The sequence below is a fragment of the Gorilla gorilla genome, chromosome 23 (assembly GCF_029281585.2).
Source record: "Gorilla gorilla gorilla isolate KB3781 chromosome 23, NHGRI_mGorGor1-v2.1_pri, whole genome shotgun sequence".
Taxonomy (NCBI): Eukaryota; Metazoa; Chordata; class Mammalia; order Primates; family Hominidae; genus Gorilla; species Gorilla gorilla.
The window spans coordinates 3,799,675-3,943,853 of record NC_086018.1 but is presented as its reverse complement, the minus strand read 5'-3'; the positions used below and the strand labels follow the sequence as shown (position 1 = coordinate 3,943,853).

The 144,179-nt window shown below is 46.4% G+C and overlaps 5 protein-coding genes across 5 annotated transcripts; 2 read left to right on the top strand and 3 right to left on the bottom strand.

The window, feature by feature from the left end:
* Positions 1-44,413: 44,413 nt before the first annotated feature.
* On the bottom strand, positions 44,414-45,182 carry LOC129529649 (eukaryotic translation initiation factor 3 subunit F-like). The gene has a single exon (XM_063704714.1). It carries the CDS (start codon positions 45,044-45,046, stop codon positions 44,414-44,416), a length of 633 nt encoding a protein of 210 aa, XP_063560784.1. The 5' UTR covers positions 45,047-45,182.
* A 4,699-nt stretch (positions 45,183-49,881) lies between these two features.
* LOC129529648 (uncharacterized) lies at positions 49,882-70,340 on the top strand. The gene is made up of 15 exons (XM_055375385.1): positions 49,882-49,909; positions 53,868-53,926; positions 54,395-54,419; positions 57,359-57,445; positions 62,351-62,416; positions 64,420-64,486; positions 64,928-64,980; positions 67,188-67,252; positions 67,820-67,927; positions 68,518-68,706; positions 68,922-69,070; positions 69,315-69,372; positions 69,474-69,668; positions 69,933-70,082; positions 70,149-70,340. Exons 1-15 carry the CDS (start codon positions 49,882-49,884, stop codon positions 70,338-70,340), a joined length of 1,491 nt encoding a protein of 496 aa, XP_055231360.1.
* Positions 70,341-86,531: 16,191 nt separating this feature from the next.
* On the bottom strand, positions 86,532-95,549 carry LOC129529427 (glutathione hydrolase light chain 1-like). The gene is given in 9 exon segments (XM_055374337.2): positions 86,532-86,830; positions 87,135-87,248; positions 87,330-87,442; positions 87,544-87,621; positions 87,624-87,670; positions 87,903-88,090; positions 91,651-91,787; positions 92,312-92,461; positions 94,508-95,549. Coding segments are annotated over 9 exon segments (1,245 nt in total). The 5' UTR covers positions 94,686-95,549; the 3' UTR covers positions 86,532-86,590.
* Positions 95,550-103,879: 8,330 nt separating this feature from the next.
* LOC129529647 (immunoglobulin superfamily member 3-like) lies at positions 103,880-143,300 on the bottom strand. Its single transcript, XM_055375384.1, is given in 9 exon segments — positions 103,880-103,959; positions 107,103-107,172; positions 112,546-112,956; positions 123,760-124,164; positions 127,444-127,841; positions 130,310-130,373; positions 134,774-135,163; positions 140,606-141,016; positions 142,895-143,300. Coding segments are annotated over 9 exon segments (2,571 nt in total). The 3' UTR covers positions 103,880-103,943.
* On the top strand, positions 130,975-132,669 carry LOC129529426 (N-lysine methyltransferase KMT5A-like). Its single transcript, XM_055374336.2, has one exon. The coding sequence runs from the start codon at positions 131,013-131,015 to the stop codon at positions 132,051-132,053; it is 1,041 nt and encodes a 346-aa protein (XP_055230311.1). The 5' UTR covers positions 130,975-131,012; the 3' UTR covers positions 132,054-132,669.
* Positions 143,301-144,179: the final 879 nt, after the last annotated feature.

Sequence of the window (144,179 nt, the reverse complement as noted above, 5' to 3'; positions counted from 1 at the left end):
TAAAGTAATGGAGTGTAATTGAATGGAATTGAATCAACCTGAGTGGAATGGAACGGAACTGAACGGAAAGGAACGGAATGGAAAGGAACGGAAAGGAATGGAACAGAACGGAACGGAACGGAATGGAATCCACCTGAGTGGAACGGAACGGGACGGGACCGTACGGGATGGTACCGAACGGTACGGGATGGATCGGGACGGGATGGAATGGAACGGAACGGAACGGAATGGAATCAACCAGAGTAGAACGGAATGGAATGTAACGGAATGGAATGGAAACGAATGGAATGGAATGGAATGGAATGGAATGGAATGGAATGGAATGGAATCCAATGGAATTGAATAGAATGGAATTGAATCAGCTCAGGTAGATCGACGCGGAACATAGCAGAACAGAATGGAATGGAATGGAACGGAGTAGAATGGAATTGAATCAACCCGAGTAGAATGGAATGGAATTGAATGGAATAGAATGGAATTGAATCAACCCGAGTAGAATTTAACAGAATGGAACAGAAAGGAACGGAACGGAACGGAACGGAAAGGAACGGAATGGAAAGGAATGGAATGGAATCAACCCGAATAGAATGGAACGGATGGGAGTGGAATGGAATGGAACGGAATAGAATGGAATGGAATGCAATGGAACGGAGTGGAATGGAGTAGAATGGAATGGAATCAACCCGAGTACAATGGAATGGAATGGAATGGAATGGAATGGAATGGAATGGAATGGAATGGAAAGGAGTGGAATGGAATTGATTTGAATCAGCCCGAGCAGAACGGAACGGAATGGAACAGAATGGAACGGAATGGAATGGAATGGAAGAGAATGGAATTGAATCATCCCGAGGTGAATGGAATGGACTGGAATGGAATGGAATGGAATGGAATCAACCTAAGTAGAACGGAATGGAATGGAATGGAATGGCTTGGAATGGAATTCAATGGAATAGAATGGAATTGAATCAACTGGAGTAGAACGTCTTGGAACGTAGTGGAATTCAACGGAATGTAAAGGAATGTAATAGAATGGAATTGAATCAACCCGAGTGGAACGGAACGGAATGGAACGGAAAGGAACGGAACGGAACGGAACGGAATGGAATGGAATCAAACCGAGTAGAATGGAACAGGATGGGACGGGACGGGACGGGATGGATCGGGACGGGACGGGTCGGGACGGGACTGAACGGAACGGAATGGAATCAACACGAGTAGAACGGAACGGAATGGAATGGAATGGAATGGAATGGAATGGAATGGAATGGAATGGAATGGAATGGAATGGAATGGAATCAATCCGAGTAGAATGGAATGGAATGGAATGGAATGGAATGGAATGGAATGGAATGGAATGGAATGGAATGGAATGGAATGGAATGGAATGGAATGGAATGGAATGGAATGGAATCAACCCGAGTAGAAAGGAATGGACTGGAATGGAATGGAATGGAATGGAATGGAATGGAATGGAATCAACCCGAGTACAGTGGAATGGAATGGAATGGAATGGAATGGAATGGAATGGAATGGAATGGAATGGAATGGAAAGGAATTGAATTGAATCAACCTGAGTAGAACGGAACGGAACTGAACGGAACGGAATGGTACGGAAAGGAACGGAATGGAATGCAATAGAATGGAATTGAATCAACCCGAGTGGAATGGAATGGAATGGAATGGAATGGAATGAAATCAACCCGAGTAGAAAGGAATGGAATGTAACGGAATGGAATGGAATGGAATGGAATGGAATTCAATGGAATTCAATGGAATTCAATGGAATACAATGGAGTTGAGTCATCCCGAGCAGAACGACGCAGAACGTAGCGGAACGGACCGTAAAGTAATGGAGTGTAATTGAATGGAATTGAATCAACCTGAGTGGAATGGAACGGAACTGAACGGAAAGGAACGGAATGGAAAGGAACGGAAAGGAACGGAACAGAACGGAACGGAACGGAATGGAATCCACCTGAGTGGAACGGAACGGGACGGGACCGTACGGGATGGTACCGAACGGTACGGGATGGATCGGGACGGGATGGAATGGAACGGAACGGAACGGAATGGAATCAACCAGAGTAGAACGGAATGGAATGTAACGGAATGGAATGGAAACGAATGGAATGGAATGGAATGGAATGGAATGGAATGGAATGGAATGGAATGGAATGGAAAGGAATTGAATTGAATCAACCTGAGTAGAACGGAACGGAACCGAACGGAACGGAATGGTACGGAAAGGAACGGAATGGAATGCAATAGAATGGAATTGAATCAACCCGAGTGGAATGGAATGGAATGGAATGGAATGGAACGGAATGGAATGGAACAGAAGGGAACGGAATGGAAAGGATCGGAACGGAACGGAACGGATCAGAACGGAATGGAATCAATCCGAGTAGAACGGAAGGGGACAGGACGGGATGGTACGGGACGTAATGGGTCGGGATGGGACGGAACAGAACGGAACGGAACGGAATGGAATCAACCCGAGTAGAACGGAATGGAATGGAATGGAATGGAATGGAATGGGATGGGATGGAATGGAATGCAAAGGAATGGAATGGAATGGAATGGAATGGAATGGAATGGAATGGAATGGAATGGAATGGAATGGAATGGAATGGAATAGAATGGAATTGAATCAACCCGAGTAGATCGACGAGGAACATAGCGGAACGGAACGGAATGGAATGGAATGCAATGGAATAGAATGGAATTGAATCAACCCGAGTAGAACGGAACGGAATGGAACAGAACGGAACGGAACGGAACGGAACGGAATGGAATCATCCCGTGCAGAACGGAACGGGATGGGACGGAACGGAACAGAATGGAATCAACCCGAGTGCAATGGAATGGAATGGAATGGAATGGAATGGAATGGAATCAACCCGAGTAGAATGGAATGGATTGGAACGGAATGGAATGGAATGGAATTGAATGGAATGGAGTGGCATTGAATGGAATGGAATGGATGGAATGGAATGGAATGGAATGGAATGGAATGGAATCAACCCAAGTACAATGGAATGGAATGGCATGGAATGGAATGGAATGGAATGGAATGGAATAGAATTGAATTGAATCAACCCGAGTAGAATGGAAAAGAACGGAATGGAATGGAATGGAAAGGAACGGAATGGAATGGAATAGAATGGAATTGAATCAACCCGAGTGGAAAGGAATGGAATGGAATGGAATGGAATGGAATGGAATGGAATGGAATGGAATGGAATGGAATGGAATGGAATGGAATGGAATCAACCCATGTAGAACGGAATGTAATGGAATGGAATGGAATGGAAGGGAAAGGAATTGAATGGAATAGAACGGAATGGAATGGAATGGAATGGAATGGAATGGAATGGAATCAACCCGAGTGGAACGGAACGGAACGGAACGGAAAGGAACGGAACGGAACGGAACGGAACGGAATGGAATCAACCCGAGTAGAACGGAACGGGACGGGACGGGACGGGACAGGATGGATCGGGATGGGACGGGTCGGGACGGGACGGGTCGGGACGGGACTGAACGGAACGGAATGGAATCAACACGAGTACAACGGAATGGAATGGAATGGAATGGAATGGAATAGAACGGAATGGAATGGAATGGAATGGAATGGAATGGAATGGAATCAACCCGAGTAGAATGGAATGGATTGGAATGGAATGGAATGAAATGGAATGGAATGGAATGGAATGGAATGCAATGGAATGGAGTGGAATGGAGTAGAATGGAATGGAATCAACCCGAGTACAATGGAATGGAATGGAATGGAATGGAATGGAATGGAATGGAAAGGAGTGGAATGGAATTGATTTGAATCAGCCCGAGCAGAACGGAACGGAATGGAACAGAATGGAACGGAATGGAATGGAATGGAAGAGAATGGAATTGAATCATCCTGAGGTGAATGGAATGGACTGGAATGGAATGGAATGGAATGGAATCAACCTAAGTAGAACGGAATGGAATGGAATGGAATGGCTTGGAATGGAATTCAATGGAATGGAATGGAATTGAATCAACTGGAGTAGAACGTCTAGGAACGTAGTGGAATTCAACGGAATGTAAAGGAATGTAATAGAATGGAATTGAATCAACCCGAGTGGAACGGAACGGAATGGAACGGAAAGGAACGGAACGGAACGGAACGGAATGGAATGGAATCAAACCGAGTAGAATGGAACGGGATGGGACGGGACGGGACGGGATGGATCGGGACGGGACGGGTCGGGACGGGACTGAACGGAACGGAATGGAATCAACACGAGTAGAACGGAATGGAATGGAATGGAATGGAATGGAATGGAATGGAATGGAATGGAATGGAATCAATCCGAGTAGAATGGAATGGATTGGAATGGATTGGAATGGAATGGAATGGAATGGAATGGAATGGAATGGAATGGAATGGAATGGAATGGAATCAACCTGAGTAGAAAGGAATGGACTGGAATGGAATGGAATGGAATGGAATGGAATGGAATGGAATGGAATGGAATGGAATCAACCCGAGTACAGTGGAATGGAATGGAATGGAATGGAATGGAATGGAATGGAATGGAATGGAATGGAAAGGAATTGAATTGAATCAACCTGTGTAGAACGGAACGGAACCGAACGGAACGGAATGGTACGGAAAGGAACGGAATGGAATGCAATAGAATGGAATTGAATCAACCCGAGTGGAATGGAATGGAATGGAATGGAATGGAATGGAATGGAATGGAATGGAATGGAATGGAATGGAATGGAATCAACCAGAGTAGAAATTAATGGAATGGAATGGAATGGATTCCAATTCAATGGAATAGAATGGAATTGAATCAACCCGAGTAGAACGACACAGAAAGTAGTGGAACTGAATGGAATGTAAAGGAAAGTAGTAGAATGGAATTGAATCAACCCGAGTGGAACGGAATGGAATGGGACAGAAGGGAACGGAATGGAAAGGAACGGAACGGAACAGAACGGATCAGAACGGAATGGAATCAATCCGAGTAGAACGGAAGGGGACAGGACGGGATGGTACGGGACGTAATGGGTCGGGATAGGACGGAACAGAACGGAACAGAACGGAATGGAATCAACCCGAGTAGAACGGAATGGAATGGAATGGAATCAACCCGAGTAGAACGGAATGGAATGGAATGGAATGGAATGGAATGGAATGGGATGGGATGGAATGGAATGCAAAGGAATGGAATGGAATGGAATGGAATGGAATGGAATGGAATGGAATGGAACGGAATGGAATAGAATGGAATTGAATCAACCCGAGTAGATCGACGCGGAACATAGTGGAACGGAATGGAATGGAATGGAATGCAATGGAATAGAATGGAATTGAATCAACCCGAGTAGAACGGAACGGAATGGAACAGAACAGAATGGAACGGAACGGAACGGAATGGAATCAACCCGTGCAGAACGGAACGGGATGGGACGGAACGGAACAGAATGGAATCAACCCGAGTGGAATGGAATGGAATGGAATGGAATGGAATGGAATGGAATGGAATGGAATGGAATGGAATGGAATCAAGCCGAGTAGAATGGAATGGATTGGAACGGAATGGAATGGAATGGAATTGAATGGAATGGAGTGGCATTGAATGGAATGGAATGGAATGGAATGGAATGGAATGGAATGGAATCAACCCAAGTACAATGGAATGGAATGGCATGGAATGGAATGGAATGGCATGGAATGGAATGGAATGGAATGGAATGGAATGGAATGGAATGGAACGGAACGGAATGGAATGGATGGAATGGAATGGAATGGAATGGAATGGAATGGAATGGAATGGAATGGAATGGAATCAACCCAAGTACAATGGAATGGAATGGCATGGAATGGAATGGAATGGCATGGAATGGAATGGAATGCAATGGAATGGAATGGAATGGAATGGAATGGAATGGAATGGAATAGAATTGAATTGAATCAACCCGAGTAGAATGGAAAAGAACGGAATGGAATGGAATGGAAAGGAACGGAATGGAATGGAATAGAATGGAATTGAATCAACCCGAGTGGAAAGGAATGGAATGGAATGGAATGGAATGGAATGGAATGGAATGGAATGGAATGGAATGGAATGGAATGGAATGGAATGGAATCAACCCATGTAGAACGGAATGTAATGGAATGGAATGGAATGGAAGGGAAAGGAATGGAATGGAATAGAACGGAATGGAATGGAATGGAATGGAATGGAATCAACCCGAGTGGAACGGAACGGAATGGAACGGAAAGGAATGGAGCGGAACGGAACGGAATGGAATGGAATCAACCCGAGTAGAATGGAACGGGACGGGACGGGACGGGACGGGATGGATCGGGATGGGACGGGTCGGGACGGGACGGGTCGGGACGGGACTGAACGGAACGGAATGGAATCAACACGAGTAGAACGGAATGGAATGGAATGGAATGGAATGGAATGGAATGGAATGGAATCAATCCGAGTAGAATGGAATGGATTGGAATGGAATGGAATGGAATGGAAAGGAATGGAATGGAATGGAATGGAATCAACCCGAGTACAACGGAATGGAATGGAATGGAATGGAATGGAATGGAATGGAATGGAATGGAATGGAATGGAATGGAATGGAATGGAATGGAATGGAATGGAATGGAATGGAATTGAATCAACCTGAGTAGATCGACGCGGAACATAGCGGAACGGAACGGAATGGAATGGAATGGAATGCAATAGAATGGAATTGAATCAACCCGAGTAGAACAGAACGGAATGGAACAGAACAGAACGGAACGGAACGGAACGGAACGGAACGGAATGGAATCAACCCGTGCAGAACGGAACGGGATGGGACGGAACGGAACAGAATCGAATCAACCCGAGTGGAATGGAATGAAATGGAATGGAATGGAATGGAATGGAATGGAATGGAATGGAATGGAATGGAATGGAATGGAATGGAATCAACCCGAGTAGAATGGAATTGATTGGAATCGAATGGAATGGAATCTAATGGAATGGAATGGAATGGAGTGGAATGGAATGGAATGGAATGCAATGGAATCAAAACGAGCAGAATGGAATGGAACGGAATGGAATGGAATGGAATGGGATCAACCCAAGTACAATGGAATGGAACGGAATGGAGTGGAATGGAATGGAATGGAATGGAATGGAATGGAATGGAATTGAATCAACCCGAGTAGAACGGAAAAGAACGGAACGGAACAGAATGGAACGGAATGGAATGGAATGGAATAGAATGGAACTGAATCAACCCGAGAGGAAAGGAATGGAATGGAATGGAATGGAATGCAATCAACCCATGTAGAAAGGAGTGGAATGGAATGGAATGGAATGGAATGGAAGGGAAAGGAATGGAATGGAATGGAATGGAATGGAATGGAATGGAATGGAATGGAATGGAATGGAATAGAATTGAATTGAATCAACCCGAGTAAAACGGAATGGAACGGAATGGAACGGAATAGAACGGAACGGAATGGAATGGAATAGAATGGAATTGAATCAACCCGAGTAGAATGGAGTGGAATGTAATGGAATGGAATGGAATGGAATGGAATGGAATGGAATGGAATGGAATGGAATGGAATGGAATGGAAAGGAATGGAATGGAATGGAATGGAATGGAATGGAATGGAATGGAATGGAATGGAATGGAATGGAATCAACCCGAGTAGAATGGAATGGAGTGGAATGGAAAGGAATGGAATGGAATGGAATTCAATGGAATAGAATGGAATTGAATCAACGCGAGTAGAACGACGTGAAACGTAGCGGAACGGAACGGAATATAATGGAATGTAATACAATGGAATTGAATCAACCCAAGTGGAATGGAACGGAACAGAACGGAAAGGAACGGAACGGAACGGAACGGAACGGAATGGAATCAACCCGAGTAGAACTGAACGGGACGGGATGGGACGGGACAGGACAGGTCGGGACGGGACGGGATGGGACGGGACGGAACGGAACGGAATGGAATCAACACGAGTAGAACGGAATGGAATGGAATGGAATGGAATGGAATGGAATGGAATGGAATGGAATCAACCCGAGTAGAATGGAATGGATTGGATTGGAATGGAATGGAATGGAATGGAATGGAATGGAATGGAATGGAATCAGTGCAAGTAGAGTGGAATGTAATGGAATGGAATGGAATGGAATGGAATGGCATGAGATGGAACGGAATGGAATGGAATGGAATGGAATGGAATGGAATGGAATCAATGCAAGTAGAATGGAATGGAATGGACTGGAATGGAATGGAATGGAATGGAATGGAATGGAATGGAATGGAATGGAATGGAGTGTAATGGAATCAGCCGGAGTACAATTTAATGGAATGGAATGGAATGGAAAGGAATGGAATACAATTGAATTGAATCAACCCGAGTAGAACGGAACAGAACGGAACGGAAAGGAATGGAACGGAACGGAATGGAATGGAATAGAATGGAATTGAATCAAACTGAGTGGCAAGGAATGGAATGGAAAAGAATGGAATGGAATGGAATGGAATGGAATGGAATGGAATAGAATGGAATGGAATTGAATGGAATGGAATCAAACCATGTAGAACGGAATGGAATGGAATGGAATGGAATGGAATGGAATGGAATGGAATGGAATGGAATGGAAAGGAATGGAATGGAATGGAATGGAATTCAATGGAATAGAATGGAATTGAATCAACCCGAGTAGAACAACGCAGAACGTACTGGGATGGAACGGAATGTAACGGAATGGAATTCAATGGAATAGAATGGAATTGAATCAACCCGAGTAGAACAACGCAGAACGTACTGGGATGGAACGGAATGTAATGGAATGTAATAGAATGGAATTGAATTAACCCAGGTGGAACGGAACAGCACGGAAGGGAACGGAAAGGAACGGAACGGAACGGAATGGAACAGAACAGAACGGAATGGAATCAAACCGAGTAGAACGGAACGGGACAGGACGGGACGGGACGGGAAGGGACGGGTCGGGACGGGACGGAACGGAAAGAAACGGAACGGAATGGAATCAACAGGAGTAGAACGGAATGCAATGGAATGGAATGGAATGGAATGGAATTCATTGGAACAGAACGGAATTGAATCAACCCGAGTAGTACAACGCAGAACGTAGCAGAACGGAACGGAATGTAATGGAATGTAATAGAATGGAATTGAATCCACCCGAGGGGATCGGAACGGAACAGAACGGAAAGGCACGGAACGGAAAGGAACGGAACAGAACGGAACGGAACGGAATTGAACCAACCAGAGTAGAACAGAATGGAACGGGACGGGACTGGTTGGGGTGGGACGGGACGGGACGGGTCAGGACGGGACTGGAAGGAACTGAACGGAACTGAACGGAACGGCATGGAATTAACCCGAGTAGAACGGAATGGAATGGAATGGAATGGAATGGAATGGAATGGAATGGAATGGAATGGAACGGAATGGAATGAAATGGAATGGAATGGAATAGAAACAACCCGAATAGATCGACGCGGAACATAGCGAAAAAGAACGGAATGGAATGCAATGGAACAGAAGGGAATTAAGTCAACCCGAGTAGAATGGAACGGAATGGAACAGAACGGAATGGAATGGAATGGAATGCAATGGAAAGGAACGGAGAGGAATGGAATCAACCTGAGTAGAACGGAACTGGACGGGAAAGGGTAGGACGGGACGGGATGGGACGGGACGGGGCGGAATGGAACACAAAAGAATCAACCCGAGTAGAATGGAATGGAATGGAATGCAATAATGGAATGGAATGGAATGGAATGGAATGGAATGGAATGGAATGGAATATAATGGAATCAACCCGAGTAGAATGGAATGGAATGGAATGGAATGGAATGGAATGGAATGGAATGGAATGGAATGGAATGGAAAGGAATCAACCCAAGTAGAATGGAATGGATTGGAATGGAATGGAATGGAATGGAATGGAACGAAACGGAACGGAATGGAATGGAACGGAATGGAATGGAATCAACCCGTGTAGAACGGAACGGGACGGGACGGAACGGAACAGAATGGAATCAACCCGAGTGTAATGGAATGGAATGGAATTGAATGGAATGGAATGGAATGGAATGGAATCAACCCGAGTAGAACGGAACGGGACGGGATGGGACGGGACCGGACGGGACACGACGGGACGAAACGGAACAGAATGGAATCCACCCGAGTAGAATGGAATGGATTGGAATGGAATGGAATGGAATGGAATGGAATGGAATGGAATGGAATGGAATGGAATGGAATCAACCCGATTAGAATGGAATGGATTGGAATGCAATGGAATGTAATGGAATGGAATGGAATTGAGTCGAATGGAATGGAATGGAAAGGAATAAACCCGAGTAGAATGGAGTGGAATGGACTGGAATGGAATAATGGAATGGAATGGAATGGAATGGAATGGAATGGAATGGAATAGAATTGAGTTGAATCAACCCGAGTAGAATGGAATGGAATTTAACGGAACGGAATGGAACGGAACGGAATGGAATGCAATTGAATGGAATTGAATCAACACGAGTGGAATGGAATGGACTGGAATGGAATGGAATGGAATGGAATGGAACGGAATGGAATGAACCCGAGGAGAACGGACTGGAATGGACTGGAATGGAATGGAATGGAATGGAATGGAACGGAATGGAACGGAATGGAATCAACCCGAGTAAATTGGAATGGAATGGAATGGAATGGAATGGAATGGAATGGAATGGAATGGAATGGAACGGAACGGAATAGAATTTAATGGAATCAACCCGTGTAGAACGGAATGGAACGGAACGGAGCGGAATGGAATGGAATGGAATGGAATGGAATGGAATGGAATGGAATCAACCCGCGTAGAACGGAATGAGACGGGATGGGACGGGACAGGACGGAATGGAACGGAACAGAATGGAATCAAACCGAGTGGAATGGAATGGAATGGAAAGGAATCAACCCGAGTAGAATGGAAGGGATTGGAATGGAATGGAATGGAATGGAATGGAATGGAATGGAATGGAATGGAGTGGAAGGGAGTGGAATTGAATGGAATGGAATGGAATGGAATGGAATGGAATGGAATGGAATGGAATGGAATTGAATGGAATCAACACGAGCAGAATGGAATGGAATGGAATGGAATGGAATTTAATGGAATGGAGTGGAATGGAATGGAATGGAATGGAATGGAATGGAATAGAGTGGAATCAACCCAAGTACAATGGAATGGAATGGAATGGAATGGAATGCAATGGAATAGAATTGAATTGAATCAACCCGAGTAAAACGGAACGGAACGGAATGGAACGGAATAGAACGGAACGGAATGGAATGGAATAGAATAGAATGGAATTGAATCAACCCGAGTAGAATGGAATGGAATGGAATGGAATGGAATGGAATGGAATGAACCCGAGTAGAATGGAATGGAGTGGAATGGAAAGGAATGGAATGGAATGGAATTCAATGGAATAGAATGGAATTGAATCAACCCGAGTAGAACGACGCGAAACGTAGCGGAACGGAACGGAATGTAATGGTAAGTAATAGAATGGAATTGAATCAACCCGAGTGGAACGGAACGGAACAGAACGGAAAGGAACAGAACGGAACGGAATGGAATGGAATTGAATGGAATTGAATCAAACCGAGTGGAAAGGAATGGAATGGAAAGGAATGGAATGGAATGAAATGGAATGGAATGGAATGGAATCAACCCGAGTAGAATGGAATGGAATGGAATTCAATGGAATAGAATGGAATGGAATCAACCCGAGCAGAACGAGGCGGAACGTAGTGGAACGGAAAGGAATGTAATGGAATGTAATAGAATGGAATTTAATCAACCCGAGAGGAACAGAACGGAACGGAAGAGAATGGAACGGAATGGAACGGAATGGAACGGAACGGAACGGAATGCAATCAACCCGAGTAGAACGGAATGGAATGGAATGGAATGGAATGGAATGGAATGTAAAGGAATGGAATGGAATGGAATGGAATGGAATGGAATGGAATGGAATGGAATGGAATAGAATCAACCCGAGTGGATCGACGCGGAACAGAGCGGAACGGAACGGAATGGAATGGAATGGAATCGAATGGAATTGAATCAAAATGCGTAGAACAGAAAGGAATATAACAGAACGGAATGGAACGGAATGGAATGGAATGGAACGGAATGGAATGGAATCAACCTGAGTAGAGCGGAAAGGGATGGGATGGGACGGGACGGGACGGGATGGAATGGAACTGAATGGAATCAACCCGAGTAGAATGGAATGGAATGGAATGGAATGGAATGGACTGGAATGCAATGGAATCAACCCGAGTAGAATGGAATGGAATGGACTGCAATGGAATGGAATGGAATGGAATGGAATGGAATGGAATGGAATGGAATGGAATGGAATGGAATGGAATGGAATGGAATGGAATCAACCCGCGTACAATGGAATGGAAAGGAATAGAATGGAAGGGAATGGGATGGAATAGAAGTGAATTGAATCAACCCGAGTAGAACAGAACGGAAAGGAATGGAACGGAACGGAATGGAACGGAACCAAATGGAATGGAATAGAATGGAATTGAATCAACCCGAGTAGAATGGAATGGAATGGAATGGAATGGAATGGAATGGAATGGAATGGAATCAAAACGAGTACAACGGAATGGGACGGGACGGGACGGGTCGGGAAGGTACAGGACGGGACGGGTCCGGACGGGATGGGATGGAACAGAACGGAATGGAATGGAATCAACCCGTGTAGAACCGAATGGAATGGAATGGAATGGAATGGAATGAATTGGAATGGAAGAGAATGGAATTGAATCAACCCGAGTAGATCAACGCGGAACATAGCGAAACGGAACGGAATGGAATAGAACGGAACAGAATGGAATTGAATCAACTCGAGTAGAACGGAACGGAATGGAACAGAAGGGAATGGAACAGAACGGAATGGAAAGGAAAGGAACAGAATGGAATGGAATCAACTACAGTAGAACGGAACGGGACAGGACTGGATGGGATGGGATGGGACGGGACGGGACGGGACGGAACGGAACAGAATGGAATCAACCCGAGTAGAATGGAATGGAATGGAATGGAATGGAATAATGGAATGGAATGGAAAGGAATGGAATGGAATGGAATCAACCCGAGTAGAATGGAATGACATGGAATGGAATGGAATGGCATGGAATGGAATGGAATGGAATGGAATGGCATGGAATGGAATGGAATGGAATGGAATGGAATATAATGAAATCTACCCGAGGAGAATGGAGTGGAATGGAATGGAATGGAATGGAATGGAATAGAATGGAATGGAATGGAATGGAATCTACACAAGTAGAACGGAATGGAATGGAATGGAATGGAATGGAATCTACCCAAGTAGAACGGAATGGAATGGAATGGAATGGAATGGAATGGAATGGAATGGAATGGAATGGAATGGAATGGAATCTACACAAGTAGAATGGAATAGAATGGAATGGAATGGAATCAACAAGAGTAGAAAGGAATGGAATGGAATGGAATGGAATGGAATGGAATGGAATGGAATGGAATGGAATCTACACAAGTAGAATGGAATAGAATGGAATGGAATGGAATCAACAAGAGTAGAAAGGAATGGAATGGAATGGAATGGAATGGAATCTACACAAGTAGAATGGAATAGAATGGAATGGAATGGAATCAACAAGAGTAGAAAGGAATGGAATGGAATGGAATGGAATGGAATGGAATGGAATGGAATGGAATTGAATTGAATCAACCACAGTAGAACGGAAAGGAATGGAAAAGAACGGAATGGAATGGAACGGAACGGAACGGAAAGGAAGGGAATGGAATAGAATCAACCCGAGTAGAACGGAACGGGACGGGACACGACGGAACGAAACAGAATGGAATCAACCCGAGTAGAATGGAATGGAATGGAATGGATTAATGGAATGGAATGGAATGGAATCAACCCGAGTAGAATGGAATGGAATGGAATGGAAAGGAATGGAATGGAATCAACCCGCGTAGAACGGAATGAGACGGGATGGGACGGGACAGGACGGAACGGAACGGAACAGAATGGAATCAACCCGAGTGGAATGGAATGGAATGGAATGGAATAAAGAATGGAATGGAATGGAATGGAATGGAATGGAATGCAATGGAATGGAATGGAATGGAATGGAATGGAATGGAATGGAATGGAATGGAATGGAATCAACTGGAGTAGAATGGAATGGAATGGAATGGATTGGAATGGAATGGAATGGAATGGAATGGAATGGAATGGAATGGAATGGAACGGAACGGAACGGAACGGAATGGAATCAACCCAAGTAGAATGGAATGGATTGGAATGGAATGGAATGGAATGGAACGGAATGGAATGGAATGGAATGGAATAAAATGGAATGGAATGGAATGGAATCAACCCGAGTAGAAAGGAATGGAATGGAACGGACTGGAATTGCATGGAATGGAATAGAACGGAATGGAATGGAATGGAATAGAATGGAATGGGATGGAATGGAATGGAATCAACCCGAGTAGAATGGAATGGATTGGAATGGATTGGAATGGAATGGAGTGGAATGGAATGAACCCGAGGAGAATGGACTGGAATGGACTGGAATGGAATGGAATGGAATGGAATGGAATGGAATGGAATGGAATGGAATCAACCCGAGTAAAATGGAATGGAATGGAATGGAATGGAATGGAAGGGAATGGAACGGAATGGAATGGAATGGAATGGAATGGAAAGGAATAGAATTTAATAGAATCAACCCGAGTAGAACGGAACGGAACGGAACGGATCGTAGCAAAATGGAACGTGACGGAATGGAATGGAATTGAATAGAATGGAATTGAATCAACCCGAGTAGATTGGAACGGAATGGAATGGAATGGAATGGAATGGAATGGAATGGAATGGAATGGAATGGCACGGAATGGAGTGGAATGGAATGGAATCGAATGGAATGGAAACGAGTCATCCCGAGTAGAATGCAGTGGAATGGACTGGAATGGAATAATGGAATGGAATGGAATGGAATGGTATCAACCTGAGTACAATGGAATGGAATGGAATGGAATGGGATGGAATGGAATGGAATGGAATGGAATGGAATGGAATGGAATGGAATGGAATGGAATGGGATGGAATGGAATGGAATGGAATGGAATGGAATGGAATGGAATGGAAGGGAATGGAATAGAATTGAGTTGAATCAACCCGAGTAGAATGGAATGGAATTTAACGGAACGGAATGGAACGGAACAGAATGGAATGGATTCGAATGGATTGGAATGGAATCAACCCGAGTAGAATGGAATGGATTGGAATGGAATGGAATGGAATGGAATGGAATGGAATGGAATCAACCCAAGTACAATGGAATGGAATGGAATGGAATGGAATGGAATAGAATTGAATTGAATCAACCCGAGTAAAACAGAACGGAACGGAATGGAACGGAATAGAATGGAACTGCATGGAATGGAATAGAATGGAATTGAATCAACCCGAGTAGAATGGAATGGAATGGAATGGAATGGAATGGAATGGAATGGAATGGAATGGAATGGAATGGAATGGAATGGAATGGAATGGAAAGGAATGGAATGGAATGGAATGGAATGGAATGGAATGGAATGGAATAGAATGGAATGGAATGGAATGGAATGGAATCAACCCGAGTAGAACGGAATGGAATGGAATGGAATGGAATGGAATGGAATGGAATGGAATGGAATGGAATGGAATGGAATAGAATGGAATTGAATCAACCCGAGTAGATCGACACGGAACATAGCGGAACGGAACGGAATGGAATGGAATGGAATGCAATAGAATGGAATTGAATCAACCCGAGTGGAACGGAACGGAATGGAACAGAACAGAACGGAACGGAACGGAACGGAATGGAACGGAATGGAATCAACCCGTGCAGAACGGAACGGGATGGGACGGAACGGAGCAGAATCGAATCAACCTGAGTGGAATGGAATGGAACGGAATGTAATGTAATGGAATGGAATGGAATGGAATGGAATGGAATGGAATGGAATGGATTGGAGTCAACCCGAGTAGAACGGAATGGAATGGAATGGAATGGAATGGAATGGAATGGAATGGAATGGAATGGAATGGTATGGAATGGAATGGAATAGAACAGAATTGAATCAACCTGAGTAGAACAACGCGGAACGTAGTAGAACGGAACGGAATGGAATGGAATGGAATGGAATGGAATTGAATCAACCCGAGTAGAATGGAATGGAACGGAACGGAAAGGAACGGAACGGAACGGAATTCAATGGAACGGAATGGAATGGAATCAACCCGAGTAGAAGGGAACGGGACGGGACGGGACGGGACGGGACAGAATGGAATGGAACAGAATGGAATCAACACGAGTAGAACGGAATGGTACGGAACGGAACGGAACGGAACCGAACAGAATGGAATGGAATCAACCTGAGTAGAACGGAATGGGACGGGATGGGATGGGACGGGACGTGACGGGCGGGACGGGACGGAACGGAATGGAACGGAACAGAATGGAATCAACCCGAGTAGAACGGAATGGAATGGAATGGAATGGAATGGAATGGAATGGAATGGAATGGAATGCAATGGAATGGAATGGTATGGAATGGAATGGGATGGAATGGAATAGAATGGGATTGAATCAACCCGAGTAGAGTGGTAAGGAATGGAACAGAATGGAAAGGAACGAAATGGAATGGAATAGATTGGAATTGGGTCAACCCGAGTAGAACGGAATGGAATGCAATGGAATGAAGGAATGGAATGGTATGAACTCGAGTAGAATGGAATGGAATGGAATGGAATGGAATGGAATGGAATGGAATAGAGTAGCATTGAATCAACCCGAGTTGAACAGAACGGAAAGGAAGGGAACGGAAAGTAATGGAACGGAACGGAATGGAATAGGATGGAATGGAATGCAATAGTATGGAATTGAATCAACCGGAATGGAATGGAATGGAATGGAATGGAATGGAATGGAACGGAATGATCAACCAGAGTTGAATGGAATGGAATTTAATGGAACGGAATGGGATGGAATGGAATAGAATGGAATTGAATCAACCCGAGTAGAGCGGAAAGGAACGGAACAGAATGGAAAGGAACGAAATGGAATGGAATAGAATGGAATTGAGTCAACCCGAGTAGAATGGAAGGGAATGGAATGGAATGGAATGGAATGGAATGGAATGGAATGGAATGGAATGGAATGGAATAGAATGGAATTGAATAAACCCTAGTAGAACGGAAGTGAACGGAACACAATGGAAAGGAATGAAATGGAATGGAATAGAATGGAATTGAGTCAACCCAAGTAGAATGGAATGGAATGGAATGGAATGAAAGAAAGGAATGGTATGAGCTCGAGTGGAATGGAATGGAATGGAATTTAATGGACTGGAATGGAATAGAAAGGAATGGAATGGAATGGAATAGAATTGAATCAACCCGAGTAGAACAGAACGGAACGGAAGGGAACGGAAAGTAACGGAACGGAACGGAATGGAATAGGATGGAATGGAATGCAAAGGAATTGAATCAACTGGAATGGAATGGAATGGAATGGAATGGAATGGAATGGAATGGAATGGAATGGAATGGAATGGAATCTACCCGAGTAGAACGGAATGGAACGGAACAGAATGGAATGGAACGGAATGGAATGGAATGGAATTGAATCAACCCGAGTAGAATGGAATGGAACGGAATGGAATGGAATGGAATGGAATGGAATGGAATGGAATGGAATGGAATGGAATGGAATCAACCCGAGTAGAACGGAATGGAATGGAATGGAATGGATTGGAATGGAATGGAAGGGAATGGAATGGAATTCAATGGATTAGAATGGAATTGAATCAACCCGAGTAGATCGGAAGGGAATGGAATGGAACGGAACGGAATGGAATGGAATGGAATGGAATGGAATGGAATGGAATGGAATGGAATGATCAACATGAGTTGAACGGAATGGAATGGAATGGAATGGAATGGGATGGAATGGAATAAAATGGAATTGAATAAACAAGAGTAGAATGGAACAGAATGGAAAGGAACGAAATGGAGTGGAATAGAATGGAATTGAATCAACACGAGTAGAACGGAATGGAGTGGATTGGAATGGAAGAATGGAATGGTATGAACCCGAGTAGAACGGAATGGAATGGCATGGAATGGAATGGAATGGAATGGAATGGAATGGAATGGAATGGAATAGAATGGAATAGAATAGAATTGAAACAACCCGAGTAGAACAGAACGGAACGGAATGGAACAGAAAGTAACGGAACGGAACGGAATGGAATAGAATAGAATGGAATGGAATGGAATAGAATGGAATTGAATCAACCCGAGTGGAACGGAACGGAATGGAGCGGAAAGGAACGGAATGGAATGGAATGGAATGGAACGGAATGGAAAGGAATGGAATGGAATGGAATCAACCCGAGTAGAGTGGAACGGTACAGGACGGGACGGGACGGGACGGACAGGACGGGACGGAAGGGAACGGAATGGAATCAACCCGAGTAGAACGGAATGGAACGGAATGGAATGGAACAGAATGGAACAGAACGGAACGGAACGGAATGGAATAGAATGGAATTGAATCAACCCGAGTAGAACGACACGGAACGTAGCAGAACGGAACGGAATGTAATGGAATGCAATAGAATGTAATTGAATCAACCCGAGTGGAATGGAACGGAACGGAACGGAAAGGAACGGAATGGAATCAACTCGAGTAGAACGGAATGGGACGGGACGGGACGGGTCGGGATGGGACGGAACGGAACGGAACGGAACGGAATGGAATCAACCCGAGTAGAACGGAAAGGAATGGAATGGAGTGGAATGGAATGGAATGGAATAGAATGGAATTGAATCCACCCGAGTAGAACGGAACTGATTGGAATGGAACGGAACGGAACTGAACGGAACGGAATAGAATGGAATCAACCCGAGTAGAACGGAATGGGACGGGACGGGACAGGACGGGACGCGACAGGACGGAAAAGAATGGAACGGAACGGAACAGAATGGATTCAACCCGAGTAGAACGGAATGGAACGTAATAGAATGGAATGGAATGGAATGGAATAGAATGGAATTGAATCAACCCGAGTAGATCGACGCGGAACATAACGGAACAGAACTGAATGGAATGGAATGGAATAGAATGGAATTGAATCAACCCGAGTAGAACGGAATGGAATGGAATGGAATGGAATGGAATGGAATGGAATGGAATGGAATGGAATGGAATGGAATGGAATGGAATGGATTGGAATGATCAACCAGAGTTGAACGGAATGGAATGGAATGGAATAGAATGGAATGCAATGGGATGGAATGGAATAGAATGGAATTGAATCAACCCGAGTGGAACGGAATGGAACAGAAAGGAAAGGAAAGGAACGTAAAGGAACAGAACGGAACGGAACGGAAAGGAATGGAACGGAACGGAATGGAACCAACCCGAGTAGAACATAACGGGACGGGACGGTACGGGACGGGACGGCACGGGACGGGTCTCTACGGGACGGAACGGAATGTAACGGAAGGGAATGGAATCAACCCGAGTAGAAAGGAATGGAATGGAATGGAATGAAATGGAATGGAATGGAATGGAATGGAATGCAAGGGAATGGAATGCAAGGGAATGGAATGATCAAACTAAGTTGAACGGAATGGAATGGAATGGAATGGAATGGAATGGAATGGAATGGGACGGAATGGAATAGAATGGAATTGAATAAACAAGAGTAGAACGGGACGGAATGGAAAGGAACGAAATGGAATGGAATGGAATAGAATGGAATCAACCCAAGTAGAACGGAATGGAATGGAATGGAATGGAAGAATGGAATGGTATGAACTCGAGTAGAACGGAATGGAATGGCATGGAATGGAATGGAATGGAATGGAATGGAATAGATTAGCATTGAAACAACCCGAGTACAACAGAACGGAACGGAACAGAATGGAATAGAATAGAATTGAATGGAGTGGAACGGAATAGAATGTAATTGAATCAACCCGAGTGGAACGGAACGGAACGGAACGGAAAGGAACGGAATGGAACGGAATGGAACGGAACGGAACGGAATGGAATGGAATGGAATCAACCCGAGTAGAACGGAATGGAATCGAATGGAATGGAATGGAGTGGAATGGAGTGGAATGGAATAGATTGGAATTGAATCCACCCGAGCAGAACGGAACTGATTGGAATGGAACGGAATGGAACGGAATGGAACGGAACAGAACGGAATGGAATGGAATCAACCCGAGTAGAATGGAATGGGACGGGACGGGACGGGACGCGACGGGAAGGAATAGAACGGAACGGAACAGAATGGATTCAACCCGAGTAGAATGGAATGGAATGTAATAGAATGGAATGGAATGGAATGGAATAGAATGGAACTCAATCAACCCGAGTAGATCGATGCCGAACAGAGCAGAACGGAACTGAACGGAATTGGATGGAATAGAATGGAATTGAATCAACCCGAGTAGAACGGAATGGAATGGAATGGAATGGAATGGAATGGAATGGAATGGAATGGAATGGAATGGAATGGATTGGAATGATCAACCAGAGTTGAACGGAATGGAATGGAATGGAATGGAATGGAATGGAAAGGAACGGAATGGAATGGATTGGAATGATCAACCAGAGTTGAACGGAATGGAATGGAATGCAATGGGATAGAATGGAATAGAATGGAATTGAATAAACAAGAGTAGAATGGAACGGAATGGAAAGGAACGAAATGGAATGGAATAGAATGGAATTGAATCAACCTGAGTAGAACTTAATAGAATGGAACGGAATGGAAGAATGGAATGGTATGAACTCTAGTAGAACGGAATGGAATGGAATGGAATGGAATGGAATGGAATGGAATGGAATGGAATGGAATCATGGAATGGTATGAAATCTAGTAGAAAGGAATGGAATGGAATGGAATGGAAGGGAATGGAATGGAATGGAATGGAATAGAATTGAATCAACCCGAGTAGAACAGAACGGAACGGAAGGGAATGGAAAGTAACGGAACGGAACGGAATGGAATAGGATGGAATGGAATGCAATAGTATGGAATTGAATCAACCGGAATGGAATGGAATGGAATGGAATGGAATGGAATGGAATGGAATGGAATGGAATGGAACGGAATCAACCCGAGTAGAATGGAATGGAATGGAAAGGAATGGATTGGAATGGAATGGAAGGGAATAGAATGGAATTCAATGGATTAGAATGGAATTGAATCAACCCGAGTAGATCAACGCGGAACATAGCGGAACGGAACGGAATGGAATGGAATGGAATAGAATTGAATTGAATAAACCCGAGTAGAACGGAACAGAATGGAACAGAACGGAACGGAACGGAACGGAATCAAACAGAGTAGAAAGGAATGGAATGGAATGGAATCGAATGGAATGGAATGGAAGGGAAAGGAATGGAATGGAATGAAATGGAATGGAGTGGAATGGAATGGAATGGAACGGAATAGAATGGAATGGAATAGAATGGAATTGAATCAACCCGAGTAGATCGATGAGGAACATAGCGGAACGGAACAGAATGGAACGGAATGGAATAGAATGGAATTGAATCAACTCGAGTAGATCGGAAGGGAATGGAATGGAACGGAATGGAATGGAATGGAATGGAATGGAATGGAATGGAATGGAATGGAATGGAATGGATTGGAATGATCAACCAGAGTTGAACGGAATGGAATGGAATGGAATGGAATGGAATGGAAAGGAACGGAATGGAATGGATTGGAATGATCAACCAGAGTTGAACGGAATGGAATGGAATGCAATGGGATAGAATGGAATAGAATGGAATTGAATAAACAAGAGTAGAATGGAACGGAATGGAAAGGAACGAAATGGAATGGAATAGAATGGAATTGAATCAACCTGAGTAGAACTTAATAGAATGGAACGGAATGGAAGAATGGAATGGTATGAACTCTAGTAGAACGGAATGGAATGGAATGGAATGGAATGGAATGGAATGGAATGGAATGGAATGGAATGGAATGGAATGGAATGGAATCATGGAATGGTATGAAATCTAGTAGAAAGGAATGGAATGGAATGGAATGGAAGGGAATGGAATGGAATGGAATGGAATAGAATTGAATCAACCCGAGTAGAACAGAACGGAACGGAAGGGAATGGAAAGTAACGGAACGGAACGGAATGGAATAGGATGGAATGGAATGCAATAGTATGGAATTGAATCAACCGGAATGGAATGGAATGGAATGGAATGGAATGGAATGGAATGGAATGGAACGGAATCAACCCGAGTAGAATGGAATGGAATGGAAAGGAATGGATTGGAATGGAATGGAAGGGAATAGAATGGAATTCAATGGATTAGAATGGAATTGAATCAACCCGAGTAGATCAACGCGGAACATAGCGGAACGGAACGGAATGGAATGGAATGGAATAGAATTGAATTGAATAAACCCGAGTAGAACGGAACAGAATGGAACAGAACGGAACGGAACGGAACGGAATCAAACAGAGTAGAAAGGAATGGAATGGAATGGAATCGAATGGAATGGAATGGAAGGGAAAGGAATGGAATGGAATGAAATGGAATGGAGTGGAATGGAATGGAATGGAACGGAATAGAATGGAATGGAATAGAATGGAATTGAATCAACCCGAGTAGATCGATGAGGAACATAGCGGAACGGAACAGAATGGAACGGAATGGAATAGAATGGAATTGAATCAACTCGAGTAGATCGGAAGGGAATGGAATGGAACGGAATGGAATGGAATGGAATGGAATGGAATGGAATGGAATGGAATGGAATGGAATGGAATGGAATGGAATGATCAACATGAGTTGAACGGAATGGAATGGAATGGAATGGGATGGGATGGAATGGAATAAAATGGAATTGAATAAACAAGAGTAGAACGGAACAGAATGGAAAGGAACGAAATGGAATGGAATAGAATGGAATTGAATCAACACGAGTAGAACGGAATGGAGTGGATTGGAATGGAAGAATGGAATGGTATGAACCCGAGTAGAACGGAATGGAATGGCATGGAATGGAATGGAATGGAATGGAATGGAATGGAATGGAATGGAATGGAATAGAATGGAATAGAATAGAATTGAAACAACCCGAGTAGAACAGAACGGAACGGAATGGAACGGAAAGTAACGGAACGGAACGGAATGGAATAGAATAGAATGGAATGGAATGGAATAGAATGGAATTGAATCAACCCGAGTGGAACGGAACGGAACGGAGCGGAAAGGAACGGAATGGAATGGAATGGAACGGAACGGAACGGAAAGGAATGGAATGGAATGGAATCAACCCGAGTAGAGTGGAACGGTACAGGACGGGACGGGACGGGACGGACAGGACGGGACGGAAGGGAACGGAATGGAATCAACCCGAGTAGAACGGAATGGAACGGAATGGAATGGAACAGAATGGAACAGAACGGAACGGAACGGAATGGAATAGAATGGAATTGAATCAACCCGAGTAGAACGACACGGAACGTAGCAGAACGGAACGGAATGTAATGGAATGCAATAGAATGTAATTGAATCAACCCGAGTGGAATGGAACGGAACGGAACGGAAAGGAACGGAATGGAATCAACTCGAGTAGAACGGAATGGGACGGGACGGGACGGGTCGGGATGGGACGGAACGGAACGGAACGGAACGGAATGGAATCAACCCGAGTAGAACGGAAAGGAATGGAATGGAGTGGAATGGAATGGAATGGAATAGAATGGAATTGAATCCACCCGAGTAGAACGGAACTGATTGGAATGGAACGGAACGGAACTGAACGGAACGGAATAGAATGGAATCAACCCGAGTAGAACGGAATGGGACGGGACGGGACAGGACGGGACGCGACAGGACGGAAAAGAATGGAACGGAACGGAACAGAATGGATTCAACCCGAGTAGAACGGAATGGAACGTAATAGAATGGAATGGAATGGAATGGAATAGAATGGAATTGAATCAACCCGAGTAGATCGACGCGGAACATAACGGAACAGAACTGAATGGAATGGAATGGAATAGAATGGAATTGAATCAACCCGAGTAGAACGGAATGGAATGGAATGGAATGGAATGGAATGGAATGGAATGGAATGGAATGGAATGGATTGGAATGATCAACCAGAGTTGAACGGAATGGAATGGAATGGAATAGAATGGAATGCAATGGGATGGAATGGAATAGAATGGAATTGAATCAACCCGAGTGGAACGGAATGGAACAGAAAGGAAAGGAAAGGAACGTAAAGGAACAGAACGGAACGGAACGGAAAGGAATGGAACGGAACGGAATGGAACCAACCCGAGTAGAACATAACGGGACGGGACGGTACGGGACGGGACGGCACGGGACGGGTCTCTACGGGACGGAACGGAATGTAACGGAAGGGAATGGAATCAACCCGAGTAGAAAGGAATGGAATGGAATGGAATGAAATGGAATGGAATGGAATGGAATGGAATGCAAGGGAATGGAATGCAAGGGAATGGAATGATCAAACTAAGTTGAACGGAATGGAATGGAATGGAATGGAATGGAATGGAATGGAATGGGACGGAATGGAATAGAATGGAATTGAATAAACAAGAGTAGAACGGGACGGAATGGAAAGGAACGAAATGGAATGGAATGGAATAGAATGGAATCAACCCAAGTAGAACGGAATGGAATGGAATGGAATGGAAGAATGGAATGGTATGAACTCGAGTAGAACGGAATGGAATGGCATGGAATGGAATGGAATGGAATGGAATGGAATAGATTAGCATTGAAACAACCCGAGTACAACAGAACGGAACGGAACAGAATGGAATAGAATAGAATTGAATGGAGTGGAACGGAATAGAATGTAATTGAATCAACCCGAGTGGAACGGAACGGAACGGAACGGAAAGGAACGGAATGGAACGGAATGGAACGGAACGGAACGGAATGGAATGGAATGGAATCAACCCGAGTAGAACGGAATGGAATCGAATGGAATGGAATGGAGTGGAATGGAGTGGAATGGAATAGATTGGAATTGAATCCACCCGAGCAGAACGGAACTGATTGGAATGGAACGGAATGGAACGGAACGGAACGGAACAGAACGGAATGGAATGGAATCAACCCGAGTAGAATGGAATGGGACGGGACGGGACGGGACGCGACGGGAAGGAATAGAACGGAACGGAACAGAATGGATTCAACCCGAGTAGAATGGAATGGAATGTAATAGAATGGAATGGAATGGAATGGAATAGAATGGAACTCAATCAACCCGAGTAGATCGATGCCGAACAGAGCAGAACGGAACTGAACGGAATTGGATGGAATAGAATGGAATTGAATCAACCCGAGTAGAACGGAATGGAATGGAATGGAATGGAATGGAATGGAATGGAATGGAATGGATTGGAATGATCAACCAGAGTTGAACGGAATGGAATGGAATGGAATGGAATGGAATGGAAAGGAACGGAATGGAATGGATTGGAATGATCAACCAGAGTTGAACGGAATGGAATGGAATGCAATGGGATAGAATGGAATAGAATGGAATTGAATAAACAAGAGTAGAATGGAACGGAATGGAAAGGAACGAAATGGAATGGAATAGAATGGAATTGAATCAACCTGAGTAGAACTTAATAGAATGGAACGGAATGGAAGAATGGAATGGTATGAACTCTAGTAGAACGGAATGGAATGGAATGGAATGGAATGGAATGGAATGGAATGGAATGGAATCATGGAATGGTATGAAATCTAGTAGAAAGGAATGGAATGGAATGGAATGGAAGGGAATGGAATGGAATGGAATGGAATAGAATTGAATCAACCCGAGTAGAACAGAACGGAACGGAAGGGAATGGAAAGTAACGGAACGGAACGGAATGGAATAGGATGGAATGGAATGCAATAGTATGGAATTGAATCAACCGGAATGGAATGGAATGGAATGGAATGGAATGGAATGGAATGGAATGGAACGGAATCAACCCGAGTAGAATGGAATGGAATGGAAAGGAATGGATTGGAATGGAATGGAAGGGAATAGAATGGAATTCAATGGATTAGAATGGAATTGAATCAACCCGAGTAGATCAACGCGGAACATAGCGGAACGGAACGGAATGGAATGGAATGGAATAGAATTGAATTGAATAAACCCGAGTAGAACGGAACAGAATGGAACAGAACGGAACGGAACGGAACGGAATCAAACAGAGTAGAAAGGAATGGAATGGAATGGAATCGAATGGAATGGAATGGAAGGGAAAGGAATGGAATGGAATGAAATGGAATGGAGTGGAATGGAATGGAATGGAACGGAATAGAATGGAATGGAATAGAATGGAATTGAATCAACCCGAGTAGATCGATGAGGAACATAGCGGAACGGAACAGAATGGAACGGAATGGAATAGAATGGAATTGAATCAACTCGAGTAGATCGGAAGGGAATGGAATGGAACGGAATGGAATGGAATGGAATGGAATGGAATGGAATGGAATGGAATGGAATGGAATGGATTGGAATGATCAACCAGAGTTGAACGGAATGGAATGGAATGGAATGGAATGGAATGGAAAGGAACGGAATGGAATGGATTGGAATGATCAACCAGAGTTGAACGGAATGGAATGGAATGCAATGGGATAGAATGGAATAGAATGGAATTGAATAAACAAGAGTAGAATGGAACGGAATGGAAAGGAACGAAATGGAATGGAATAGAATGGAATTGAATCAACCTGAGTAGAAGTTAATAGAATGGAACGGAATGGAAGAATGGAATGGTATGAACTCTAGTAGAACGGAATGGAATGGAATGGAATGGAATGGAATGGAATGGAATGGAATGGAATCATGGAATGGTATGAAATCTAGTAGAAAGGAATGGAATGGAATGGAATGGAAGGGAATGGAATGGAATGGAATGGAATAGAATTGAATCAACCCGAGTAGAACAGAACGGAACGGAAGGGAATGGAAAGTAACGGAACGGAACGGAATGGAATAGGATGGAATGGAATGCAATAGTATGGAATTGAATCAACCGGAATGGAATGGAATGGAATGGAATGGAATGGAATGGAATGGAATGGAACGGAATCAACCCGAGTAGAATGGAATGGAATGGAAAGGAATGGATTGGAATGGAATGGAAGGGAATAGAATGGAATTCAATGGATTAGAATGGAATTGAATCAACCCGAGTAGATCAACGCGGAACATAGCGGAACGGAACGGAATGGAATGGAATGGAATAGAATTGAATTGAATAAACCCGAGTAGAACGGAACAGAATGGAACAGAACGGAACGGAACGGAACGGAATCAAACAGAGTAGAAAGGAATGGAATGGAATGGAATCGAATGGAATGGAATGGAAGGGAAAGGAATGGAATGGAATGAAATGGAATGGAGTGGAATGGAATGGAATGGAACGGAATAGAATGGAATGGAATAGAATGGAATTGAATCAACCCGAGTAGATCGATGAGGAACATAGCGGAACGGAACAGAATGGAACGGAATGGAATAGAATGGAATTGAATCAACTCGAGTAGATCGGAAGGGAATGGAATGGAACGGAATGGAATGGAATGGAATGGAATGGAATGGAATGGAATGGAATGGAATGGAATGGAATGGAATGGAATGGAATGATCAACATGAGTTGAACGGAATGGAATGGAATGGAATGGGATGGGATGGAATGGAATAAAATGGAATTGAATAAACAAGAGTAGAACGGAACAGAATGGAAAGGAACGAAATGGAATGGAATAGAATGGAATTGAATCAACACGAGTAGAACGGAATGGAGTGGATTGGAATGGAAGAATGGAATGGTATGAACCCGAGTAGAACGGAATGGAATGGCATGGAATGGAATGGAATGGAATGGAATGGAATGGAATGGAATGGAATAGAATGGAATAGAATAGAATTGAAACAACCCGAGTAGAACAGAACGGAACGGAATGGAACGGAAAGTAACGGAACGGAACGGAATGGAATAGAATAGAATGGAATGGAATGGAATAGAATGGAATTGAATCAACCCGAGTGGAACGGAACGGAACGGAGCGGAAAGGAACGGAATGGAATGGAATGGAACGGAACGGAACGGAAAGGAATGGAATGGAATGGAATCAACCCGAGTAGAGTGGAACGGTACAGGACGGGACGGGACGGGACGGACAGGACGGGACGGAAGGGAACGGAATGGAATCAACCCGAGTAGAACGGAATGGAACGGAATGGAATGGAACAGAATGGAACAGAACGGAACGGAACGGAATGGAAGAGAATGGAATTGAATCAACCCGAGTAGAACGACACGGAACGTAGCAGAACGGAACGGAATGTAATGGAATGCAATAGAATGTAATTGAATCAACCCGAGTGGAATGGAACGGAACGGAACGGAAAGGAACGGAATGGAATCAACTCGAGTAGAACGGAATGGGACGGGACGGGACGGGTCGGGATGGGACGGAACGGAACGGAACGGAACGGAATGGAATCAACCCGAGTAGAACGGAAAGGAATGGAATGGAGTGGAATGGAATGGAATGGAATAGAATGGAATTGAATCCACCCGAGTAGAACGGAACTGATTGGAATGGAACGGAACGGAACTGAACGGAACGGAATAGAATGGAATCAACCCGAGTAGAACGGAATGGGACGGGACGGGACAGGACGGGACGCGACAGGACGGAAAAGAATGGAACGGAACGGAACAGAATGGATTCAACCCGAGTAGAACGGAATGGAACGTAATAGAATGGAATGGAATGGAATGGAATAGAATGGAATTGAATCAACCCGAGTAGATCGACGCGGAACATAACGGAACAGAACTGAATGGAATGGAATGGAATAGAATGGAATTGAATCAACCCGAGTAGAACGGAATGGAATGGAATGGAATGGAATGGAATGGAATGGAATGGAATGGAATGGAATGGATTGGAATGATCAACCAGAGTTGAACGGAATGGAATGGAATGGAATAGAATGGAATGCAATGGGATGGAATGGAATAGAATGGAATTGAATCAACCCGAGTGGAACGGAATGGAACAGAAAGGAAAGGAAAGGAACGTAAAGGAACAGAACGGAACGGAACGGAAAGGAATGGAACGGAACGGAATGGAACCAACCCGAGTAGAACATAACGGGACGGGACGGTACGGGACGGGACGGCACGGGACGGGTCTCTACGGGACGGAACGGAATGTAACGGAAGGGAATGGAATCAACCCGAGTAGAAAGGAATGGAATGGAATGGAATGAAATGGAATGGAATGAAATGGAATGGAATGGAACGGAATGGAATGCAAGGGAATGGAATGCAAGGGAATGGAATGATCAAACTAAGTTGAACGGAATGGAATGGAATGGAATGGAATGGAATGGGACGGAATGGAATAGAATGGAATTGAATAAACAAGAGTAGAACGGGACGGAATGGAAAGGAACGAAATGGAATGGAATGGAATAGAATGGAATCAACCCAAGTAGAACGGAATGGAATGGAATGGAATGGAAGAATGGAATGGTATGAACTCGAGTAGAACGGAATGGAATGGCATGGAATGGAATGGAATGGAATGGAATGGAATGGAATAGATTAGCATTGAAACAACCCGAGTACAACAGAACGGAACGGAACAGAATGGAATAGAATAGAATTGAATGGAGTGGAACGGAATAGAATGTAATTGAATCAACCCGAGTGGAACGGAACGGAACGGAAAGGAACGGAATGGAACGGAATGGAACGGAACGGAACGGAATGGAATGGAATGGAATCAACCCGAGTAGAACGGAATGGAATCGAATGGAATGGAATGGAGTGGAATGGAGTGGAATGGAATAGATTGGAATTGAATCCACCCGAGCAGAACGGAACTGATTGGAATGGAACGGAATGGAACGGAACGGAACGGAACAGAACGGAATGGAATGGAATCAACCCGAGTAGAATGGAATGGGACGGGACGGGACGGGACGCGACGGGAAGGAATAGAACGGAACGGAACAGAATGGATTCAACCCGAGTAGAATGGAATGGAATGTAATAGAATGGAATGGAATGGAATAGAATGGAACTCAATCAACCCGAGTAGATCGATGCCGAACAGAGCAGAACGGAACTGAACGGAATTGGATGGAATAGAATGGAATTGAATCAACCCGAGTAGAACGGAATGGAATGGAATGGAATGGAATGGAATGGAATGGAATGGAATGGAATTGATTGGAATGATCAACCAGAGTTGAACGGAATGGAATGGAATGGAATGGAATGGAATGGAAAGGAACGGAATGGAATGGATTGGAATGATCAACCAGAGTTGAACGGAATGGAATGGAATGCAATGGGATAGAATGGAATAGAATGGAATTGAATAAACAAGAGTAGAATGGAACGGAATGGAAAGGAACGAAATGGAATGGAATAGAATGGAATTGAATCAACCTGAGTAGAACTTAATAGAATGGAACGGAATGGAAGAATGGAATGGTATGAACTCTAGTAGAACGGAATGGAATGGAATGGAATGGAATGGAATGGAATGGAATGGAATCATGGAATGGTATGAAATCTAGTAGAAAGGAATGGAATGGAATGGAATGGAAGGGAATGGAATGGAATGGAATGGAATAGAATAGAATTAAATCAACCCGAGTAGAACAGAACGGAACGGAATGGAACGGAAAGTAACGGAACGGAACGGAATGGAATAGAATGGAATGGAATGGAATAGTATGGAATTGAATAAACCGGAATGGAATGGAATGGAATGGAATGGAATGGAATGGAATGGAATGGAATGGAATGGAATGGAATGGAATAGAATTAAATCAACCCGAGTAGAACAGAACGGAACGGAATGGAACGGAAAGTAACGGAACGGAACGGAATGGAATAGAATGGAATGGAATGGAATAGTATGGAATTGAATAAACCGGAATGGAATGGAATGGAATGGAATGGAATGGAATGGAATGGAATGGAATGGAATGGAATGGAATGGAATGGAAAGGAATGGAATGGAATGGAATGGAATGGAATGGAATGGAATGGAATGGAATGGAATGGAATGGAGTGGAGTGGAATGGAATGGAAAGGAATGGAATGGAATGGAATGGAATGGAATGGAATGGAATGGAATGGAATGGAATAGAGTGGAATTAAATAAACCCGAGTAGAATGGAACAGAAAGGAATGTAACGGAATGGAACTGAATGGAATGGAATAGAATGGAATTGAATCAACCCGAGTAGAGTGGAGTGCAGTGGACTGAAGTGGACTGGAGTGGAGTGTAGTGGAGTGGAGTGGAGTGGAATGGACTGGAATGGAATGGAATGGAATGCAATGCAATGGAATGGAGTGGAATGGAATCAACCTGAGGAGAATGGAACGGAAAGGACTGGAATGGAATGGAATGGAATGGAATGGAATGGAATCAACTCGAGTAGAATGGAACGGAATGGAATGGAATGGAATGGAATGGAATGGAATGGAATGGAATGGAATGGAATGGAATGGAATCGACTTGAATTGAATCAACCCGAGTAGAACGGAACGGAACGGAATGGAACGGAACAGAATGGATTGGAATAGAATGGAATTCAATTAACCCGAGTAGAATGGAATGGAAAGGAATGGAATGGAATGGAATGGAATGGAATGGAATGGAATCAACCCGTGTAGAACGGAACGGAACGGAATGGAATGGAATGGATTGGAACGGAATGGAATGGAATAGAATGGAATTGAATCAACCAGAATATAATGGAATGGAATGGAATGGAATGGAATGGAATGGAATGGAATGGAATGGAATGGAATGGAATGGAACGGAATGGAATGGATTGGAATGGATTGGAATCAACCCGAGTAGAACGGAATGGAATGGAATGAAATGGAATGGAATGAAATATAATGGAATTGAATCAATCCGACTAGAACGACGCAGAACGTAGCGGAACGGAACGGAATGTAATGGAGTGGAAAAGAATGGAACTGAATCAACATGAGTGGAACGGAACGGAACGGAAAGGAACTGAACGGAACGGAATGGAATGGAACGGAATGGAATGGAATGAACCCGAGTAGAATGGGACGGGACGGGACGGGACGGGACGGGACAGGACACAACGGAAAGAACGGAATGGAATCAACACGAGTAGAACGGAATGGAACGGAACGGAACGGGACGGAATGGAATAGAATGGAATTGAATCAACCAGAGGAGAACGATGCGGAACGTAGCAGAACGGAACGGAATGTAATGGAATGGAATATAATGTAATTGAATCAATCCGAGTGGAAAGGAACGGAAAGGAACGGAACGGAAAGGAACGGAACAGAACGGAACGGAATCAACCCGAGTAGAACGGAATGGGACGGGATGGGACAGGAAGGGATGGGACGGGACGGTTCGGGACGGGAGGGAATGGAATGGAATGGAACAGAATGGAATCAACCCGAGTAGAACAGAATAGAATGGAATGGAATGCAATTGAATGGAATGGAATGGAATAGATTGGAATTGAATCAACCCAATAGATCGACGTGGAACATAGCGGAACAGAACGGAATGGAATGGAATGGAATAGAATGGAATTGAATCAACCCAAGTAGAACGGAACGGAATGGAACAGAACGGAACGGAACGGAACGGAATGGAATGGAATGGAACGGAACGGAATGGAATGGAATAGAATGGAATTGAATCAACCCGAGTAGAATGGAATGGAATGAAATGAAATGGAATGGAAAGGATTGGAATCAACCCGAGTAGAACGGAATGGAATGGAATGCAATGGAATGGAATGGAATTGAATGGAATGGAATGGAATGGAATGGAATGGAATGGAATGGAATGGAATGGAATGGAATCAACCCGAGTAGATCGATGCGGAACATAGCGGAATGGAATGGAATGGAATGGAATGGAATAGAGTGGAATTTAATCAACCCGAGTAGAACGGAAGGGAATGGAATGGAATGGAATGGAATGGAATGGAATGGAATGGAATGGAATGGAATGGAATGGAATGAATGGAATGGAATGGAATGGAATGGAATGGAATGGAATGATCAACCAGTGTTGAACGGAATGGAATGAAATGGAATGGAATGGGATGGAATGGAATAGAATGGAATTGAATAAACAAGAGTAGAACGGAACGGAATGGAAAGGAACGAAATGGAATGGAATAGAAGGGAATTGAATCAACCCGAGTAGAACAGAATGCAATGGAATGGAATGGAAGAATGGAATTGTATAATAACTAAATTCTAATACATTATATAATACGTAATATCTAATATATAATACTTTATATAATACATAATGCATTATGTAATGTATAATATATATAAGATATATTATATAATATGTAATATATTATATATTACATATTAAATAATAAGTAATATATTATGTCATATATAATATATTACATATATGACATAAATGTAATGATACATAACATTATAGTATGTTTACTTATAATACAATATAACATATATTATGATATATTATATATAATGTTTCACATAATCATTTACAATACACTATTATATATTATACATATTATATAACATATATAATATGTATCATATATGATACATAACTTTTATCATAGATGAAATATACTATATATCACATATGATATATTATATATCATATATGATATATAATATATCATATGTGATATATTATATATTAAATATATATCATATATACTATATTATGTGTAATGTATATCATATGTTATATATACTATATTACATATAATATATATCATGTTATATATAATATATGTCATGTGTTATGTATAATATATATCATATATATTGAATATCATAAATTATATGTTTCATATCATATATTATATATAATATATATGATATCTTATATATGTATCATATATTATGTAATATATATCATATATTATATTGTATATCATATATTATATTATATATCTTATATTATGTAATATATATCATATATTATTTTATTTATCATGTATTATATTATATATCATATATTGCAGAATACATATCATATATTATATGTATCACATATTAAATATATATCATATATTATATAACATGTATCATGTTATATATTGTATATGGTATATATTACATATAATATATAATTTACATATCATGTAATATTTGTATATCATATAATAAATTATATCTTTTATTTAACATATATGATATGTAATATACCTATCATATATTTAGTATACAGAATGAATATTTATTATATATTATATATATTACAAATATTATATTATATATAATATATATCATATATTCAATATTTGTAATATATATTTAATATGTTATATGTGTAATGTATTATATACAATATACACTACGTGTCATAAAATATAATATATATTATATGTCATTGCATAATATATTTTATGTAATATATTTCTTCATATTATATATACTATATATTATGTGAAATATAATATATTATATATTATATGTAATAAATATTATATATTGTATATATTATGTATAATGTGGCGAAATATATACTAAATATTATTTATATTACGATATATTATATATTATATATGTGTTATATGCAACATCCATAATATATTATATAATATATAATGTGTATATGATATATATTATATATATGTAATTTATTTTTAGACAGGGTCTTGTTCTGTTGCACAGGCTGGAGTGCAATGGCGCCATCTTGGCTCACTGCAACCTCTCCCTCACGGGTTCAAGTGATTGTCCTGCCTCAGCCTCTCAGGTAACTGCTACTACACCGCACTGGGACTACAGCAGCTGCCAACATGCCTGGCTAATTTTTTGTATTTTTAATAGAGACAGGGCTTCACTGTATTGGCCACGATGGTCTTGATCTCCTTTCCTTGTGATCCTCTTGCCTTGTCCTCCCAAAGTGCTGGGATAACAGGCATGAGCCAAGACACATATTTTTTAAATGAAGAAAAATTTCACAGGTACTCTGCTTGGTACAATAATCAAATATATAAATTCAGGAATGAAACCTAACCATGAAACATATTTATAACTGCAGATGGAAAATACAGAGGACAATTGTTTAAATAACTTATTTCGAAAGCATTAACTAATAATTTGAAGAGTTCGCATTGGACAGGCTAGTATGAACATACCTTGAATGCAGCAACACAGGTTCCCCACAAGAAAAGTCAAAATCAGGGAAAATGAAACCACAGAGGTTCAATCTGCTCTGACCTTCCAAAAACTCAGCACTGACAGTGGCACTTAGGACCAAGGGCAGGAGATCCCTAACCCCATCACCATGGCGATAGGGCATAAACATTCCAGGGTGAAGGTACAATCCACATTGTGAGGTCCAACTACTGCCAGGAAGACAGCAGTGCTTTTACATGTACAGAAAGGTCATGGAAGGCTCAGTGTTTTGTTTCAAAAACTGAATCCCAAGCCCACATATTACTATGCTGTGCTTCCTGAAATAAGTTATGAGATGGGAAATAGGGCAATCCCAAATATATATATATACATATATATATATATGTGTGTCTGTGTATATATATATAATTATATATAATGTAATATATATAACATATATATTATGTATAATATATATAATTTCCTTTTACATCCTGCATCCTTATATTACATATAATATATTATGAATAATATAATATATAATTAATACATAATTATTATTTTTAATATAATACATACAATAATATATAATTATGATATATTATACTATATATAATTACTTATATAATTATATAATGATATATATAATTATGTATATAATATAATAATATATTATATATAAGGTATAATATACAATATATAACATATTGTATAGTGTATAATAACTAAAATCTAATACATTATATAATACATAATATCTAATATATAATACTTTATATAATATATAATACATTATGTAATATATAATATATATAAAATATTTTTTATAATATGTAATGTATTATATATTACATATTAAATAATACGTAATATATTATGTCATAGTATAATATATATTATATATGACATCTATGTAATATGATAAATAATATTATAGTACGTGTACTAATAATATAATATGACATATATTATGATATATTATATATAATCTAGTATGATATATTATATATAATATTTCACATAATCATTTACAATACAGTATTATATAATTATACCTATTATATAACATATATAATATGTATCATATATGATACATAACTTATATCATACATGAAATATAATATATATCATATATGATATATTAAATATATATCATATATACTATATTATGTGCAATGTATATCATATGTTATATATATACTGTATTACATATAACATATATCAAGTTATATATAATATATGTCATGTTATGTATAATATATATCATATATATCTTATATCATAAATTATATGTTTTATATCATATATAATATATGGTATCTTATATAATAGGTATCATATATTTTGTAATATATATCATATATTATATTGTATATCATATATTATATTATATATCATATATTATGTAATATATATCATATATTATTTTATATATCGTATATTATATATCATTTATTACAGAATTCATATTATATATTATATGTATCACATATTAAATATATATCATATATTATATAACATGTATCATGTTATATATTGTATATGGTATATATTACATATAATATATAATTTACATATCATGTAATATTTATATATCATGTAATAAATTATATCTTTTATTTAACATATATGATATATAATATATCTATCATATATTTAGTATATAGAATGAATATTTAATATATATTATATATATTATAAATATTATATTATATATAATATATATCATATATTCAATATACATAATATATATTTAATATGTAATATATGTAATATATCATATACAATATACACTACATGTCATAAAATATAATATATATTATATGTCATTACATAATATATTTTATGTAATATATTTCTTCATATTATATATACTATATATTATGTGAAATATAATATATTATATATTATATGTAATAAATATTATATATTGTATATATTATATATAATGTGGCATGGGACTTTCTCTACCAGGCTCATTTGTTGGACCTGATGTTCTCCAGGTTTCTTCATGTGGCTGCAGATGGCAGGATTTCCCAAAGGTTTATGGCTGAAACATATTCTGTGGTGTGTCTGTATGGCAGTTTCTTCATCCCTGCAGCTGTGTACGGACAGGTAGGTTGGTTTTGTACCTTGGCCACAGTTAGGAGTGCTTTAGTACCCATGGGAAGGGGGGTAACTCTCTTCAACCTAGGGATTTCAAGTGCTTTAATTGTGGAACCTGTAATGGGGCTTCTAGCTGACATGGTAGTTGTACTGTGAATTTTTTCAGGAACCTCTAGCTGTTTTTCATAGTGTGTATACTAATTTACATCCCCACCAATAGCATTTAAGAGGTTTCTCTTCTGTAAGTCTACACTGGCTTTCACCTTTAAAAATTTGTGTTTTGTTTGTTTTTGGTAGTATTCATTCTGAGTGGAATGAGATGGACTCTTAGTGTGGTTTTTGTGGACATTTTTGTGAGGATTGGTGATGTCGAGAAAGTTATTTGAGAAATCCCCACATCGTTTTCCATGGTGTCTGAACTAGTTTGCATTTCTACCAACAGCAGACCAGCATCCTCTCCTCCTCTGCCTCGCTGGCATTCATTCTTGTGGACTGTGTCATAACTGTCATTCTGACCAGTGTGAAATACTATCTCATGGGTCTTTTGCTTTGCATTTCTCTGATGATTACTGAGGTAGAGAAATGTCCTGTCCGTTGGTTGCTATAAACCTTCCTTTGAGATGTGTGTTTTCATGCCCTTTGCCCTTTCTTCACTGAGTTTTCGTTTTGCTGATTTATTTGCTTAACATTTTTGAGGTAGATCCTGGATATCAGACTTTATGAGATGCATACGTAGGGACATTTTCTCCCATTGTGTAGGCTTTCTGTTTACTCTGTTGGTAATTTCTTCTGCTGTTCAGCAGCTCTTTTGTATATTAGGTCCCACTTGTCAATAATTGTTTTAGTTGCACTTGCTTTTGGGGACTTAGGCATATCCATGCTGTGCCAAATCCTCTGTCAGGAAGTGTATTTCCTAGGTTCCCTTGCAGGCTTTTAATAGTTTGAGATCTTGCATTTACAGCTTTCATTCATCTTGAGTTAATTTCTGTACATGGTGAGACACAGGGGCCCACTGTTTTTCTTCTGCAACTGGCTAGCCATTTTATCCCAGCACCATCTATTGAGAGGAGGGAGTTCTTTCTCCAAAGCTTGTTTGTGTGGTTTTTGTTGAAGATCAAGAAACAGTGTCAACCTGGTGTTTGATGTCCAATGTTCACCAGGCTCCAGGTGGACACCTCTAGAAATAGATCTTTACAGATGAGAATCTGGAACTGGTTTGCTGACCTGTTTTAGTCAGAATGAATTCCTGACCTTCTTGTCAGGAGGAGACAGAAACCTGATCATCTGTAGTGTACGGTGGTATTGTGATTACTTAAATCATCAAATGTGGTTATTGGGAATGATGTGTTTTTTCAAGTGGTATATGAGAGGTAAAATTGCTATTGTAGTTGACTGTTGCAGTTATAATTTTGTCAACATGGTCTGTAGGAGTGCAATGGAGTCGGCCTGGCGCAGTGGCTCACGCCTGTAATCCCAGTACTTTGGGAGGCCAAGGCGGGCCGATCATGAGGTCAGGAGATGGAGACCATCCTGGCTAACACAGTGAGACCCCGTCTCTACTAAAAATACAAAAAATTAGCCACGCGTGGTGACACACGCCTGTAGTCCCAGCTACTCGGGAGGCTGAGGCAGGAGAATGGCGTGAACCTAGGAGGCAGAGCTTGCAGTGAGCCGAGATTGCGCCACTGCACTCCAGCCTGGGTGACAGAGCAAGACTCCATCTCAAAAAAAAAAAAAGAGTGCAATGGAATGCTGGTAGAAAATGGACATTGTTGAAAGACCAAAACAACCACACGACTTTGCTAATCCCTATCAGCTAAAGCCTAGAGAATATATGAGGCATAGGTTTACATGGTGTTTGACTAAGGCATGCAGAATATAATCTTGACATAGGCTAAGTTTATCAACATGTACACAAAGAGATTCTGAAGTTAAAGTCTTAGCCCAAGAAGTTAGAAGGGGTGCTCAAGTTTGTCTGACAGAAACTGTGAATCCACACTGGCCTGCTTATTTTGAGGTTGTGTTGCCAGAGCTTTCCTAGCATAATAAAGAGAGGTGCATACAAAGGAATAGGAATAGTAAGAGGTGGGGGTAAAAATATCAGGTGTGATCCACATGCCAAGCCTACCCCCACTGTGTCCCACAGGAAGCCCCAGAAGATATTTCTCTAAGAAATCAAGGATTCGTTTTTTGGGGAGGGCTGCTGGCATGCTTGAAAAGTACTGTGACGGCTGAATTTTGTGGGCTTGGGGAGATTGCGGGTTCTCTGATTTCAAGGGGAATGATGTGATCCTAGAGTTGCAAAGAACAAGTGACAGTGGAGGCACTTATGCTTTGTGACTGCCCTCGAGACAAGGAAGACACAACTAGAATAATGGGGAGCAGGAATGTAGCGGCCAACAGAATATCTGACTGTTAGGGATCTTTGATGAAGGCTGATTCTCAGGGAGTGAACTAGATCAGTGACCAACTATTTGTCTTTATATAACTGGATAATGTGGATGGATTCTAATAAAGGGACTACTTACAGCACAGCAGGAAAGACACAAAGGAACCAGACAGAAGAATGTAAGTAGTAAGGGGCCAAGCAGTCACCTGACTAGAGACAGTGCCAGCTTGCCAAGAAGGCCCCAGACAGAAGCTGTGATCTTCAGCAAAGGGACACAGTCTGCCTGTGCTGACCCTGCAGGGGCAGAGGTGGGGGATAAACACACTCTTCTCTCACCTATCTTCTGCCACCCCCTCCATTAGCTGAACCCCAGTAAAAGCATGAGGGTAAGGGAGATCTCTGCAGTATCCAATTCAGGTGAGTCTCCTAAGGAAAAAAGCAGAACGTAGAAAAATTAAGAGTGGGTCTAGGGAATAAAATAGAGATATGCACCAGAGTATGATGATGTGTCTGGGAAAGAATATACAAATACTTTTAAAATTACTAGACAATAAACCTGAGATGACACTAATACAGGTAAATCTCATTTAATGGTAATATATTCCAAGAAATGCATCATTACATGATTTTGTGGCTGTGTGGACACCATAGAGTGAAGTTTATACAAACCTAGACAGTGTAGCCTACTACATACCTAGGCTATATCATACAGCCTATTGCTCCTGGGCTACACACCTGTGCAGCATGTCACTGTGCTGAATACAGTAGGCCAGTAGTCCCCAACACCCAAGCCATGGACCAGCACCGGTTCGTGTCCTGTTAGGAACTGGGCACAAAGCAGGAGATGAGTGGCTGGCCAGCCGAGCATTACTGCCTGAGCTCCGCCTCCTATCAGATCAGCAGCAGCATTAGACCTTCACAGGAGCGCAAACCCTATTGTGAACTGCACATACAAGGGATCTAGGTTGTGTGCTCCTTATAAGAATCTAACTAGGCTGGGTGCTGTGGCTCACGCCTGTAATCCCAACACTCTGGGAGGCCAAGGCAGGTGGATCACAAGGTCAAGACAATCCTGGCCAACATGGAAACCCCGTCTCTACTAAGAATACAAAAATTAGCTGGGTGTGGTGGTGCATGCCTGTAGTCCCAGCTACTTGGGGGGCCGAGGCAGGAGAATCACTTGAACCCGGGAAGCAGAGGTTGCAGTGAGCCGAGATTGTGCCACTGCACTCCAGCCTGGCGACAGTGGGAGACTCAATCTAAAAGAAAAAATAGAATCTAATGCCTGATGATCTGATGATGTGAGGTGGAACAGTTTCAGCCCAAAGCCATCCCCACTCCGTGGAAAAATTATCTTTCACAAAACCAGTCCCTGGTGTCAAAACTTTGGGGACCACTGCTGTAGGCAGTTATATCACAATAGTAATATCTAAACATGGAAAAGATACAGTAAAAACATAGTACATTGGGAGACCAAGGCGGGCGGATCACCTGAGGTCAGAAGTTCGAGACCAGCCTGACCAACATGGAGAAACTCCATCTGTACTAAAAATACAAAATTAGCTGGGTGTGCTGGCGTGGGCCGGTAATCCCAGCTACTCGTTAGGCTGAGGCAGGAGAGTCACTTGAACCCCAGAGGCAGAGGTTGCAGTGAGCCAAGATCGTGCCATTGCACTCCAGCCTGGGCAACAAAATAAAACTCCTTCTCAAAAAAAGAAAGAAAGAAAAAAATATATATATATTACAAAAGTTAGAGAGAGTGGTACACCAGTATAGGACACTTAGCATGAACAGAGGTTGCAGGACTGGCAGTTGCTCTGATGAGTCAGTGAGTACTTGGTGAGTGAATGCGAAGGCCTAGGATATCACTGTACATAACTATAGGCTTTATATGCACTGTACACTTAGGCTACACTAAATGTATTTAAAATTTTTCCTTCTTTAATAAGTTCATCTTAGCTTATCGTAACTTTATAAACTTTTAATTTTTTTAACTTTTTGATTCTTATAACACATCTTAAAACAAAAACACATTGAACAGCTGTACAGAAATACTTTATATCCTTATTCGATAAGTTTTATTTATTTTTATTTTTTATGTTTTAAACTTTTTTGTTAAAAACATACAAACACACACACTACCTTAGCCCTGTAAGGGTCAGGATAATCAATATCACTGTCTTCCATCTCCAAATCTTGTCCCAGTGAAAGTTCTTCAGGGTCTTCAAGGGCAATAACATACATGCAGCTGTCATCTTCTATGATAACAAGACTTTCTTCTGGAAGAACTCCTGAAAGACCTTCCCGAAGCTGTTTTATAGTTAATTATTTTTAATGAGTAGAAGTACTACACTCTAAAATATGAATAAAATGTATAGTATTGTAAATACTGTTGATCCTTGAACAGTGCAAGGGTTAGGGGACCAGCTCCTGTGCAGTTGAAAATCCATATATAACTCTGGGCTATCCCCAAACTTAACTACTAATAGCCTATTAACTGCAAGCTTTGCTGATCAAATAAACAATTAATGCATACTTTGTTAATTGTATACTGTATTCTTATAATAAAGAGAAAAGAAAATTCTATTAAGAAAATCATAAGGAGGAGAAAATATGTTTACTGTTCATTAAGTGAAAGCGGATCATCATAAAGGTCTTCGTCTGCATATTCATGTTGAGCAGCCTGAGGAAGAGAAGAGGAGAAGTTGATCCTGTTGTCTCAGGGGTGGGAGAAGCAGAAGGAAATTTGCATATAAGTGAACTTGTGCATTTCAAATCCATGCTGTTCAAGGAGCAACTGTACATAAACTAGTCACATGGTCATTTATTATCATTACCAAATATGACATATGGTACATAATTAGATGTGCTAACCTTTAATGCCACTGACAAATGTAGTGGGTTTGCTTATACCAGCCTCACTGCAAACACATGAGTAATGCGTTGTGCTATGATGTCATCATGGCCACAGTGTTACTAGATGGTAAGAATTTTTCAGCTCTGTTATGTTATCTTAAGCGACCACCATTGTATGCAGTATAGCATTTACCAAAAAACCATTATGCCACATAGGACCATATTTGGGGCTTTTAGTGTCCCCTGTCCCCAAGATCCTTCTATTCAAAATGTGAGCTCATGCATGGTTTAAAATTTGTGATGGTGTGCAGTGGACACATGGGGGATTGACATATTTTGTTCTTTACTTTTGAATAGTTGGATTTTTTTTTTTCAAGACAGAGTCTCACTCTGTCGCCCAGGCTGGAGTGCAGTGGCACGATCTCAGCTCACTGCAAGCTCGCAAGCTCTACCTTCTGGGTTCATGCCATTCTCCTGCCTCAGCCTCCTGAGTAGCTGGGACTACAGGTGCCCACCACCAGGCCCAGCTAATTTTTTATATTTTTAGTCGAGACTGGATTTCACCGTATTAGCCACGATGTTCTTCATCGCCTGACCTCGTGATCCGCCCACCTTGGCCTTCCAAAGTGCTGGGATTACAGGTGTAAGCCACCACGCCCAGCCGAAGATGACTTCTTAAAATAGACACTAAGTATGAAAATACTTGTAGCCCAAGTAAATTCTTATTAGAGGGAATCCACTGAAGAGGAGTAATCATATGCATACAATGACATGTTATATAATAGATGTTAGTCAGCTGATACTTGTTCAATGGGCTCATGGACAAATGCACATAATATTAAGGTTAGAAGGTATTCACGACTTTACATAATCAAATTGTATCTGGACCAATGTAGAACAACTAAGGCTAATATGACAGCCTTCCCTCAGGGGCTACCCGGTCAACTTGCAGATTGACGACATTGAAACCCATCCCTCAGGGATTTTGTTCTCACCGAAATAGACACTTATTCTGGGTACGAACTCACCCTTTACATTTGCAATTGTTCTGCTGGTACTACCATGAGTGAACTTAAATAATTTGTTATTCACAATCATGATATCCCATACAACATTGTTTTTGACTAAGGAATTCATTTCACTGCAAAAAAAAATATGGTATTAGGCTCATGTTGTGCAACTCATTGGATTTACAACATAATCCCCATCACCTAGAAGAATCTGACATGATGGAATGGAATCATGTAACTCAGTTAGTGCTCCCAGCTGGTAAACAACACATAGTGACGTTGGGATGTTGTCCTACTGTGTGTGGTATAAACTTAGAGTCAGTGACCACCGTGTAGTGTTATTTATCTTACAACAAAAACACATGAATCTGAAAGTCAAGGGGAGGGGGCTCCCTGCACTATTATGCCTAATTTGCATTTGCAGACTTTTTCTTCCCTTTTGTGAAACTTTGGGTTCTCCTCATTTAGAGATACTGATTCCCCAGGGAGGAAACTAACTTCTTTTTTTTTTAATTTACAAAAGGTAGGCTACGTTTATCAGAGTCACACACAGTTGACTGTCTCAGTGTGACTCAAGACCACAAAAAAAACATTTTTCCTTCACTTCTGAGTCCTGGGGTTAAGACCTAGACCAGCAAGCATACTGCTTGGGGTCCCTTCACAGGTTTACAAGATTTTCATTGAGGGCAATCTGTGACTGTGTGAGGTTGGCCAGGTAGGTCACCATCAACAGATCATTGATGTTGCTGTGGAGCATGGTCTCCAAGTCATCGGGAACTATTTTTGGTACTTGGTTAACCAGGCTCATCAGGAAGTGGCCCACCTTCCTGATGGTATTGTCAGCTGACACCTTTCCAGATAGTATATCCTCTGCATATTGCAACACTATGCTCAGGGCATCCTGGATGCGAGCTGATGCCCTTCCTACTTGCTGCAAGTCACTTGAGAGTCCAACCACTCTGTTGGGGCTAAAGCAGGTCTTCATGATCAGGTCAACTCTGATGCATTCCGTGTCATAGTATGCGTATTTCACTGTCAGAGGTGTGAACACTCCCACGGTCCTCCCAGGGACACCCATTAAAGTGCTGACATAGGCTTCGATGCTCATATGGCCGTTCTGGAGACTTGTGTCCACAGTGAGGTGGATGGGGTTGGGGGCCTCTCGGCTGTAGTAGTCATGGATCAGCACAGAGTGCTCTGTGATGTGATGGCCTGCAGCATACCACCCCAAGATGAGCTCATTTGGAGAAACTTTTTTATGCAGTTCATACATGTTCTTAGCAAATTCCATGTCAACAGCCACTTCATCTGACTCATTGTGTGACACTGAAAAGCAATTGGTGACCTCCACTGAGTGTTTGTTGACAGTTCCCAACAGGGTCCCGATAACTCGGGCAGCACCCTTGTTGCGTCTCTAGTAGCTGTCCACAGTGGAGGCCAAAATGACTGGATGCAGCCTGACCACACGGCCACCAGGGAAGGGCCCTGGAAGAGCAGGACCAGGCAGAGTGGGCGCTGGGGTCTGCACTGGAGCTTGCACTGAGGCCAGGGTCTGGCTTTAGATGACAGGTTTCATTAAGTGGAAGCTGAAATACCATTTGGGGATATTTAGTTCTTCTTGAAACTAACGGTAAAGAAAACAGCAGACCTATTAACAGATAATTGATCTAGAGATAGCCAAGGTGAAATTGGGTTTCTCTATTCAGTAGGGGCAGGGAGGACTATGTGTGGAACACAGGATTATCTCAGTCATTCCATGTGTGATAGTACATGAAAGAGATGAACAGTTGTAGTGCTGTTCACTGTGCAAAAGTATCCCTTCTTCCTAACGTGGGAGGGCTGCTTTTGGAAATATGTCTGTGCTATTTCTCACTGGTCCTACCTCTTCTGTTCTTGGAATCAAACTCAGTCCATGACAGATCCCACTACTAGCTGAATTTCTTTATTAGTCCTATCACAAATGAAATTTTGTATTAACACCTCAGGGGATTTCTTTAATTTTGCAAAAGTATGTCATCTTAATTTATTATTTTTTTCCTAAGATCTGGCAATGAGGATCGGTTCTCTGCTTCCTATCTTACCCTGCTCACTCACAGCTGCTTCAGGTGACCTCCTTTTTAGGTTCAGAGTTATGGCTGACCTCTGCTTTAATCAAAACGAATGTATTTTGGTTTCTCATTTTGTTTATTGCTTCTATCTTCAAATTAGAAATCCTAGAGCTAATTAGATTTACTTTTATGTTTATTTTTGAAAGAGCATCCTGCTCTGTCACCCAGGCTGGAATGCAGTGGTACAATGACTGCTCATTGCGGCCTTGACCTCCTGGGCTCAAGTGATTCTCCTGCCTCAGCCTCCTGAGTAGCTGGGATTACAGGCACCTGCCACCACACCTGGCTAATGTTTGTATTTTTAGTAGAGACAGGGTTTCACCATGTTGGCCAGCTGGTCTCAAACTCCTGATCTCAGGTGATCTGCCCACCTTGACCTCCCAAAGTGCTGGGATTACAGGTGTGAGCCATCTTGCCCAGCCGATTTTTATGACCACGAATGGGGACAGATTTCTTAAACAGATCACAAAGAGCCATAGTTTTAAGGGAATAAATTGATAAATTAGACTATATTCAAATTAAGAATTTCTGTTTATTAAGAGACACCACTAAGTGACAAGACAAGTTGCAGAGTGGAAACAGATCTATGAACCCATAGAACTGACAGAGGGCTCACATCAACAATATGTAAAGAGCTCTTAAAAATCACTAAGAGAAAGAACAATGGGTAAAACACTTAAATGTGTAATTTATAAAAGCAAAACTTGAATGTGTTCAGCTTTCTTAATATTCATGTAAATGCAAATTAACATCACAACAGGATAACATATCCTCCAAAACGGCTAAAATGTAAAAGATAGAACACCAAGTGTTGGACAGAATCTGGAGCAACAAGAACTCTCATCACTGCTGGAGGGGATACTGTGTTTGGTATTGAATAAAGGTTCTAGAAAGGAGCACATTTAGGGCTCAGGTATTTCACTCTTAGGATAACAGAAATGCATGCACATCTGCATCAAAAGACATCTATGGAAATGTGTGTGGCGTCATTCTCTGTCATTGGAAAAATATCTTGAAACAAAACCCAAATATGACTTCTGTTTTCCAGCTTGGAAGCTGTCACTCCTGTCCTCACAACAACAACAAAAAACACCTTGAACAAACTGAAAATTACAACTTTTCTTAGATCCATCAGAGACTTGAGGTTATCAGGGCAAACCGTTATCCCCCAAATTGGAGAGGCAGTGAGTCCCAGCCTAACAGGATCAGAGGCTGGCCACTGGAGCCAGAACCATGGTGGGAAGACTTACATGTAAACAACAAATCGCTGGAGGCTCCATGCACATAAACTTGAGAATTAAGAATTAAGCGAGCCCAGTCTTAGGGGGCCCTACACTTTCATGAACCTCCAAGAGCTCTGCCAGACGCTCTTATGCACATCACAGAAAAATTCCCTCCTGCTTCCCACAGGGAAGGGGAAAAGTAACTACTTTGAAATACGCCCTGGGTGTTCCGTTCTCCTTAGCAAAAGCCTGCCCCAGGGAAACTATTTCACAAGAGTCTAACCACCTTGGGCTTTAGCAGGGCCTAACACATGTTAGAATAAGAATAAAAATTGCATCAAACTTTTCTTCAGAACCCATGCAAGCAAGCAAGAAAATTCCACCAGCCTAAAATTCTGTATCCTGCAAAATTATCTTTCCAAAGTGAAGAAAAATAAAGACTTTCTCAGACAAACACAAATTTGCTGTCAGTAGATCTGTCAAAATATTAAAAGAAGTTATCCAGAGAGAAGAAAATGATATAGGCTAAAAACTTGGATCTACATAAAGAAAAAAGGTTTTAGAGAAGGAAGAAAGGGGCTTCCTGCCTCCCTCCTCCATGGGGCACTGGTGCTATGCCCAGCACCCAGATGCCCCTACCCAATGCTGAATAAGAACACAGAGCACCGTGAATGGCTGGCTGTAAAAGGAAAAGTGGAAGACTTGTGTTCCCAACCCACAGCTGCTACTGCTACATTTAAAGACACTGCAGTGAACGTTGTAAGTTCTCTGGCTCATGGAGGGAGGAATCTATTCCAAAGACTCTGAGAAAAACTGTAAATTAAACACAAATATGGTGAAAGCTGGTTCCTGAGCTTTATTGATGTTAATAATGCACCTTATTGGCCAGGCACAGTGGCACATGACTGTGATCCCAGCACTTTGGGAGGCCAAGGTGGGAGGATCACAAGGTCAGAAGATCGAGTCCAGCCCGGCCAACATGGTGAAACCCTGTCTCTACTAAAAATACAAAAATTAGCTGGGTGTGGTGGCACGTGCCTGTAATCCCAGCGACTCAGGAAGCTGAGGCAGGAAAATCGCTTGAACCCGCTGGTGGAGGTTGCTTTGAGCTGAGATGGCACCACTCCACTGCAGCCTGGTGACAGAGGAAGACTATCTCTCAAAAAACAAACAAACTAAAATCAAAAACAAAAAACAAAAACAAAAAAACAAAAAACTGGTCACCTTTTCACCATATACAAAAATTAACTCAGGTTGGATTAAAGATTTAAATTTAAGACCTCAAACTACAATAATCCGAGAAGAAAAACTTCAAAAGTTCCATTCTGGATATGGGCTATGGGAAATAATTCATGACTAAGTCTTCAAAAGAAATTGCAACAAAAGCAAAAGTTGACAAATGGGACCTAATTAAACTAAAGAGCTGCCACACAGCAAAGGAAAACATCAGCAGAGTAAACAACCTACAGAATGGGGGAAATTATTCACAAACTATTCATCCAACAAAGGTATAATATTTAGAATCTATAAGGAACATAATTCAACAAGCAAAACACAACCCCATTAAAAAGGGGCAAAAGACATAGACACTTCTCAGGAGACATACATGGAGCCAACAAACATGAAAAAAATGCTCATCATCACTAATCATGAGAGAAATGCAAATCAAAACCACAATGAGATATTATCTCACACCAGTCAGAATGACTATTTTTAAAAAGTCAAAAAAAAAAATAGCAGATACTGGCAAGGATAAGGAGAAAAGGGAATGCTTATACACCTTTGGTGGGAATGTAAGTTAGTTCAGCCACTGTGGAAAGCAATTTGGAGATTTCTCAAAGAACATAAAACAGAACTAACATTCAACCCAGCAGTCTCATTACCGAATATGTAACCAAAAGAAAACAAATCATTCCACCAAAAAGACATATGCACTTGTATGTTTATTGCAACACTATTCACATTAGCAAAGACATGGGATCAACCTAGGTGCCCATCAACAGTGGACTGGATAAAAATGTGGTACATATAGACCATTGAATACTATGCAGCCACAAAAAAGAATAAAATTATGTTCTTTGAGGGAAAATGGATAGAGCTGGAATCCAGGAAGTGAACTAATGTAGTCACAGAAAACAAACGCCTCAGGTTCTTATACATAGGAGGTAAATTCTGAGTACCCATGGACATGAAGATGGTGACAATAGACACTAGGGACTGCTAGGAGGTGGGGGAGGAAGGAAAAGGTTGAAAAACTGCTGAGTACCATGTTCAGTACCTGGATGTTGGGATCATTCATACCCCAAACCTCAGAACCACACAATATACCCAGGTAATAAACGTCCACATGTACACCCTGAATCTAACATAAAAGTTGAAAAAGAAAAAACAGAATGGAATCTCTATTTATTCTCAACGTATCAGTTGTGCCACTCTTCAATTTGAAACTCCCACTATTGGCTATATTTGGGGGTGCCCTATTTCCCATCTCATAACTTATTTTAAGAAGCACAGCAAAATAATGTGTGCGCTTGGGATTCAGTTTTTGAAACAAAACACTGAGCCTTCAATGACCTTCCTGTACGTGTAAAAGCACACCTGTCTGCATGGCAGCAGTTGGACTTCACAATGTGGATTGTGCCTTCACCCTGGAATCTTTATGCCCTATCGCCATCGTGATGGGATTAGGGATCTCCTGCCCTTGGTGCTACGTGCCACTGTCTGTGCTGAGTTTTTCAAAGGTCAGAGCAGATTGAACCTTTGTGGTTTCATTTTCCCTGATTTTGATTTTTCTTATGGGGAACCTGTGTTGCTGCATTCAAGGTATGTTCATACTGGCCTGTCAAATGCAAACGCTTCAAATTACTAGTTAATGCTTTCAAAATATGTTATTTAAAAAAATTATCCTCTGTATTTTCCATACGCAGTTATAAATATGTTTCATGGTTATGTTTTATTCCTCAAATTATATATTTGATTATTGTACCAAGCAGAGTACCTTTGAAATTTTTCTTCATTTAAAAAACATGTATCTTGGCTAAGGCCTGTAATCCCAGCACTTTGGGAGGCCAAGGCAAGAGGATCACAAGGTGAGAAGATCAAGACCATCCTGGCCAATACAGTGAAACCCTGTCTCTACTAAAAATACAAAAATTAGCCAGGCATGGTGGCAGCTTGTGTAGTCCCAGTGTGAATTGGGATTCAGTTTATTCCCAAATTAAATATATATATATTACGTATATTTTATATAGAATATATATTATATATAATATATAATATATAAATATATAATTGTGTATATAATTATATAATATATAATACATATATATCATATATAATATAGATTATATAATATATATATTATATATTATTTATACATTATGTATAATTATATATAATACATATATAATATATAATATATATATAACATATATATAATTTCCTTTAAAATCCTGCATCCTTCAACGTTCCATCCCCCACCCGACAGATTAATTATTCCCTAGGGGAGAATATGGCAAAGTTTTTAACCTAATTAAGAACCCATGAAATCATCACTTTCCAAAACTTTGGAACAAAGCCACAGTAGTATGGATGGGTTGGAGGCTTTTCACACCATAAAATGTACCTATCTTTGTTTTTAACATGTTTTTCCCTTCCTCTCTTCTTTTTTTGTGAAATGTGTATTTAGTTTAATAAATTTGTAGTAAGTCATTTCCATTCACATATTAATTTTTTAAAGTAATAAGAACGTGTATTGTCTACGTGTGAAATAAAACTCACATTTATTTTTATGCTTTTAGAGTTATCCAAAATCATGGAATTGTCAATCACAGTCAATCACCCAACCTACTCACCTTTCCAGTGTAATCTTAGTCAAATTTTTTTTTGTTATCCAATGAGTTGCAGTATTTCAACTCAGAAAGATAAATAGAATGAATTGGTAGAGACTATTAACTAAGAGCATACAGTTTTATTTATACTCAGAAGCAAGTAGATTATGTACACAAATTTGAAGATAAAAATTAAAAGGATAATTGTGTAAATTTGCATGTAGAGAGCTTTGAAAGCCTGTTTACTTGTTAATGCTGTTTTGATGTATTGTGTGACTTTGTTCTCCCGACCCATCATCCAGAGCTCTCTGCAGGAACTAAGTGCTCATCAGTTCCATGACTTGGAAACTGTCTAAGTTTAGAGGCACTTGTATTTGTTAGTAAATAAGGCAAGATGATATTGTTTCACAGGTTTTAGTGCAGAAGACTGAATAGATAAGCTGCTCCACCCAGTACACTGGTGTTCATTTCATGGTCATCTCATCTGTTAACCATGGATACAAAACACTTATCTTCAATGATCTTCCTGTACATGTAAAAACACACCTGTCTACATGGCAGCAGTTGGACCTCACAATGTGGATTTTGCCTTCACCCTGGAATGTCTATGATGCCCTATCGACCATGGTGATGGGATTAGGGATCTCTTGCTCTTTACTCTGCCACTGTCTGTGCCAGCCAGGCCACTGGGCCATTGTGGCAGATGGTGATGCCCTTTGTGTGGAGCGCACTGAGTGTGCGCTGAGGCAGACACAGTATTTTTGACAACTTTATCTGCTTCTTTCAAAACTGGGTCTGCATTATGATAAAGTGGTCGGTTTTAGGCCAAGCAGGTGTATGTCATAGAACAATGACTTGGGAGTTCAGAATCCTGGGCGTGAATAAGCCTCTGAGCCTTATTAAGCTGTGAAATCTAAAGCAAGACATTTCCCTGATAATTAAGCCTCATGAGCACTTATACTGTACACTTTACCTACATCAAATCATTCGGCCATCACCACAGACAAATGGCATGATTGATTTACTATCACCTTTCGCTGGGCAGAAAAAGACAGAGATGAATGTGCCCAAGATTATGAGCCCCTCAGCAAAAGAGCCAAGATGGGAACCCAAGCATACAGCCCCAGTGCTGAGGCTCTGAACTACTGACCTGCCCTCAGCACTCAGCCTTGGGATCATGAGTCACTGTGTAAGGGAGTTCCAACATCTGCATGTATGTCTGGAATGATCTGAGCCTGTAGAATTCCTACACACTGGCCACATTATAAGGTGGTATCTGTGGTCACACAGCTCAGGGCAGGTATTAGTACATGAATAGCTGAGCGGTGTCATAGTCTTTATGTGATAGGCTCATAAAAGCCCAAATGCTTTTGAACTGGTTGCGGATTTTGAGTTGGAGGACAGCACTTGGGACAACCGATCACATTCCTTCAGTGCGTGGCCACTCCTCAGCACATATCCCAAAGCCGGTAAATAATGGGAAGACCCTGTACTGATGTTTGATGGTGTTATGAACTTCAAATGACCCCTATAGAAATGTTAAAAAAAAAAAGTCTGTGAGCTACACAACCTGGGGACAAGACAAGTAAGAACACAAAATATCACTAAATAATGAGCCTCATGTGTCACCCTGCTTGCAACTCCCTCGGCAGCTGGTTTGAAGAGCCTCATTGCTCACCAGGGGCCATCTCCCTGCTCTATCCTCTCTCACTGTGGGTTGCCTGGGCGGAACATAGGCAGCCCCTCACATGATGACTGCAAACACAGGGCAAAGGAAGACTGAACGGAAAATGTATGGTTATAGTGGTTACTTTGAAATATAAGTATTTCAGTATTTTCTAATCTTTAATGATCATTTTTAGGGGAGGTTTTTTTTTTTTTTTGAGATAGAGTCTTGCCCAGGCTGGAGTGTCGTGGCATGATCTCAGCTCACTGCAACCTCTGCCTCCTGTGTTCAAGCGATTCTCCTGCCTCAGCCTCCCGAGTAGCTGGGACTACAGGCACGTGCCACCACGCCTGCCAAAGTTTTTGTGTTTTTAGTAGAGATGGGGTTTCACTCTGTTAGCCAGGATGGTCTCAATCTTCTGACCTCATGATCCACCCACCTCGGCCTCCCAAAGTGCTGGGATTACAGGCGTGAGCCACCACACCTGGCCTGATTTTTTATTTTTTATTTTTTTGAGATGAAGTCTCTGTCACCCAGGCTGGAGTGCAGTGGTGCAATCTCAGCTCACTGCAATCTCTGCCTCCAGGTTCAAGGGATTCTCCTGCCTCAGCCTCCTGAGTAGCTGGGTTATTTTTTTTTTCTTTTTTTTTTTTTTTTAGTTGAGATGGGGTTTTACCATGTTGGTGAGGCTGGTCTCGAACTCCTGACCTCAAATGATCCACCCACCTCCACCTTCCAAACTGCTGGGATTACAGGTGTGATCCACTATGCCTGACTGATTATTTTCATAACCAAGAAAAGAAATAAATACAATTAATGCTGGTGCATGGTATTAAATCTAGTTTTTAAAAAATTCACACATAAACAAGGCAGAACCCTATACCCTCCATGATAAATGCAGTAGCAGTGTATGTGGGTCTGTGGAGGTTGAAAGGGACTTGGTAGATGTCAAGAAGGTAGTGGCAGTCTTGCTGGGCTTTTAAAGGGTCTGAAGAAGTGACAGGATGCTGTGGTTGAATCCTAGCATGTATTTTAGCATTTGTTCATTTGGAGTTTGATTATTTCACTTTGCTTTCATTTGCCATTACCTGGAAAGCCAAGGGCTCTACTCTCATTTCCTTGCTACTGTTTCTTTGCCTTCCTTGGTCCGTGAAGAAGATGGTCCAGGAGAAGCTCATTCCATGCTTGTTAACCAGGCACACCCCTAAGTTCCAGTCCCTGAGTCATTCATGAGTAGCACTGCCAATGAACTGACAGCCATGCTGTGTCCCTCCACATCCCCTAGGTGACTCGAAGAAGCCTTCCAAAAAGCGTGTGAAAAGGGAGCCCTACTCTACTACCAAGGTAAAGTAGCCTGTCTTTGCCTAAGATGTAAATGTTGTTTTCTTGGATCCTTTATTTTTCAGTTGATATCAGCTATGGGAAAATTATCCACTACATTATAGATGTTAGATAATATTTCCTTGGGGATGTAGGAGGTGTATTTTACCAACTGACACCTGATTCCAGAGGACATGCAAAATTGGCAGTGTCAGATAATACACTGCGTGTTAAGGGATGTTTTCTTCAGGAACAAGCTTTCCACTTCAGATAAGAATTCTTCAATTGCTACTCAAAAATTACCTAGACAGAAACATTCTTCAAGAAAAGCTCCTGTGCTTTCCTAAGGGAACTCTATTCTAGAGTTGGGGCTTTTGACTTGAACCTTATTTCCAATCTTGGTTACCCAGAGTTTCCAAGTGAACAAAAGACCTGTGTGAGCCATCCATAGCATAGCCTGATTCTCAGAGTGTTTTCCTTCTCTAATTACAGGTGACTTCAGGGAGCACATTCAATGGTACGTATTCTGGAATCACTCACTGGTTGTTAGAAAAGGATTCTACAGGAAATCTGGAGCTTAACTGCTGGCTTTTGTCTGGAGAGCCTCCATGATCCAAGATATCTGGTGGGAATGAGGATGTGGGGTATAGTAAAAGAAACTGGTTTTCCAGGTGACATACTCTTTTTATCTATGTATAGTTTCTGGGAACGTGTTCACATTAGGTTGTGTGTGAGTATGTGTGTATTAGGGCGGGGGTGGGGTGAGGTGGTCTGTGTGCAAGTCTGCATGATTTGCTTGTGAATGTGTGTCTATGTGTGTTTTCCCTAGGAAAAAAAAAATGTTGTGTTTACCCAGCACAACTCTCAGTGCCATTTTTCTTAATTTAACCAATCAGACCACATACTTTACTTACATTAGTTCACACCTCATCATCATCATGCCCATATGTTGTGAGCTTGTTTATTGAGCCCACATGCCAGATGGAGAAACTAAGCCACATAAATAAATGTGCCCTGGTTCACTTGCTGCATAGTGAAGAGTCAAAATGTTTACTCATACGGTGCTAATGTTGAAGGTCTGAACTACAACCTCTATTTATCAGCCAGTGAAGAGATCACTATTCACCATGCAAGGGAGTTCCAGCACCCTCTATGCCTGGAATTACCCACACCTGCAGAGATCCTAAACGCCACCACTCACATAAGAGAGCCTCATGATCTCATAATCCAGGTAGCTATGTAGACATCTTCCTGCAGGTGTCACATAGTCCTTAGTGTGAAACCAACATAGAAAGCCCATGTTTCTGATCAAATCACAGGTTCTGAAACACTAAGGGAGGCACTAAATAGGACAATGTGGTGCCTGCGTGTCATAGCTGGGTCTCCTCAAGACATGGATCAAGTCCAATAAGAATTGGGGAGATGCTTTAGAGTCTTGATGGAGTTATCACCACAAGCCCTCTGAGCTACACACATTAGGGATCATGACCATTAAATACTCAAATTACCATTTGGTTGTTATCCGGGTATCTGTCGTCCTTGTGGCAACTCTCTTGTGAAGCTGGTGTGGACAGCCTCAGTGCTGGAGCTGTGCCTCCCTTCTGAGTGGACCCTTTCTGTGTTAGCAGGTGGGTACAAGCATGGGGGTCAGCACACTCAGTGGATTTACACACACAGCATTGAAGAGTAAGGCTGGGCTTCGTTATTTATACATTTTCAATAAATGATGATCTTCATAACATACAATCAATGATGTAGTACACTAGAATACTGTCCCTAGTATTGAATCTTGTCTCTCAACAAAGGGTTGCTTAAAGTCACATGACAGATTCCATTCAACTGATGACACATGCTGTAGCAGCAGTTAAAGCAGTCATTTGAAAAGGCTTTTACTATAAACTTATGTGTGAGCCTGAAGTGGAGGATAAAAGAGGTGATTAGCTCCCCTGTGCCATGTTTCTATTATGTGCGTGGTGGAGGAAAATTACACAGGAAGGTGATGGAGAGAACAGAGCAAAGGATTGGACAGGTCCATTGAACCCATAAGACTATGTTGAGGTTAGTGAATGAGACTGGTCGTTTTAGGTCAAATTTTACCCAGAGCTGGTGCAGCCACTGCCCATTCTTAGCCAGACCTTATTGCAGGCAGCTCTGATCAATAGTCAAGGAGGCAGTGGGGGTTGCAGACTTAATTCATTAAATCACCAAAGCACCAGCCCACACTGCCACTTTTCCAGTTAATTCACAGTAGCTTGCATATTCAGGTTTGTTCAGTGGAAGCGAAGTTACTCTTTGCAGACCCATCTTTTGACAATCATTTTGCAGTGTCAGAAGGTCTGAGCAGCCTCGGGAGGCAAGCAGTCCCTGGTCCCTCAGTGTAGTCACTGGAGGAGGCAGTCACTGAGAGGCAGCTGGCAGGGTGAAGGGAAAGGGGAGGCAGGCCACAGAGATGACAGCCTTTAAGCTGTCATACTGGGGAAGTCAAGGATCTGAAAGAGGAAGGAGAATTCTTTATCATTAAGGACCTTTCCTTATCTCAGGCACTTCCTCCAGAGCATCACCTTTGTCCAGCCACACACCTTGGGCTAGGAGGACTGGAGAAAGACAGTGAAGGGTCTCTTGGGTCTCTGGCACAGGGCGTGATGAAGAGGTGGCAGTTTTTCAGGAATCTCTCTCTCTAGGGAACCAAATACATTTCCCATCTCAGGTCCTTCACTCAGCGGGGTTGAGGTTCTGCTCGTCACTTATCATCTCTGAATGTCAGCACCCTCAAGTGTAAAATCTCAGCCACAGCCCCTCCTCTGCACCCCCTGCAGGGCTGATGTTCTCCATAAACCATAAGGCATCATGCCCACGGAAAAGCTGAACAGGAAAGCATGCTCCACTGCCCCGGAGCCATCCAAGTTCCCCCTCCATATTCCGCTACTGCTATGTGTCCAGCTTATTCCTCCTGGCATGTAGTAAACACTTAGAGAACATTACTGAAGTACCAGTCCTCTCTAAGGTTTTCCTGTGTTTAGTGATTTTTTAGCCCTGTACTGTGATACTAAGAAGTAGGGCTTAAAAAGTATTGCTAAAATTACATTATGACAGTGCAGAGAACTGAGGGCAGAGGAAGGACATGAGCTTGCTAGGTCCACATGGCTTAGTGGAATTTGAATCCGGACCCCCACTCTGCATCAGCCCTGCACTCACAGTCATCCTGCTGTGTTCTCATCTCCAGGAAGGCACTGCCCACACAGTCTGTCTGATAGAGGTGTTGAGTGCTCACTGAACTCCGTGATCTTCCTGAAACCCAACTTTGATTCAGTGGGCTCTGCTTGGAAGCCTGTAAAGAAAAGCCTCATAAGTTTAAACTTAGAACAGATTATCACTATTTTCCCTCTGGTCTTCTGTCAGCAAGATGTCAACAGCCCTATCTATTGTAAATGCATTAACCAGCATCTTCTCTGATAGAGAATACAAGAAGATATGCTGTGCACACCAACCAGTGTCGGAGACCTCATGGCTCCCCGGTAAAGAAGAAGATGTACCCACAAGAAGGTACTGTGGAAGTTCATTAATTAAGTTGCTTCAAGAATTGCAATTGCGGGGAGTATTCAGTGTCCCATATGTAAGAGGAAACTATGAAGAGACTAAGCCATATTTTTTAATGTGTCAGGATTCTAATTTGCCTGGTCAGTAAATATTGCTACAACCACAAAAGTAAATATCTACTTAAAAGTCAATTTTGGTTCATGTTTAATGATAGACAATGTTTCAAGCTAATGTCTAGAACTTACCTGGTTGTTAAACATAAGCATAGATCTCCCTGAAAGAGTGGTGCTATATTATTATTTTTCAATTAATATATTTCTTTAGAGAGTTTTAAATTGACATAAAAACTGAGCATATGGCCAGGCGTGGTGGCTCACGCTTATAATCCCAGCACTTTAGGAGGCCAAGGCAGGCGGATCATCTGAGGTCAGGAGTTGGAGACCAGCCTGGCCAACACGGTGAAACCCCATTCTCTACTAAAAATACAAAAAAATTAGGCAGGTGTGGTGGCAGGCGCCTGTAATCCCAGGTACTCAGGAGGCTGAGGCAGGAGAATCGCTTGAACCCGGGAGGCAGAGGTTGCAGTGAGCCAAGATCATGCCATTGCACTCCAGCCTGGGTGACAAGAGTGAAACTCCATCTCAAAATAAATAAATAAATAAATAAATAAATAAATAAATAAATAAATAAAAATTGAGTATATAATACACGAAGTTCCCATATTATTCTGTCTCCTCACCCTCACTTCCTAATTTCACCTATTAGTAACATCTTACATTACTGTGGTACATTTGCTAGAATAATTAGAAAATATTGATACATTATTATCTGAAGTCTACATTTGCATAATGTTCATTCTTTCTGTTATACATATATATGAATTTTGAAATATTTAAAACATTATGTTCACCCTTATGATCTCATAAAGAAAATGTTCACTTCCCTAAAAATCCTCTCTTCTCAATCTCTGTCCTCTTTCTCCAGAAACCTCGGCAACTATTAATATTTTTACTATCGCTTCAACTTTGCCTTTTCCAGAATGTCATATAGTTGGAATCATGTATTATGTAGTTTTTTCAGATGAATTTATTGCACTAAATTGATGTATGCTTTAGCTGCTTTCATGTCTTTTTTATGCCTTAATGGCAAAAAATGGCACATTAAATCACCAAATAATATTGCATTAAAAGAATTTTTGTCTTTTTATTCACCTGTTGAAGAATTCGGTAGATTTCATGAGAGAAACCATCTGGGCCTGGTGCTTTCTTTTTCGGAATGTTCTTAATGTGAATTCAACTTATTTAATAGACATAAGTTTATTCAAATTAGGATTCTAGCGTGACCTTGGGAAGATTGCCTTTCAAGGAACAGATACATTTCACTGAGGTTATCAAACTGCGGTCATAGAACTGTTCATAATATTCCTTTTAATGCCTAACAGTTCAGTAGAGATGGCTCCTCTTTTATTTCTGAAATTGGTCATTTGTGTTATCTTCTTTTTCTTGGTTAGCCTGCATATCAATTCATTCATTGTAATGAGCATATCAAAGAACCAGCTTTTGGTTTTATTGATTTTCTGATGATTTCAGTGTTTTAATTTTATTGATTTCTGTGATGTTGTTTCTTTTATTTTCTTTCCATTGCATTCCTCTATTTTCTACAGTTCCCTATTTGAAACATGATATTACTGATTTTAGGTCTTGTGATTTTTAGTATATTGCATCCAATGCTATAGATTTCCCTCTAAGGACTGCTTTTGCTACATCCAGAAATCTTGCCAAGTCACATTTTCTTTTAATGTAGTTAAAAGTATTTTTAATTTTCTATTGAGACTTCTTCTTTAACCCATGAGTTATTTAAAAATGCATCGCTAATTTGCAAATATTTGGGGATTTTGTGGCTCTTTTACAGTTGTTGATTTTTTGTTGTCAGGTATGTGTTGCAAAAGCAGTTGTCTACCTCATCTTGCCACCACCCAAGATGGCCCAAGATATGGGCTCTCCCTGAGTGAATCTTTGGCAATGTGCCAACCTGATGTGGTCGGCCTCCTTCTTTAGTCTGAGCTTGCCTTCTGCTTAGAAAGGGCCATTCTCAGTTCTGGCAGGGAGTTTTCCCAACATTGAAAAGGTGGCATTCTTACTCCCCAGTGCAGCCTGCACCTCTGACCAGTGGTCAGCAGACAGGACAGAGGTCCTCATTAGACAGAGTTCAGCGGTGTCTCTGACCAAAGTGCATCTTCAGAGTCTGCACCTACCCACTGTGACCACGGGCAGGCTCTGAGTCCTAAAGCAGGAGGAACTGTGCGACCATCCTGATTGGAAATTTGTGAGGATTACCGTGTTACTCAAGTAAGGTCTTTGGAAAGTGTTGTATTACTACTGTTTGTGAACTGCTTGTTGGTGGCCTGGCTGAGCCACACACTTTGTGAAAACTAGGACCCCTCAGCTGGTGTGGGTGTCTATGCAGCCTCAGACCCTCATGTGAACAGCTTTGTGGCAGCTGTCTTTGCCCCTTGCCACCATCAGTGCCTCCTTGTTCCTGGGCATGGCTTTCTCTGATGGTGCTCCATTGTTTTCCTGCACCTCAGTGTCTACAGCTGGATGTCTCTTCTGCAATCTAGGTGAGGAGGCATCAGTAATAGTTCTGCTGTGGCACTGCCCTCCTTCTTAGATTGTCTTACTCTGTCTTAGTCTCCCTCAAAGATCCCACCCTTCAGGTTCTTCCACAAGTTTCTTATTGAAATCCGAGCAGAAAACTATGACCAATATGACCAATCCTATACCCACTGAAGACATGAATGAAGAATTAAAACAATTCTCCATGGACTCTACCATATAGATCCCTAGAAGTAATTTCTAAAAAAAAAAAAAAAAATCAAGGAAGATGTAATAGTTTTCCATAAATTAGAATACCCTACATGTACAATTAAATGAAATGGCTAGTATAGTCTTGAAACCAAAACCAGATAAGGTAAATTAAATTATGTGATATTTTAAAATACTTTAAATTCTGACTAATGTGAGTTAATCTCAAAATATGAAATAGTAGATTAACATTGAAAATTCAATAAATAAAATTAGCTACCTCAACAATTTAATGGAAAAAATGTGATTATTGCAATAGATTCAGGAAATTCGTGAATAACATTCACCCTATATTTGTAGGACAACTATCTGATTAACTTTAAGTGACCTGTGACAACCATTTGAATTAATGCTGCTTTCACAGCATATCTCTTGGCTTGTTAAAAACCCGACAAGAATTTCCGTAACATTAATTTATTTTTAACACCTATATTGGGTGTGAACCCACCATAAAGTTTGCCCACTGAAAAGGTCTGCAATTTGATGCTTTATTAAATTGATACTGTGTGCACCCAACACCACGATCTAATTTAAATATGTTTCCCTCTCCCAAGTTCTCGCTTGCGCACTGGCAGTTAATCCCCACTCCCATCTCCAGCCCTAAGCAATACTGCTGTGACATTCCATCTCCATAAATTTCCCGCTTGCTTTATGGAAATGGACATATATATATATTTGGAACCTGACTTCCTTCATTTAGCATACTATGTTTCAAGTTAATTGACGTGTTAGCACGTGCCGGTCATGTGTTTTCCTTCATAGTCTGCTGTGTTTATTCATACAGATAGTGTTTATTCATTTATCAGTTAATGGACATTTAATTATTTTGTTATTTTCTTTGATGAGTAATGTAGCTTTGAGCATTCATATACAGTCATGTAATGCATAATGACATTTTGGTCAAAAAAAAATTTTTTTTTTCTGAGACCCAGGCTGGAGTGCAGTGGCACAATCTCGGCTCACTGGAACCTCCACCTCCCAGGTTTAAGCAATTCTCATGCCTCAACCTCCCGAGTAGCTGGGACAACTGGCACACCCCACCACGCATGGATAATTTTTGTATTTTCAGTAGAGACAGGATTTTGCTGTGTATGTCAGGCTAGTCTCAAACTCCTAGCCTCAGGTGATCCGCCCACCTCTGCCTCCCAAAGTGCTGGGATTATAGGCATGAGCCACCACACCCAGCCTAATTTTTTTAAGAAACGAGAACTATTTTCTAAATTACTTTTGCCAATTTAGATTCCTACCATGATGTATAGTACTAATTTCACTGTACAATGTATGGTAGGCCCCAATATGTAAGAAATGATGAAAGTAACACATAAAGATTAGTATAAAACAAATGAGATTATCACTGTTGCTATCATCTTTGTCAAATTCTGAAAACAATCTGAGTATATTTTTATGTAAATATGCTTGGCAACATAGCTGAAAAAAGCATTATCAGTTACATTTATCAGTAACAAAGACATAAATTTGAAGGGGGAAAAACACTTGTACTAACAACGCAATGTCAGAATTAACATAAAAATTCTGCTGGTCACTTTGGAATATTTAATTGCCTGGGGCAGTGTTTAGTAGACAAATGAGCATCTATGGAGCACCCAAAGTAGGGGAATCAACAGAACTTGGGTTTCAAAAGTTATCTGGGTTTAGAGCATGAAACTTTGTTAGAGGACATACCCCTTGCATGAGCGAGGTGACTTGGTGTGTGTGGACGTGTTGGAGGCACAGCATAATGGTGGCTTCCTCCAGAAAGGGACATTTGGGGTGGATTCATTCCATCTAGACAACACAGCGTGATGTGGCATGGACATGAATGGAGGTGAAATGGTCAGTAGTTGAGAGGATCAGTCCTGACAAGGGCCGAGGTGAAAAACCTGGGAACCCCTTCAGGTGCAAAGTCTTCAGTTGAAAAAGGAGGTGGTCACAGGAAATACTGAGACGGGTCAGCAATGCATGGGAGACAGAGTTCTTGGCCCTGCAGGGTGAGTAGTGTGGATTCTCAAGTTTTCTCCTCTCTCCATTAATTTCTTTCCCAATGCAGATGACTTCCATCATACAATCTTCAGCAACCTTGAAAGATTGGACAAGCTTCAGCCCACTCTTGAAGGTAAAGGAAGGCAGCTAACAAGACTGGCATCTGGGCTTGGCTGTGCGTGTTTTCTATCGTGGGGAAATATATATAACACAATATTTATCATTTGAACCTTTTAACCAAAGTGTGCACTCCGTGGCATTCAATATATTCACAGGGTTGCATAACCAACACCACTATCTACACCCACAATTTTGATGATTTCTTACAAAACCTTGTCCACAATAAGCAATATAGCGCCTTCCCCCTATTTCCAGCCCATGGTGATTCCTATCCCACTTTCTCTTGTGTGAATTTGACTATTCTAGGCACTTCATGTAAGTACAATTATACAATATATTCCTTTTGTGTCTGGCTTATTTCACTAAGCATAATGTTCTCAATGTCCACCCATGTTGTATCATCTACCAAAATTATGTTCGTTGTTTTACAGATGGATGATGTAGCATTGCATGTACACCACCTTGCTTTTATTACATTCATTTGTTCACTGATGGTTGGATTATTTCCACCTTTTGGCTCCTGTGAAAAGTGATGCTATAAACATTAGTATACAAACATCTGTTTGATTTCTGTTCTCCATTCTTTGGGGTGCCTCAGAGTAGAGTTCCTGGGTCCAACAGGAGTTCTATATTTAACCTTCTGAGCCACTGCAGACTGTTTCTCACAGTGGCTGCAACTTTATCCATTTCTACCATCAATGTATCAGGGTTACAATTTCTTTACATCCTTGTTCACACTTATTTTCCTTTAAATCATCCTAGTAGGTGTATATTGGTGTCTGCTTGTGTTTTTCATTTGCATTTCCCTAATGACTAATGATCCTGAGCAGCTTTTCCTGTGCTACTATCTGTGGCTGTATCTTCTTTAGGGAAATATATGTTGAAGTCTTTTGCCCATTTTTAAAAAGTTGTCTGATTTTTATTTAGTTAGTTTGTTGTTGTAGATGTTTGAATATATCTTAAATATATTTAAAATATATTCTAAATTTTAGTCTCTTACAAGATAAATGATTTGCAAATATTTCCCCCTTTATGTAGAACTTTAGATTCACAAACTTATTAATTTGTAAGAAATCCTCAGCAGTTGACCCCAAACAGATAAGACTGAAGCAGTATTTTAGGAATAGTTGAAAGTATGATCACCACAAAACATAAGCGTAATCAAATCCTGCAAGCTATATGTAAGGCACAATGACAAATAAGGCAGCAAAGGGCCATCTGGTGATTAGTTCACCACACTTGTTGCAACTGTTTGTGCTGAAGAATTAAAACATACCAGCATTCAACCCATGTCTCCTCTCTTGAAGTAAACTGTCGTATGTTGGCTGGCCTGAACAAGTGTAGATATTCTCCATCCTCAATTAATATGCATGCATGACAAAGAAAAGGAGGCCTGGATGAAAAAATATTGTGTGATTAATAATTATGCTTTAATTAATTTTAAAGGATATAATTTCAGTACTTCTAATTCTCCCATCAGCAGTTATAACAAAGGATTAGTGAATAAATACCATAGACTGTTTTGCCTAGAATTGAATCCAATCTGTCTATTAAACTTTGCTTTTATTCAAGTGCAAAATGCTAAAACACATAATAACTACAGTGACAGCCACTGTGGATCCTCAGAGGTAAAATTAGTCTTGGGACATAAATCCTGCAAGCTAATATTGTTTTTACAGGGTTTAGAAAACCATTTAACTGGGTTTCAAACCTCACAGTGTGAGCAGTGGGACTCTCATCAAACTATAGCATGTGCTTCAGTACCATTTGTAGACTGACTCATTCCCATTGCCTTAAGTTGCCATCAGCAAAATGCCAGGGACTCTATTTCTTGCTCCTTAGCTCCTCGTTCTTGCCTGTCTTTCCACGAGGGAAGATTTTCTAGCAGGAGCTTAAGCTGTGCTTTTAATGAAACACATCCACACACACTGTCCTGTTGTCCACATTAAGCAGAGCTCCCTGAATAACTCATGAACAAAAGCATCTATGACTAACTGTTGCTGTGTGTCCTCCTAGCCTCTGAGGAGTCTCTAGTTCACAAGGACAGAGGAGATGGAGAGAGGCCAGTCAATGCGAGGGTAAGGTTGCCTTGCTTTCTCTGAAATAGAAATGTTCCTTTCTTGGTGTCTTTCTTTTTCAACTGACTTTACATGTGAAAAAATGACAATGTCCATGACAGGTATTAAATGCAGTTTTCTGAGGGGGAGGAAGAAGTGACTCTTAGCAACTGATATGTAATCCAAAATGGCATTTAGCTATGACGGCTTCAGGTTGTAGACTGTATCCTTGGGATCCTTGTCCTTGGAAGCAATGTCTACTCCTTGGATTCAGTATTTTGCATTTGCCAACCTACGTGGACCTGAGAGATACACCATCCAGAAGCTGATGTCTTTTCCAGTGTGTATCCTACCCTTGTCTTGGAGGCCTTGAAGTTGACTACACTTTCTGATCAAGTTTTCAGTATTCATTGAGAGAAACAGAGCCTTGTGCAAATAATCCACAACATGACATACCCCTCAAAAAGTTTTGTTTCTGTATTGCTGGTGGTGCAGGTGGCCCCTCTGAGGCGTGAATCTAGTAAGTATTCTGGAATCACTTGCCAAGAAAACAATCTGGATGCCAAGAAACGTGTGGCATCCTTGCCTGGTTTCAATGTGAAGAGCCACCCTGATCCTGGGATTGTGATAGGAATAAGTATAGGGGAAGTGTTTTTTTAAAACCTGAATTCCCCAGGGAAAAATTATGGCCAAATTTTGAGGAAGCAGCTGTGCTCCCTTTTGGGTGGTGCTGTGTTGGGTGCTTGAGGATTGGTGGTGTCTTGTGTGAGGCTGCATCGTGTGGTGTGAATATGTGTGTTTCTGTACAGGTGAGGCTGTGTGTTTTCTCAGGAGAGATTTCCCACTTATACAACCCAATCACCAGTGTCCACTTCTAACAGTAAAATCCACCCCCGCTCTACTCTCTCTGTACAGTGACTCCTCTACCCTCACCAGAGCCATCCCCGGGTCTGCCTTATTATCCCGACTGCTCAGGTGGAGAACCTGAAGGGCCAAGGGAGTGGCCCCAGCTCCTGAGTTCCTGAATGAAAAAGTGAAAACACGAACCCAGGAGTGTGAGCCAGTGCTGACACTGACATGCACTTAGTCATGGGGTGTTCACCACCACACAGGGAGTCCAGCATTCATGTATAAACCCAAAAGCAATGAGCCCAAAAGGCCCCAGACACTGCCCATCATCATAAAGTGGCCTCCGTGGTCACACAACCCAGGACAGTTATAGGCTCATCTCCCCATGGACAGGCATAGTCATCAGTCTGTCAAAAGCACAAAGATCCCCAGGTGTTTGGCTCAGCTCACAGATCTTTTTTTTTTTTTTAACTTTTAAGTTCAGGGGTACATGTGCAGGATGTGCAAGTTTGCTACATATAGAAATGTGTGTCATGAGAGTTTGTTGTACAGATTATTGCATCACACATACATCGGCCTAATATCAGTTATTTTTCCTGATCCTCCCCCTCCTCCCACCTCCCACCCTCCAGTAGGCCCCACGCACACAAATTCTAAGAGGAGTGGGGGACCACAAAGGCCAGTGTGGCCCACTTCAGTTGTGAAGTTAATTTGCTCAGCAACTGGCCAAAGTCTATAAGGATGGGTGATGTATTTTAGTAGATTTAGTAATACTATCTTCCCAAGCCCTAAAATGCTCAAATCCTGCCAGCCAAAAATGGTGAGGAGGGACAGATAGGAACTCTGTGTAGCACTTGGTTATTAGCCTGGCTTCCATCCCTTAGTGGCAACTCTCTTGTATATGTGGGTTAAAGACCCTCAGCATCAAGCCAAGCCTCCTCCATGAGGAGGCATCTCACTATTGACTGGCTAGTGCCGGGTACGGCCACCAGCCCAACTGAAACAAAATGTTGCCTTAAAACAAGCGTAAATCTCATACAACAGGCAAATGCAGAAGCAGTGTGGTCTCGCAAGTTGTAAAGAGGACAGTCGCAATTTTGCTGGACTTCAACCTGGGTAGAAGACATGAGGGAACTCTGTCACTGAATCACGGCAGAGTTCAAGGCCACTTGTAGACTATTTCGTGTTACAGAAGGTGGCCTTTAGCTACTAAGCAAAGGCCTCAGTTTCTCATTTCTTTCCTGTTCATCTTCTTGGTCATCCTTCTTCCGCAAGGGAAATGAGCCCAAGCAAAAGGCAGTTTCAATATTAATTTGACCGAGGTTTTGTGCAGTTTATTATCATCCAGGTAATCAGGTGCAACCCAGTCTGCCTAGCAGCCCCCCTATCTCTGCTCTGTGTTTTCATTTAATAAACATTTTGGTCTACTTACTATGTGCTAGATTTTCTCGAGTCCAAGTAAATGAGAATCTTTATGTTGGCAGCTAAGTTAGATTTAACATAACTGACAAAAATTAAAATTTCTGATTTCTTGTAAAAATATTTTGTATGTGTGAATGCATACTGAATGTAAAGTGGATAAAAAAATCACACTTGCACTCATGGAAGGCTTTTCATGAATTTGTCAATTTCTAGTTTTTATATTTCCCCACTTCACCGGATAATGCATACCTGAACCTGGAAACTGATTCCCACTGCAGAAAGTGTTCTGAGACATATCCCTTAGCTTCACTAGTGCAGGTCCACCTGGGAGTATGTCCCAGCATCAGCTTGGCCCACGCTGTGATAAGCCAACTCCATGCACCACACCAAGCAAGCCCCTGGGTGATTCACAGTCTCCACCACCAGGGAACTGACCTTTATTCTGTGTTCTTCAAGCTCCCCATGGGGACACCGTCCATGACATCACGAACGAGGACGCCGTCCACGGCACCGCCGATGAGGTCGCCGTCCACGGCACCGCCGACGAGGACACCGTCCACGGCACTGCCGAAGAGGATGCCGTCCAGGGCATCGCTGACTGGGACGCCATCCAGGGATTCACTGACTGGGATGCCGTCCAGGACCTCGCTGACTGGGACGCCGTCCAGGGCCTCGCTGACTGGGACGCCATCAAGGGCATCGCTGATGGGGACGCCGCCCAGGGCATCGCTGAAGGGGACGTCGTCCATGGCATCGCTGACGGTGTCACTGTCCAGGGCATCGCTGATGAGGACGCCGTCCAGGACATCGCCGACGAGGACGCCATCCACGTCATCACTGACTGGGACGCCGTCCAGGGCCTCGCTGACTGGGACGCCGTCCACGGCTTCGCTGACGGGGATGCCATCAAGGGCATCGCTGACGGGGATGCCACCCAGGGCATCGCTGAAGGGGACGTCGTCCATGGCATCGCTGACAGTGTCACTGTCCAGGGCATCGCTGACGAGGACGCCATCCAGGGCATCGCTGACGAGGATGCAGTCCAGCTCATCGCTGATGAGGACCCCGTCCAAGGCATCACTAAAGAGGATGCAGCCCAGGGCTTCGCAAACAAGGACGCTGCCCAGGGCATTGCTAACGAGGACGCCGCCCAGGGCATCGCTAACGAGGAGGCCGTCCATGGCATCCCTAACGATGTCACCATTCAGGGCATTGCTAACGAGGACGCCATCCAGGGCATCGCCAACTGGGACACCGTCCACGGCTTCGCCAACTAGGTCGCCTTCCACGGCATCGCCGACGGGGACGCCGCCCAGGGCATCGCCGACGGGGACGCCGTCCAGGGCATCGCCGACGGGGATGCCGTCCAGGGCATCGCCGACGGGGACGCCGTCAAGGGCATCGCTCTCGATGACGCCGTCCACGGCATCGCTAACGAGGGGCCGCCCAGGGCATCGCCAACTGGGATGCTGTCCAGGACATCGCTAATGAAGATGGATTCCACGGCATCGATAATGAGGATGCCGTCCAAGGCATCGATAACAAGGATGCCGTCCAGGGCATCGCCAACGAGGACGCCATCCAGGGCATCACCACCTGGGACGCTGTCCAGGACTTCGCCAACTGGGACGCTGTCCACGGCTTCGCCGATGAGGTCGCCTTCCACAGCATCGCCGACGGGGACGCCATCCAGGGCATCGCCGACGGGGACGCCTTCCACAGCATCGCTGACGGGGACGCCGCCCAGGGCATCGCTCTCGATGCCATCCACGGCATTGCTAACGAGGACGCCGCCCAGGGCATCACCAACTGGGATGCTGTCCAGGACATCGCTAATGAAGATGGATTCCACGGCATCGATAACGAGGACGCCGTCCAGGGCATCGCCAACGAGGACGCCGTTCAGGGCATCGCCAACTGGGACGCCGTCCAGGGCATCGCCAACTGGGACGCTATCCACGGCTTCGCCAACAGGGTCACCTTCCATGGCATCGCCGACGGGGACGCCGCCCAGGGCATCGCCGACGGGGTCACCGCCCAGGGCATCGCCGACTGGGAAGACGCCCAAGGCATCGCCGATGGGTCGCCGCCCAGGGCATCGCCAACGGGGACGCCGCCCAGGGCATCGCGGACGGGGACGCCGCCCAGGTCATCGCCGACTGGGACACCACCAAGGGCATGGGCAACGAGGTTGCTGTCCACGGCATCGCTAACGAGGACGCCGTCCACGGCATCGCTAATGAGGACGCCCTCCATGGCATCGCTAATGAGGACGCCATCCAGGGCATCGCCGACGAGGACGCCATCCACGTCATCACTGACTGGGACGCCATCCAGGGATTCACTGACTGGGAAGCCGTCCAGGGCCTCGCTGACTGGGACACCGTCCAGGGCCTCACTGACTGGGATGCCGTCCAGGGCCTCGCTGACTGGGACGCCGTCCACGGCTTCACTGACGGGGACGCCATCAAGGGCATCGCTGACGGGGATGCCACCCAGGGCATCGCTGAAGGGGACGTCGTCCATGGCATCGCTGACGGTGTCACTGTCCAGGGCATTGCTGACGAGGACGCCGTCCAGGGCATCACTGACGAGGATGCAGTCCAGCTCATCGCTGAAGAGGACCCCGTCCGTGGCATCAGTAAAGAGGATGCCGCCCAGGGCTTCGCAAACAAGGACACCGCCCAGGGCATCGCTAACGAGGAGGCCGTCCACGGCATCCCTAACGATGTCGCCATTCAGGGCATTGCTAACGAGGACGCCGTCCAGGGCGTCGCTAACGACGATGCCATCCAAGGCGTCGCTAACGAAGATGGATTCCACAGCATCGATAACGAGGACGCCATCCAGGGCATCGCCAACTGGGACGCCGTCCACGGCTTCGCCGACAAGGTCACCTTCCACGGCATCGCCGACGGGGACACCGCCCAGGGCATCGCCGACGGGGACGCCGCCCAGGGCATCGCCGACGGGGACGCCGCCCAGGGCATCGCCAACTGGGACGCTATCCACGGCTTCGCCAACAGGGTCACCTTCCATGGCATCGCCGACGGGGACGCCGCCCAGGGCATCGCCGACGGGGACGCCGTCCAGGGCATCGCCAACTGGGACGCTATCCACGGCTTCGCCAACAGGGTCACCTTCCACGGCATCGCTGACGGGGACGCCGCCCAGGGCATCGCCGATGGGGACGCCGCCCAGGGCATCGCCAACGGGGTCGCTGCCCAGTGCATCGCCGACTGGGAAGACGCCCAGGGCATCGCCGACTGGTACGCCACCCAGGGCATCGCCGACGGGGTCGCCGCCCCCGGCATCGCCGACTGGGACGCTGCCCAGGGCATCGCCGACAGGGTCGCCGCCCAGGGCATCGCCGACGGGGACGCCGCCCAGGGCATCGCTGATGGGGACGCCGCCCAGGGCATCGCGGATGGGGACGCCGCCCAGGTCATCGCCGACTGGGACGCCATCCACGTCTTCAACGACGGGGATGCCGCCCAGGGCATCGCCAATGGGGACGCCACCAAGGGCATGGGCAACGAGGTTGCCATCCACGGCATTGCTAACGAGGACGCCCTCCACGGCGTCACTAACGAGAAAATCGAATGTTAACCAGCAGTGACCTGCTTCAACACCATCATCGGAAGTCAGAAGTTGAACTCTTTTTTGATGTTTAAAGCCTGCATAATATTCGCTGTATTATTATTCAGCATATTACTATTTCCTTCATGATGGAAATTTGGTTTATCCCAATTTTCTATTCTATCAAAACACCACTACATAGAAAATCCCCATGCACATATTTCTCCTAATTGTGGAAATATTTTACATAAAAGACTCTAGACATGGGATGAAATTCCCAGGTTACTGGAATTTTAAAATAGATAGGTACTTCCAAATTGACCTCTTAAAAATTATATGAATTCGTAAGCTTCCAACGGTTATGGAGTTACCCCTTTTGAGAAATCTGTGCTAAAAGGACCCAAACAATGCTGATGACAATGATCAGGATAATAAGTACACTGGGAAGACAACAAAATGATTTAGATCTTAGACAAGTCATTCTAGGTGTCTCCACTGTTTCAGTTCTTGCATTCGTTCATTCTTGTGCTTTTTCATTTTACCAAATAAAATAGCTCCTTGATGTCATATGAATCCACGCTATGCTTAATGAGTATTGGTTAATAAAATGCCTATAACTAGTAATCTTCATCTGTGCAGTTAAATATTAATTCATAAAACACTTCAAATGTAAACAATAATTAGTAAATGAAAAGTACATAATACCTCGATTAGAAAAAAATCACTCCATTAAAAAGACATTATTTGTGTGATAAAAGAGTTTGCCATTTTTGTATTTTTCTACAAGGTTAAAGAAAACTAAGTCAACTTATACAAGTGAATTTTAAAAGACTTTAGGGCGGGCGTGGTGGCTCACACCTGTAATCCCAACACATTGGGAGGCCGAGGAGGGCAGATCACCTGAGGTCAGGAGTTCGAAACCAGCCTGACCAACATGGTGAAATCTCATTTCTACTAAAAATACAAAAAAATTAGCCCAGTGTGGTGGCACATGCCTATAATCTCAGCTACTTGGGAGGCTGAGACAGGAGAATAGTTTGAACCTCGGAGGCGGAGGTTGCAGTGAACCAGGATTGCACCATTGCACTCCAGCTTGGGCAACAAGAGTGAAACTCCATCTCAAAAATAAATAAATAAATAAATAAATAAATAAATAAATAAATAAATAAATAAAAGCCTTTAACCCAGAATGCAGAGTAAATTGGCCAAAAATGGTAACCTATGCATTTCAATACTATAGGAGTTGCGTAGGTAGAAATAACTAGATGAAATACTTCTGGTATTTCACCTTCCCAACTCACACAAGCCAGTGGTTTTCTGTGAATAACAAAAACAGCAGAATTTACTTGCCTATCCATAAGAGGTTACCACTTCTGTGTGTTCCCCTGAAACAAGTGGTGGCTGGGTGAGAAGGCGGACAGCACTAGGGTAGGAGATGGGGGCTCCAGTATCGTGGGCGAGCTTCCTAAACCTCTGCAACTTTCAGCCCCTAAATGGGATGAGCCATCAGAATTTTTAGCACAATGCCCAGAACAAAGTAAGGATTTGACAAATGACGCCTCTCTCCACATTGTTCTGTCATCAGCCACCGCATCCTGTACCTCCAAGCCCACTGGGCTCCGGCTGTTTCCATCACATGGGGAATGACTCAGAGCCTGGCCTCCAGCCACCCTCCTGGCCTTTCTGCTTCTCACTCTGCCACTGGCTCCTCATGGACCAGCCTGGGTGTCCTCAGATATACTGCAAACTTCACTGTGGGAGTCACGCATCCCTCACTGCTCCTTCACCAGGGAGCCATGGGGCTTTCCTCCTCAGGAGGACTCTGCAAGCAGCTGGGTGAAGGGCCCTCCCATCTCTCATCCTTCCTTAACTTTTGTCACAGTTCTCCTTCCTTCCACTCAGTGCTGCGCACACTGATTGATCCTCCATCTTCCCCAAAAGACAGGAACAGCATGAGCAGTAGAGAGTAGATTCCAATGATAGAAAAAATAGTCAGTGATTTCTCATTTCCATTGATCACCAATGAAGAAAATGTATCCTGAAGGTCATGTACCTCCTATGGGACTGCTGCATCCTCAGCCTCCTGAATTTCAGCCCAGCACCTTCCTCCCCAGCACAGCAACAGGTCAGCCCTTACCAGCATCCCTCTCTTATTGCCTTTGTGCACAGCCAGCACCAGGGCTGGGGGAGGCCTTGGGATTGTCCCTCCCCAACAATCTGTGAAACAATCCTTTATGTCACCAACAAAGCACAGCCTTATGCATTGGTGATCAGTCCCTCCCAACACCTCTGTCACTGTAAAGCTGGCAGGCAACCCTCCAAGGTTGGCCTTCCCAAGCACTGCACCTCTAGGTGACAGAGCACGTCCTTACCTTGAGGCCTGGGCGCCCAGTCTATCCTGTCTAATGAGCGAGCTGTGGAGAAGGGGGGATTCCGGGTTAAGGGGAGACTAGCAGGGCTCCTGCTTTTATGTTGCCCTGTTGGGAAGGCTATTAAACACAAAGTGCTAAGCAGTGGGGATAGAACATGTTTTCATTGTTTAAACCAATACATTCCACAGATGGAATAATAAGAAATGCTACAACCAAGCTAACTGAATCCAACAGCATATCAAAAAGATAATCCACCATGATTCAAGTGGGTTTCATACTAGGGATGCAGGAATGGTTTAACATAGGCAAGTCAATAAATGTGATACGTCACATAAATAAAACTAGAAACAAAAATTACATGATAATCTGAATAGATGGAGAAAAAGCCTTTGACAAAATCCAGCATTTCTTTATGATTAAAACTGTTCATCAATATCAGCATAGAATGGACATAATAAAAGCTATCTATGACAAACCCACAGCCAACATTTTCCTGAATGGGGGAGAGTTGAAAGCATTCCCCCTGAGGACGGGAACAAGACAAAGATGCCTACGTTCACCACTTCTTAACACAGTGCTGTTCACTACAGCATTGGTTATAAGAGCAAGACTGGAAACAGAACGAATGGATACCCATAGCGGGGTGCTTAAGTAATTTTGGGAATAGTCATAGGGTGCAGTAATTTATAGCTCTGAAACAATACAATGGATTTACATTTGAAATGTGGAATGATAACTAAGGTGCATTGCCCAGTGATATATGCAGAGGTGCAGAGGACTTTGTGTAAACACGATCACACATCAGCATGTATTCCAGGTGCATGTTTCTATTTGCACATAGATTGCAGGGATGATAGGCAAACAAAAATGTTGACTTGGTGTTTGGAAGTTCAGAGTGGAAGGGAAACTTCCTTGCTAACCTTTTATGATATTTAGAGTTTCTAAATGTGAATACGTAATACATTTAGAAATCTTAGTTAATAAGAAAAGCCTCTGTTCCTGGCCTCTTGCTGGCACATGTCAGGTGGAAATGGGGCTGTCATGCTAATGTGTGCAAACAGAAAAATCCAAGAATGGGAGTCTGCTTTTTTCATCATACAAATAATTGTTAATAGAAACAGTATGATAATTGCTCATTGATATACCATGCATATTCTATTAGATAATAAATTTCTGAAATTTGAACTATACTTACACATGGAAATTGAAATATATGGATGAAACATTGTGGCTTATATAGGCAATTGTTTTATTGGCATTTTACAAACATCATCATTCCTCATGGCACGGGTCTATGTGATAGCTTGTTATGCTTGGGAAAGGCAGTGATGACCACAAGAATGACTTCAAGTACTAAAGTACAATGGAGATTTCAACAATGTTTTGTTTAATATTTAAATATTTCATTGTGCTCCCAGGCTTTTTCTCACCCTAATAGCTCTCATCCATATCATGTGGGTCCCATTAATACAGATACCTCCGAATGCACCACTCTTCCATTATATCCAGTCAATTGCTGGTTACCTTGGGCCTACAACTGGGGGAGGGCAGGGGCTGCTGGCCACCTCCTCATCTACAGTAAGAGTCAATGAGCAGTTAAGTGGATACTGAAAACCATTTATCCTGCTGGCGTGAGAAATAAATGGTTTCTTTCAACAGCGTAGTAAAATGCATCTTTTCCAAACTATTTATATGACTCAAGGCCCATCTCAATTTCAGATGTGGTTAGCCTCAATTCCTGATTCTCACCAAGGTGTGCAATGTCATCCACGGCCCAGTGCAGAGGAACACAGGTGCTGCCGTCAGACTGCCAGGGTCCGATCCCGCCTCCTTACTCACCCCGGGAGATCCCTTTAAGCCGGGAGTCAACAGTGAGGATGGAAACATGAGTGCTTTTTAAAGTCCTGAAAGTTCAGAGGCCGATGGTCAATTTCTCCTCCACCCCTGGGCACACACCAGGAGAACTCTGTCTCCAGGTTGAAGGAAGTGCCTGTGAGAGAGTTGTGTCCCTCAGATTCTGTTCACCACAGGTGACACTCGATGCAACCCCAAACCTTTTCTGCACAATCCCAAGGGGTGCTGACTAATCCAACCCAAAGGCTGTGATGTTTGGCAGAGGCAGAAAAGAAAAGGCCAGGTGTTCTGGGAAAGACCACCTTCAAATAACACATCACCCTCATGGCCCAGAGAGACAGTTCTAACTATTATGCCAATAAACCAGGAAAAGACCAAATACAGTATGACACATATTTCCTGTTTCGTTTTGATTTCATGCCCCCTCCCTTAACCTCCCAAGCAGCATGGATACCCCGAAGGCCCCTGGGAACTCTCTCCCATTGGATCTTACGTGGAAAGTAGTTACCTACCTACAAATCCCCATCATCGGATATGCTCTCCACAATAAAATCTTTAGAAACACAAACACCAGGATAAGTCATTAGAGAGAGGCCCACCCACTCCTCCCACCCCAGCTGAAGCCATGGTGCTTCGCACAGGATCCCCTGGTGTTTCACCATCTTGGCCAGGCTGGTCTCGGGCTCCTGACCTCATGAACCACCTGCCTCAGCCTCCTAAAGTGTTGGGATTACAGGCCTAAGGCACCATGCTCAGCCATATTTATTTATTTAATTATTTAGAGACAAAGTCTTGTTCTGTCACCAAGGCTGGAGTGCAGTGGCGCCATCTCAGCTCACTGCAGCTTCCACCTCCGAGGTTTAAGCGATTCTCATGCCTCAGCCTCCTGAGTAACTAGGACTACAGATACTCACCACCACGCAGGGATTTTTTTTTCTATTTTTTTGTAGAGACACGGTTTCACCATGTTGGCCAGGCTGGTCTCAAACTCCTGACCTTAGGTGATCGGACAGCCTCGTTCTCTCTAAGTACTGGAATTACAGGCATGAGCCCCTTGCCCGGCCTCTCACTACATTTAAGTGACGCCATGGCTCATGCCTGTAATCCTAGCACTTTGGGAGGCCAAGGCAGGTGGATCACCTGAGGTCAGGAGTTCGACATGAGCCTGGCCAACGTGGGGAAACCCCGTCTCTAGTAAAAATACAAAAATTAGTCAGGCGTGGTGGTACAAGCCTGTAGGCCCAGCTACTTGGAAGACTGAGGCAGGAGAATCACTTTAACCAGGAGGCAGAGGTTGCAGTGAGCCAATATCATGCCACTGCACTCCAGCTTGAGTGACAGAGACACTGTCTCAAAAAAAAAAAAGAAAAAAAAAGAGAAAGAAATATGATGCCGGGGCATCTCGGCCTCAATACCTGCGTGAGCACAGTCATGTCCAGGCCAGGGCTGCTGGTCGAGGTCCAGCCCCATCTCTTCCAGCAGAAAGGGAGTAAGCTTGCGGGGTGGCTGGGGGACAAGATCCCAGGATCTCGGCCTCTGCTCATGGATCAGCTCTGAGACACCGAGTGAGCTGGGGGTGCTCTGTGCGCTTTGGTTTCCCCAGCTGTCAAGTAAAGGGATTGGATGAGGAAGTCTTGTCAAGGTGGAATGATCTCACATTTGGGGCAGCAGTGAATGATCCCACTCCGTGGGCCATGCCAGTGGCCTGGCCTCGGCTGAACACAGCCCCAACACTCTGGAATGGGGATGAGGGGGCAGTCAGCTCTTGCTCCTAGTAAGAGAGATGCAACAGGGCTCTGTGGCTGAGCTGGGTGCCTTGCCTCACACCTGTAATCCCAACCTTTGAGAGACTGAGGCAGGAGGATTGCTCAAGACCAGGAAATTTGAGAATAGCCTGGACAACATAGCCTGACCCCATGTCTACAAAATAATAATAAAACACACAGCTATAGTCCAAGCTACTTGGCAGGCTGAGGCAGGAGGGTCCCTTGAGTCCAGGAATTGGAGGCTGCATTGAGCTATAATCACACCACTGCACTCCAGCTTGAGTGACAAAGTGAGACCCTGTTTCTAAAAGAAAAAAAATTGGCCTGTGAGCATGGGTTTGATTTTGAAACAGGACCCGGAGGGTAGGGTAAACGTGTGGGTAAATCTAAATGAATGTTATTGGTATAAAATGACAGTAGTATAGAAAATGATATCTTGTGGGGTTTAAAATAAATAAAACATACTGAAATATGTATGGGTACAGTTATATATCTGGGATTTGCACTGAAATAATGTGGGGTAGAGGGAAGCAGGAAAGAGTATACATGAAATTAGCTTGGCCATAAGATTGTTGTTGAAATTGAATGGATACGTGGGGCTTCATTACACAATTCTCTTTACTCTTACATAGCTCTACACTCTCAACATAAATAAGAATAAAAACACAAAAAACACACAGGTACATCTATGCACACACACATATTTAAAATACACAAAAATATTAGCATATAAGTCACTGGGGGTAAATTTAGTTCTTGTTCCAAGGTTCTTGTACTGACTAGGAAGAGGATAGAAGTACTAACTCATAGGCTGGGCGCGGTGGCTCACGCCTGTAATCCCAACACTTTAGGACGCCGAGGTAGGCAGATCTCTTAAGGTCAGGAGTTCAAGACCAGCCTGGCCAACATGGTGAAACCCTGTCTCTACTAAAAAAGAATACAAAAATTGGCCGGGCATAGTGGTGCACACCTGTGGTCCCAGCTACTCAGGTGACTGAGGCAGGAGAATTGCATGAACCCAAGAAGTGGAGGTTGCAGTGAACCAAGATTGCTTCACTGCACTCCAGCCTGGGCAGCAGAGGAAGACTCTCTCTATCTCAACAACAACAACAAAAAGTACTAGCTCATGTTAGACTTTGATAAGTGAAGGATGCATGTTGTAAGCTCTAAAATAATCCAGTCATCTTTTAAAATAACTCTAAGACTGCACAGTTATGAAACTAATAGAGAAGGAGGAAATTAAATAATAAAAATAATAAATCCAAAACAAGATGTGAGAGGAGATAAGAAGAAATAGAATAGGCATGGAAAACAAATTGGTGGTGGGTTTCAACCCAAATAAATCATTAGTTACATTTAAAAGGACAATAAAAATTGAAATAATTGAAAATAAAGTAAAACCCAACTAATGCCTTTTATATAAGGATACAGAGAGGTGGAAAATAATGAAAAATATGTCATGCATGCACTAACCAAGAAAGCTGTATAACTTTTTTTTTTTTTTTGGAGATGGAGCCTCACTCTGTCTCCCAGGCTGGAGTGCAGTGATGTGATCTTGGCTTACAGCAATCTCTCCCTTCTAGGCTCAAGCGATTCTCCCACCTCAGCATCCCAAGTAGCTGGGACTACAAGTGTGCCAACTTAGAATTATATTAGCCACACCCAGCTAATTTTCATATTTTTTGTAGAGGCAGGGTCTCGCCATGTTGCCCGGGTTGGTCTTGAACTCCTGGGCTTCAGTGATCCACCCACCTCGAACTCCAACAAAGTGCCAAGATTACAGCCATGAGCCACCATGCCCAGCATAACTATTTTTAATGAAGTAGACTTTAAGAAGAAAAGTATTATTAGAGGTAAGAGACACATCACGGAAAAGAAGAATTTACTGGGAGCCTGGAGCAGTGGCTCATGCCTGTAATTCCAGCACTTTGTGAGGCCAAGGCGGTGGATCACCTGAGGTTGGGAGTTCAAGACCAGCCTGACCAACATGGAGAAGCCCTGTCTCTACTAAAAATACAAAAATTAGCCAAGCATGGTGACACATGCCTGTAATCCCAGCTACTCAGGAGGCTGAGGGAGGAGAATTGCTTGGACCCAGGAAGTGGAGGTTGCGGTGAGCTGAGATTGTGCCATTGCATTCCACCCTGAGCAACAAGAGCAAAACTCTGTCTTAAAAAAAAAAAAAAAGTTACTAGCTAGTTTCAGTAATTCTTAACATCCAGGAAACTGGATGTGAAAGCTTTTCAGAGAAACTAAACCAATAGATTATACATAGAGAGAGATTTATTTAGGAATTGGCTCACATGATTGTGGGGACTAGCAAGTTTAAAATCTGTAGGGCAAGCCGGCAGGCTATAAATTCAGGTAAGAGTTGATCTCGAAGTCTGGAACCTCACATCTGTAGAGCAGTCAGGAGGCCAGAAACTCAGACAGGGTTTGTGTGTTACAGTCTTGAAGCAGAATTCCTGCTTCTCTGGGAAACCTGTTTTTGTTCTTAAGGCCTTCAACTGATTGGAGGTGGCCCACCCATATTATGGTGGGTAATCTCTTTTACTTAAAGTCAATTGACTGTCAGTATTAACCACATCTATGAAATAACCTCCCAGCAAGATATTGACAAGTATTTGACCAAACAACGGGGCACCATAGCTTAGCCAAGTTGACACATAAATTAACCATCAGGAACGAGTAGAATATCCAAAAAACAACATACTAGGGGTATTATATCTTATATAGCTATTATAATTACATAAAACATATAATTATAGAATGAAGATATTAAGATAACCATTAGAACAAAAATATAAACTTTTCTTTCTTTTTTTTTTTTTTTTTTTTGAGAGCAAGTCTTGCTCTGTCATCCAGGCTGGAGTGCAGTGGTGCAATCTAGGCTTACTGCAAACTTTGCCTCCTGGGTTCAAGTGATTCTCCTGTCTCAGCCTCCCAAGTAGCTGGGATTACAGGCACCCGCTACCATGCCCAGCTAATTTTTGTATTTTTAGTAGACACGTGTTTTCACCATGTTGCCCATGCTGGTCTCTAACTCCTGACCTCAAGTGAGCCACCCCCTCGGCCTCCCAAAGTGCTGGGATTACAGGTGTGAGCCACCACACCCAGCCAAAAATCACCTTTTTCACAAGGATCAAAGCAGTCATTATGCTGGAGATGACAGACCTCACTGTCACCATGCTCCTTTTGTATGTCTACTAGGCACGGTGCTGGGTCCACACTCACAGAAAGCTTAGGAGCTCGCACCCAGGGGCTCCGGCTGTAGCAGAATCCTAAGAATAAAACCTGGTGCTGAAAGAGTAGGAGATGAGGCCGGGCGCCATGACTCACTCCTGTAATGCCAGCACTTTGGGAGGCCAAGGCGGGCTAATCAAGAGATAGAGACCATCTGGCCAACATGGTGAAACCCCGTCTCTACTAAAAATACAAAAATTAGCTGAGCATGGTGGCTGGCACCTGTAGTCCCAGCTACTCAAGTGGCTGAGGCAGGAGAATCATTTGAACTGAGGAATCAGAGGTTTCAGTGAGCTGAGATCACGCCACTGCACTCCAGCCTGGTGACAGAGTGAGACACCGTCTCAAAAAAAAAAAAAAAAAAAAGCAGGACACTGAACTCTGGGAGGGCCTCCTGGTGAGAGGTGAGCACAGAGGGGAGAGATGGAGGCAGGAGCATGGGCTTCTGGTGGTCCCAGCAGACCCTGTGGCAGTGTGGCCAGGGTCCTCTGCAGGGAGGAATCTTGGCCAGGATGACGCTGTAGCAGGCCTCTTCCTGAGGCCTCCAGCCAGCCCGGCCAGGGTCGCAGCATCCAGTGACCCCTGTTTCACAGCAGCAGCTGGGGCCAGCCCCAGGCTCTCTTCCACCCTCAGCTTCTTAAAACTGGAAGTGGAGAGAGTTGCTTGATAAAACACTGGGGCAAACCACATCCTCTCTTCACCAAGGGAGAGTTCGAGGGGATGCCGGCAGAGGGAACTTTAGAGTAGAGACCCCTACCCAACCAGTGACCGTCAGGCACACAGCAGGGCATGCTATGGAGACCCCCAGACAGTCACTCGGTGAGACCCAGCAGGTCCAGACTCTTCAGAGATCTGTGGCAGCAGGTCCCCACTCCCAAAAGCCACGTGCCCACGGGTGGTCTCTGGTGCCTGAGACCCCAGTCTCATTTGCATCTTTGCAACTTCGAGTTTAAGTGGGTGTCGCATCCCTGTATGTCCTCCTGAGCAGAGGAGGGGCACAGCCCGGGGTGGCAGCTGGCGTCAAACCCTCAAATCCCCTGAGAGCCACTGGGGAGACTAAGCAGTCCGCAGCCCCCACTTGTCCCTGAGCTGCCATTCTCAGCCCTGTGGGAGGAGACAGAAAGCCCTGAAGAGAAACCAAAGGATCAGGTCAGGAGGGGCTGGGGGGTGGCGTGAGCAATCAGGACAGGGAAGGATGGACAGATGGGGGAATGGAGGGAAGAAGGAATGAATGAAAAGGTGAATAAATGAACAAAGAGAGAGAATGGCCACTCCTCCCTTGCTTTAGTTTACAAAGTACTGGGATCCTCCCAACAGCCTGCAAGACAGAATTTCTGGGAAGCAGACCAGGTGGCTAGCAGGGAGGGGAGGCTTGCCCTGGCTTTTGTGGGCCCAATGGGAGGCAGGGGGCAGGAAGGGGCATCCTGTATGTGTCCTCCCTGCAGTGGCAGCAGCACCTTCCTGGAAGAGGATCAGGAAACACCCACTGTGGCCCCTCTCCATCACGACCTCATCCAGGACACCAAGTATCAGTCACTCAGCTCACGAGACCCAGGCCCTGACTCAGGAAGAGAGGATGTGAGGGGTGGGGCACCGGGCTCCTCAGGACTGAGAGACCTGAGATGTGGCCCCGGGCTGGGTGTTGGGGCAGACTGGCTATGGCAGCATTGTGTGTACCCCAGCAGGCCAGTACCACGCAGGGAGCCTCCAAACCCCTTCACCCATGACCCTGGGAGAAGACCCCAGCCTTGGAGAATTGGCCTCACTGAAGGGGCCTGCACCGGCCAGCAGGGTCAGGCGGGGCCAGACAGGTTCCCACCTAGGATATGCAAATGGGCCTCCTGAATCCTGGAGCCAGGTATGGACTCACACACCACCATTGTCCCAAAGTCCCCATCTGCCCCACGGGCACACCCTGCCACCTGTTCTGTGCAAGGGCCCTGAGGCTGTCTCCTTGCGCTCAAGCCCTGCAGGTGCTGAAGCCCACACACACAGCTCCTGCTTCCTGGGCCAGTGCACGTGTACACACACACACACGCACACACACACACACCCACGCATATACATACCCACACACAATCACACACATTCACACATACCCACACCCCCCATACTCACATTCACACACACACACCCACAAACACCCACACATACACTCACACACACAATCACACACATTTACACACACCCACACACCCACACACTCACACTCACACACTCACAGTCACACACACCCTCCCACAGCAAAACACAATCACACATATTCACACCCACCCAAACCCCCCCACACTCACACTCACATATACTCACACCCACACACACCCACACACTCACACATACACAAACACAACCACACACATTCACACCCACCCACACCCCACAAACACACTCACACATATACCCACACACACTCACACTCACACATAATCTCACACACACACATGCTCACACACACACGCCTTCTCCAGGAAGGGCTGGCTGCCAAGAGCCACCCAGCTTCCTCCCACGTCTCACTCACCGTACAACATTTGAGCAGACTTTGGAGTCAGCAGCAACAGCAGCGTGGACAAAGGCCTGGGGGCCACTTGGGGCCTGGTGTCGAGATAGGAACACAGCCAGCACAATCACAGCCAGCGCCAGCCCCAGCCCCAGCCCCAGCAGGACCAGGTCAACCATGGCTCCGCAGTCCTGGTCCATGGCTCTGCGGCCCAGAAGGAGAGGGGAGGCCGGTGGGCAGATGGAGGGACAGATGGTTGGGCAGATGAATGGACAAGAAGATGCATAGATAGACTCACAGGTAATTGGACAGATGGACAAACAGGTGGGGGCTTAAGACAGACACGAAGATGGATCAACAGACAGGCCAGATAGCTAGAAAAAGAGGACAGTAAGAGAAAGATGGTCAGATAGACAATGGGACAGAGATGGGCTTACAGATGGGCGGACAGACAGACAAGTCTGAACAGCGGGCTGCCAGATGGACAGATGGGTGAATGGACAGATGGCTGGCAGCTGTGGTGAGCTGCTGCCCTCACCAAGTGCACACTACAGAGTGGCCAAACTCACGCCTCAACTTCTAGTTTTCAGCTCCTGCTTGTTCCTGGCAGGAGGCCAGGCAGCAAAGCGTTTGAGGGGAGTTTTCTTTGCCTAGAGAAGTCAGCTGCTGTGTTAACTCCCTCACTGCTGGTAGGTCCAAAGACCCCACCTACCGCCTGCCAGAGCCCATGGTCACACTGTCGCAATGTGCAGGAAAACTTGGTGCCTGCTGCACTGCTGTTGCCAGGTAGGGGCAGGGCTCCCTGGAACCTCCACACCATTCCCCAGGTTCTCAGCAGCTCTGGGAAAGCAGAGCTGGGTCCGCTTAACTCTGCCCTGGATCCGGCAAGGCTGCCCCCCTCCCAGAGTGGAGCCCTGCTCCCCAGCTCCCATTTCTATCCCCTAACCCTCTCCGCATGACCCAGCCTAGTCAGCATCAAGGTGGAGCTGAAGAGAGGCAGAAGGAGGAAGACCCAAGGTGGTGTCACTCAGGACCCAGGTTCAAGTCCTTATGCTTCTGCAGCCTGGCCTGGGTCCCCCAACCCCCCCAGGGTGACCAAGGGCTTCCCAGTCTGCACAGAGGACAGGGGGACTTCACAGCATCAAATGCTGGTGACTACGAGACACTTACGTGGGAAATGCAGACAGACCATGCCTCTAGCCCTTGGTACCCGGCACCATCCATCCCTGGGACTTGCTGTCCTGGAAATGCAGCATGGACCTCCAGGGAGGGGGGCTGTGCCATGTGGGGGCCCAACCCCACCTGCAGCTCTTTCCCACCCTGGCTGCAGGTCTGCTTCCCTGAATCCAAATCCGCTACTACTGTGCTGGCAGCGCAGCCTCTCTGGGGACACAGGCCTGGCTCTGTTCTCCCCAGGCCTCAGGGTGCCTAAATGGGAGGCAGCCAGGGGAGTGAAGACCCACTGAGGGGCTCCGTTGACCAGGCTCAGCAGGGGTGCAGGTGATGTGGGGTGGAATCCTTCCCACATGGCCCCCACAGTCCTCCCCGCTTCCTCCCCAGCTGAACACTGCCTGCTCCAGATGTCTACACCTGGAGTCCGGGCGCCTCCATCTGGGCAGCAGAGAAACTGAGGCACAGAGACAGACTGTGTCCTTACAGGCCACACAGCCTGCCAGGCCCCTATGTCTGGCCAGAGCCCCTGGTCAGCCTGGGCCGCAGTGATTGTTTAGAGGTAGGCTGTTCCCACGGCTGCCTCTCATGGTATGGGGGCCTGTGGACGCCTCCTCCCGCCCCTACCCGACTCCCAAGCCTCAGTGACATTGCTCAACCAGGAGCTGAAGTGCATTCCTGGGCTCAGGCCAGCCCACCCATCGACCCGCTGCAGTCCTGGAAGCCCAGAGGCCTGGGCAGCAGGAACAGTGGAGACAGCACTGTGGGGGACGTCCTCCCTCCTCTCCCCACCATCCTCGTCAGGCAGAGGCCAGGGTGCAGGGACCACCCGAGCAAAGGCCCAGGGAAATGAATGGGTGTCATTCTAGTCCTGACCCGAGGCACAGCCAGGAAGGTCCCTGTGGGGAAAAGAAAGAGATATCAGACTGTTACTGTGTCTATGTAGAAAGAAGTAGACATAAGAGGCTCCATTTTGTTGTGTAGTAAGAAAAATTCTTTTGCCTTGAGATGCTGTTAATCTGTAACCCTAGCCCCAACCCTGTGCTCACAGAAACATGTACTGTGTCGACTCAAGGTTTAATGGATTTAGGGCTATGCAGGATGTGCTTTGTTAAACAAATGCTTGAAGGCAGCATGCTTGTTAAGAGTCATCACCACTCCCTAATCTCAAGTAAGCAGGGACACAAAACACTGCAGAGGGCTGCAGGGACCTCTTCCTAGGAAAGCCGGGTATTGTCCAAGGTTTCTCCCCATGTGACAGTCTGAAATATGGCCTCCTGGGAAGGGAAAGACCTGATCATCCCACAGCCCGACACCCGTAAAGGGTCTGTGCTGAGGAGGATTAGTAAAAGAGGAAGGCCTCTTTACAGTTGAGATAAGAGGAAGGCATCTCTCTCCTGATTGTCCCTGGGCAAAGGAATGTCTCGGTGTAAAACCCGATTGTATATTCCATCTACTGAGATAGGAGAAAACTGCCTTACGTCTGGAGGTGGGACATGCTGGTGGCAATACTGCTCTTTAATGCATTGAGATGTTTATGTATATGCACATCAAAGCACAGCACCTTTTTCTTAACCTTGTTTATGACACAGACATTTGTTCACGTGTTTTCCTGCTGACCCTCTCCGCACTATTACCCCATTGTCCTGCCACATCCCCCTCTCTGAGATGGTAGAGACAATGATCAATAAATACTAGGGAACTCAGAGACTGGTGCCAGCGTGGGTCCTCCATATGCTGAGTGCAGGTCCCCTGGGCCCACTTTTCTTTCTGTATACTTTGTCTCTGTGTCTCTTTCTTTTCTCAGTCTCTTGTCCCACCTGATGAGAAACATCCACAGGTGTGGAGGGGCAGGCCACCCCTTCAGGTCCCTGAATGTCCTTCCTCAGGAAATGATGGGGGAAGGGGTGATGAGAATGAAGGAGAGGATTTAAGTCCCTCACCCCCCGAGGTAGTCCTGGGCTGAGCCCCATGGGACCTGGAGAACCAGGCTGTACCCCACCAGCGTGTCGGGTCCAGGAAGTCTAATGGCCAGCTCCCACTTCTCTTGCTGCTGTGCAACCCAGAGCAAGGCCTGCCCCTCCAGCTTCAGTCTTCTCCCCTGCAAATGGGGTCACAGCCTTTCCTCTCAGGCCAAAATAAGGATTGAGGCCGGGTGCAGTGGCTCACCCCTGTAATCCTAGCACTTTGGGAGACTGAGATGGGGGGACTGCTTGAAGTCAGGAGTTAAGACCAGCCTGGTCAACATAGTGAGACCCCATCTCTATTGGTTTAATTTTTAAAAAAAAAATTAAATAAATAAAATAAGGATTGAAGAGTGACTTGTACACCAGTTGAGCCTACCTCCACCTCACCCATGCAGAGCCCCAGAGACACAGCCCTCCAGAGCTCAGACCCAGTGGGACTTAACTCCACAGGCATAAAACCCTGTTTGTCTATGGGCCCTTTGGAATCACCAGGTTTTCGGAGCTCCTGAAGGATAGCCCCGACCTGGCCTCACCTGGCCCCTGGCCCCAGTGCCCCTGGTGATATCCAGGTGCTGGGCTGTGATCACCGCCTCCCACCAGCCCACCTCCACCAGCCCTTCCCAGAACCCTGCTCCAGGTGTTGGAACTGTGCACAGAGGAGGGAGCAGGCCCCGAGGGAGGCCTGGAGGGGCTGCCAATGGTGAAGGCTGCTGTGTCTAGCTGTTTCCTTCTGGACCCACTCCCTCTGGGCTGCGTCCCCGGCTGGTCCAAGCCCTGATCCCTGGGATCTGGGGACATCTTCCTGTTTGCTGTTCCCTGAGAACCAGGCCTCCCTCTGGAGAGGATCACAAGCTTGGGTTTCACTCTGGGCTTGCTCTTGGGAACCCCCCAGGGGCGTGGCTCTGACCGAGATGTTTTCCTCCAGCCTGTTGCCCAGTCCCCATTCCTCGGACCTCAGCTTCACCGCCAGTGTCATCGGCAGGGTGAGCTGGAGGCCTACGGGTCTGAGAAGGCGCCCGGGTTCCCAGCATCAGCTGGCCACCCTCTGCCTAAGAAAGCGCCAGGGTCGTGACACCCCCTGGTGGCTGCTCCTAGGTAGTGTCACTGCCCAGCCCCAGTAAGGGAGGGCCTGGCCCCAAAGTCCGAGGGATCAGGGTGGGAAGGGGCAGGGCTTGGTGTGAACCTTCCCCTGGCCCCCAGCCATGTGCCCCGCTCTCCCCATGCTGAAGATGCTGAGGCTAGTTCCAGTGCCCGCATTGTGAAGATCTCCGAATCCCACCTCTCTGTTCCTCCCCAGCCAGATGGCTCCATTTCACACACAATACACTGAGGCCCAGAGAGTGGAGAGACAGGCCAGGGAGGCCACCTGGAGCCTGGCACAGTGGCCTCATTTATTATGCTGCTCTGCTGCTCACAGGGGAAGCCCGTCCCCCAAAGTCCTCTTCCTCATCCTCGTGAGTATCTTGTCCCTGGATTGCTGGTCAGCCTTGTCTGCCTGGAGCAACCAGTAGCCAGCAGGTTCCCCGCCTTTCCTGGAGTCCGAGGCAGCTGCCCAGCCACCAGCCGTGCGGACGATGGCTTGCACCACAGCGATGAAGGTGGACACGATCTGGGTGTGATGGTGCTGGGTCTCCAGGGCTGCAGTCACTGCCTGGGGGTGGGAGGAGAGGGGAAGCCTGAGCAGGGCTCCAGATGCCACCTGAACCACACCTGTGTGGTCACAGGCCTCAGCCCAGGTGGTGCCATTTCAGGCCAGGTCATCAGGAAGAGCAGGTTGGGGCCTTCTGGGTCTCATTGGAGCAGGGGGTTTGGCCCTCATGGCACAGGGGCTCCAGACGGCCCAGACACTAGAGAGAGGACACCAACCATTGTCCACTCTGTGATGATCCAGGCCTCCAGCCCAGGATGCTCTGGGGCCCCACACCGTGACTCAGTTTCTCCAACCCCTGGCCCACCTGGTCAATGTTTCTCTCCACTGTCGTGATGTTGGGCAGAAGCTGGTTGTGCAGCCGGGGCTCCTCCACGGCCCGCTTCACGTCATAGCCGAACCAGAGGTTGTAGATGATGGCCTGGGGCATGGGAGTGTGATCAGCATGGCTTGGGGGCTGTGCAGAGTGGGAAGGGCCAGGGAGAAAAGGGGTGACGCATACCAGTGCAGTGGCTGTGGTGATCTGCGTGCCCCCAGCAGCTCCCACCACCATCCGGACCTGGCCGTCCTGGCCCACCATGATCGTTGGGAGCATGGATGAGAGCGGCTGCTTCCCTGCGGCTGATGGGAGAAGACAGGGATGCCCATCAGCTGCCTGCCCAGGACACCCGCCCCTCTCCACCCCAGTCCCCCACCCCCGGACTTCCACCCCATACCTGGCTGGATGAAATTGGCAGGTGAGGGGGGTACCCCAAACTCATTGGTGATGCTGGGAGAGCTGAAGTCGTCCATTCATTATTGAACAGGATCCCGCTGACCAGGGAGCAGACCTTGGAGCCAAAGCTACCACCCAGCCGGGTCAGACAGCGCCCGACCTTGCCTGGCCCAGCCTGGTCCCTAACCATCCACTGAGGCTGAAACATACTCACTGAGAGGCCCAGGATAAGCTACCAAGATTGGGCCTCAGTTTCCCACCAGGAAAAGAGGTGACGGAGCCACCTTACTGGATAAGTGGGCGGTCCCTGGGCCACCCGCCTCTGGCACTTTCCCACCCAGGCGGCCCAGCAGCCCCTACTAGAGGTTGATGGTGCTGGTGGCGGACACAGCACTGCCGTCCTCTGTGATGACAGACAGGTGAGCAGTGCCCCTGTCATCCGGCGTGTAGAACTCGGGCTTGTAGTAGGAGATCGGGTGAGTGGTGTTGTCAGAGATCTGGGCCCGGAGCTGGGCAGCGAAGAACTCAGAGGTCATGTTGCAGACCACCTGCTGAGACCCCAGAGCTGGCCTGATGAGGTGGGGAGGGAGGGTGGGGAGGGGGCACAGGTCTCAGAAGGCCCCTGACTGTGACTCTGACCAAAACCTTCTAGCACCCACAACCTTCCGTGGCTCCCCAGGACCCAAGGGCAGGCCCAGGACCTTGCACGACCAGTCTGACTCCCTGTCTCTGTTGCGTTTCAGCAACTCTGAATGTCTGTCTGCCTGGTCCTCAGCCTCCAGACCCTTGCCGCATTCAATCACTCATTCCTTCATGCAAAAAATATTTCTAGAGTTTGCACTGCATGCCTGGCACTGGGGAATCAACAGGGAACAGACACTTAGGTCCTGCCCTCATGCCAAGAAAAACAAACACACACAGGGAAAGTGCTGAAACCACAAGCCAGGTAAGGGGAATCAAGAGGCATGAGGTATGGGCAGAGTGGTCAGGGAGGGCTTCTCAGAGGAGGCAACGTGTGAAAAGAGCCTGGAATGCAGCCTAAATGGTCAGTGCAAAGGCCCTGAGGCAGGTGGTATAGGCTGGTGAGCGATAGGCAGAGAGTGAATGGAGTGGGGTGGGGAGAAGAGGATGAAGATGCAGGCTGGGGCCCAACCCACAGGACCTCCTAGGTCCCATAAAAACTGGCTTTTGCTCTGTGCCATGCAGGCTTAGGGCAGAGGAATGAGCAGGCTGGGGAGTGTTTTCACAGGGTCCCTCTGGCAGCTATGACAGGGATAAGGATAAATCCCAAAGGGGAGGCTGTGGGTATCAACCAGGCAAGAGATGATGGCCTTGGTGGGAGAAAGAGAAGAATCAAGGATGGTGCCGACTAGCGAGGTAAACCCTGCAGAAGGGGCAGGTTTGGGGATGGTCAGAAGCTTGATATTGGACACTTCATCAGACCTGAAGAGCATGGGTGCAAGTATAAAAAAAATAAATAAGCATGGGTTCACAGGCAAGGGCAGGCTGAGAGATGAACATGGAAGTATTGACATTGAGTGGCTGCTGGATGCCATGAGCCTGGCCAAGGTCCCCAAGGCAGTGGCGAGGAGGAGATGAGGAGGTCAAGGAGGAGACAGAGAGGATGGACCCAAAGGCCGAAGAAAATGCCTCAAGAGAGTTTCAACACCGGGCGCGGTGGCTCATGCCTGTAATCCCAGCACTTTGGGAGGCCGAGGCCTGAAATCCCAGCACTTTGGGAGGGCGGATCACGACGTCAGGAGATCGAGACCATCCTGGCTAACACAGTGAAACCCCGTCTCTACTAAAAATACAAAAAGTTAGCTGGGCGCAGTGGCGGGCACCTGTAGTCCCAGCTACTTGGGGGGCTGAGGCAGGAGAATGGCGTGAACCTGGGAGGCGGAGCTTGCAGTGAGCCGAGATCCCGCCACTGCACTCCAGCCTGGGGGACAGCCTGGGGGACAGAGCGAGACTCCGTCTCAAAAATAAAATATAAAATAAAATAAAATAAAATAAAGTTTCAGCAACACCCCACAGATTAGTTGACCAATCCCAGGGAAAGGTGTTCTGTCTGAAACTGCCCTCAAGGAAACAGAAAGGCAAATCCACGATGTGGGACATTTTCCAAGACTACTGCCCTGGGCTTTAAAAATCAACAAAACAGGCCAGGCACGGTGGCTCATGCCTGTAATCCCAGCACTTTGGGAGGCCGAGGCAGGCGGATCACGAGGTCAGGAGATCGCAATCATGGTGAAACCCCGTCTCTACTAAAAATACAAAAAATTAGCTGGGCGCAGTGGCAGGCGCCTGTAGTCCCAGCTACTCGGGAGGCTGAGGCAGGAGAATGGCGTGAACCCAGGAGGCGGAGCTTGCAGCGAGCTGAGATAGCGCCACTGCACTCCAGCCTGCGTGACAGAGCAAGACTCTGTCTCAAAAAAAAAAAAAAAAAAAAAAAAAAAAAAAAAAAAAAAAAAAAAACACCTGTAATCCCAGCAATTTGGGAGGCTGAGGTGGGAAGATAGTTTGACCCCAGGAGTTTGAGACCAGTCTGGGCAAGACCCTGTCTCTAAAAAAATACAAAAATTATCCAGGTTTGGTGGCACGTGCCTCTGGTCCCAGCTGCTCAGGGGGCTGAAGTGGGAGGATTGCTTGAGCCCTGGAGGTTGAGGCTGCAGTGAGCCAAGATCACACCACTGCACTCCAACCTGGATGACAAAGACTCTGTGTCTAAACAAAAACACAACAAAAACAAAACAGCCAAGGGAGCCTACTGTACGCAAAGAGAAGGGACAGCAGGTTGTGTCACCCCGACATCCTGCTGTGCTATGTTCAAGTCTCACTTTTGAGACACACCCTGAGGTGTGACATCAGTAACCTACTGTGGAATCCTTCAGAAAAACACGAATCCCAATAGATGTGGGTGGAGACGGAGAGAGTTAGGAAATCTGGCAGAAACGTCCACACTGCAGACTCCAGGAAAAGGGAACATTGATGCTTGGGCAGTTTTGGGATTTTTTTACATTTTTGTAGGTGCGAAAAATTTGCAAAATGAAAACTCGAGGAGAGTGTGGTGAGCTGTGTGAGATGCTGCTGAGTGGGGCCTGATGGGGAAACTGAGGCTGGACAAGGCGATCTGGTGGCATGGGGATAGAGCAGGGGAGGGGATACCCTGAAGGGAGAGAGGACATAGCCCAGCCATGTTTGCTCTAAGAGGAGCAAAGGACAGAAGGAGGCAGCAGATAGAAATTTCTAGAGCAACAACAGCTGCCTTTCTTTCGGGAATAATCCGTGATAAAGAAGTAAATCGTCAGAGGCAGAAAGGAGCATTGTAGGAACAGCACCCCGAGCCAGCAAGTAGATGAAAGAGCTGGCCTTAGCCAAAACGGAGGGCAGAGGGACACGCTGCAGTGGCTCTGTCCCCTCAGAGAGACAAGACACCAGGTCACTGGCTGCAGCGGGAGTCAGAGGTGCAGAATGCTCACGGGGAAAGAGAAGACACCACCCGGGCAGCTGACGCCCCTCCTGGGAGGTCACTGGTCAGTGTAGGGGGGTCTGCAGATCCACCCAGGAATGCCAAGGACCCAAGTAGGTAAGGAGGAATGTGAGGATCCTCAGCGGGAAGGGATATGAGAGGGTCTTATAGGGACCCAGCGTGGAGCTGGGGCAGCTACTGAGTGAGTGGGTCAGGTGGTGCAGGGCTGAGGGTGGCATCTGGGAAGCGTTAGTTTGGAGTGAGAGGGAGTGGGTGGCCGAGGTCTCTGTTCACCTGGCCCTCTCCCTTTCACCCATCCATCTCACCATGCCCGAGGGCTGCAATGCCCCCATGTGTTCCTCATCTCAGCACTGAGCACTCGAGAACCACAGCATGTGCAAAGGACCTGAGGTAGGAGGGTGGCCACTAATTCCCCACACTGTCAGTTCTGTGGGGCAGAAGCCAAGACTGGGGGTCACCCACCAGTCCATCTGAGCACACAGTAGGCCCTCAATCAAAGTTTGTGGCAGGAATGGATTCATAAAGCATATGTGAGGCTGTAGCCACCCTGGCGAGCCCACCCGATGCCTCTACTGCAGGCCCCACACCCACAGTGGGCCAGCCCCTGCCCCTTACTTCAGTCACATCCACAAACTTGGGGTCCCCAAGCAGGGTCCTCTTGGCGTAGGCAAACCGGAAAGCCTCTACGATGCGGTGGTACGTCAGGCCCTTCTGCTCGGGGGTCTCCACGCTCTCCCGGGAGAAGTTGTACCCTGGTTGATCAGAGCCAGGTGCATGTTGCTGAGCCCCAGAGACTCTGAGGGGCTCAGAGGGTTAACAACTGCCTGAGCCACTTTGCCCACCTCAAGGAGCATTTAATAACCAATAGCAGCAGCTGCTTCAGAAGGCTGTGGTGAGAGTGAAGTAAGGTGAGGGGTCCCGAGCCTGGGCCTCACGTCACGCATCAGCTCTGGCCATTCAGTGACCAAGTGGCAGGGTCACCCACTGGACCAGGGTACCCTCTGGACCAGGCCCTGCAGCCCTGAGCTCCTGCACCTCTATCCCTCCTGATGACTCCTGTTCCTCCTCCAACCCTTGAGCATTGCCCGCTTCAGCCCTGTCGCTCTGCACTGCCTCCTTCAGGACATGGTGAGCTGTGACGCAGGGACACACCTCGGGAGCTCAGTGATGGAAAGATGTGGCATGGGGGGCGAGCAGAGATGCAGCAGGGGTGGGGCGTGGGGAGAGAGAGGCAGTGTCATGGGTCCTACCACAGGGCTGTGGTGCAACCACTCACCTTTGAGGATGTTGAGGATGAGGGCCAGCACGGGCCCACTGAGCGGCGCACTGGGCATGTACAGCACCGCGTCTCCCAGGCTGATGTTCAGTGGGTGCTCGATCAGCTCAGCACAGTAGTTATTCAGGTCCTCAGCTGTCACAATGCCCCCTGAAATGGGACAGCAGCTCGAATGGGCACTGGGATGGGGCTGCACCACTGCGTGGAGGATGGAGCTGCACCAGTGGTGTTGGGGGCAGGCATGGCTGCACCATGGTGGTGGGGAAAAGCCTGTACCTACCAGGGAGGACAGAGTGCACTACTGGAGGGGTGGGACTGTGCCCTGGGAGGGGGCCACAGGCAACCTCACCTCCTTGGGAACCTCACCAGCTCTGGCACTCCTGTCTCCCTGACACTGCTCACCACCTGACAGCCGGTCTGGGGCCACCTGCCCTCTGCCTGCTTGGCTTAGTGGCTTCCTGTCTGCCTTCTCTCATCTGTGGCCAGAGAGTGTTTTCTGGTTTTTTTTTTTTTTTTTAGAGATAGGATCTTGCTCTGTCACCCAGGCTGGAGTGCAGTGGCTTAATCACAGCCTTGAACTCCTGGGCTCAAGTGATCCTCCAGCAGACCCTCCCCAGTAGCTGAGACTAAAGGCACAACTACACCCAGCAAATTTTAATTTTTTTTGTTGTGTTTTACTATATTTCTTTTTTTTTTTTTTTTGAGATGGAGTCTCACTCTATCGCCCAGGCTGGAGTGCAGTGGCGTGATATCGGCTCACTGCAAGCTCCGCTTCCCGGGTTCACGCCATTCTCCTGCCTCAGCCTCCCAAGTAGCTGGGAATGCAGGCACCCACCACCACACCTGGCTAATTTTTTTGTATTTTTAGTAGAGACAGGTTTCACTGTGTTAGCCAGGATGGTCTCGATCTCCTGACCCTGTATCCACATGCCTCGGCCTCCCAAAGTTCTGGGATTACAGGCGTGAGCCACCATGCCCGGCTGGGTTTTGCTATATTTCTTTTCACTATGCTTTGAATTTTTTGTTTTCTTGTTCCCCACCCCCACCCCCACTATATTTATGTAGATTCTCAATTTTTTTTTGTAGACTCACTATGTTGCCCAGCCTTGTCTTGGACCTCCTGGCCTCAAGTTCTACCTCAGCCTCCCAAAGTGTTGGGATTACAGGCATGAGACACCAAGCTTGGCCTCAGAGGGCCTTTTCTTTCTTTTTTTTTTTTTTTTGAGATGGAGTCTCACTCTGTGGAGTGCAGTGGTGCAATCTCGGCTCACTGCAACCTCAGTCCCCCAGGTTCTAGCGATTCTCCTGCCACAGCCTCCCAAGTAGCTGGGATTACAGGCACAACCCACCATGCCTGACTAATTTTGCATTTTTAGTAGAGAAAGGGTTTCACCATGTTGGCCAGGCTGGTCTTGAACTCCTGACCTCAGGTGATCCACCCGCCTGGGCCTCCCAAAGTGCTGGGATTACAGACGTGAGCCACGCACCTGGCTCAGAGGGCCTTTTCTAACTGGAGAATTCCTGCCGGTGTCCCTGCTGCTTGGCCTCTTCTCCTCACGATGAATGGATAGAGGGAGGGAGGGAGGCTCTTAATTCTCCTGGAGTCAGCTCCAGACAGACAGGGTATTGGCATGCCAATTTCCAGCCTCAGTGGTAAAGGTCGACAAGCTAATCACTCTCCTCCATGAAACAGTGACAAAAATTACCTGAAGAAAGCCACAGCCAAGCTCCAGGCCCCGCCCCACAAATCCCCTTCCCCATGCCTCTCTCAAGGTGACCCTCATCCCTTGTAACCCTCTTGGTGAATCAAAGCCCCCTCTACTGGGCCTTAGCCCAACTGTTCCTCTGCTAGGAATCCCTTCCTCTCTATGCCTAACGAAGTTATCTGCAGCCCAGCCACCACCTCCTCCAAGAAGTCCTCCTGGATCTTCAGGCTGTATTCTAGTGCTTCCCTAGCCCTGGCTCTTGCCTACACCTGCATTTACCCCAAGAGGGACTTGCTCTCCTGGACTGTGTGGCCTCTCTTGGTTTTGATATAAGCAGGAGCTGTGGACCCACATGGCCAGTCACTGACCCTCCTCCACCAGGAACTTCCTGCAGGCTCAGGCAAGACAGGAGGACCCCATGGCTCTGGGCTGCAGCTCAGGGTTTCCACTGCAGAGTTCCTCACCCGGGCCCTTGAGGTTACCCACTCACCGGCCGCCTGGATGTCCTTCACAGTCTGGGCCGTGAGGCTGCCGTTGTAGAAGGCCTGGGCACCCTCAATGGCCAGCGTCTCATAGGTGTCAGCCAGCCGTGGCAGGGTCAGTCTCTCCCCCTCCCGAAGCACCTTTCTATCCTGGCAGAACACCTCACTGGGGCAGAGGGGGCTCATGTGAGGCAGCAGGTGGGGTGGACTTAGATAGACCACCCCACACACCTGCCCACACAGGAGACCAGCACAAAGCAGGGGCAGCGCCTGTCACAGGTGGGTGGCCCCGTCACTCAGCGCTCGTCCTCCTAGTGTCCCTTCCGGGAACCTCCTAGTGTCCCTTGCCACTCAGGACACATGGCCAGCCACAGTGGCCACTGGGACCCCACGCTCAGAACGTGTCCCCACACGTGGTGGGAAGGGTCTGTATCTCCTCATCCCATTATCAGCGCAGGGTCCTGAAGGCAGAGGGCCGCTCCACTGCTGCTACAGCCTGCAAGGTCCTTGGGCTGTGCCTGCCCTGCCTGTGTCAGGGGGCCACACCCACAGACATACCACAAGGCAGGCTGCTGCTTGATGACCGTCCGCTTGTTTTCCAGGGCTACTGCCAAGCCCTTGCCCATGGGGAAGCCCTGGCGGGCCAGCTGGATGCTGGGCTGGAAGAGGCGAGCCCAGGGCAGCCGCCCATGCCGCTGGTGTGCCAGCTCATAGCCTCGGATCTCCCCAGGCACCGCCACCAACAGCCCTCCTGGGGAGAGAGAGCCACAGTTAGTGACCCTGAGTGGGGGACATCGGGATCTCTCGCAGGCAGCATCCCAGGCACAGTCCCTGACTCGTTTTACAGATGGGGAAATGAGGCTTAGGAGGAAAGGTTTTTTTTTTTTCTTTTTTGAGTTGGGGTCTTGCCATCTTGCCCAGCCTGATCTCGAACTCCTGGATTCAAGCAATCCTCCCACCTCAGCCTCCTGAGTAGCTGAGATTACAGGCGTGAACACCACACCCAGCAGAAGGGGATTTTTAATTTTTTTATTTATTTTTTAATTTTAATTTTTTTTTTTTTTAGGAGGGGATGTTTAATTTTTTTTAAGAGGGGCTCAGCAGGTAGGAGTGTACATGGACCAGGGATGTCTGAGGAGGGCACAGGAGGGGAAGCAGTAGCATGCGGCTGGGTTTTGCTGTCCCAGGATGAGGTGTCTGTCTGTGCAGGTGCCTGCATGTCTAAAATCCTGTGCCAGGCCAGACCCCCTCCCATCTCGCTGACCACAAGGGCTTATCCTGTAAGACTCATGGGCTCCACCAGAATGTGCCAAAACAAGAGCAGATCCCACCCTGACCCAGGTCAAACACAGGCCACCTTCAAGACACAGCCAGCCCCAAGAAAGGGCTCCCTTCCTCTTTTCTACTGCCCCAGAGAGGCAAGACTGAGCCTTAACCTCCATCCTGTCCCCTCTCGCAGCCTCAGTTTCTCCATCCAACTATAAGGGTTTTTGTTTGTTTGTCTGTTTTGAGACAGGGTCTCACTCTGTTGTCCCAGCTGGAGTGCAGTAGTGCAATCATGGCTCACTGCAGCCTTGGCTTCCCAGGCTCAAGCGATCCTCCCACCTCAGCCTCTGAAGTACCTAAGACTACAGACATACCCCACTACACGTGGCTTTTTTTTTTTTTTTTGAGATGGAGTTTCACTCTTGTTGCCCAGGCTGGAGTGCGATGGCAAAATCTTGGCTCACTCCAACCTCCACCTCCCGAGTTCAAGTAATTCTCCTGCCTCAGCATCCCAAGTAGCTGGGATTACAGGCATGTACAACCATGCCTTGTTAATTTTTGCATTTTTAGTAGAGACGGGGTTTTACCAGGTTGGTCAGGCTGGTCTTGAACTCCTAATATCAGGTGATCCATCCTCCTCAGCTTCTCAGAGTTTTGGGATTACAGGCGTGAGCCACCACTCCCAGCCTAATTTTTTATTTTTATTTTTTGTAGAGACAGGGGTCTTGCTACGTTGCCAAGACTGGTCTCAAAGTCTGGCCTCAAGCAATCCTCCCACCTCAGCCTCCCAAAATGCTGGGATTACAGGTGCACCCAGTCTATAAGGGGTTTTGCCTTCCAGTTCTGACTTTTGAGGAGGTCATTGGAAACAGACCCCTGGACCTGCTTCCCCCCGAGCCCCACTGCCCATATGGACACTACAGACACTGACCCTTTGCCCAGAAAGGTACAACTATGGCCTCTGCCCCCAGGTACTCTCCTGCTCTTGCGAGAGATGTTGGGGCCATTTGGCTTGGCTTGGCGGCTGCGGCTCTAGAACTGCCTCTCCCACCCTGAAGCCTGGCACAAGTTTCCAAGAGCTGGTGGTTTCAATTCCTAGAAGCTGCACATACATCCCGGAAGGTCTGACACCCAGCACATGATTCCTTCCACCTTGTAGTTAGACAGAAGTTCTTTTCTGTTTTGTTTTGTTTTTTGTTTGTTTGTTTTTGAGATGGAGTCTTGCTCTGTCTCCCAGACTGCAGTGCAGTGGCATGATCTCAGCTCACTACAACCTCCGCCTCCCAGGTTCAAGCGATTCTCCTGCCTCAGCCTCCCGAGTCGCTGGGTTTACAGGCGCAGGCCAGCACACCAGGCTAATTTTTGGATTTTTAGTACAGATGGGGTTTTGCCATGTTGGCCAGGCTGGTTTCAAACTCCTGACCTCAGGTCATCCACCCACCTCAGCCTTCCAAGGTGCTGGGATGACAGGCGTGAGCCACCGTGCCCAGCCAAGACAGGAGAAGTTCTAATCTTTGATAGCAGACCAGGGTGATGATGCTTAGCAACAGTATTTTGTATATTTCAAAGTAATGAAGAGAGGACTATGGTGCTAACACCCAGAAATGAAAAATATTCAAGGTGACGGAGACTCCAAATACCCTGCCTTGATCATTATACACTCTATGCATGTAACAAGCACTCACATGTACCCATAAATATAGAAAATATCATGTATCAATATCAGAAAAAAATCTTCTCCAGACCTCAGGCCAATCAGACTCTCATGCCGCCACACTTGCCAAGTTCTCTGGTGACCCCCACACTGCCAGACCCAGTGCCCCTCTCAGCTTTACTGGGCTCATCACTCTCCCTGAGAGCCGCCCCTGCATCCCAGCACCAGGCTCCACCCGAGTCTCCCCCGCCTGCCATCCTAGCTCCTACTCTCCCCTCTGTCTTTGCTCTCTCTCCTCGTGGTCTGCTTGACATCTGAGCTTCAGCCTCCATTTATGCACTAACTCTCAAATTGACCTGCTGGCCTGGACTGCTCCTCTGATCACCAGACCTGAGTATCTACCTGCCTGCTCGAAGAAAGCATCTCAAACTTCAACGTGCCCAAAACCGAGCTCCTGAGTGTCTGCTCAACCTGCTTCCTGAGAACCCTGCCTGTCTCCATTAGGGTCACCCCATCCTTCCAGGTACAGACAAAAGATCAGGGGTCCCCGGGGACTCCCTACACAAGCATCACACCCAACCCATCCTCAAATCCACAGGCTCCACTTCCAAGTGTGTCTGTCCAGCATCAGCCACTTCCCAGCACCCTCTCCACGAATTACTGCAGTGACCTCTGGACAGGTCCCCACATGCTCCCTGCCCCTTACACAGCAATCCGTAGGCCAGATCCATCCCCTTCCACTCACACACTCCACGAGCCCCCACTTCCCTCAGACAGGAAGCAGAGGCTTCAACATAACCTAAGAGATCCCACACAACCTGGGCCATTTCCCTTGGGTCACTTGCTGCAGCCTCCCCAGCTCCCCACAGGCCTCTGTCCCTGCCATCACACCTGGATAGCAGACCAGGAGATAACTCCCCTGACCCCATCTCTGCCTCTGGGTCTTTGCTCAGATGTCCCCTTCCCTGACTGGGTCACCCTCCATACAGTCCCAGATTTTGAGGCCCTCCAGGTCTGTTTTTCTACAGCCTGTAACACACCCGCACCTGCCTAGTTTCTTTTCCCACCTGGAGTGTCACAGATTTCATCTGCCATCTTTGTTTTTCACCCCAGCTTCAGGAACAACAGCTGATTCTTTAAGACAATGCTCAATACATTCTAGTTAAATAAATGATTCTAAGCATCCACAAGGTGCCAAGCCTATGATTCCCGCATTCTCTTACCCTGAGCAACTTCATGTCTACAGATGCTGACTTTCTCAATGAGTATTAAAAACAAATGAAAGATTGGCGGGGCACAGTGGCTCACGCCTATAATTCCAGCACCTTGGGAGGCCGAGGCAGGGGGATCACGAGGTCAGGAGATCGAGGGACCAGCCTGGGCAACAAAGTGAAAACCCGTCTCTACTAAAAAATACAAAAAATTAGCCGGGTGTGGTGGCAGGCACCTGTAGTCCCAGCTACTCGGGAGGCTGAGGCAGGAGAATGGCGTGAACTCAGGAGGCAGAGCTTGCAGTGAGCCGAGATCGCACCACTGCACTCCAACCTGGGCGACAGAGTGAGACTCCGTCTCAAAAAAAAAAAAAAAAGAAAAAAAAATCAAAGATTGAGTATGTTGCAGAAGACTCCAAAGGGCACCACCCAGGACCCCCACCTGAAGTCTAAGGCCTGCTATGGTGAGTGTGTCCTGCCCCTCCATCCTCCAACTTGTTTTTTTTTTTTTTTTGAGACGGAGCTTCGTTCTTGTTGCCCAGGCTGAGTGCAGTGGCATGATCCCGGCTCACTGCAATCTCCACCTCCTGGGTTCAAGCGATTCTCCTGCCTTAGCCTCCTGAGTAGCTGGGATATTACAGGCCTGTGCCACCATGCCCGACTTGTTGTACTTTTAATAGAGAAAGCGTTTCACTATGTTGGCCAGGCAGGTCTTGAACTCCTGACCTAGGTGATCCATCTGCCTCAGCCTCCCAAAGTGCTGGGATTACAGGCGTGAGCCTGTGAAAAAAAAGGCCCAGCCTTTTTTTTTTGACAGGGTCTCACTTTGTTGCCCAAGCTAGAGTGTAGTGGTATAATCATGGCTCACTGCAGCCTCAACCTCCTGGGCTCAAGTGATCTTCCCACCTTAGCCTCCCGAGTAGCTGGGACCATAAGCACACACCGCCATACCTAGCTAATTTTTTTCCCATTTTTTGTAGAGATGGAGTCTTGCTATGTTGTCCAGGCAGGTCTCCTGGGCTCATGTGCTCCTCCTGACTTGGCCTCCTAAAGTGCTAGGACTAGAGGCGTTGAGTTGTTGAGACCCTCCCATCCTCCAACTTTTATCTCACAATCTATTGTGCCTCCTTTGGGGACAGACAGTGGCTTCCTGGATGGACAGTGGCTTCCCTTCAGGTACCTGGGGAATTTGGGGGCCTCCTCTCCACTTAAGACCAGATTAGAAAAGAGAGACTCCACCTCACATTCTAGAGCGCCATCCCCACAAATGAACAAATGAGTGAATGGGATGCCTGTTGAAAAGGCAGGATATAGACAGCCTGGGTTCAATTTTAGCTTCACCACCTCCCAGCTGTGTGACCTCAGATGATTTGCATGACCTGTCTGAGCCTCAGCATCCCCACCCTGTAAAATGGGAATCCACACAGCATCCCCTAGCCCAAAGGAGCAGGGAGGGTTGTGAGAGGCTCGTGGGTGAAAAGTGCAGAGCAGAGCGTGGGCCCCAGTGAGCCCTGGTCCATGAGGTTTGCTAGCATAATAATTATTCTTTCCATGTGCTGCACAGAGTGGCCCCGGAGGCCTTAGCAGAAATAACAGAAGCTCCCGGCCCTTTACCGTGGTGATGATGGTCCTGACCACTCATTGTGGGAGGGTGCTATGGGGCCAGGAAGGGATGGGGGGTGCTAGAACTGCCCCTGAACCCTGACGGGAGCAGGCTTCTGTGGGCAAGGCCCCTTCCCGGTGACTCAGCCAGCTCTGCACCCATGCCCCAAGTCTGCAGCATGGCTTACCCTTCTGGGACTGCTCCGAGCTGTTGAACATGCTGGCAAAGGCCAGCCTGGGGGCCACCTCGTGGGCATTGATGACCTCAGCTTTTCCTAGAAGGAGAAGCAGGTAGGCAGGCCCACCCACCCAAACCCTTTATGCCACGTGAGCCTGGGGGCCACCGAGCTGTGCCTCGGCCCAACCCACAACCCCTGCCCCTCTCCCTCTCCTCTTCCGAGGCACTCATGGGTGGTGCTGTTGTAGATGGTGAGGAAGAGGCCACCCTCGATGCTCATGCTGTGGGCATTCATGAGCCCCACACACAACAGGGCTGCAATGGCTGCTTCCACTACAGAGCCACTGTCCCGCAGTGCATCCCTGCCACGTGGCACATAAAGGCATGAGAACCTGCAGGCTTCCACCCTGGCCCCGCATACACACCCTGCTGCCCACCTGCCCAAAGGAGGATGGAAGAGAAGTCCATTCGAGTTTTGGGGTTTTTGTTTTTAGTTTCTTTCTTTTTTGTTTTGAGATGGAGTCTTGCTCTATTGCCAGGCTGGAGTGCAGTGGCACGATCTCAGCTCACTGAAACCTCTGCCTCCCGGGTTCAAGCCATTCTCCTGCCTCAGCCTCCTGAGTAGCTGGGACTACAGGTGCATGCCACCATGCCCAGCTAATTTTTGTATTTCTAGTAGAGACGGGGTTTCACCATGTTGGCCAGGATGATCTCTATCTCTTGACCTCATGATCCGCCTGCCTTGGCCTTTTTTTTTTTTTTTGGAGACAAAGTCTCTCTTTGTTGCTCAGGCTGGAGTGCAGTGGTGTGATCTCAGATCACTGCAGCCTCAGTCTCCTGGGCTCAATTGACACTCCCATCTCAGCCTCCCAAGTAGCTGGGACTATGGGCACATGCCACCATGCCCGGCCAATTTTGTTTGTTTGTGTATTTTGTAGAGATGGGGTTTCATCATGTTGCCCAGGCTGGTCAAGAACTCCTGTGCTCAAGTAATCCACCCACCTTGGCTTCCCAAAGTGCTGGTATTACAGGCATGAGCCACTGTGCCCAGCCTTTGTTTTATGAGACAGGGTCTCACTTTGTCACCCAGGATGAAGTGCAGTGGCACAGTCTTGGCTCAATGCAGCTTTGACCTCCTGGGCTCAAGCAATCCTCCCACTTCAGTCTCCTGAGTAGCTGGGACTACAGGTAAGAACCACCACACCGGGCAATTTTTGTCTTTTTTGTAGAGATAGGGTCTTTCTATGTTGCCCAGGCTGGTCTCGAACTCATGGTCTAAAGCAATCCTATCGCCTCAACCTCCCAAAGTGCTGGGAGTACAGTTTCTTCTTTTTCTTTTCTTTTTTTTTTTTTCTGAGACAGAGTTTCACTCAGTTGCCCAGGCTGGAGTGCAGTGGCATGATCTTAGCTCACTGCAACCTCTGCCTCCTGGGTTCAAGCGATTCTCCTGCCTCAGCCTCCTGAGTAGCTGGGATTATAGGCGCACACCACCAAGCCCCGCTAACTTTTTATATTTTTAGTAGGGACAGAGTGCACCATGTTGGCCAGGCTGGTCTCGAACTCCTGACCTCGGGTGGTCTGCCCGCCTCAACCCCCCAAAGTGCTGGGATTACAGGTGTAGACCACCTTGCCCAGACAGTTTCCTCTTTATGAAGCAAACAAATGTACATGATTTTTATAATTGGGACAAAAAGGGAAATTGCTATATTTCATTAATAACATTTTTTTTCCCTGCTAGAGATGGTGGCTTACACCTGTAATCTCAGCACTTTGGGAGGCCAAGGTGGAGGATCACTTGAGGCCAGGAGTTCAAGACCAGCCTGGGCAATAGAGTGAGACCATATCTACAAAACAGTCTTTTTAAATTAGTCAGGTGTGATGCACGCCTGTAGTCCTAGCTACTCAGGGGGCTGAGGTGGGAGGATCGCTTAAGTCCAAGAGTTCAAGGCTGCAGTGAGCTATGATCATGCCACTGCACTCCAGCCTGGGTGACAGAACAAGACCCTGTCTCAAAATATGAAAAACATAATATTTTTTCTGTTTAAGTCTTTAGAAGGGAACTGATCTTTATATATAACATGAGATAAGAGTCTAAAATAGAATAAAACAGTAGAAGCCAGGCACCATGGCTCACACCTGTAATCCCAGCACTTTAGGAAGCTGAGGCGGGAGGATCACTTAAACCCAAGAGTTTGAGGCTGCAGTGGGCTATGATCGCTCCCCTATACTCCAGCCTGGGTGACAGAGTAAGACTCCACCTTAAAAAAAGAATAAGCCCTTCATGTCCCTGTTTGGGCAACAGCGTTCCTTGGGGGGAGGGGGGAGGGATGGCATTGGGAGATATACCTAATGCTAAATGACGAGTTGGTGGGTGCAGCACACCAACATGGCACATGTGTACATATGTAACAAACCTGCACATTGTGCACATGTACCCTAAAACTTAAAGTATAATAATAATAAAATAAAATAAAAAAAAAGAAAGAAAGAAATTGTCTCCTATCCAAAAAAAAAAAAAACAGAAAAGAATAAGCTGGGCATGGTGGCTCACACCTGTAATCCCAACACTTTGGGAGGCCCAGGTGGGTGGATTACCTGAGGTCAGGAGTTCGAGACCAGCCTGACCAACATGGTGAAACCCCATCTCTACTAAAAACACCATAATTAGGCCAGGCACAGTGGCTCACACCTGTAATCCCAGCACTTTGAGAGGCAGAGGTGGGAAGATCACAAGGTCAGGAGTTCAAGACCAGCCTGGCCAACATAGCTAAACCCTGTCTCTACTAAAAATACAAAAATTAGCTGGGCATGGTGGCACATGCCTGTAGTCTCAGCTAATGTGGAGGCTGAGGCAGTAGAATCACTTGAACCTGGGAGGGGGAGGCTGCAGTAAGCCAAGATTGCACCACTGCCCTCCAGCCTGGGTAACAGAGTGATACTCTGTCTCGGAAACACACACACACACACACACACACACACAAATTTGTTGAGCGTGGTGGCACACGCCTGTAATCCCAGCTACTTGGGAGGCTTAGGCATGAGAATCGCTTGAACTTGGGAGGCGGAGGTTGCAGTTAACTGAGATTGCACCACTGCACTCCAGCCTGGCAACAGAGCAAAACTCCATCTCTAAATAGATAGATAGATAGATAGAAAGATAGATAGATAGATAGATAGATAGATAGATAGATAGATAGATAGGAAGAAATAAGTAAAAATAGCCACCAAACAACAAAACAGTGGAGTTTATCCAAAGAGACAGAGACTCTTAGAACTGAGAAAAGGGGCCCTGTTTGGCTCTAGGAGACCCACATCATGCTCTCGGAGTCACCGTCCCCTTCCCAAAGGCTACTGAGAGAGTCCAAGCAAAGCTTACATGTGGGGAAACTGAGTCTCAGAGGGGTGAAGGTATTGCTCTGGTCCACTTGCCCAGTTTTCAGGGCCCATGTCCCATGCCCTGCCCCACTCACCTCCCAGTCTCCGAGCACTGCTTGGCATCCGCAGCCACGGCAGCCCTGGTATACACATGGTTGTCAGGTTCCTTGGAGGCTGAGGGCAGCCAGAGACAGAGGACGACAATGAACAGCACCAGGACCACGGCCAGCAGGCCCAGCACCACTAACTTCTTCTTCATGGCTCTGCTGCTCCCACGGGGTAAGGAGCAGGGTCAGGCCCAGCCTCAGACATTCCCTGGCCCCTCCCCAACAGGGCACAGTCTAAAGTCGGGGCTCAGAAACACAAGGCCTGTGTCTCCTTCCTGCTTCCCAGAATACGTACAGGCTGTCCGGCCCCCAGACCTTTGCGCAGGCCATGCTCTCTGCCAGAAGCTCTGGGCCTCATCTCTGCCCTCCCAAATCCTCCCTGCTTATCTTCAGAGCCCATCCTGGTAAGAACCCCATCTCCAGCAGCGACCCTTCCTGGGAGCCCCCAGATTTCCTCACCCCTCTTTCTGCAGGGCCTTGCCTACCTCCTCACAGTGGCTGAGCCTCCACTGCTTAGGGAGAAACTCCAGTAGGGATGGGCCTGGCCTGGTTTCTCCTGTGTCCCCCACCTCAGTCTAGAGCCTGGCACTGTCCAGGAGTCCTCTGAAGACCCTCCACCCCACCTGGAGCATGGGGTTTAGCTTCCATAGTGCCCACAATCAGAACACCCCACAGATTCGCTGCCACGGGGCCAGGACTTACCGTCCAGCAGCAGACGGGGACCCCAAGCCTTGCCTGGGGTGTTGGCCATGAAAGACAGGAGGATTTGGTGGAAACACCTGAGGAAATAACTGGGGTCTCCCTCACACTCTGCTGAAGCCTGTAGCCACAGGATCTTCTTCAGAGACTCTCTGATCAGGCAGCCTTCTCGTTCTCCTGAAGGTCAAGGGAGGTTACCTGAAGCACGCGCAGCCCAGACCTTTCTGGGGGACTCCGTGTTACCTCCCTCTGCCTCTGGCTGGTTTCTCTGTCTCCAGTTGAACTCTGGAGGCAAAGAGGCTGTCAGTAACACATTTGTTTCCATGAATTCTCTCAGCACGTCTCCCAGGCACAGCTCAAAGAGGGTTTTGCATGGAGCAGGGCAGGTAGGGGACAGGGCATTCCTGCAGAAGCCCAGGATGTGCACGTGGTAAGCATGGCAAAGGGGGCTCAGGGGGCACTGCCAGCCTGCCCTGCTCTGACGCTGGACTTGCCACTCACCTGCTGTGGGGCCTCAGGCAAATCACTGAACTGTCCAGCCTGGATGACGGCAGCACCTCACTTGCCTTGCTGCTGGGAGTGTTGTGAATAGAGTAGGTTAGACTGTGGGCAGGACTTGGTGAATGGTAGCTGTGATTATCATCATGGCTGCACTGGGGACACCCCCAGGAGGCCTGAGTGGCACAGGTCTCTTGCTCACTCTATGTCCCCTGTGGACTCCCTTCCAGGCTGTGCAGTGAGTGGCAGCAGTGACCCTTGGGAAGTCTCATGGCTATGGCATCAGGTGACAGGTGTGACAACAGGGAAGAGAGATGTGGTGACAGAGGTTGGAGTTCCCCTCTCCCACAGTCAGTTTCCCACAAAGGGAGGTGTCTGCCAGCAAGCCCCTCCAATCAGCCCCAAGCTGGGTTTCCCTCCACTCCACCCTGTCCCAGTGCAGAGCGTCTGACCTCAGAGGCAGACACACTGTCCAAGAGGTGGTCTACGAGTGGAGTCCTTGTGCCCTCCCCACACACAGGGAACATCCAGATGCCATCGTGGAAGTGTGGCCACCTCCCCAGGCTTGGTGGGCCTGGGGCCGATAGTGTGATACATTTGACCCCCTCCCAGCCCTGGATGCAGACACCAAGAGCAGAGAGACCTGGCAGTAGTCATGCAGCAGCACACCACCCCACATCCCCAGCACAATCCAAAGCAGCCCCTCATCCCCACCGTGACCACCACAGCGTGAATCCAGGTGCCACCTGTTTCTGACCTGAACTCCCTCACAGCCGCTGCCTGCACTCCCTCCCTCCAACATCGCCTTCCCTTCAGTCTTCCAGAAAGCAGCTAGAGGGCTCTGTCTGTCCAACTACAGAACAGGCCCTGCCTCCTCCTTGCCCCGTTGGACAGCTCACACCCTTCACCAGTCCTGACAGTGCTCTTGCCACTCCAACACCCTGGGTCCCAGCCGGGAGTCCAGGTCAGGATTAAGGGTCCCTGATAGAGACACCGATTCCTGGAGGTCCAAAGAGCCTCAGGAGCTGGGCCAGCAATATGCAGCATCTATTATGGAAACAGAACATTCCCATCACATGGCCGGGTGCAGTGGCTCACGCCTATAATCCCAGCACTGTGGGAGGTAGAGGCAGGTGGATCACCTGAGGTGAAGAGTTGGAGACCAGCCTGGACAACATGGTGAAACCCCCATCTCCACTAAAAATACAAAAAGTTAGCCAGGCATGGTGGCAGGTGCCTGTAATCCCAGCTACTCCAGCTGAGGCAGGAGAATTGCTTGAACCCGGGAGGTGGAGGTTGCAGTGAGGCAAGATTGCACCACTGCACTGCAGCCTGGGCAACAAGAGGAAAACTCCGTCTCAAAAAAACAAAAGCAAAAAACAAAAACAAAAGGACATTTCCACCACAAGTCATGGGGCAGGGGCCTGGCCTGGTGAGTGACCCTGTCCTAGCATGACAGCCCCCTGCACCAAGGAAGCTACCCAGTCCCGTCCACTGGGCCGGGTCATGCTGAGTGCCCTGGAGGGCATGGCCTCATCTCTCCCAGGCTCAGGGTCATGAGCTGAGCCCCCGGTCAGGGTCCTGGGGTGGTCCAACCATGACCCAGCCTCCCCTGTCTGTTAATCTGTCTACCCAAAGGCCCAAGTAGGCACCTGGAGGAGCAGGGGGCACCCAGCCAGGCTTAGACTGCTGGGAAGAACAGGGAGGGGAGTAGGCAGTGCTGGGCCCTGTCCCTTCCTCCCAGGGCAGGTCAGCAAGGGAGGGTGGGCCCAGCCTCCCATAGGCAGATGCCCCCGGCTCGGAGGAAGACACCCTGCTGAGGTCCTGGGCTTCCATTTCCCATCCCTCCACCCTCAAAACTCACTGAAAGAATGTCCAAGCCCAGAGGCCGGGTTCTCACCCAAACAGTGTGAGAGCTGCACACACTAGGGGAAACTGAGGCTAGAAAGTAGGTCAGCTGCCGTGGTTGGCCTCAAACCCAGAACCCCTTCCTTGTGACCCTGATGGGCTTACCTGAGGCCTGGGGACAGTGGGGGCCCAGGAGAGCACCTCTTCCTCAGAAGACAGTTCTGGGCTGCACCCGCTGGGGAGGAAGAGACAGACTTGTCTGCCTGGGAAAGTCCCAGCCACAGAACTGGCTGGGCCCCCCCACTCTCCAGAGTGGGTCAGAGCCACGCCTGCGGCCCCCTGCAGCACTCCTCAGGGGGCCTCCGAATTGGGAGTGGGATCTGGGGGTGGCCACCTCCGAGGAGGAGCAGAGGCAGGGAAAGAGCAGGAGCGGCCAGAGGACCCATGAGCTTACCTAGTCCAAGAGACCAGCCAGGGGGTGCCCAGCAGCCCTGGTGGACAGTGGGAGGCATCCGCACAGGGTGCAGGACAGGCAGGCCTCTCACAGAGATCCAGCCTGGCTGGGAGGATAGGGAAGCTGATGTCACAGCAGCAAGGAGGCACACAGTGACTTGGGACGGTGACTCGGCCTGTCACCACATGACTAAAGTTCACGCAGCCCTGGCAGGGCCCTGGATGGCAGGTGCTATGAGCCAGGGAAAGGGTTTCCTTCCTTTCAGACTCAGTTCCCTCCAAAGGGCACTGTCTGCCCACGAGCCCCTCCAGTGAGCCCCAGGCTGGGTCCCTCTGGCTCTCCCTGTCCCTGTTCAGAACATCTGAACTCACAGCCAGTGTCCCAGAGATGGCTCTGGAGGTGGTAGAGTAGTGGTGCCCCTGTCACTAGACCAGAACCCAGACTAAGGGGCCTCACCACACGCTGCTGTCAATGCTAAAAGTGTGTTCCGGGAACATGGCCTGGGGCCCTGAGCACAGACTGGTTCTGCTGCCCATCCAGAAACATTAGCACCCCAGACCCAAGGAACCACCTGAACGGCCCAGAAAGGCAGGGCCCAGAGAGGGCCTGAGCTGGCCCAAGCTCACAGAGCCCAGCAGTGCAGACTTGGCTACCTAGTAACTGCCCCAAGTTACTGCATGTTTCTGACCAGCCCACCAAGAAGTCTGAGCCAGGAACAGCTGCGGACCCAGCCCAGGGGACTTTGGACAGTGCTGCCCACTCCCCTGTGGCCCTCATCTGCCAAGGATATGGGCCAGAGTCTCCCTGAGTCATGGCTCCCTCCCCTGATCCTGGCCTGCTGTGTCTACAGTGCCGGAGAGCCCCTGCAGCCTCCACCTGAGGTCTATTTCGTGCCCATAACACCTACCCCACAATCATCCTTCCAGGCTGCCCCAAGCTGACAGAAGGGGACAGGAAGGCTGACCCAATATTGCTGCCTGCCTGGGTCACATAGGCCTGTCCTGTCATCCACTGCTCTCAAACGGGCTCTGGACAGAACCCACCAGACACACAACTGTGAGATCCTCAATAGCCCTAGGATGGAGGTGCTATGAACAAGCCCTTTCTCAGGCTATTCCTCCCCCTGAAGATCAGGGTGACTGGGAAGATGACAGGGCAGGAACCAAGGCCCCATGACCTGTCCCTGAAGGCTAGACAGCCAACAGGAACATCAGGGGATTTGGCCCTGCTAAGTGGCTGCATTCCATGGCAGTCAGCTGGCAGGGGTCTAAAGTGGAGAGCCACAGGGCTCTGTCCCCTGCCCTGCTCAGCAGTTTCCTCTCTGCCTGAGAGCATATAAGACATGCATGTTCTCACTCATAGGTTGGAATTGAACAATGAGAACACTTGGACACAGGAAGGGGAACATCACACACTGGGGCCTGTCGTGGGGTGAGGGGAGGGGAGAGGGATAGCATTAGGAGATATACCTAATGTAAATGACAAGTTAATGGGTGCAGCACACCAACACGGCACATGTATACATATGTAACAAACCTGTACGTTGTGCACATGTACCCTAGAACTTAAAGTATAATTTTATATATAATACTATATATATTTATATATTATATTATATAAATTACATAAATATAATAATTATATGTATATATATACACACATATATATGACATACAGGATTCACAGCAGCAGGTGGGCAGGAAGAAAGTCTGAGTGGGTAAAGGATGGCCCAGATCCCTGCAGCTGACCCCAAAAGGAAAACCCTGGGCTGGGGAAAGTAGGGAGACAGAGCTGCCTTCAATAGGGCACAGCTGAAGCCTGGCAGCAGCTGAGGATTCCAGAGAGGGGAGACAGGAGGGGAGGCACTTTATCAAAGGACATGTTAATAGACGTAGGGCCTACAGAATGAAGGAGGCATTTCCTCACATGCTGAGTGTGTCACATTCTGTCCCAGTCAGCCTTCTACCCCCTGAATGCAGAGAGGGCACCTAGGGGTAAGTGGGTCTGGGGAAGCCATGTCACCTGAGGAAAGACTGCAGGGGCTGGCCTAGAAGTCTTCTCCAGACCCCACAGCTCTTGTCCTGGGCACATAAGGTAGTGAGTTCCCTTTCCCGAGAAATGTGCAAGCCTCACTCACCCGGAGACACTGACTCTGGTATCAATACCACCCACTTCCAACACACGTGCAAGCACGTGCACACACACACAACTGAGCCTCATCTAGGCTGAGCAGAGCAGCTTCCCAGGATGCAGCAGAGAGAGGAGTAGGAGGAAGAGGTAGACACGGCAGCCAGTCTGAGGTTTCCTGGTTAATCCTTCAACCCAGCTTGATGGCTTTGTCACCACAACCCCAGAGCCACAAAGGTGAAACCAGAGCACAGCCCCAACCCCATTCACAGGCAGGAAACTGAAGCTTAGACAAAAGGGATTTACCAAGGTCAGCTGGCTCCAGGAAGTCTGCAGACCTGCGGGTGAGCCCAGGACCCACCCACCCCTTACCCTGCCAGCCCCCAGCCTGGAGTCGCTATCCCTGGATATGAGAATGTACAGATCTCTGGCTGCTTCCCCAGGGCCGTCTACACCCCTGGACTGGATGCTTACTACCCAGATGTGGAGATGGAATCTGTCTCTCACAGTTTCCACCCTTGCGGCACAGAGTTGAGAATCAGAAAAAACACCCCTTCAGTAAGATTTAATAACCACTACCTGCTGGAAACCTGTCGAAAGAACTATATATATCCCTATATATATAGCTGAGAGGTAGCAGGTGCCCCCTGGAGTTGGGCAATGACCTCTCGCACAACTGGCCCTGCCCCACACCAATCCACAGCCACAAACAGAACCCAGGAGCGAGGCAAGCATGGCCCAAGGACACACGGTCCCCCAACCCCATCACAGCTCTGGCTGTACTCCAGAGCTGGCCCCCCACCCCCACTGAGGGCTGCCAGATCCTCCAGGGCCTGTTTGTTCATGCTGCACTCTTTCCTCTTAATTCCAAGAAGCCACGGCTCTCTCAAGAGCTTCTTCGCACAAGTCAGGTGACTCCCCCCAGCCCTCCTTCACCCACCCACATACCTCACTCAAACTCACGTAAACTCATCAGCCAAGAAACAGAGCCCCCCCCAGCCCAGACCCAGTCGGATAAAGAACCCAGGGCTCTCCCCTTCTGTGGGATCCCTTTGCAGGATGCGCCCACACAAGTCTTGCCCCCTTCACCCCAAAGTGCAACTCACTCCCACTGCACGGGTACACAAACCGAGGCTCGGAGAGGAAGAGGAACTCCTCTAGAGCGCAGCAAGCATATGGCAGAGTTGAGAATGGGACTCAGGACTCCAGACACTCATGGGAGTGCCCTGACCTGAGCTTCCCCACCTATGATGTCCACCAGCTCAGAGAGGGTGAGTGGCGCCTCTGGGTCACACAGCACTGGGGCGCAGCCAACTGCTCTCACTTCTGGGCTCACCCGACGCCCGGTCTGGTCGTCCAGCAGCACACCAAAACCAAGCTAAGATTCCCTGCTGTGACCCAGCTCCTCCTTCCCTCCCCCAGTGGCCTGGGGGCGGGGCAGGGAGGAGGGAGGCTTTAAAGGCACAGGAACTGCTGCAGGTGGGATGTGGGCTGGCTCCTGGTCCCATCCCTGGGGCTGTGTGATCTGGGACCGCTGCAGGCTGCAGGTCTCTCTGAGCCCGGTGGGGTCTCAAACCCTGAATGAGAGACCTGAACTCTGAAAGCCTCGGTGGGGCTGAATGAGGCTGGGTTTCAGCGGGAGGCAGATTAGACCAAAGGTTCCCTGGGAGATGGGGCCACAGAGTTGGGCTGCAGCCAGATGCCTATGCCAGGAGGAGCTGGAGATGTAAGCATCTGAGGCCCCACAATGTCTGAGGAGCCTAGATCACCTCTACAACCCCAAGGCAGGGGATGCTTCTCCTAACAGGCCCTCTCCCCAACTTTCAGGGCTATAGGCTGGGCTCTAGGAGCTGTTACTCCAAGGACCCTGGTCACCTGGACTGAACGGAGTCACGTGATCCAGGAGGGTCCTTCCTCAACCCCCAGTTTCAGGGGTCTGAGCAGACAGGCTGACCGAGGACCCCAGGCAAGGGAAGTAGGGGGATGAGGCCCATCAGTCTATCATGCCCTCACCTGCTCTGCCCCATTCAGTGAGATGAGATAGGGTGGGTGCCCCCACAGGGCTGGCAGGCCGAAGCCTCTAAGCCCTCAGATCAAGGTCCACACATGGTCTGCAGCCTGCCAGAATTGTCACTCTTAGCAAGGCTAAGAGTGGCAACACAGCACCCTCCATGGCCCATCAGGAAGGACAGGCAGAGACAACAACGAATTGTAGGGATGTGAGAATGAGGGATGGAGAGGCCCTTAAGGCTACACTATGTGAGAAGTTGAAAGAACTAGAGATTTTTAACAGAGAAGGGGCATACATTTCATGTATTTGAAAGGAAATGACGCAGACTTCTCTTTGGTTTTTCCATGGGCAGATCTCAAAAGGGAAATTACAGGAAAGTGAACTTTTCAACAATTGGAGCTGCCCAAAAGTGGAACTGAGGCTTGCAGAGTGAGTAGCTCTACCTCCCTGGAAGCATTCTGGCAGAGGTTGAGTGCCACCTGTGAGGGAGAGGAATAAGGGCTACACCATGGGGTAGAGGAAGGGCCAGAGGAGGAATGATTCAGTTTGGAGACAGGAAAGGCTTGTCTGGGCTGGGCTGGGAGCTAAGGAAGAAGGGGGATGCAGATGCATAAGACCAGAAAATGCCTTCTAGGTAGGAACTCTGAGTGTGGAGCTGGTGTCAGCCCAAGATTCAGGGTGCAAGCTGCAAACCCAGAAGAAGATTCAGGAGCTGCCATGAACCCTGCCTTGCCACATTTTGCTAACCACAGCTGCCCTGCTCCTTGGTGAAGATGCTATCCACAGAAACAGGGTCAAGGATGCTTCCATGAGTCTGCCGTCAGCATCAGGACCCACTGCAGGTAAAATGGATGGGATTGCAGTGTGCTAGGGTGATGGTCTGTGTACCTGCACCCACACTCAGCATGCACCTTGCAGACAGTCTCTCCACAGCAGCCCCACAGGGCCCCACCCACCCCCAGGCAGTCTCTGCACTAAACCCACTGGCCCAGGACAGCCGTGCCCTGCGGCCTTACCTGGCTGTTTCACAGTGACTTCTGTGCGCCCAGAAACCTCCTCTGCCAGCTTGTACCAGGCATAGTTGGGGCTCAGCAGCCACTCCTCCAAGTGGCAGTAGTAGCTGCCGCTGTCGCTGACCTCGGCTCTCTGGACGGTGAGGCTGAACAGGCTCCCCGACACATGCCTCTCAAACTGAAGCCTGGCTCTCAGGCCCTCCTCCTCCGCGTAAGTACCGTATTCGAAGGCGGAGTTGTGGGCGGTCTTCAGGATAAGCTTGCCGTTGGCATCTGAGGGCTTGTGGACGTACCAGAGCACCGCAAAGTGGGAGTTCTGGCTGGTCTGAGACTTGACTGAGCAGTTCAGCTGAATGGGCTTGTTTTCCACCAGGGTGAGGGTCCTCTTCGATTTGCTCACCTGCAGCTTTGTCACTGCAAAGGAAAGGGGAACACAGGAATCACCACAGACTCCCAGAAACGTGGCCCATCCACCTTGAGGCTCTGAGTCAGTTTTCTTCCAGCACAGTTCCTGGGGGATTTAACACCGACTGGCTTCAGTGTGAGGAAGGCAGCACGGAGCCCAGGCCACCGCTAAATATTCTTCCCTGTCTCCTCCTTGCCATGTGCCTGGCTTAGGCCTTCACCATCTCTCCCCTATCCACTGCCTGCACAGCCCACCATCACAGGGCCTCTGAGGGTGATCCTGCTGAAGTACAAATCTAGCTATATCAGGTCTCTGCTTGAAAAGTTTAATGGCTCTGAACTACTTACGGGCTAGAGAGAAACAATTCCTTTTCACAGCACAAAGTCCCTTCAGGATCTGGCCTTCATCCAAGTGTCCTGACTCATCTCTCACGACTCACCCTCAGGCACCCTCCACAGGCGCACGCCCCTGGTGCAGTTTCCCTGAGTGCTGGCCTTTGCCCTTGCTGTCCTCTCTGCCTGTCTCCTTCTGCCACCTCCCACCCTCACCCTTCTCTCCACTTATCCCTCATTCCCATCCCCCTGGGCTCCATACCCTTCCTCAGCACCCTCTATATATCTTTGGGCTGTGTGTCCTCACATCTCTCTCCCATATCCTAGATGGTGAGCTCCCGCAGGGCAGGGATCAAGCTCTTTCCACTCAATCAACCAGTATTTACGGAGTGCCCACTCAGTTTCCCACAGGATGCTAAGTGCTGGGGATGCCCTGAAGAGTAAGCCAGAGTCCCAGCCCTCATGGGGCGGAAGGCCTAGCGGACATTCTTATCGCTGCACCCCCAGAGCCTAGCACAACACCTGGGCCAGGAAAGCATTTGATCAGTGTTTGCTGAAATAGGTGAATGAGTGGGTGAGCGAATGAGAGCACACTGGAGAAACACGGCAACAGGTAATTAGAGCATGCTGCGGGGGCGGGGAGAGGCGGCTTCCTCTAGGGGAGTGAGAGAGAAGGCTGAGAAGACAGTAAACCACGGGCCAAGGCAAAGCCAACTGCAATCCTCCCTTCTCCTCACTGTCCCGCTCCAAAAACAGACAAGAGGGCAGCCTGTGGAGCGCCTCCCCAGCAGCTAATTAATGACGATGTTCACCTTGCCAGTGGCAAGAAGCCAAGGTCTAATGAAATCCATCTTAGGAAGGTGATTTGAGATCTCACCCACCCTATCATCATTAACCTTGGCTCTGCATCCCCCCACCCACGCCTCTCATGCTACTAAAAATGAAAAAAAAAAAAAAAAAAAACACAATTCTAAGTTCCTCTTAGGGAACTAATAGCACAAGCATTGTTCCACCTCCACCACTCTCTTCACACTTAGTTTTTCTGCCACAGGGACCAAACCACTTCCCAGCTGAGAAAGAAAGCAGGGGCAAGGTGCAGATTCCACCCAGGGACAGCAACCTAGGCCTCCTCCAACCGAGCTTGTGTGGAGGGCAGGGGCAGGGGCAGGGCAGGGATGCCTGGCCAGGCTCCAGCACTCTGCTGGTCAGACTCTTGTCTCTTTAGTCCAGCTCAACCCCAGGAACTGCATCCAGACCCAGGACCCAGCCCACTGGTCATGACCCTGGCCTGCCAGCTGGCTTAAGCTTGGTTTGGCAGCATCAAGGGTTGATTGAGTCCCATGCATCACAGAACCAAAACTTGTGAAAGCCACAGACTGCCACTTGGTCTCCCTGTAACACACAGACAAATGTTCTGAATAGATGGAAGGATTTAGCAAGCCAAGGTGTGGCAAAGTCCAATTCCCAATGCCATGACTGAGCAACACTGCGGAGCATCTCCCGGCGGTGAATCAGACATTCTCTCCAGGAAGACTTGTTGAATTCACAAACCCACAGACCTTCTCACGCCATCAAGAACACATCAGGCACCACTTAGAGAGAAATCCTGTGTGCCACGGCCCCACCCTCCCGGGTTCATCTTTTTTGTTAGCAAGTCCAATCTTCTGCCTTCTCCCTTCTTCAAATGCAGAAAGTCCTCTAGGGCACACTAGGAATCCAGGACAGGGTTTACCATTAAGCTCCCAAGCTCTGGAAGTTAGATTTGCATTCACTTGCCAGTCGACTTTTCAGATTGGATTCCTATAATACTTGAAACAACCGGCTCCCTTTTCATTCTTTTCCAACCCAATTCACCACATGCAAATGATATCTATATCAGTGCAAATGACACCACCTGAATTATCTGGTACTTGGCCAAAAAAACTGGGTTGTTCAGCATGGAGTAGAAAGAGGTTTAAAATGTATTATTAATTGGGACTGGATTATTTTTGCAACTGTTACTAAGGAAACCTCAATTGCTATAGTAACTGCATATGTTAAACTGGAATCCTGTGAGTAAACTTCTATTCAGTCACATGGTCTGAGAACAAGAATTCAAGGAAGAGAAATGTTCCAAAGCATTTCCATTTTTTTTTTCCTTCCTGTGTCAAAATATTGTGAAGTGTTGAGAAGTTTGAAAGAGAGGCATTTTTTAAATTTGGTGCATGTCTGACAGGTGGGCAAGGGGTCAGCTCCTATTCTATGCTCTGGATTTCCTCCCACATCTCCAGGGCAGGTAGGACCTTTCCTGAGGCACAGGGGAGACTGGAATCTCCACATATAATTAGGGAGCCCTCCCATGTCCTGCCAGAGCCCTGCCCTGGGTGGTGTACAGCTTGCGTGCACCACCTTCCTCCACAGAGCTAGGAGAGCCCTGCCCACTTAGAGACCACAGGTGTTTTCATCTGCAAAATAAGAACAATGTCTCTATCTCCATTAGGAGTTTTGTGCAGACTAAAAGCAATTGTCTATAAAAAGAGTTTAGCACAGAACCTGGTATATAACAAACACCCAGTGAATTTTAGATATTCTCATTCCTTTTTGGTTTCTGTGCCTTGTCCCAAGTTCAAAGTTCAACACTTAGATTGGGAGTTGTCAAGCATAAGTGGTAATCTTCCTGCTCAAAGTGCTGTTCTCAGACCAGCAGCACTGGGAGCTTGTTAGAAATGCAGACTCTTAGGCCCCACCCCAGACCCAGTAAGTCAGAATCTGCACTTTAACAAGATCCCCAGGTGATTCACAAGTAGCTTCAAGCCTGAGAAACCCTGGACTTGGCGTGTGAGTGAACGGGCTTTGAGAGGCCATAAATGCAGACGTGAAAGAAAAGAGTGAGGCTTGGTTAATCCCCAACAGCGAATTGGCAGGAGGAAGAAAGAATCCAGCAAGAGACAGGAAGAGGGTCCGAGAGCTGCTCCAGCTCACGCCAGCAGCTGCCTTCACAGCAGCCCCCAGGGGCCAGGCCCTGCTTTGAGGGAGTGGCCCTTTCTTTCTGCAGCTGGAGAGTTTCCTTCCCAGGCTTGTGATTAAAACTTGGAAGATCTGTGTTTTGTATGGTAGGAGAGGCTGTTGCGTTTGTTACAAGCCAGGGTAGGGTGGTTTCAAGGTGAGACAACAGGAAGAGGGAAGAACTCCACAGCGGAGACCAGCAGCAGCTTTCTCAGCCAGCCTACCCTCCCTTCAGATTCCACTCTGTGCGTGCTCTTCTCACTCAAAACTCATTTATTTGTTCAATAAAGGATTCCCTTATGCTCCACTATAGCTGTTACTGCTGCCTTACAACGAAGGTAATTTTTAAAGTCTTCTCTTTCTTACAAAATTCTAAGCATATGCAGGGCAGGGACTCTGACCCAATCATTGTTAAACTAATCAATGAATAGTTGAATAAATGTGGTTACTTTTTAAAAGGGGGGGCAATTCTGATTTTGATAGAAAAGAGAACATTTCAAAAGGTATGTGGCCTCTGAGCTAGGCCCTGAGAAACAAGTGGAGAAGGAGAGTGAAAGGGCACGCCAGAGAGAGGGGACAAGTGAAGAAAGATGACAACTACCCTGTGCACTCTATTCAAGGAGGAGCAAGTGCTCAGGTGTAGTGGATGAGGTTAGAAAGGTAAGCTTCGGCCACACTGCAAGGGGCCTGCAGCTTGTACTTGATCCTGACCACCTGTGGCCCTCAGGGTGCATGCCATGGATCTGCAGATCAGCATCACCTGGGAATTTGCCAGCACCTGGTAAGTCAGAAAAACTGCGAGTAAGGCTCAGCAACCTGCAGGCTCATGAGCCCTCCAATTGATTCTGATGCACATTCAAGTTTGAGAAGCAATAGCTGTGCTGTTGAGGTGGTTGCCGGTAAGTCTGGAGAAAGCGGTTCCTGTGCAGTGGTGTGAGCAGCAGCCAGAGTGGCAGGTGCAAAGAGATGGGCACTGAGGGAGGAAGACACTGCTCTTTATTAAAGACAACAGACAGTAATGCTAGAGATAGAGGCGGCCAGTGTCTGCGGCAGGAGAGATGTTTCAAGTGGAGAGAAGCAAGTCAGATGAGAGACAAGGAAAGAATGCGGGGTGAGCTGCATGGGAAGCCAGTGGCACAGGCGCCTGCCAGTCAAACTGTTACTACCCCTGAGTCCCTCTGTCCTTAACACCCCTTGGCTCCCTGCTCTCTCCACATGACCATTCCCTATTTGGGCCCTCAATGATCTCCTTCTCAGGCTCTTATAATTGGCCTGCATATGACACTCCCTCCCTCTCGGCCTAGCCACAGCCACGGGATTTCCCTAAATGGCAAATGGGGCATGCTACTGCCCACAGCTGCCCACCCCACAGCCCATGACAGCAGTTCTCAATAAGGCAGCTAATTGCAAGCAGGTCTCTGGTTGCCATATTGATTTGGGGAGGGGTATATATTCAATGGAATAAAGCCATTAAAGATGTAAAATCATATCTGAGACAACTCCATGCAACAAAACTCTGCCTCGTGTCCTGTGTGACTTTCAAATGACATTCATGTGGGCAAAAATTATGCCTCTGAGCCTAGAACCTACTTTCATTTTACTATAATCACAATACTTTTATTTTGCATGGTTTTAATATTTGCCAGGTCAGTCAAGAGAGGATTTTCCTTTGTTTTGTTCAGAATTGTAGCAAGAGTTACTCAGGACTTCAGAAACCCTGTCAGGATGGCAGTCCTGCTCATGGTGCCAAGTCTGATACGGTGACTGTTAGTGTGCATTTAGGGACAGCGTTGACTGTGACTGTGCCTCCTAGCATAGCTGTCCTGAGCATTTACACATTGAAACACATTATTTTACTATGAACTACTTTATAAAAAAAAATACTTTCTTTATCCCACAACTAGGACAGTATAGCAAATTTTAAAGATATGATTAGGAATGTTATATTGTATATGAATTTCATTTCTGGGTAAAGGGAATATTATAAATTACTACAAAAATGGAGTATATGATCTGGGTATGAGCTAAAGTCCTAATTTCTGAGTTTAGGATGTGCTTATTTATTTAGCAAACTTTCATCTGGTCCTATGTGCTCAGCACTATTCTAAGCACTTTATAGATATTAACAATTTGGTGCTCACCAATCCTATGAAATAAATATTATTCCCAATTTTATGAAGACACTTGCCCAAGGTCACACAGCTGGCTTAGTGGTAGAGCTGGGATTCAAACCGAGGCCGTCTGGTCTGTCCTTGCTTTTAGCAATTACATATGCCCACCCTCACCCCATGCTCCCATGTACAAAAGGGACTTCTTGATCCCTGCCAGCTTGCCTGGGGGTGAACCCCTCCCAGACCTCATGCTTTAGTCATCTCAAGATAAGCATGCTGCTCCCACCCTCCATGACTATCTTTATTCACACTCTTCTCTGAGCCTGAAATGCTCCACTCCTCCTTCCCAACCTCCCACCCTCACCCCTACCCCATTCCCTCCTCACGCCCCCTGCCCCCTGCCCCGTGTTCATGCCCTGTGCTGGCTCTGCCTCCACACCTGTAATGCTTTTCTGCTCTCCTCTGTCCCTAGGCCTCCTGCCTCCCACAGAGCCCGCAAGGCAGGAATGTGACACACCCATCTCAGCAGCCTCACCAGCATGGCAACCTGGCACTTAGCAGGTGCTCAATGTATGCAGAGTGACAGGGAGGGAGGGGCAAGGGGAAAGCAGCAAGAGTCTGCAGGTGGAAATAGCTAATGAAGGTTACCCAGATGCGCCCTACCCTGCCTTACCTGTCTGCAGGCAGGGCAGTGACCCTGGCTCGTTGATGCCAATAACAAGTGCCCCGGTGTTACCATGACAACAGGCCTGAGGCATCTGGGAGGGGCTGGGCTCTCCTCTTAGGGCTCTTGCACTCATGCCCATTCTATCTTGGCACAGACAACAGGCAGAAGCCACCTGGGATGGAAGAAGGAGAACCGCAGACTCCCCTGAAAGAAGGCAGAGGCCAGTCCTCTGAGGGATGGGGCAGTCATCCCTCAGAATGTGAAAGGGGAGCCAGTGTTCACATGCTCTGGACTCATGGAAGTCAAAGAAAAGCCCTCTGCTATCCCAATCTGCCAGGTCAGCAATAAGAAATAGAAGAAAACCGATTTGGCAACATCCAGAGGGTATTAAATATTCATCCTGAGTGCCCATCAGTAAAATCCCAGCAGAATACACCCTCTGACAAGTCAGCTTTCCACCACTGGAGGCTGTCCTCATGGGAGCTTGTTTATGGCTTTGTCAATTTTAATAGCCAAACCAAGATATTGTCGTAAACATTTGAAAAATGAGTGCTGACATTTCCCTTACTGCTTCTGTATTTAGGGATGTGTAATTGGAGGGCGTTTTGAGCTAAAGAAAATCAGAAGGAAGCAAGGCAATTATGCTTTACAATTAAAAGAGAAAACTGATTAAGAGCTAACAATCAAATATGTGAACTGGCTGAAAGTCTTGCCTAAGCACCCCTTGAGGGGTCACACTATGTGATCAATGGGGATCAGACGAAGCTAGATCAATGGCAACATGACACTGATGGCATTCCTTGAAGATTCTGTTGGGGATGTGCATACGCAACAGGAAGCACACACAGGGCATGGTCAAATAACAGACCCACAAGTCAACTGTGCCATCCAACCAGAGATTCTGATGAATACTGATATGGGGGCAGGATCAGCAGGGACGAGTCTGGGGCACAGACCACAAAGAAGCTTGCTGTGATAAATGATATCACAGCAGCGGAAGGCTGATGGTAAATGGACCAGCATGAGTGACTCAACAGTCCCTGGGTTCCTATTTGATTCTGATGGAATACAAATATTTAACACAATATTCTTTAAAACGGGGGTAGCAGGGGACACTTCTATGGAAGACACCAGAGCAGGGCTAAGAATCTATGTTTTAAGGGGCAAGGTACGCAGGGAGAGCAAAAGAAGAGAGGATAGCGCTGGTATCCCCAGGTCTTAGAGCCACCTTGTGGCAGAAGCTGGAAGAATCAGGAGTTAAAAGAGGCACAAGATAGAACTTCTACACCATCAGCAAACTGTGTCTTGAGGAACCTCTACCAGTGTCTTATGACCCCAACTAGCAAAAAACAAATTTAAGGATTTGCTAAAGGGGATTAGGAAATCAGCAGTGGTTAACCAGAGAGAGGAAACATTAAATACAAGCTTACGGTACCAAAGAAGATTCCTGAGAAGAAAAGCACTTGTCTAGAACATATAATAATAAAATTAGGAACTTGGACTCTGGAGCCAAACTGCCTGTCTGGACTTGAATCCTGGCTCTGCCACTTACTATGGCACACTGGGCAATTTATGTAACTTCTGTGTCAGTGTCCTCATCTGTGAAGTTGGGTAAAACGGTCCCCCTCACAGCACTGCATGGATTAAGAAACAAGGAACTAAGTTATTATGTGTAAAGCATTCCCAGTGGTTTACAAGAAATGCTCAGTGAATATCAGCTGCTACTGTTGTTACTACCAGTAACGCTAGTGCCATAACTCCTCCACATCATCAATCTACAAGGAGAAAATTATTCTGTAAAGGACAGCATTAACTGAATGCAGAAAGAAGAATCTCTGATTGCATAGCCTTTAAAAAGGTCAAAGTCTCCCTACGTACTTTTTAACAAGGCACACCTGGATTCAAATCCCAACTTCCCCCACTCACTAGGTGTTTAATTTGAGGAACTGAGAACCTCTCAGAGCCTCTGTTACTTCATTTATAAAATGGGAAAGCAATATGTTCCTCCCAGGGTTGCAGTGAAGATTAAGTGAGATAATATACACCAAGTGTCCAACAGTCTCCAGCACACAGTCAGCTCTCATGTATTTTTCCACTTCTATTTCCCCAAAATGAATGCACCAGCACTAAAGTATACAGGAAAGAGTAAAAACTCTTATGAAGCTCTCTGGAAAATATTAAGTGCTAAATGCATAAATATTTAATAGAGGAGAGACAGTAACACTTAAGGGGATGCACTCTCCTGGTGCCTCAGCTGCCCTCTGGGAGTCCTGCACGGCCTCAAGCACCCACCTTTGCTCTTCCTAGCCTCCAAAGGGCCATAAAAGTATATTACTGTGCACCTTTAAGTAGAGGCCTCATAACAGCCCAAGTACAGTGATACTCATAAGTCTCCTCTGCCAACCACTGTTCATTCTCATTTTATAGTGAAAACACAACAGAAACCAACTCGAGACACCCAAGACACAAAGACAACCTCAGAGCAGATCTGGGGTCTCCCAACCCTCCAGCTACTTTACCCAGGAGGCAATTATGGTATAAAGGAAAACGTTTGCTCTATGGAAGTCAGAGATACCTGGGCTCCAATCTCAGTTCAAATCTCAGTTTTGCCCCTTAACCAGCTGGCTTGCCTCCATCAAGATTCCTGACCACTTTGAGCCTTGGTTTCCTCATTAGCAAAATAGGGATACAAACACCTACACTATTAGGTTGTTGGATAAATTTAAAAAAGAAAACATGAGTAAAGCACTAAGCACAAACCTGGCATCCAAGAGGTACTTCATACATATTTTTCCCTGTCTGCCTTTAGTAACACCATAAATTAATCCAAATAATTAGAACCTTCAATGAACTCATTCTGTATTCTTCCCTTAGGCACTCCAGTCTTAGATTCCAAGTAGTACCAGAAACAGGCAAATACTAGGGATGGATTCAAAAAGGCAATGTCAGACAAGGTCTTGAGGTCAGCATCTCCTCTACCTTCTACAGCTGCAGAACCATGTGATGGGCAATGCTGCTCAGAAAACTGACTTTGAGAGCCAGAGGGGACCAAAAAAGGTGCAATTACAATCCTAATGTCCCACTCAATAACGCAGGCAAGTAGGTACGTCGACATTTTCCACAACAAGGGTTCACATAAAATGGGGTCTCTGCTTAACCTTCCATTAACCTGAAAATCCACTTAAGTAAAACAGCCTCTTCCCTGAGCCTCTTGTCAGTCAAAGTTTAGGCTCTTGTTGGCCAAGGGAACAGTCTCATCATTTATACAACTCACTTGTTCCAAATCTGGTACAGAACAGAACTCTGTTATGGGGTTGGAAGAGGTGAAGGAGAAACCCAAAGGTTACCGTTATTTAACCTCATGTTGATGAAAACAACATTGTGGCCACCTAAAGTAGTTGGGCAGACCAGGTCAGGCCCTAACCATGGCTGTTAGTGGGCAGAAAAATCCCTTTGGCAAGACGTTCCAACCATTTTTGCAAAGTCAAACCCTTGCCTTTGCCTGCACAGGTATCTGTTCTAGCCGAGGCATAGGCTGGGTGAGGGAAGGAACACAGGAGCCTACCGCCTGGGCTCCACCCTCCACCAGCTTCTAACCTGGCAGGAGACAAGGACAGATGGAGGAAAACCATAAGAGCTGCATGTACTTAACTCCTCCCGCATGTCAGCGGAAGAGCCTGATGAAGGCGAGAGTGTTTGCAGAAAGTCCTACTGACTAATGCTCCCCAAATTAATGCATCCTGATGATCTGCTTTGAGACAGACTCAGCCTCCATAGAGAAAGGAGCTCAAATTCAGGGCCCATACAACTGGACAGGGCCTGGGTGCAGGCAACATTGTGGGAGAAAGACAACCGGGGTTCAAATCCTGGCTCCACCATTCACTAGGTACATGACCTTAAGCTAGTCACTTAAATCTTTCCTGGGGTTGTTGTGCAATTCTAATAGAATAACTGACCTTCAGCACCTCATGCAAAGAAGATGCTCAATAGGTGCCTATTACCCTCCCTCTTTACTCAGGATTTCCTTGTCTATGAACAGGAGACAATGATATCACTTCCACATAATTGTATGAGGATTACAGGAGATGAGGTTAAGTAAAGAAAAGGGCTTTCTTTAAAACAATTGGCCTGTGCATTTCACAAATGTCCATGTCTACAGACACACACATACACACACAAACACACACACACACGCAAACACACAGGTTAGGTAATTGTTCTAGATTAAAGGAGTCTAAAGAGACAGGATAACAAATGTGATGTGTGATCCCTGGTTGGATCCTAATCTGAAAGGGAAAAATAAAGGGCATGATTGGGACAACTGGGGAAATGTAGGTGATAGGACTACACTAACGTAAAACCCCAAGGGTGTGATAATGGTGCAGTGGGTGGGTAGGTTCTTAGGAGTTACATGCTGAAGTACTTAGGGGGAAGTGTCCCAATGTCCACAGCTTTGCCTCCAATGGCTCAAAAACAACAACAAACGTACACACAGAGGAAGAAAACAAATGCCGTCAGACAACAACTGGCTATCAAGGAAAGGAAATACAAGTGTCCACTGCATGATTCTTAAAACTTCCTATTGATTTGCAATGTCTCTAAATGAAGAGCTGGGAAAGGGGGAAGTGATGCTAAGGGCTCCATGCACACTTTTCTTTTTCCCTCACGTCTGCTCAGGCAGCATGGGCACATAGCCCACAGGTCCTCAGCACTCACCTGGCTGCAGCAGCCTGATCACCAGCAGGCTGGAGGTCCTCTCCGCCAGTTGTGTCCAGGTGTTGTTGTAGTTCTTCCGCCACAGCTCTGCCACACACTGGTACTTGCCTGCTTCCGTGTCACTGGCTCGGCTGATGCTTAGGCGGACGTTGTTGCTGGACTCAGCCTTCTCGGTGGCAGTTCGGGTTCGGAAGCTGGAGGACCTGTCCCCCCACTGGACCCCTCCATCCCGGGTGAAGGTCACCAAGTCATGGAACTCCACCGTGCCCACCGGCTGGAACCGCCATGTCACTGACACGGGGACCTGGGCAGGGTAGTGGGGTTTGATGATACACAGCAAGTCAAAGGAGTCGCTGTAGGTCACCCCCGGTGTCCGGGAGATGGCTGTGACTGCGAAGCCCATTTCTGGAGAGAAAGCAGAGAGATTCAACCAGAGGAGGCATGTGGCTTTCTCAGGGCAGTATGACATCAGCAATGGGGCAGCTGGCAAAGCAAGCAGTGTGGAGCAGAGGCTCTCGGGGCCCCTTTTGAGTTCTCAGGCTAGTGTTGCTTTTAGTATCCTGCTGAGGCCCAGTCCAAGAGTTTCCAAGACTCCAAAGAAAGGCCCACCACAATTCCCCCTGAACAGCACTAGCCTAACCCTTCCCAATGAGATCCTCGTGCATTTGCTCCTCCCCTGGAATTAGACATCACAATCCTCTCAGGGACTGATTGCATGTAGGCAGGGTTGCTCCTAGAAATCTTGAGATTCCATGAGAAAACAGGAAAAGAAAACCCCAAAGCCAATTTCCTCCATTGCACAGGAGGAAAACACAACCACACAGCCCCAACACCTCTTTTCCTGGTCCCTTAGTGCACTGGTGCCGAGAAGGGAAGCAGATGGAGTCGGCCTCCAGTCCCTTTCTCACGTCCCTCATGAAATCCAAGAACAGAGCAGGTGGGGACCTCCAGTGGGGTGGGACAATTGTCCTAAATGCAGGGTTCTGCAGTCTCAGTGGCTGTGGGTCTCTCAATATTCCTTATTGAATGGGCAGCACTGCTAAGCTCTAATACTGACTCCTCAATATGAGTACCTCAGAGTTCCTTCAGCCTGGAAATACTGTTTAATATTCATACATTGATCACAATCATAAAGATAACAGTAGCCAATATTTATTGAGCACTATCTAGGTGCAAGCATGGTGCCAACTGCTTTGCTCTCATCATGCTCCACTGAATCCCCAAAACAACCTTGTAGAACAGGCAGGCTTGTCATCTCTTCCTGCAGATGTAGAAACTGATGCAGAGAGAGGTTAGATAAATTGCCCAATATCAAGCATTTGGTAAGTCAATGACAGAGTTAGTCTCCAACCACATGTAACTGATTCCAGGGGCCTTTTTAGGTTACTTTACCCGTGGAAAGCATAACACTGTGGTTAAAGGTCCAGACTCTGGAGCCAGCAGCCAAGCCTTTGATACTTCCCAGCTAAGTGACATTAAAGTTACTTAACTTCTCTCTGCCTCTGTTTTCCAATCTGTAAAATGAGTCTCTGTGAAGATTAAATAAATCAGTGTTTATAAATATTACAAATAGTACCTGGCACATGAGATATACTATATTTTGTTAAATATTTTGTTAAAAAATGAAATAGAAATTTAAAAAAAGTACTTTAAACACTGTAATGTGAAAGACTGGACACAGGATGAATCTTTTGGCTTTCTATGGGGAGGTTAAGTTGGCAAATAGGTAGGTACAATTTGCTGAAAACTCTGGACCTTTGATTTGGATTTCATGGGCTATCTCTATATACCCTTTAAAAAAGTTTATGACACGGAGGCCCATCCTTAAACATGAAGCATCTCTGACAGTCACTGTGCATCTGTGTGTAGTAGGTGTTGCATGAGGGTGGTGTAGGACAGAACCTCAGGGACAGGACCCACACCAGGTGCTCCTGGCCTCACACCTGAAGGGGAGAGAGCTTCCCCAAGCAAATGACTTTGTCTAGTCCTGACACAGACACATGCCACAGTCACAGAGCACCCAAGCTGCTCTAACTGAACAGCCATAATGGCCCATTGTACATTTGGGACCCGCATCTAATTATACTGATATGAAAATTCATGTGTGTCATTGTTAACTTTAGACTGAAAAGACAACCTCAATTAGTCTAGAGTGCCCTCCCATTCTTCCTTGTTCAGTCCTTTGGGCCACCTGATTATGGCTGTAACCAGAGGTATCTCAGTGGTGGAGATCAGGTGAACAGTGCTGGCCTCCAGATCCCAGGGCAGAGCCCCTCAGTGCCCCTGGCTGTGAGAACCACCAGACATATGGTGAGTAAGAAAAAACTCAGGGGATAACCTGATACCATAAATTACTTCTAGAGAAACAATCCTCACTAACTCTAATCACTCATTGGACATTCCTAACCTTCCAGGATGGTTAAAAAAAAAAAAAAAAAAACCAGTACTGGACATCCAAAAGTTGTCCCCCAAGTTCCATCTCACTGGGTCCACATAGTTGCTGAGTATGGACACAGGAACTGAGCTGATCAGGAAACGCAATCACTGGAGGAAGTTTCTAAAACAGAAATCTGAGCCATATAATTACTGCAAAAAGCAGGTCAATCTTTAGGATTAAGCTTTAGAAAACAAATGTAATTCTAATCTCAGAGGGGTAAGAAAATGGAGGACTCTGTCAAGGACAAAAACCGCTCGGGGCTGCCGTCTTTACTGGAAGTATCCAAAAGCACCACCATCCTGACCTGCAAGGAAGGTGGTGACACAGTCCCAGGGAGTGGGACATAAAGTTGCTGAGGACAACCGATGTCTCCTGATAAACAGGAAGACCTGACATAACAAATTTCTTTCCCAGCAAAGTCACAGACTGGTCATTTAAAATCTAATATACTGATTATATCCAGGCAGATAAATGTTGATAGAAGCCTCTTTACCCCAGTGAGAAGCAAATCTAATCTTCCTTGGTTTTAGCAAATCTCAAGGTATCTTTTCATTCCATGCTAATGAGGGAATAGCTTTGTTAGGTATGGGCCCCATCAGGTAGTAGAAACTTCTAGCCTTAGGCAAAGTATTTAATGTGTCTCAGTCTCAGTTTCCTCCATAAAATGAAAGTGTCTGTCACTTGGCTAGGTGGGGATTCAATGGGACAACTAAGCTTAAGTGTTAAGGATTAGCCAGGAACATAGTAAATGCTAAATAAATGACAACAGATAATTTTATACCCTTCTCTGCTCTCTTTCAGGAAGGCTGGCCCCTGAGCAGCAGGGCAGGAAAGACATGCCACACAGTGCTCAGCCACTGTGCTCTCTTTAAGGCCAGGCTGGCAGTGGCCATGCTCCTCCACCTGGGGCCACCACTATGGCTGGGTGGCTTCACTAACCTGGATGGAGTTCTGATAACATCACTCTCTCCCAGCCAGACTAGGAGTAGATACAGCTTCCAGCTATTGCTATCCCTCAGGAGCCCCATCATCCACTGTGGGTCCCTTAGTCCCTGCTAGCACTATCTTAATTAATTAAACCCTTATAAGAAACAAAATAGATATAAAGGAAAGTACTTCAAACTGTATAGGTAAAAGACTGGCCATAGTTTCCTGCTAGAACTCTGACAGACAAAAGTCAGGATAAGTTGTTTGACACTGAAGCTGTCTCCATGCCAGACCCACTGCCAGTCCCACCGCTCACTCACCAAGAGCTATGATGGAGATGGGAGTGCTGGCCCCACGCTCCCCAACAATCTGCTACTCGCCATCCACCACCCGCACCCATTCAGTCACATGGCATTCATACTGGCCCTCGTCCTCCTTCCTGCTGTTGAAGATGCCCAGGCTGAATGAGTTGGGCTGCACCTGCTCCATCTGGACGCTCCCAAAGCTGCCGCGCTCCCAGTAGGACGAGCCTGGCTGCACGGTGCCATCCCGGTCTAGCCACATGATATTGCTGCGGCGGTTCTGCCTGTCCACAAGCTGCCAGATGACAGAGAAGCGACCCTGCAGCCTGCCTGCCATGCGGACGCTGCAGGAGAAGCGCAGGTCCTCGCCCTCAAGGATGACGCTGGCATTGCTGGCCACCTCCACAGAGATGCTGCTCTCTAGGAAGAGGGAGAGAGAAACACCCTGGAGGCTTTATGGTCTCCACAGCGCCCTCCCCACAGAGGAAACAGGAGGAGGGGTGCAAATGGAATCATATTCAGGTACGGTGAGCCTCAGAGGGTCAAAAACTCTCTGACCCTAGCTGATGTAAGCCCTGGCTGGTTCTGGGCATTGCTCCCTGTGGTTTTAGATCTGATAATCTAGGATGTTCTTTGCTGTGTGCAGAGAACTGTGATAACGAGGTTCTAAGACCTGAGCCTGAATAAGAACCTAAGAAATACAACATAGTGGCGTGATGATTAGGGCATAAAACAATTTATTGGGTAATCTATTCAGCTGGAGTTCAGGGTTTTTCAAGTTGAATTTTCAGCAAGAAGAGTAACTCCAAAATCCTACTTCACTTCCCTCTTCCTACCATTCGATACCAAAGCAGTCAAATAAAAGCTGAACATCCATAATGTGCCATTTGAGTCCTTCAGGACAATTTAGGAAATACGAAAAAAAAAAAACTGACAGTAAGTATTTGGATGATAACGTGTGCTTAAGTGTGGGTAATAAGGGAGCACAGATGGTCTAGTTTCGCAGAGTGCATGAGGAGCAGGCTTTCATTCTTTCATTAACACACAGGAAGAAAACAAAGCCAGCAGCTCGTCATCCACCACTCTCCCGCCTGTCCAGTCAGCCCTGGGGCTCCTTTGCTCTCTTTCTAGAAACATTCGGCCAATCAAAAGTTTGGGATAAGGATTCCACTCCCTTCCCTGTCTCATCTAGCCTCTGCTGCTCACTTAACTATCTGAATTCACTCAATCAAATTATTTAAACTCGACATGCCTCAGCCTCTTCTTCTGTAAGACAGGTAGAGAGCCACCTTTAATTGTAGAATTCTTTAAATATTAAAAAGTAAATGAGATGACGCGTATAGATTCACCTAACACATAGTAGGTTTTCAAAAACTGCTCATCATGATCATGATTAATTTTATTATTCCACATAACTCTTTGTTTTTATAAACATCACAGATAGCCTAATATGTTTTAATTATGCATGTAGTATTTTGTATAATTATCTATATTGAGTTCAGAAGGTCTGTAAGTATTAAAGAACACAAAGTAACTAATTTGGCTCCAATTTTTGGGTACCACCCACATTAAATACATGCAATAATTTAAACCAATTAATTAAATCAAATCCCAGATTTTAAGAGGCACACCCAATTACCAAGAGAAAACACACACATACACATAACAATGCATTTGAATCAAATCTTTTCTCTCCTTTATTTCCCCAACAAGCAGAAACAAAGACGAGCACTGAGCCTCAAAATGTAGCTCTTATTATAGTGAGGATGCCTGCTAGCCATTCTGGATGTGCTTGTTTTATGTGAAAAATAAAAGGTCTGGATGGGGCAGGGAATAGCAATTTTCCCAGGAGGGCAACCTCCCCCAGGAGTCATACCAGGATGATTCATAGAGATAATCAGGCTCCCGAACAGTCACCATCTATAGCACTAATGGTTAAGGGGATGCATTTGGAGACTTCCTAACTCTGTAATCCTGTGGTTCTTCCTTAACCTACCAAAGCTCCAATTTCTCATGTGAAAAATGGAGATACTAATAGTGCCTACTTCTTAGGGCATGACATTGACAGGATTAGATGAGGTAATTATTTTTCATCATCATTAATAACAATAATATTCCTCTTTAGATTAAAGACTCATCCCCACTGTTACCAATTCAAAATAAGGGATTAAAAGGGCAACTGCAGCATCAAGGAAGAAAATCCTTTCACTTGTCTTAAGCAGGAGAATGACTTGCAGGACCTCACTCTCATCCCCTACTGTCATCCCAGTGGACGCTTACGCAAGTCCTGGCTCATTTATTGAAAGGGCTACTGTTTGGTGGTGCTCTGTTGCTTGAGCAAGCCTGGAAACCCACATAGTTAGAATGTGGGGCTACAAGAAGAAATGCTATTTTATTATAGCAGCTGAGGCAAAGGCAACTACAGACCTGGTGCCTCACTGCCCACTAACACTATTTACAAGAATTTCCAGGCCTGAGAAAAGGCAGCCGACAATTTTAAACTCTCTGGATTAAGTGAAAACTAGGACAGAACTAATAAAAATCTGAGTACACATTCGCAAATGAAATTTCAAATCAGGAAGTTGATGGTGTAGCACAGGCTAAGCGCAGGGCGGTGGGTGTGGAGTTAGAAGCAAATATTTCCTAATGCAATGCAAGCTCAACCACTAACTGAACCATCAGCTCTGTCACTTCCTGTGTGGTGCTCTGATTTCTTCATTCATTAGATGGATATCATATTGGCCTCTACGAGGATTTGAGAGGAGGGAGCGGAGAAGGAGATGATATATGCAGAAGCACTTTGGTCTCTTAGGAGGAAGAGTGCCATTAAAATCCAAGGCATTATCACCATTACCGATGTGATTTTTGTTGTTCTTCAGCCGACTTATCCGAGTGGCCTTGGGACAGGATCTGGTGGTGCTGGGGGACTTTAACTACCCAGTTATCTGCTGGAAAAGCAATATAGCAGGCCACAGATCATCAAACCAGTTCTCAGAAGGGGTTGGGGGAAATCTTAGTACAAAAAATATAGGAAGTAAACAGCGTGGCTGCCCTTCACTTGATCCTTAGAAAACAATGAAGAATTAGTTGCAGATTTAAAAGTAGAGAGTCCGTGGTTAAGGCAAGCACAGACTGACAGGAAAATAGTAAAGACAGTGGGCATTCAATTCAATAATTTCAGTTGTACAGTATTCAGCGAGCACCTACTCTATGCAAAGCACCATGCTAGGCATTGCAGGGTGGAAAAGGCTAAGAAACAAAAGAATTTCAAGATAATTAGGTGGAGCGGGCGGGCGGGCTGCTGAGGACGCGCCGCCTGTGCCTCCCTCCCTGCGTGCCTCACCCTGGGCGGCCCGGGGCTGCCGCGGTGCGCGGGTGCCGGGCCCTGCCTTGCCGGCCATGGGGAAAGGGGGCGCCGTGGGGCGCCGCCGGCCCTTCCCCGGGGCGCCGCGGCAGCGCTGGTGGCGGCGGCAGCAGCAGCAGCAGCAGCAGCGGCAGCGGCAGCGGCAGCGGTGGTGGCCCGGTAGCGGCGGCGGCTAGGGCGCGGGGCGCGCTGCCATGGGCCTGGCCGGGCTGCAGGCAGGAAGATGTCCAAGCCCCGCGCGGTGGAGGCGGCGGCGGCGGCGGCGGCGGCGGCAGCGAGGGCCCCGGGCCCGGAGATGGTGGAGCGGAGGGGCCCGGGGAGGCCCCGCACCGACGGGGAGAACGTATTTACCGGGCAGTCAAAGATCTATTCCTACATGAGCCCGAACAAATGCTCTGGAATGCGTTTCCCCCTTCAGGAAGAGAACTCAGTTACACATCACGAAGTCAAATGCCAGGGGAAACCATTAGCCGGAATCTACAGGAAACGAGAAGAGAAAAGAAATGCTGGGAACGCAGTACGGAGTGCCGTGAAGTCCGAGGAACAGAAGATCAAAGACGCCAGGAGAGGTCCCCTGGTACCTTTTCCAAACCAAAAATCTGAAGCAGCAGAACCTCCAAAAACTCCACCCTCATCTTGTGATTCCACCAATGCAGCCATCGCCAAGCAAGCCCTGAAAAAGCCCATCAAGGGCAAACAGGCCCCCCGAAAAAAAGCTCAAGGAAAAACGCAACAGAATCGCAAACTTACGGATTTCTACCCTGTCCGAAGGAGCTCCAGGAAGAGCAAAGCCGAGCTGCAGTCTGAAGAAAGGAAAAGAATAGATGAATTGATTGAAAGTGGGAAGGAAGAAGGAATGAAGATTGACCTCATCGATGGCAAAGGCAGGGGTGTGATTGCCACCAAGCAGTTCTCCCGGGGTGACTTTGTGGTGGAATACCACGGGGACCTCATCGAGATCACCGACGCCAAGAAACGGGAGGCTCTGTATGCACATGACCCTTCCACGGGCTGCTACATGTACTATTTTCAGTATCTGAGCAAAACCTACTGCGTGGATGCAACTAGAGAGACAAATTGCCTAGGAAGACCGATCAATCACAGCAAATGTGGGAACTGCCAAACCAAACAGCACGACATCGACGGCGTACCTCACCTCATCCTCATCGCCTCCCAAGACATGGTGGCTGGGGAGGAGCTCCTGTATGACTATGGGGACCGCAGCAAGGCTTCCATTGAAGCCCACCCATGGCTGAAGCATTAACCGGTGGGCCCCGCGCCCTCCCCGCCCCACTTTCCCTTCTTCAAAGGACAAAGTGCCCTCAAAGGGAATTGAATTTTTTTTTACACACTTAATCTTAGCGGATTACTTCAGATGTTTTTAAAAAGTATATTAAGATGCCTTTTCACTGTAGTATTTAAATATCTGTTACAGGTTTCCAAGGTGGACTTGAACAGATGGCCTTATATTACCAAAACTTTTATATTCTAGTTGTTTTTGTACTTTCTTTTGCATACAAGCCGAACGTTTGTGCTTCCCGTGCATGCAGTCAAAGACTCAGCACAGGTTTTAGAGGAAATAGTCAAACATGAACTAGGAAGCTAGGTGAGTCTCCTTTCTCCAGTGGAAGAGCCGGGACCTTCCCCCTGCACCCCCGACATCCAGGGACGGGGTGTGAGGAAGACGCTGCCTCCCAATGGCCTGGACGGGATGTTTCCAAGCTCTTGTTCTCCTAACGTCTCGACAGGCGCTCACTGAAGTGTATGAATATTTTTTAAAAAGGTTTTTGCAGTAAGCTAGTCTTCCCCTCTGTTTTCTCGAAAGCTTACTGAGCCCTTGGCCCCAAGCACGGGCCGGGCATAGATTTCCTCTTCCACAAGCTGCCGCTTTTCTGGGCACCTTGAAGCATCAGGGCGCGAAATCAAACTAGATGTGGGCAGGGAGAGTGTTGCTTACCTGCCCCGCTGGGGCAGGGTTTCCTGAAACTAGGTTAATTCTTTATAGAAATGTGAACACTGAATTTATTTTAAAAATAATAATAAAAATTAAAAATAATTTTTAAAAAAGCCACAGAAAACAACTTACATGTATACAGGTCTTGAAGTGAGTGAAGTGGCTGCTTTTTTTTTTTTTTTTGCTTTCTTTGGCTTTTTGTAGAAGAGATTGAGAATGGTACTCTAATCAAAAATAAAGTTTTGTAGTGGAACCAGAGATTACTTACCTGACATCCACCCCCATTCCCCCTCATCCTGCTGGGGTTGAAAGTTCCAGACCTGCTGTCGAGGCCTTGTGTTTGTCAGATACCCAGTGTCCTCCTGCAAGGATGCAACTGAGCTGAGGTGTGAGCCTAGGAGCCCAGGACCCCTGACCCCAGCCGCTGCTGCCAGCCTCAGAAAGGCACCCAGGTGTGCAGGGGAGCACACAGGGCCCGGCAGCCCCCAGGAATCAAGGATAGGACTAAGGTTTTCACCTTAAGAGTGAAGGCAGGAGGAATAGGTGGCTGCTTCCTCCCACCCTTCACAGAACTGATTCTCACACACTGTCCCTTCAGTCCAGGGGGCCGGGGCTCAGGAGCCATGACCTGGTGTCTCCTGCCCACCCTGGTCCCAGGTAAATGTGAATGGAGACAGGTATGAGAGCCTGTCCTCATCTTTGATTTTCCCCCCAACCCCACCTCGGGCCTTACGACGGTGTTACCTAAGAAAGTCTTCCCTCCCACCCCCTCCCCCATGCTACCCTGGTCAGTGGTCAGCAAATTGGAAGAGGATCCGACGGGAGTATAAATGTGAGACACAATGTCTTGATTATACCTGTTTGTGGTTTAGCTTTGTATTTAAACAAGGAAATAAACTTGAAAATTATTTGTCATCATAAAAATGAAACAAATTAAAATATGTATTGCCAGGAAAAAAAAGATAATTAGGTATGTGTGTGCATGGTTTTTAACAAAATAATAATAAGCATAAAAGAAAATAATCCAGTTGATGAGAAAAGAAGAAAAGACTGACAAGAGGACCCCTATGGCTACTTTTTACTTCACACTTGAAGAGAAATATTTTAAATATTAAAGCGTATAAATAAAAAGTAAAGGAAATTATTACAAGGCTCAGAGAAAGAATAGTTTTAGCAGCTGAGAAAAGGTTAAAGGTTAGTCTTAAAACTTTACCACTTGTTTAAAATCAGAGCATCATAGGTTTTTATTCTCTTTACTAAAAACAGAACTATGGGAGAATGAGATTAATAAGAATATTTTGATACTATGAATGTTTAAACACAACACAAGCAAACACCGGTAGTTTCTGGAATCCCTAGCAATGGCCACTACCCACCCACACAAGGCCAGTCTACATGAAGGCTGGGAGCCCACTGAGGCAGCCTCAGAAATCAGCTAAGCTTAAAAGGCTATGCTCCAGGAAGATGTGAGAGGTCCCATCCACTGACTTTTAGAAACACAATTTCAACAGGGAAAAGCCATTTAGGGAAATGCCAGCCTTTATACCTGAAAAACCCAGATGGCAAATCCTTAATAATGCACTTTATGATTTAAAATCCTCCCATAAAAGACCAGCTCTCCTTAAGTGAGATTTCAAGGCAGGCATCTATCTACCCACTTCTTCTGGGACTTGATTCCCACACAAGAGCAAACAGCTTTCTGGGATTCCTGGTTTCCCTCCAAGCTGAGCTGGCACTGCTTGTGTATGCACAGGGCTGCTAGCAATCAGATAGGCCTATGCCCAGCCCTATCTGGACACCCTGATCCTGGACACCCCTGATCCTGATCCTCTGCTATGGGAAGACTGCTAAATGTAGGCAGGTGGGCTACAACAGGGAAAAGAGGCTCAACGGTTTTTCCCCCAGCTCTGCATTAACCTCGAGGGTTCCATCTGTCTCCCCTCACCCTCACCACACTATTCTCTCTCCCCCTACCTCTCCTAAATGATGCTGAGCCAAAGGAGAAGAAAGCAGCACATCTCTCTACTTACCGAGGGGGAGGACTATGATGGGGATGTTCTTGGGACGCTTGCTCTCCTTATCAATGAATTCCCCCGTCACGGTTTTCTCTCGCTCAGTCACCCAGCAGTTGTATTTCCCTCTATCTTCCTGGCGGAGGTGGTAGATCTTCAGCACAAAGACACTGTCGCTCTCTTTGGCCACGTTAAGCTGTCCCCTGGCTTCCCGGTGAGCAAATTCGCTGTTGAGGACACGCACAGCGTTAGGGCCTATGGTGGCAATGAGCGAGCTGTTGAAGGCCCAGGAGACAGCAAAGTAACGGTCGGGAACATTCTGAGCCTCCAGGATGCATCTGAACTCCACCGGCTCGCCCACCGTGTGCAGCCACTTCTCTGTTTCCAGCCGAACAGTGAATTCTTTGTCTGAGAGAACAATTAAGAAAAGAGACACATTCTAGGTGAATGAGGGCCCCAGCCAACTAAACCACATTAGCACATTCCCACTATCCTTCCTCTTCTTTACAATACTAATTGCGGGGAGGACCACAGCACTTGGCTTGAGAGTAAAATCCAACTCAGACCCAGGTTATCTGAGGTCCAGAGAAACGCCTGAATATCACAGACAGAATTCAAAACTACTTCAGCCCAGACGGTCTAAGCAAACTGTTACCCCAGTTAAACCAATGGGGCTCAGTCTGAAGCTTTAGATGTCTTGCATGAGACCCCCAGTTCAGTGAGAAGCTACTAATATCACTCAAATGGTGGATTACAAATATCTAGCCTTGATATATGCACCCAGAACTCTATTTAAGCAACAGCATTATAAACATTTTTCAGCAGATATTGTAAGACTTACCCCACTGAGGTCTGTGGGAAAAAATTACAGAGTGGCCTAGGTGCTGGCCCAATCCTAACAAATGCTCAAAGATTAAAATTCCCTCTCTACCCCCCGCCATGTGAATACTAGAAATAAGATGTAGCTATGACAAAACCCTAACAGAATTACATAGAAAAAATAAAAACTAATGTCTGTTCACTAGTTTACCACCTGTCAGATCAAATCTTTAGGCAGATTTCAATGGAAGTAGGTACTTTCCCACTGAAGTACCTACTAAGTACTTACTTTAGTAGGAAAGTACCTACTTTAGTGGGAAAGTACCTACAAAGTACTCACGCCTGGTTAAACCTTAGTAGGTACTTTCCCACTTAGGAAGTACTTAGTAGGTACTTTAGTAGGAAAGTACCTACTTCTGCTGAAAGCCAGACAGCCTCTGAAATGATTACTAAACCCAAGCAGCCTCCAAAGACCTAGGTGTTTTTTAAATTTTTATTTATTTACTTATTTATTGTGACAGGGTCTCGCTCTGTTGCCCAGGCTGGAGTGTAGTGGCATGATCATGGCTCACTGCAGCCTCGACTTCCCAGGCTCCAGCCATCCTCCCACCTCAGCCTCCAGAGTAGCCACCATATCTGGCTAATTTTTGTTGAGTTGGGTGTTTAACCAGGCGTGAGGGGGTGACCAAAGAGGGGCTCATCACCACTAACAGCATCACCACAACCTGTGTACCAGTGTACAGTGGCTATTAATCCCATTAGACAGCTATCGTATCTCATAGGCACCCAGGGCAGAAGTCAGGGGGAAGAAAACGGAGTTAAGGGTTAGAGACTGGAGCTGTGACCACTGCCCAGTTCTAGCTCTGTTCCTCTAAAAAGAACACTGAGGTGGAAAAAATCTCATGGCAGAGATGTTTGAATTCCATGTAGATTCATTAGCTCTGACCTTGTCTGCCTTCCCTAGACTGGCATGTCTAGTCTTTCCCACTATCTTCAAGATCTTGCCCATTCATCCCGTCCTAGGCACTCTTCAAGCAGACGAGGTTTCTGTTTCCCCGAGAAAACATAAGAGTCACGCATGAGCAGCATCCACATTCCTCTTTTCCAGCCACAGCTCAGCTTTACCCCTCCCGCTCCTCAGGCTCTCCAGCCCCTCCCCCCGATATAGGCCAGTGTCCTGCTGCAAACACCCCTTCTTTCCAGTGACCTAACTACTTTCTCTAGCAGCCAAACTTCCTGACAGGGAAAACCACGTCATCAACTCCAGGGCCTCTCCTCCAATGAAGTAGCTGCTGTCACAGCTTTCAGCTCCCAAGAGACCAGTCTTAAGAGGCATGGATTGAAGGAAGCACATTTCACTCTGCCACCATCTGCCTGGATGAACACACCCATATGGGACAGTCCCCGTGTTATCTGCTGGATATTATCTCTCACGTCAACCCAATTAGTCATTTATAACCCGACATCAATGGCAGAAAAGCACTCCTTCCACATAAACACCACTGGAGCTGTGCAAGGGGTACCCTAGACCTCAGACCTTTCCATTGCTCCAGGTTAGCCTGGCTGTAACTCTGGCTTTCTTCTTTCAGCGGCCAAAGACTCTGCTTATCTCAGGGGAATCCCCCCATGCCTTGGTGACACCTTCATGTTCCCAGGTTGAAGACACAAGATTTACCCGCATCACCCCCGTTTCTGCCCTTGGTTATGCCCAGTCAATTACATCTCTAGAAACTGACCTGTGCTTTTTCCAATACCCCTTCCACTTCATCTCACTGAAATTAGGCTTCACTGACTTAGCAAATGTCACGAATGATCCACCCTACCCCTACCCCTACCCCCATCCTAACCAAAGGCTTTCCTCAAGCAGGTTGAGGCCTCTGAGCCTGCTCTATGATCCCTTCTCTCCTGCTCTTCTTCTTGCTGGCCTGCCCACTCTGTTCCACTCTCACCTGTTTCTCTGGTCACCTCTTACTGCTGCTGTTCTCCCAGGCCCTTTCCCATTTTAACCCCATGGGCTCTTCCAGGGCCCTGATCACTCTCAGGCTCTGTCTCTGAGCCCCAGACCCCTATGTCTGAGGACCCACTGGGTGTTTCGCATACTGAGCATCTCTATCAGAGTCTATCTGATGGATGGGCTCTTTCATTAGAATTTACAAAAAGAAAAGGCAACCAATGCTGCCACAAATGCAAATGTCCCGCATGTCCTCATTATTGTTCCTTCCCTCCCACAGTTCAAGGAACCCCCAGAGCCACAGCCCCAGCCCCTGGGCTTCTAGACAGTTGGACCCCTCCTTCCATTGTGCTCTTTATTCTTTCACCTCTGGCACCCACTGACCTAGCCTTGGCACTTATTAGCTCTTTTCTACCTGGTCTCTTGGCTTCAGATGCAACAGATTTAATCAACCTCCAGGTGGCCTCCATAGGTTTTTCTTTCTGAAACCCTGATCTGATTGTCTTTCTCCCTGCTTAAAAATCTCTACCTCCTCTCCAGCTGTCTGCAGCAGAGGTCTTCAAACTTTATGAAGAAGAGGACAAAGGAAGGGGACTTTTTATTCATATAAAATCTTCTGCTGCCAAACATAGTTGAAGCAAGGGGGGACCACCCAGGCCCTCGCATGCCTTCTCCCTGCACTCCTGGGTATGCACACGTGCACATGAACACCAACACACACCCATGTCTAACCTCCTAGGCACCTTTGAGGGGCTTCCAGGGTTCCAAGAACAGCTTGAAAACTCTTGGCCCACAGAGTCAAGCCCCGGCTCTATATCACTGCATTTGGGGCTTTGGGCTCCCTTTCCTCTCATCACACACATCTGGAACTCAACATCTGGAACTAGTCATACTTGACTCCTTTCTGCTTGCCAAACATATCAAACACTTTTGCACTTTTATGCTTCTTCTACTGCTGACTCCTCAAGCTTCCAGACTCAGTTCAAGTCAAGAAACTTATTGGTGTTCCTGGATTTGTCTTATCAACCATCCCATTCAGAGAAAACTATGGTTGCAAGAACACTTCCTATTTCTGGTATTCCCAGAGCACTCTATACAAATGCTATCAATGCACTTAGCACATTTTACTTGTCCATTGGTTCTCAGGTCTGTCTAAGTGCAGGGACCAGTGCTAGTCATCTTTGAAGCCCTTAATGCCTATCACCATCACACCTTCAATGCTGTGGAGACTGGCTACATGTTTACTGAAATAAACTGAGAAGGGTAGAGTTGGAGATGCAACTGCTGAACCTAAACAGCACAGGAATGCAGAGTGAAGTCATCAACTTTTTTTTCACTTAGTTTTCCTTTTGATGGCTTAGTCTAGATACATTTTCAGGGTAAATTCAAAAAGTTCTAATTCCAAATTGGTAAGATTAAAATAAAGAAGATTAACTGATGCAACCTAATTTAAAAGCATTAGGACTCAAAATTTGGCCCAAATTTTTGAAGTTGATCTTAAAACTATCCAGGAAGGGAAAGGATAAATATAAAATAAAGCCCCTTGGATAGATTTTTTAATACTGAAAAATCCAGAAGCTGCTAAATGTCCTACAGAGCAGATAAAGTGCTCCCTATCCCTACCAACCCCTATGGTAAAAGATTTCACATCCATTAGATGACTTATTAAAGTGATGTCCAGAGAATGGCTTCTGCCCTAGAAGCTTTGGTTGAAAAAAATGTAGATAGCAGAAGAATCACCTGGGAAGCATGCCAGAAATCCAGCTTCCCAGGTCCCATCCCAGGAGCCTCCAATTGAAGACTTCTGGGAAGAAGCCCCAAAATGTGTACTGTTAGCTGAGTCTGAGGCATTACTCTAGAATGGCAGAGAAAGTATGCAAAGACCCAGACAACTAACTGCAGCAAATGGGACAGGGAGCCCAAGAGACAGGTCCTGAAGAAGGACCCCACCTGTACTGCAACTCACCAGCTCATTTCCCACAAAGCCACACTCACTCACCAGAACCACCACAGTCCTCACTGGAAGTGAGCATCCGCACAAGGAAAGGCTTTCAGGCCACTCATCACCAACTTAGTGATGGCACAACAACCACGCTCCAACCAAAGCTGGGGGAACTGAAGGCCCATGTGAGAACCTGCCCTCAGCCCAGCAGAGGCAGCCAGCAACAGCTGTCAGCTCTGGCCTGGAGCCTGGTGGGCTCATGAGACTGGGGAGTAGAGTCTGGGGCCACAGGAGATACCAAGAGAAGTCAGGGAGGGTTTCAGCTGGTTGTGCCACCATCATTTTGCCTCAAGACAAATGATGGTGTCTAAAGGCATCACGCAACCTCCTAAGGACCGCTTCCAGGCCTTCACTTAAGAAAACATCTACAGTGGAACTTGGTACTCTCAGACTGGCCTCATCCACATGCCCTATGACTCCTCTTGAGCCCCAACATAAAGTAATCTGCATTCAGCATCCTCACCTGCAAAATAGGAGTACTACCACCTACTCACCTCACAGAACGTCTGGGGGATGGTGAAGTAATATGTGATAAAGCATTTTGGAAATTACAAAATATCACCAAAGACTATTATTAGATAAAAAATAATAATTTAAGCCAAAATTTCTCTAGTTCATAATGTTAGACCTTGGATGGAAGTCTCATTATCTCAAATGGCTTCTACAAATGAAACCAGATGGGTACCCAAGGAAGGCAACATCATTAAACGGGGCAGCAACTGTGGCTAATGGGAATGAAAGCCCAGAGTTTTAAGATACAAATGGTTTCTCAGAAATCTCCCAATTTTTAAAATGAGTTTCTAATTCAAAAAAGTGTAAACACCACATAGGTGGAAGAAAGCATGTCTCTAAGCAGGATTCAGTCTGTGTGGCACCTGCCTGTGACTCAGGTCTTAGGATACCTATGTCCCGCACATCCCTCAGCTCCCTCCGGCCGCACACAAGACCGGCTTTAACTTCACATGAAAACCTGCTGTCCTGGTAGAGGTGCCCAAAGAAGGAGTCTCCACATTCTCCCAGTATCTGACAGCTTTCACCACCAAGTAAAGGACAGGACAAGAGGCTCAGAGGGACTGACCAGTTGGCTGGACGTTGACCACGGCTCCCTCGGAACGCTTTCGGGTCATAGCATACCATGACCCATCCGGATCCTGGATCCACTCGGCGGCCTCGCAGTAGAACTCGCCCTGGTCAGAAGGCTGCAGGTGGAAGATGGTGAGGCGGAAGGTGGTCCTCTCCAGCTTGTCCAGCAGCACCTCCCCCAGGCTCTGCCTCTGGGCATATTCGCTGCCGGAGTGAAGCATGAAATCTCGGCTCAGGGAGATGACCTCCACGGGCTTCTCGCCAACTTTCTGCCAGAGCCAGGCCACAGACAGGTGGCTGTGCTGAACGGTCTCCGAGGCCACCTCACAAGTGAGCTCCAGTGGGTCCTGCTCCACTCTGTGCAGAGTCTGGGGCATGGCAGTGGTCTGCAGGGAGTCTGGGATCACTGCAACACAGAAATGTCCTGAGACTGCAGTCACAAAGCCACAGAATCTGAGACTCCCGGGGCTAAGCTCCCATTCCACGCAGGTGTCACTGCACTGCGTCCCTAACAGTCATCCTTGAACCATCGATTCAAGGCCACAGACAGCCCCAAATGCACATAAACAGAAAGTTTTCTGTTCAGATTTGGAAATGCATTATTTTGGTGCTTACACTTACCTGTCTCGAATTCTAATAACACTTGGATAAAACATGGGGTGTATTTCATATTACATAATAAATGAACTCCCTGAAAATACTGTCTTTAAACAATTGTCTTATAGGTCAAATAACATTTGTTGTTGATTCTGGCACTGCTTTGAGATACTTTAACTTCACTTCTGACTGATCCTCTAATGGAAATACCTCCTGGAACTTTTAGTTTTACATTTCTATACAACATCCTTTCTTTCCTTCCCACATCCCCATCCTGTAACTTACTTCAGCAATGCAGCCCTAGGAAGATGATTTTTTTAAAAAACCATTTTTGGTAGAAACTATAATCATCATACCCTATTTTTAGTGGGTTTAATTTTCACGCAATTCATCGATCAAAGGGGTCCTCACTGGAAGGAAGCCACAGTCTGGAGAGATTCAGGCAAGAGAAGAGATTTTCTCCGTGATCCCTTGGTCAGAATCATACCCTGATCCTTGCTTGCACCTTTCTGGAGATCAAATAGCACCACCTCTCTGTATGATGAGAGTACCCTAGTCACAACTAGTATGTGTTTTCTCCCTGTTCTCACCCAAGGATTGGGTCTTACAGGTCTCCTGCTGGGAACGGCCAAGTGCAGTGGCTCACACCTATAATCCTAATACTTTGGGAGGCTGAGGGAGGCGGATCACCTGAGGTCAGGAGTTCGAGACCAGCCTGACCAACATGGAGAAACCCCATCTCTACTAAAAATACAAAATTAGCCAGGCATGGTAGTGCATGCCTCTAATCCCAGCTACTCGGGAAGCTGAGGCAGGAGAACTGCTTGAACCAGGGAGGTGGAGGTTGCAGTGAGCCCCATTGCACTCCAGCCTGGGCAACAAGAGCGAAACTCTGTCACACACACACACACACATGAAAAATAAAAGGTCTCCTGCTGGGACACAGACTAGTTAGAGAAAGGAAAAATAAACAAATGATAGTATGTGTATTAATAAAAGAACTAGCAACACCCACTGCTTAGTTGTGATAATAAAAACTGGACATTAAGATAGGCAGAAAAACAGAACAGCCTTGATACGGTTAACCCTTTGAAACTGGCAAACACTGTGACCAGTGCAGCCCACACTGGAAGCTCCTGCATCCCTCTTCCTCATGTTTCCTTCAGCATTAAGGAGCAACAAGGGAGACAGCCAGTTCATAGTTCCTTACGCATGGAGCCAAAGGACCTTCAATGTACAAGGTGTGAGCAAGGACCCGCAGCCACATGTGCTTCCTGCTTCAGCAGTGCCCCGTGGGTCTCAGAGCTACCCAAAGGCCTATCCTTCCGAGAGTTTTCTCCTCTCTTCCAACTGATGTCATAAGTCTCACCTTCCTTGTCATTCAGATCATCAACCACAAACGTCCTTGCCTTATATTTTCATATCCCTTTTCACCAGTTACAGGGTTAGTTAACTTATGAAATTCTTAACATCTGCATTAGATCTTTTTAAAGTTTCACCCTCAACCACCTATTATTTAGAAGTGAACACAGAAATTTAGTTTCCTTGTGCTATCTGTTGACCCATAAAATATGTTGGGAGTTTTGGGATTGTTTTTAAAGTCAAATGCATGGCATAAAGCAAAATTACACTACTAAAGAACTGAGTCAAGCCAGACGCTGGCAACGTGAAGACAGCTTCTCCTTACCCACTAGGTTCATCTTTGCACTGTAAATCCCAAAGTATTGCTTATCGGTGCTGGGTGTGTGGCATTCATATTCTCCGGCATCCCAGGCCTGAAGATCTGTGATGTGCAATAGGGTTGGGTTCCCCTGGACTCTTTCTATGAAGATCTTCCCTTCGCGGATGCGCTGGGTGTAGATGGCATAGGGGAAGGAAGAGTCCATGGTGCTGACGATCTGCACCTCTCGCTGTGGCGACGAAGGCAGGTAAATGGACCACTGGAAATTCTGCTCAGAAGGTCCCTGGTAGCCACTCACATTGCACCAGATAGTGATGTGGGAGCCCTCCGTGCGGTACAAGGGTCCTTCCTGAACGGTGACCTGCCGCTGTGCTGACACCACACCTACAAGGGAGAGAAACACAGGCAACATGCTCACTTACTTAGACCAAAATGCAAAGTAGGCAGCAATCTCCAAAGGGTTTGTTATTTGTGTGACATGATAATAATATAAACAGCTTACTGGCCCTTTCAAAGGCACTATGTGACTTATAAATATTAATTAAAACACTCTGTGGTAAAGCACTGTCCCTAATTTGCATATATGGGAATTTGATCATGCCAAGACGTGCTTTTGTTACTTACTCAACAGCTGACCCTTGGGAATTTCATTTAGCCCCTCTGTTTGTCATGTATATGGCAGTTTATATCTATTTATTAATGCTGTGTATAAAGTTTTTAATAAAATAAGAAGGAAAAGTTGAATCCTTGGCACAAATTCAGATGAAAACAAATAAAAGCAACCATCTAGAAATCTGGCTGAAATTAAATGCTTCTTCCTTGGTCCGAGTGCTGGTGGGAGGGAGTCCTGGGAGCACCTTTTTACTGGTGCTGCACCCTTCATTTTCCCATGTAGCTGCTCCCCAACACCACCCCAAGGAGCATTCCTTAGTTTCTCTTCCCTCCATAAATGGAGGCAGAGCTGAGCTCCTGCAGGCTGCTATCGTTTTAAGCTGAGAACACCCAAATACAAATGTGAAGGGCTGAAACAGATCCCTGATGCCCAGATTCCCACAAACTGACAAAGGGGGGAACTAACAGTGCCCAGCTAAACCTGTGACAAGGACAGTCAGGCTACCGTTGAGTTTCCCACTCAAGACTCCCCTGCTGACCTCCTGCCTTCTGGCTCAGATACTGTTCTCCAAGGTCACTTCTGCCTGCCTTCTCCTTGTTCTTCTTAAAGTGGAATGGTGAGTTTAAGTTCTCATTTCATGCCAACTCAACACTGATTGTGCCTGAGCCACTCAGAAGG

Coding starts and splice junctions, on each gene's coding strand:
- LOC129529649 (XM_063704714.1), bottom strand. CDS start 45,046: ATGGAATTTGCTAAGAACATGTATGAACTGCATAAAAAAGTTTCTCCA.
- LOC129529648 (XM_055375385.1), top strand. CDS start 49,882: ATGGGGAACCTGTGTTGCTGCATTCAAG. Junction 67,253..67,819: donor TCCACGGCACCGCCGATGAG/GTCGCCGTCCAC, acceptor ATCACTAAAGAG/GATGCAGCCCAGGGCTTCGC. Junction 69,669..69,932: donor GGGACACCGCCCAGGGCATC/GCCGACGGGGAC, acceptor GACGCCGCCCAG/GGCATCGCCAACGGGGTCGC.
- LOC129529426 (XM_055374336.2), top strand. CDS start 131,013: ATGTCCAAGCCCCGCGCGGTGGAGGCGGCGGCGGCGGCGGCGGCGGCG.